The sequence below is a fragment of the Phaseolus vulgaris genome, chromosome 8 (assembly GCF_051622355.1).
Source record: "Phaseolus vulgaris cultivar YP4 chromosome 8, ASM5162235v1, whole genome shotgun sequence".
In the NCBI taxonomy this organism is placed as follows: domain Eukaryota; kingdom Viridiplantae; phylum Streptophyta; class Magnoliopsida; order Fabales; family Fabaceae; genus Phaseolus; species Phaseolus vulgaris.
Genome location: NC_143505.1, coordinates 11,061,479 through 11,205,657, shown reverse-complemented (window position 1 = coordinate 11,205,657; position 144,179 = coordinate 11,061,479). Strand labels below are relative to the sequence as shown.

General features: G+C 30.7%; 12 protein-coding genes, 1 long non-coding RNA gene and 1 other non-coding gene across 36 annotated transcripts; 4 read left to right on the top strand and 10 right to left on the bottom strand.

Moving 5' to 3' along the window:
• Nucleotides 1-1,163: 1,163 nt before the first annotated feature.
• LOC137826409 (putative aquaporin PIP1-4) lies at nt 1,164-3,229 on the bottom strand. Its single transcript, XM_068632368.2, has 4 exons — nt 2,556-3,229; nt 2,024-2,319; nt 1,769-1,909; nt 1,164-1,618 (listed from the first exon to the last, which is right to left on the bottom strand). Exons 1-4 carry the CDS (start codon nt 2,887-2,889, stop codon nt 1,526-1,528), a joined length of 864 nt encoding a protein of 287 aa, XP_068488469.1. The 5' UTR covers nt 2,890-3,229; the 3' UTR covers nt 1,164-1,525.
• A 10,680-nt stretch (nt 3,230-13,909) lies between these two features.
• Nucleotides 13,910-15,965, bottom strand: LOC150025415 (uncharacterized). Of its 2 annotated transcripts, XR_016515091.1 has the most exons (4): nt 15,342-15,965; nt 14,683-14,880; nt 14,406-14,575; nt 13,910-14,169 (listed from the first exon to the last, which is right to left on the bottom strand). It is a non-coding gene; the product is annotated as an uncharacterized LOC150025415 (long non-coding RNA). The 2 variants fall into 2 exon arrangements; XR_016515090.1 differs by having other exon boundaries at nt 13,910-14,575.
• A 24,050-nt stretch (nt 15,966-40,015) lies between these two features.
• LOC137823945 (auxin transporter-like protein 2) lies at nt 40,016-46,920 on the top strand. Of its 3 annotated transcripts, none has more exons than XM_068629311.2 (10): nt 40,016-40,710; nt 40,839-40,950; nt 41,218-41,426; nt 41,512-41,697; nt 41,957-42,069; nt 42,181-42,364; nt 42,571-42,668; nt 43,582-43,789; nt 45,296-45,553; nt 46,420-46,920. In XM_068629311.2, exons 3-10 carry the CDS (start codon nt 41,235-41,237, stop codon nt 46,654-46,656), a joined length of 1,476 nt encoding a protein of 491 aa, XP_068485412.2. In that variant the 5' UTR covers nt 40,016-40,710; nt 40,839-40,950; nt 41,218-41,234; the 3' UTR covers nt 46,657-46,920. The 3 variants fall into 3 exon arrangements, with proteins under 3 accessions (XP_068485412.2, XP_068485413.2, XP_068485414.2); XM_068629312.2 differs by having other exon boundaries at nt 40,071-40,710; nt 40,839-40,955; XM_068629313.2 differs by lacking the exons at nt 40,016-40,710; nt 40,839-40,950 and adding an exon at nt 41,050-41,129.
• An 8,368-nt stretch (nt 46,921-55,288) lies between these two features.
• LOC137826374 (uncharacterized) lies at nt 55,289-56,288 on the bottom strand. Its single transcript, XM_068632318.2, has 2 exons — nt 55,874-56,288; nt 55,289-55,562 (listed from the first exon to the last, which is right to left on the bottom strand). The coding sequence occupies exons 1-2, from the start codon at nt 56,154-56,156 to the stop codon at nt 55,420-55,422; spliced, it is 426 nt and encodes a 141-aa protein (XP_068488419.1). The 5' UTR covers nt 56,157-56,288; the 3' UTR covers nt 55,289-55,419.
• A 994-nt stretch (nt 56,289-57,282) lies between these two features.
• Nucleotides 57,283-59,735, top strand: LOC137826372 (UPF0481 protein At3g47200). Its single transcript, XM_068632316.2, has one exon. It carries the CDS (start codon nt 57,501-57,503, stop codon nt 58,866-58,868), a length of 1,368 nt encoding a protein of 455 aa, XP_068488417.2. The 5' UTR covers nt 57,283-57,500; the 3' UTR covers nt 58,869-59,735.
• Nucleotides 59,736-59,801: 66 nt separating this feature from the next.
• Nucleotides 59,802-61,418, bottom strand: LOC137826373 (uncharacterized). The gene is made up of 2 exons (XM_068632317.2): nt 60,834-61,418; nt 59,802-60,373 (listed from the first exon to the last, which is right to left on the bottom strand). The coding sequence occupies exons 1-2, from the start codon at nt 61,360-61,362 to the stop codon at nt 60,012-60,014; spliced, it is 891 nt and encodes a 296-aa protein (XP_068488418.1). The 5' UTR covers nt 61,363-61,418; the 3' UTR covers nt 59,802-60,011.
• A 2,971-nt stretch (nt 61,419-64,389) lies between these two features.
• Nucleotides 64,390-68,945, bottom strand: LOC137825725 (Tetratricopeptide repeat (TPR)-like superfamily protein). Of its 10 annotated transcripts, XR_016515200.1 has the most exons (6): nt 67,557-68,936; nt 66,698-67,401; nt 66,137-66,306; nt 65,557-65,611; nt 65,407-65,474; nt 64,390-64,727 (listed from the first exon to the last, which is right to left on the bottom strand). XR_016515200.1 is itself a non-coding variant. In XM_068631467.2 (2 exons), the coding sequence occupies exon 1, from the start codon at nt 68,884-68,886 to the stop codon at nt 66,733-66,735; it is 2,154 nt and encodes a 717-aa protein (XP_068487568.2). In that variant the 5' UTR covers nt 68,887-68,936; the 3' UTR covers nt 64,390-64,727; nt 66,698-66,732. The 10 variants fall into 10 exon arrangements, 2 of the variants coding, with proteins under 2 accessions (XP_068487568.2, XP_068487569.2); XR_011083334.2 differs by having other exon boundaries at nt 66,698-68,945; XR_016515197.1 differs by having other exon boundaries at nt 65,557-65,635; nt 66,698-68,936.
• Nucleotides 68,946-77,524: 8,579 nt separating this feature from the next.
• On the bottom strand, nt 77,525-79,834 carry LOC137826093 (uncharacterized). Its single transcript, XM_068631944.2, has one exon. It carries the CDS (start codon nt 79,691-79,693, stop codon nt 78,380-78,382), a length of 1,314 nt encoding a protein of 437 aa, XP_068488045.1. The 5' UTR covers nt 79,694-79,834; the 3' UTR covers nt 77,525-78,379.
• Nucleotides 79,835-83,016: 3,182 nt separating this feature from the next.
• LOC137826092 (receptor kinase-like protein Xa21) lies at nt 83,017-86,901 on the top strand. Its single transcript, XM_068631943.2, has 2 exons — nt 83,017-85,853; nt 85,936-86,901. Exons 1-2 carry the CDS (start codon nt 83,219-83,221, stop codon nt 86,349-86,351), a joined length of 3,051 nt encoding a protein of 1,016 aa, XP_068488044.2. The 5' UTR covers nt 83,017-83,218; the 3' UTR covers nt 86,352-86,901.
• On the bottom strand, nt 86,416-86,719 carry LOC150025414 (signal recognition particle RNA). The gene has a single exon (XR_016515261.1).
• A 4,821-nt stretch (nt 86,902-91,722) lies between the features above and the next one.
• On the top strand, nt 91,723-93,204 carry LOC137823573 (Carbohydrate-binding-like fold). Its single transcript, XM_068628761.2, has 4 exons — nt 91,723-92,023; nt 92,270-92,312; nt 92,416-92,576; nt 92,676-93,204. Exons 1-4 carry the CDS (start codon nt 91,832-91,834, stop codon nt 92,988-92,990), a joined length of 711 nt encoding a protein of 236 aa, XP_068484862.1. The 5' UTR covers nt 91,723-91,831; the 3' UTR covers nt 92,991-93,204.
• Nucleotides 93,205-96,720: 3,516 nt separating this feature from the next.
• CPL2 (carboxyl-terminal domain (ctd) phosphatase-like 2) lies at nt 96,721-103,989 on the bottom strand. 7 transcript variants are annotated; one of them, XR_016514634.1, is made up of 18 exons: nt 103,448-103,989; nt 102,886-103,356; nt 101,361-101,571; nt 100,982-101,139; nt 100,828-100,898; nt 100,645-100,750; nt 100,431-100,511; nt 100,106-100,247; nt 99,825-100,013; nt 99,637-99,697; nt 99,470-99,527; nt 99,140-99,270; nt 99,006-99,059; nt 98,642-98,738; nt 98,026-98,186; nt 97,784-97,879; nt 97,318-97,394; nt 96,721-97,057 (listed from the first exon to the last, which is right to left on the bottom strand). XR_016514634.1 is itself a non-coding variant. In XM_068628759.2 (16 exons), exons 1-16 carry the CDS (start codon nt 103,718-103,720, stop codon nt 97,021-97,023), a joined length of 2,517 nt encoding a protein of 838 aa, XP_068484860.1. In that variant the 5' UTR covers nt 103,721-103,989; the 3' UTR covers nt 96,721-97,020. The 7 variants fall into 7 exon arrangements, 2 of the variants coding, with proteins under 2 accessions (XP_068484860.1, XP_068484861.1); XR_011083147.2 differs by having other exon boundaries at nt 99,637-100,013; nt 100,094-100,247; XR_011083148.2 differs by having other exon boundaries at nt 99,637-100,013.
• A 13,273-nt stretch (nt 103,990-117,262) lies between these two features.
• LOC137823380 (Protein kinase superfamily protein) lies at nt 117,263-128,413 on the bottom strand. 5 transcript variants are annotated; one of them, XR_016514721.1, is made up of 6 exons: nt 127,732-128,413; nt 126,731-126,834; nt 126,408-126,618; nt 125,975-126,212; nt 124,597-125,120; nt 117,263-117,893 (listed from the first exon to the last, which is right to left on the bottom strand). XR_016514721.1 is itself a non-coding variant. In XM_068628485.2 (6 exons), the coding sequence occupies exons 1-6, from the start codon at nt 127,805-127,807 to the stop codon at nt 117,534-117,536; spliced, it is 1,140 nt and encodes a 379-aa protein (XP_068484586.2). In that variant the 5' UTR covers nt 127,808-128,265; the 3' UTR covers nt 117,263-117,533. The 5 variants fall into 5 exon arrangements, 1 of the variants encoding a protein (XP_068484586.2); XR_016514723.1 differs by having other exon boundaries at nt 123,533-125,120; nt 127,732-128,286; XR_016514722.1 differs by having other exon boundaries at nt 123,551-125,120; nt 127,732-128,286.
• Nucleotides 128,414-134,122: 5,709 nt separating this feature from the next.
• On the bottom strand, nt 134,123-138,346 carry LOC137823381 (uncharacterized). Its single transcript, XM_068628487.2, has 6 exons — nt 138,008-138,346; nt 137,698-137,844; nt 137,494-137,605; nt 136,547-136,661; nt 135,236-136,186; nt 134,123-134,651 (listed from the first exon to the last, which is right to left on the bottom strand). The coding sequence occupies exons 2-6, from the start codon at nt 137,822-137,824 to the stop codon at nt 134,427-134,429; spliced, it is 1,530 nt and encodes a 509-aa protein (XP_068484588.1). The 5' UTR covers nt 137,825-137,844; nt 138,008-138,346; the 3' UTR covers nt 134,123-134,426.
• Nucleotides 138,347-144,179: the final 5,833 nt, after the last annotated feature.

The following is a 144,179-nucleotide window of genomic DNA, read 5'->3' as shown; positions in this document are numbered from 1 at the left end:
AACTTGGTTTAGTTTTAAGGAACAAAGGAACTTATAATATACCACATATGGTCCAGAGTGCAAATTAGTCCCAATACATAATCACTACTAGAAAATTGTTGAATAGTGATCGAAATCAGGGTCCGAAAAATGTGATCTCTATTAGTGACTAAATTAATGACTAGAAGTTAATTTTATGATTTAGTGACCGAAATAGAAACTACATTTTTTTGTCACGAAAAATCGGTCATAGAAAATCAATCACAAAAACAGTCAAAAAAATCAATCACAAAAATCAATAACAAAATTACTAATTATACTAAGTTTTTATTCTCTCAACATTTTTTTTGTATATATCTCTTCCAGTTTTCACGTTCATATTAACATTGTTGAATAATGTTAATACTGATAATTATTACAATAATAATGATAATATTAATAATAATATTAAATATATTAATTATAATTGCAATAATAATTATAATTATAATAATATTAATATTGATAATAATAATATATATAAAAATAATAATACTAGTAATATTAATAATAATACTAATAACTATAATAAAATTAATAATAATAATGTCAATATTATTAATATTAATAATAATTATAATATTAATCTCAATAATAATAATATTAGTAATAATATTATTAATAATAAAAGTATTAATAATAATAATAATATAATTAATATTAATATTAATAATACTATTAATAATAATAATGTTAATATTAATAACATTAATAATTAAAATAATAATATTATTAATAAATATAATGATAATAATGTTAGCAATAATATTATTAATAAATATAATATTAATATTAATATTAATAGTATTAATAATAATTAAATAATTTTAATTTTAATTTTAATCATAAAATTATTATTAGTGATACTATTATTATTATTAATAATAAAAATAATCACTTGATCACTAAAATTATTCGGTTCCGTGTTTACATGTTTCGGTACTAATGGACCAAAAAATATTAAAAAACCAAAGAAAATTGGAAAAAAATAATAATAATAATATATATATATATATATATATATAAACAGTCAGAAATCGTGCTTCCAATCAAAACGTGACTTCAATTAATGAGAAATGGAAGTTATGTTTAAAGTACGCACTTATTCATTCTTATAAATTTTTTAAAAAAATTACCCACTTATGTAAAAATGAGAAAAAATTATTCCTGTAAATTTTTATTACGCAAAAAAAAAAGATACATAGTAATGATTGAATACTATAGACAAAACTTATATTACAGTGTACTTACACTCGACCAAATTTAACCCAACAGTCTTTGATATATATGTGTTTGGATGATAAATTATAGTAGCTAGTAAACAAATAAACCAGAACAACCATATTTTCTAAGAACATAAGTTCGATTTCATCTCCAAGAACATAAGTTTTGTGCTGTTAAAAGTAGAAAATTAAGAGTGCCAGAAATAGAAGCATCTTCTTTGTTGTAGGTACCCAGTTTTAGGCTACACCAGATACTACTTCTTAGGCTTTGCTTCAATTTTGCATCATTTTGATTTAAAAGGAATGGCCCTCAGCACTATCTGATGGTACAAAGCAGCAAGTGCTGCCCCAATAAAAGGCCCAACCCAGAAGATCCACTGCACCAAAATAAAATCAGTTGCATAAGTTCACTAAAATCGTTTCACTTATTTGCTGCCTCTGCAATCGATAAAATAATTAACTTGGATTTTAATGACAAACAAAACAAGAAAAATTCTAAACAAATTTAAGGATGAATTTTATCTCACATGGTTATCCCAAGCTTGGTCCTTGTTGTATATAAGAGCTGCACCTAAACTTCTAGCAGGGTTTATGCCAGTCCCTGTGATAGGAATTGTAGCCAAGTGCACCAGAAAGACCGCAAAACCAATAGGCAGAGGTGCCAAAATCTAGCACATTCATGTGTGTATGATTAGATTATCATTGAACACAATGTTTCAATACATTACAAATTTGATATAGATGAATAGAAAAGATGCATTGTTAGGAAAGTGTTTGCTCACAGGAACATGCGAGTCTCTAGCATTTCTTTTGGCATCTGTGGCAGAGAAAACAGTGTAAACAAGAATAAATGTGCCAACAATCTCTGCTCCAAGTCCATCACCTTTGGAGTATCCTTTACTCAGAGTGTTAGCACCACCACCAAGCCTCTCATATTGGTTTGATTGGAATCCCTTGACCACTGCAGCACCACAGATAGCTCCTAAGCACTGCATGATCATGTAGAACACTGTCCTAGTGAGAGATAACTTGCGTGCCAAGAACAACCCAAATGTCACAGCTGGGTTAATGTGACCCCCTTCATTCACAAAGATCACAAAAACAATTACTGAAAATCAAGATCATTACTTATATAATAGTATTTAATAGACATTTAACTATTCTACTATTTTGCATGATGCATCATTAACGTAAAGATCAATCAAACATCTATATTTTTTGGTTAATGTAAAGCGATCTTGTTTTTTATTATGAGAGTAGTTCTGTCAAAATTTACAAAAGGAAAAAAATGTGGCTATGTTGCATTTTCCTAACCTGAGATACCAGCAGTGCAGTAGACAAGGGCAAAGATCATTCCACCAAATGACCAAGCAATTCCCTGGACACCAACTGTGGAGCACTTGTTGGGAGATTTTGCCACACCCATCACAGTCAAAACAGTGACATAAAGAAACAAGAATGTGGCCACAAATTCTGCTATCCCTGCCCTATAGAAAGACCATGATGTTAACTCTCTAGGCTCAAACAATGGAGCTGGAGGAGCCTCTCTATAGTCTTTGCCATCTTCAGTCTGTGCACCTGTTCCTATTGGTTGCCTCTCTCCATACCTGTTGGTTCCCACCCTCACATCTTCATCTCTCCCCTCCATTTTCAATGCAACTTCAACTACACTTTGTGCTATGTTGTAAGCTTAGGCTTGTGTCTGGTGAGTTACCACTAACCACTGAAATCTTAATATATAGTCACAAGGGTTATATGAACCTCATAGGAATGGTGTTTGTGGGATGAGCCTAGGTTGCTTTCTAGTTTGGTGACTTGTTTTTTTCATTTCTTTCCTTGAGAGCATCACTTTGCTTCTTTACCATTCCTTTTACTCTTCACGTTCAAAGCAAGTTCTCAAAACTTGGCATAGAAATGAATCATTATAGCATGGTAAATGGAACCACTGGCACATTGAAATGTGCTTGTCAATAAAAGTATCTGCCACCATAATAGTTCCTCCACGCGTATGCTTTTATATAAGCTTGGTTTAAGAAACTAAATCTCCATACAACTCACCATTCGCTTATTAATTGGTTGCTTTTTTCGTAAGGACGGTAGAATTTCAAAACAATTTTTAACATTAAAAAAAAAGTCATATAGAAGTTAAAATTTTCTAATAATAATGATATTTTAAGATTTTTTAAAATAGGTTCGAATTTTGTAATTTGAATTTTAAGCAAATGTATAAATCATAATATTAAGAATTTACTAGATTTATAAGAATTTCAAATACATCACGCATTTAAAATAATCATAAATACCTTTTATTTTTTATCTTGTTAAGATTAAATGTATCTTTATTTATCACTTTAAAGAATCAAGGAATTTTGTGGTTATAGCAACTCATGCATTATCTATCTTGGACTCTAAAAGTACAAATCTCACTTACTTCTTCCACTTTATAAATTTTCTTTAATATATATTATCAATTTATATTATTTTCACATAAATAATTAATAAGAATTTTTTAGCATTTTAAGATATTTTCAACACTATTATTTTTTAAAATTCTCTTTTAATTTGTATTCCTTTTTCTTTGTTTTTTTTTATAATTTTTAATAATTGTATTTTCTACTCGTTAACCATTAACATATATAGACCATGTTATAATTAAGAGTAGATCCACAAGATGACATAGTTACCCCCAAAATTTTGAATTTTATTTAATTTTATTTAATTTTTTGGATATCCAATAACCAAGTTAAGTTTGAAACATTCATTGATAGTTTGAGGCTTTTTAAAGAGAAAGAATCAAAGAATTGACATGTCAAATTAACTCTAGCATGTCATCAAGTTAAAAAGGCTTATTACAAAATATTTTCATAACACTAAGAATTTGGCTTATAACTTCATGCCCGAAAGAGAAAAAAACAATAGAGTTTATGTCTCATCCAAACTCGAACACAAAAAAGGAAAGGCAACATCAAATGTTAATAAAAAAAACTCTCACATCACCAAGTTGAGATCATGACTACATATTAAAGATCAATTTGGTCAAACAAACATGGATAATGCACATACAAATTTAATATAATTTTAGCCCCTACATATAAAGGTAACAAAATTGGATGATATAAACTCAGTGAAATATAGAGTTTGGGAGACTTTAAATTTTAAATCTAAATTAAATGCCTCATTTTAACCTCTTAATTCATGATTATATGAACTTAATCTGCAAAACATTATCCAATATATTAAAGAAAAAATCACTAAAAAATATTGAAATTAAATTCAGACATTTTATTCAACCCAGTATAATTTGTCACCCAAATGAGGTCAGTCCATATCGAACTGTGTATTTTATTTTGACATTTTTATAACATGTGCGAAACTAACATCACCTCTTTTAAGAGAAAAGATCCTCTCCATTTCTTCTGTCACTACACTTTTAAGACAATAAATGTCACTCTCCCTAAAGTGTATATGGTTTTCATTTTTTTTAACTTTGTGAATGGAGGAAATTTGAAAAAAGACATAAAAATAGAGAACAATAGAGAACACTACAAGAAAATGATGACATAGAAACTAATTTTAGAAACAAAAAATAATTAGTTGTTATAGTGACTAAATTAGAAACTATTTTAAAGACTAAAAAAAAAATTGGTTTCTAAATTAGTTTATATTATTGTTAAATGATTTCTAAATTGATATCTAATTAGCAACCAAGGTTTTAATTACCACTTATTTAGATTCTAAATTTGGTAGCAAAAATCTTAGTTGTTAATTAGATACCAATTTAGAACCATTTCACAATAATAGAAACTAATTTAGAAACCAAAATTTTTTAGTCTCTAAAATGATTTCTACTTTAGTCACTATACCAACTAATTAATTTTTTGTCTCTAATATTGGTTTTTATTTCATGATTTTCTTGTAGTGGAGGATATTTCCCCTTATTTAAAAAACCCTTATAAAAAAATTAAAACATATGTTTATCTTATTTTATGAGAGCTTAAATAATATAACCTAAGTTCACTTTCATTTAGAAAACCATATAGTGTATTATCCACCCAATGCATTACTTATCAAATTGAAATGAGGTAAATCAAAGTTAGTGGACATCATCTCTGGGCCAGTTTTAACCACTAGCATGCTGGGCTTTGGTTAGTGAGACAAGGCTTTCTCTTCCTGCAGCCCATACATATATCCAGAACATATGATCTTGAAGTCACTTTTATTAAGGGTAAAATGATTATTTTAGAAATTATGAGGGTGCAGATAGAAATTATTGGGGTGCAGAAAGAAAAATGCTTTTGTTCCTTTTCACAAAAATATAACTCAAGCTCTTTTTGTCAACAACTAATGAAGAACTTCCTTACCCAACCTAACTTAGACAAACACTTTTTCCCCCTGAGGCTACTTCACCTATAACATTTTCTTATGTTGTTATGAAGATATATATATATATATATATATATATATATATATATATATAAGAATTATGAAAAGCATATTTTGTAGTTGCACTATCTTCAGTATTTTGCTTTCATTTGCATACTACAAAGGTAGATATTAGGTTACAATTTGATTTTGCTATTGCTGAAAAAAAAAACAATTTAATTTTGCTTTCATCTTTCTTCTTGATTTTGTCAGACAATTAGATCAGATTAATTTGTTATCTATATTTTAAAGTCACAAATTGTTAAGATATAGTAAGAGGGTTTTGAAGTAAAATAGTCTCTAAATTTAATACGTCTACTAGTAAAACAAAAACACTACTTTTTGAAAATATGTACGCTTTCCCTTTAAAGCAAAACACCTAGCACTATATAGTTACTTTTTTTTTTCTTTCTAAATTTTAAATCATATGGCTTCTTAATAAACTAGATGCTAGTGGGTTGCAATTACTATGTCAAGTCCTTTGCACTTGTGGAATGTTGGCACAATATTCCTTCTGAGATTATTTAAATATATGTGACAAAACAATACAAAAAATATATGAAAAAGACAGAAAGATCACACCAACGAAAGTTATTATTTGGTTAATTTCCCCTAGCCCTTATGTTTTTCATATAATATATGACCTTTTTTTCATTTGGGGATTATACAATTAAAGAACAGTGGAAAAAAAAAATATAGAAGATGGAAATCCTTGGAATCCAATAAAGTGCAGTGTTGACTTCAATATTTGGAATCTCTTTAATTTGATGTAAGGAAATTGGTTTTGGTGTTGCGGCTACTTGTCTGGTTATTGATGTCTGCCACTATATGTGCAATCCACTCGTGCAATGGAAAGAGGAGAGGAGGCAAACCATGGTGGGAAGACATTGAGAGCGAAATTGGAAGAAGAAGGGAACAATCTTCACTTCACCATTCACACAACTTCCAATCATCTTTCACAAAACCCTAAACTTTTCACAAAAGAGAAACATTATATGTATTTTGAATCTTTAAATCCGGGGATTCATTTCATTTTATTTGAAACTCATTAAAATTAATATTTGAGTAGACTTTGAAACTAGGCATGAGGTTTGAAAATCGTTAAAAATGAAACTAATTTGAATTTAGCTTGTTACTATTTAGCAAATGATTCAAATATCTCAATAATTCTATTTCTATTGAATCTTACACTATGTGTGTGGATATTTCCAAACATAAGAACTTTCAAAATAGGATTTGTCTCTAATAAAGCCTTTCTGAGGAAGACAAACTTTAGTTGATTTGATATGATTTATGCAAAATAGCCAAACAAAACCTGTGACTTTAAAAATTGAATCATATCCTATTTCTAACATTTTGAAACACAATTTTGATTATAAATCAAATCAAATATTTTATGAAGACATACAAAATCTAATTTTTTGACATTCCAGACACAAATATTTTCTTTTTCTTTTCTCTGTCACTGTTTTCTACTCATCATGATCTGTGCTTTATGCCAAGTGGGATGTTCATTATCTTTGGAAAATGAAGGTAGCTTTGTCACTATTTTAATTATTTCCCTTTTGCCTTCTTTTTTTCTCTTATCTTGCTCCTAGTTTAGGGTTTGTGTATGAGACAAAGAGTGTGCATGATTACCCATCAAAGGTTGACTGCAAGCAAATATGGAAAATTCACCAACCTTCCATTAGATGATGCTTTCATGCCAAACACTTTGATTGCAAACATGACATTGATGTATATGGGAATTAGGAAAATACAATGAGTTAATAGGTATTGCCACTAAGGTAGGTAGCATCTTTGGACACACCATCAGATAGTTCCCCAGTCATGCAAGCATAAAGCAGCAGCAGCAGCAACAACAAAAGCTTGAGATGATCAAATGAGTTTAAAGCCTGCTAGCAAACGAGGTGAAATAAAAAGAATATGAAATCATAGTTGAAGCGCATGGGAAAAGTAAAGCTAAGGTTCAAGTGTTAAAGAGGAAATGAAAAGTGCATTCCATCGTTTTCTAAAATGGATATTATTATTGCTTTCAATTCTATACACTAACATGCAAATAATTTTGTCTAACTTTAAGAAGCTTCAATGAATCGAAACTCAAATTCAGTTCAGTTATGCAATATTGGGGTGATACATCATTATGATGTAATCACTCATCATACATGTGTGTATGTACAATCGAATGTATACTATTTTGCCAGATACATAGAAGCTGGATTTTGAAATATCTCAACATATATATATATAGTCTCAATTTTCTGTCAAAATAACAAGTTCATCTCTTTCAATAAAGCAGTCAACATGGAATTATAGTAAATAGTGTCCAATTCTTCACTTCTAATCAACTTTTGAGATATTTATATATATTTGAAGTTTAAAAAGAAATAACTTTTACATAAATTAACTTGTATCAACTCTCTCATAGTATTCCATTAAACTTTCACTTTAACTTATGAATAAGTTAATTTAAACATATAGATAAACTAATTTCGTTTTCTACTTTCTTTTGGGAAAAAAATTGTCCAACGTGATTGATTAAGTTAGTGACTACGAGGTTCTTCTGATGGAAGATCCAATTCTTTAAAAAAACAAAACTTCTAAAAGGGTGAATGGCACGTGGGAGGGTGAAGCAGTGTGAGGTCTTGACAGCAAGATAGAGTGGATGAGGACAGTGAGGTGAGAGTGGAGCCAGGGAGATAAGGGAGAAGAAGAAGAAGAAGAAGAAGAAGAAGAAGAGTGTTTTTTTTTGTCTTAGGAATGGGTCAATTGAGCACAAGGGTCCACCTTCAATGTCAATTTTTGATGCATCAAAATGATTTTTCCTACGAACTCTCAAGTTCTATCTTCTATGAGCTTCTACTAGCACAACTTGGTCCCTCAGGCTTCTATTTATACATCTTTCACAAAAGTCAAATTCACAACTATATTAAGATGAACTTCTGCATGGCATGTATAAAACTCTGAGAATCAAACATTATTGTGTATATATATATGCAAGTAACTATATGAATAAACAATGACAAAAGTCTTATCCAATTAACTGAAATTACTATCTTATATATCTAATTAATTGAGATCGATTACATTAATCCTATCAAATTGTTAAACTTAATTAAAATACGAATATATATATATATGTGCGCGCTTTTTAATTTTTATATACCTCCTATAATCTTAGTATAATGTCCTTCTTCATTATGAGTGATGTATATATTAATAAATCAAAATATTAATATATAGTGCAAAGGAAGTATTTTAAAAAATTATAATTTTTTTTTATAAATATATATATAAAGAAAATATTAAAGAAACTTTAACCCTTATACAAATAATAAAATATATATATATATATATATATATATGAAAACCGAAAAAACAAGATATAGAGATTATAACCTCCCCCACTTCATTTTCATTCCTACAAAAAGATTTAAAAATAGTTTGGACTTACTACCAACTTTTTATTTTTGTAATAAGCTTGCATCATCTAGTTTCTATTGGAGCTAATCAACATTAAATAATGCCAAGTCCTTCATATTTTCTACTTTCTAATTTCCTCAACCTTCTATGATCCTAAATGATAATTTGCATCCAAAACTCAGAACGGTTTAAATTTTAAATTTGAACCGTGAGTATCTCGTATCAGTTAGTTAAATCATTGTTTATTGGACCCTGTATTTACTTAATTGTAACTTCTTATTCCTTCAAGCACTTGAGCCTCTAATTGTTGTCGTTGATACATTTTCCTTTTAGGCCTAGGTGTTTCGTTGAGATCCTTTATCCATCTGCATATCTGTTTGACATGAAATTTGTATGGGTTAACAGCAACAATTTGCCGCATAAAATTAGATTGATAAAAATATATCCATCATGTGTAACTTGGCATATCTTAAGTATTTGCAGATTCAGATAAAAACATGTGAATCAACAGCTATGTCCTTGTGAAGGATATTATTTTGGTCTTATGCCATTTCTGATTTCTACTTCACTTTTGAATACTTAAATGCAGAATTTTGGGTTTAGCCACTAGTTAGAGTAATAGAAGCTTGCTTTAATTTATTTATGTTTAATCCATGCTCAAACTTTTTGCTTGAACTTAAGCGAAAATTTCTTCTTTGTCTATGTACATGTTTCTTAAAATCACATCCACGTTGTTTTCCATATAATGTTATCATTCTTGTTCAAGCTTGACATGTTAAATTGATGAAAATGTTGTGTATCGTGTTACACTACAAGAAAATCATCAAATATCACTACAAGAAAATTATGAAATAGAAACCAAATTTTAGAGACCAAAATAATTAGTTGTAATAATAACTAAATTAGAGATCATTTTAGAAACTAAAAAAAAAAAATTGGTTTCTAAATTAGTTTTTATTATTGTTAAATAGTTTCTAAATTAGTATCTAATTAGCAACCAAGGTTTTAACTACCAATTATTTGGTCTCTAAAACATTGGTTGCTAATTAGATACTAATTTAGAAACTATTTAACAATAATATAAACTAATTTAGAAACAAAAAAATATTAGTTTTTAAAATGGTTTCTAATTTAGTTACTATTGCAACTAATTATTTTGATCTCTAAAAATTGGTTTCTATTACATGATTTTCTTGTAGTGTAGAAACCAATTTTTAGAAATCAAAATAATTAGTTGCAATAGTAACTAAATTAGAAACCATTTTAGAAACTAAAAAAAATGGTTTCTTTTTTTTATCAACAAATAGCAATAAAATTAAATGAGACCAATTCAGGGATGGTTCAACCCTTATAAGCAAAATGATGCTCACAAAGTACATTTTCATCTACATATCAACCAAAAAGACCTCATACTGTCTATCCCATCTCTACCAATAATAAAAAAAATCACAAGGATCAACCCTTTATAAAAAAACTAAATTGAATGCATACATACCAAGGGTTCAAGTCACCAATCAGATAATGAGAAATTAGCTGACGGTATCTTAGATGAGACCCAGGACCAAACCTTAATCTGTGTCAGAGAGAACACTTCAGTATGATCAACCACTCCACTTTTAAATAAATAGTTATTCCTATGCATCCATATCTCACTAACCAACGCAATCCACAAGTTGCATATAATAAGATTAAGTGAAATAGGTGCACCAGAATCTTGAAATGTTCAAAATGAGACCCATGATCCATAAAATCGACTGATCTTATTCCTAAATTAGTTTATATTATTGTTGAATAGTTTCTAAATTGGTATCTAATTAACTACCAAGGATTTAACTACCAATTATTTAGTTTCTAAATTTGGTAGCAAAAACCTTGGTTGTTAATTAAATACCAATTTAGAAATTATTTAACAATAATAAAAACTAATTTAGAAACCAAAAGTTTATTTAGTCCCTAAAATGGTCTCTAATTTAGTCACTATAGCAACTAATTATTTTTTGTCTATAAAATTAGTTTCTATTTCATGATTTTCTTGTAGTGTTATGTACAATATGTTTCAAGTTAATCCATCTCTTAATTAAGTCTCAGACTAGGACAAATATCCTACAGATCAAAACTAAATGCTGACATGTTTCCTCTAGTTCTTTTGCATAGGCTACATTGCCTACATGATATAATAATTTCTTTATGAAATATATTTTCCTTAATTGCGATGTTGTTGAGTCTTGTCCTCCAAATGAAGTATTTTACATTAGGGATTGCAAATGTTTTTGTATTCTGTAGAATTTTAGAGGTAGATTTTACTGTATACATATCATCCTCGTCTCCCTTCCGTCCTCTTATTTGCCCCCAATATTTTTTGTGTTTGTGTATGTATTTTCATAAAATATTCCACCAAAAGTACTTTCCGCATAAATAATTCTCTTCTCCACTCTATATTCTATTTCCATGCTTTGTGTTCACATTTCTAAATTTTTTGCACTCCTAGACATTCAATTATTGTGTATTCTTGGGTATTTTCTAGTTAAGGATATTCCTTCTAACCATCCATAAGTCTAGAAGTTAGTGTGTGTTCCTACTCCTATATGTCATTTATTATTATTATCAAATCATTGTCTTCTCTCTTCAACTCCACATATTTCCCTCAAATCCCTCCACCAAACCAATTTAAATTTTGAATTATTAAATTGATTTATTGCTCTCTAACCCCCATATTTTGAATCCAATATATACCTCCATAAGTCTTATGTATTTTCCATTACAAATCTACATTTCCATTTTGAGATTAAAGTCTGGTTAAAAGTCTATAAGTCCTTTATGTCTAGACTTCCAAGTTCTTTGGATTTATATATTTTTGTCCAACTAACCTAGTCTATTTTCTTTTCCTCTTTACCCTTTTCCCACATAAACCTTCTTCGAATTTTATTAATCTCTTTTATTATCTTTTGGGGGGATTTAAAGAATGATAGGAAACATAGTGGGAGGGATGTAAGTAATGATTTTATTAAGCAAACTCAATTTGCAAAAGTTAATTGTGCACCCTTTTAAAGTGCTAGTATCTTTTTAATTTTCTTAGGATTTTTTCTTATTGAGATACCTAAATAGGTGAAGGGTATTTCCATTATAGAGCGGTTAAGAATCCACCATACAATTCCACTTGTTTGTTATTTACCCCAATCTCACATAGTTTACTCATGGAAAAATTGACTTTGGGTATTGAAACCGGTTCCAAACATCTTAGAACTGATTTAATAGTAATTACATTGTGAACTTTGTCTTCATTTTAGAAGTAATTTCATTTATTCTTTGTTGATAAAAAAAAAACTTAGGAATAAGGTATCATCTGCATATTGAATCATGTTTATTTCTATGTTTTTCTCATATTTTTACCCTTCTAAACATTTTAAACTTTTTGCTCGTCTTATAATTCATGTCAATCCTTCTACTGCTATCATAAAAATAAAATAAGCAAAGGGATCTCCTTACCTAATTCCTTTTGAATGTTTGATTTCATCTATGCTACTTTCATTTACCAAGATTGATATCATTGTTGGGATTAAGCAATTCGTAATCCAGTTTATCCCGTTTTTGCAAAATCCTAACATTTTCAACATGTATAGTATAAAATTCCACTTAATTGTGTAATAAGCTTTTTTTAAATATATCTTTATAATCATACATCTTTTCTTCTTATTTTTAATGATGTGCACTACCTCGTTTGCAACTAACACACTATTAAGAAGACTTCTTCTCATTAAGAATATTAATTTTATCTCATAAATTATAATCAAATTGATATAAATAAAACACTAAAACAAGTCATTTAATTGTGAATATAAGCATTTATTTATGTATATATAATATTTAAAATGACAATAACAAAATATGAAAGAAAAAATATTAAAAAAATAAATAAGGCTAAAGTATTTTATCCAAAGAGAAGGAATACATTTATCATTATAATGAATATTATTTTAAAAAATAGAACATATATCTAAATAAGAAAAAAAAAACGGTATTATCTCAAAATTATATGAAATAAAATATTTGAAAACAAAAGACATAAAAGACACTTGAATGTTATTAATTCACAACTAAAACCTAAATAAAAGAATTATTCTAATAATAAAATTTATAAATTCATGAAGGATTTTGTTACAATGATAACAAAAAGGTTTGATTGTTTCACCTACACAACAAGAACATCATCAAATAAAAATCAATTTTAGATACCAAAATAATTAGTTGCAATAGTAACTAAATTAAAGACATTTTAAAAACTAAAAAGAAATGGTTTCTAAATTAGTTTTTATTATTGTTAAATAGTTTCTAAATTGGTATTTAATTAGCTACAAGGTTTTAACTACCAATTATTTAGATTCTAAATTTGGTAGCAAAAACATTGGTTGTTAATTAGATACCAATTTAAAAACCATATAACAATAATAAAAACTAATTTAAAAAAAATTAGTCTTAAAATGGTCTCTAATTTAATCACTATAGCAACTAATTATTTTTTGTTTTTAAAATTGGTTTCTATTTCATGATTTTCTTGTAGTGTTATATAACTTCATGTAAACTTCCTAAGTCCTTCACCATTGTCTCTAATTCTAAGCCTTCAAATTTAGCAATTTTGCATACCATTTGATCTATTTGAGAGTGTGTTAAAGATTTAAATGTTGAAGGAAAAAAATAATAATACCATTTTTATTTTTAATTAATATTTTCTAATGATAATTTTTAAGAAAAAAAATGATAAACTAACAAAAAATTAATACTATATATTATTTTCATTTATAATTATCACATATATAACTCTCTTAATTTAAAACTAAAAAAATCCATAGATGTCCCCTTCCATTTTCCATCAAAACCAACTCCTGAACATACCTTTAATAATTTAATTCAATCAATAGTTGGAACAGTCCTTTAATTGAATCTGTAGTTGGCAATGGATCCTATGTGAAGGTTGGGGATGGAGGCTTATCACAGCTAAGCTTAGAGGACCCAACTAGCTCGTTATGAGTACTGTTAGCAAGAACTTCTTCCTTTCCCATATTTCTGAACAGAACCTTTCTTCCTCCTGGAAAGTTCTATAATAATTTTAGTGTAAGTTTTCATACACCATAAACGTATACAATATTTAGGGTAATTTTCTTTTCTTCTTTTGCTTCTATGTTCAGTTTTGGTTGCTTTAAATGAATAGTTTGAGAAGGATTAAAACTTATTTGACCTAAATATTTATTTATTTTTACTGTTGGCTGATGTGTTGACGCATTATCTCCAAAATTGGCCTTATCATATCAAAGTGGCACCCACCTTGTATTATGCTCCCTCAAGTAAAAAGGGTTCTTGTAATCTTCTCCTTCATGCGTCAAAGACTATACTTTGGCAAAGGCCCCTCTGCTTTGATCATAGAAAATTCTGATTTGGCTTCTGTGCCCTCCCAATAATTACACTCTTCTTTAAGGTAATGGACCCTTAACAACCTATATAACCAGTACAATACTAAGAAAGGGAAAATTGAAGTGCTACACAACACACGACTCATGCGCACATAGCCCCAAAAGAATTCAAAAGTGATCTCATTATTTACCATGACTAATCAAAATGATGGTTTAGCAGGTTGAAGCATTGAATAGACTGATGGAAAATGAAATTTGGGCATGTAGTATCCATAAAATCTTTGGAATCCTTTGGTTCCCATCGTTGGTAATTATTCCACATGTACAGCAATATGCAATAAGTACTCTCTCTCCTCAGCAAACAGATAGGGGGGCAGACCCCATTGAAGCTGCAACAAAAGTAGGATAAGGATGAGAAGCACAATTTCTTAAAGATGCTGGAATATATTAAGTTCAGATCTTGTTAATGGAGTATCTTTTAACATGCTTGTGTAAGTGTTACGACAGCATTGTGTGTGATTAACCATCATGGAGACCAAAACTCTAGCATTTACATTTTCCATCGATATTCTCATCGTCCACATCAAGAAAACACAGTTCACTTTGCTTCAATTCGCACATATACTAACCCTTTCACTTCTAGGTCTTAAATTTAAATTGAGGTTGTTATTTTGTCACAATTTCTTGATGCTGCAACAGGCAAATATAACTGATGCAGTCACAGTTATGTTATGGCCAATTTTCTAGACCTTTTGTTTAAAGAACTATGTGCTAGTAAACTTCAATAATATAGGTTGAGAGTCAAATTTTGGTTAACACACAAAAGTTCATAATCTACCAAATTACCAACCTGACAACAGTAGTTGATAATCTCCAGCAACACATTCGGAAGAAAAGATACTTGTACCTGTGCTAGTATACCCACGGGGGCTCCATGCATATTAAGAATGTCTTGCATAGACATATCCACATGGCTTGCAACCTAGCCTATATGATTATCCTACACAAATATAAGCACACAGAAAGTATATATAACCAGTACAACATACATTATCAATGAAACTATTCTAGCTGAGTAGCTTCATGTGCAGGTATAGCAATTCCACTGTTTAGCCACTTTTCATCTCATCTCAGCTAATAACCATGAATTCTGAGACAAGTACCCTTCCAATTATAACGAATGATTTTTCCAACTCTCAACACACTCAGGAGGTCATGATTTTCAAATTTTATAATTGTTTCCACAAACAAATCAGATGATTAGCCTCCACCAAGCCCAAACGCAAACTATAACTCAATTCAAAAACAAATCAAGATTTAAGTCTAGCAAAAGTTGGTGGCATTTATTAGTTAACGATGAGATATAGTAATATATATGATTCTGCGGTGCAGCAGATTACATAGAATGGACCCACTTGCTTCTTTGAGCATGCACTTTGTGACCGTTTTCTGTTAACTGTACACGATTTTTTTATGTCAGATCAATTAGCAGGAGCTCAACAAACCCCTCGAACCCTTAGGGACATTAGTTCCAATTTATAGGTACTTTTAATATATTTTTTATGATAAAAAACTTCAAATTTAGCTTTGAAAAAAATCAGAATCACACAAACTAGAAACAGAACACGTTACTGTCACGATTAATTATACTGAGATCTGTTTAGAATAGACATGTTAAAGCAAGTTATTTTGTAAGGAATAACAACATATCCAAAAGTAATTACTCTCCATAGATTAAAAGATGATATTTATAATCTATTTTAATCTCGTTTATATACCTGATCAGTAAAAGTTATTATATCTAAAATATTTGTTTAGTGTTTGATGTCTATTTAAAAAAACTTTTGATGGATTAAAAAAGATCTATATATCTCTAATGGGTGTCCATTATTAAACTATGCAAGAGTTTTGAATGAACAGAAGATATTGAAAGTGGAGAAAATGTTAGTAGCAATAGTGAGAGATTTGTTTGAAATATAGTATATGGTAGTGAGAATTATATTCTAAGGAATATGCATAATTAATGATGGAATCATTGAACGTGGTCAAAGTGAGGTGGGAAGTGGGAACAGAAGTCGTGATCTGATATAACATATATGGTGTAAAAGGGGACAGGTGAAAGGGCATGCACGCATTAATTATTTTGCACGTTAGTGGAGAAAACAAGGGAATTGAAGGGAAAGGTAGTGGGTAGGGATGACCCACATGGGAAGGATGAATGAGCCTTTTTGAGAACCCTCTGAACCTCTTTTCTCTTTCTCTTTCTCTTTCTTTCACAGGGGCAGATCATCAAACACTTTGTTTAAACCAGTTTGGCGAACCATGTCAAGCTTATTGTTTGCCAAGATGTAGCAGCACCTTTCTCGGCGTGCAGTGAGGTGTCAGCGTCTGGGTTTTTGTTCTCCTTCTGTTACCATTTCAGTGCCCTATCAATCCACAACTCTCTCGCAAAAATATTTACTTGCCAAACTTTCTTTATATAATTATACTTTAGCTACTATATCAGTTGTACCACTTCCTCAGCTATGTCAAATTCAATTCATCATGCTATTTTCTCTATAATTTAAAGCTAAATTTAGTTTCATTGTTGAATAGGGCACAAACCTCCCTAGACATACTTCAAGTGTATCTTAGTAAAACTAAGAGTATTTCATAAGTAATTTTAAATAATTTATTTTACAAGTTTTTCACTTATAAAATATAAGTTAGCTAGTTTATAACATATATAGTTTGTTGTTTATTAAACTTTTTCCCATTATTAGCTTATATTGTGTAGCTGGTAGTTTATTTAATTTTCTTTTATTGTTATCTTTATAATTATTTTTTTTAGTTTTTTTACCAATTACTACCTATTTTAATATAGAAATAATAAACCATTATTTAATTTTTATGTAGTTTAAATTTTTTTAAAAAGTAAATAATGTTTTGCTACATATGTGAAAATTGTAACAAAATAAATTCAATGCAATAGTAGGCTAAATTGAGAAATAAAAGTAAATAAATAAAATTTGGTCTAAATAAAAAAAGTCTATCCAACTTTTAAATAATAAATAGAAGTAACAAAAATTTCATAAGAATTTAATTATTTAAAATAAACTAAATTTTATAATTATTTTTTTTTATCAGCAAACTACGTTACATATACACTACAAGAAAAACATAAAATATAAATCAATTTTAAAGACCAAAAATAATTAGTTGCTATAGTAATTAAATTAGAGACCATTTTATAAACTAAAAAAAATAGTTTCTAAATTAGTTTATATTATTGTTAAATGGTTTCTAAATTAGTTTCTAAATTTGGTAGCAAAAACATTGGTTGCTAATTAGATACCAATTTAGAAACCATTTAACAATAATAAAAACTAATTTAGAAACCAAAAAAAAAAATAGTCTCTAAAATGGTCTCTAATTTAGTCACTATAACAACTAATTAATTTTGTCCACTACAAATTAGTTTCTATTTCATGATATTTTTTGTAGTGATATAATTATATCTTTTTATATGTCATTTATATTTACCAACTAGTTTATCAAATAGTTTACAAAATATTTCTAATAAGATAATACTAGCTCCAACTTTTATAAGTTAAGAGCTTTTCAGCTAAAATTTATTTAATTAGTGAACTTTGATGTTTAGTTGTACCTTTGATGAAGGTATGAGAGAAAAATACAAAATAAGAGAATTTTTCAAATTTTTTATTACAAAAATATGATAGGAATAATTATAATTATAATAGAACATAAAAGATATATGTAAAGCACTCCTTTCTCGTGGTATGTTGCTAGGGCAACATTGTAAGCTAATAGTGGAAGGTCAATTTATTTTCTAATACACTTCCCTTACTTTTATAGTAGGGTGGAACCTTTACAAATACTAATTAAAAAGAATCGTAAAACTCAAGGCTACCTATCCTCTTTAGTTGAAGAATGACCGCATAATTAGAACATTAATCATATAAAGAGAAGTTCAAGATATTTTGACTAAATATATTTTTAGTTCTAAGATACATAATTCAAAACTTCAAACAACTTAAATTTAACACTCCTAATAATGTCATATGTTTCAAATAAATAAGAAGCTATTTCTTGTAAATAAATTAAAATTTGCATAAATCAACAATAAAAAATAAATAAATAAGAAGGATGATTTTCAACCCATGTACAAAATCGTACATAAAAGAACAATCCTTCCTCCCAGAAACTTGTCACTAACTTCCTACTATAACAAATACAGTTTGACCAACCTAAATAAATCATTTATTTTTAATCGAATACATATAAACTAGGGGATCCAGACACCACTCGGAAAAGGAAAAACAAACATAAAGCACTTTAGAGGTTACTCATAATCAGACCATTAGTTGAGCTATGGAAAAAATTTCAGAATGATCAATCACTCCACCTTTAAAGATGTACTTATTCCTATGTCTCCAAATCTCACTTAGCACCGCAATCCAAACACTTTCCAAAATTAAATTAACAGAAGTAGGTGCTTCATGTATATTAAACTGTAGGAAATGTGAGATAGAAGTGTGATGAACAGCCGAGCTCAGCCCTAACCACTCAAAGCAAAGGTTCCAAACTAACCAAACAATTATACACCCAAAGAACAAATAACTTTTCCTCATTCACTCCACACAGGCAACATAAAATACTTTCTAATTCAACATTATGTCTCGCTAAGTTGATCTTAGTGGCTAACTTATTTTTCAGCACCCTTCAAACAGTGAAATGGGCTAAGGGCAAAGCCTTTATCATCCAAAAAGAACAATACATCCGCTTAACTTCCCCTTCTTCCTCTCCCCCTTTAAGAAACTGTAGACAGAACTAATAGAATACTCAATAGACTCGATCATTCCAAACTCACCTATTATCATTTTTCAGGAAAATCGAGTATAAGAATGGGTAGAAGAAATTTTGAAATATGTTGAACCAAATGTTACCAAATATTACTAATATAGTAATGGAAATAATTGATGAGTTATAGAAACAAAGGAACAAATTCATCTTTAAGAATGAAATGGTGGATTATGTAGAGATTTTTACGGTGACACAACTAAAGGTCTAGTCATGAATTAATGTCAAGAAAAATTTAACATATTTTTCATACTCAGAATGATGTATAGATAGATTCGTTAACATGTTTGAGATATTATAAGAATTAATTATGTTTTCACAAAGTGCACTAATTATATTTAATTTAAACAATATATTAATTAAATATTTTTTTATCTTTAAAATTAATTTTTATTTAATGATGTTTTAGTGTAAAAGTTTTGCATTAAGCAATATTTAATATTTTTTCTAATAGTAATATTGTCAATTGTAATAAAATTTTATAATTAAAAAATGAGATTGTTGAAACTTATAAATTATGAGAGTTGAGTAAAAAATTGAGGATATTAAAGGGAGGGTTAGGAGAAAATTATACAAGACATAATTTTTAGGAAAAATAGGATGAAGATCAAAAAGGAAAGATAAAATAAAATAAAATAAAAATAAGAGGGATGAGTCATGAGTCGGTCATATAACATATAACAGTACTTTTTATTGAATGTTAAGGGTTGGGAGAGTGATTATAGAGAGATTTATCAAATAATTAATAAAAAAATGTGTAATTATTATAGATTCAATAGCTCTTATTGTAGTCTCCATTTTAGTTAATTAATATGATTTCTTTAGTTAGATTGATGTTAAGGTCCTTGATAGGTGGATGATGTGGCACAATAAATATTCAAAATGGCCAATGTAACAGAGTCCTTAAGTTGAGTTGGCAAAGAAGAAGCAAAGTAGTAACAACATAAATAACTCAACACAAAACAACCATCATCATCACCAAATCTCATGATTCTACCAAGAAGACTCAACAACTCAGCCATTGTCGTCGCTCACACTTAATCTCATGTTAAGTTGAACTTGGCTTCCACACTCACACTCAGTATCTCTACAAATTTTATTTTTTCGTTGCCCATAAAAAAAAACTAGAAACATCAACAACAACTTCTTTCACACACCACACTTAAATATTTACTTAATCTGTTCTCATGATGAGGATTTAATTGATAATTTAAAAGTATTACAATTACATTAAAAAAGCTATTTAACCTAGAATTTATAAAGAAATGCCTATAAATAGTAATAATTGTAAAATGGATAGGTTAGTTAATTTTCCCTACATATATTTCCATAAAATCTCATAAAAATAACTTTTTATCTTAAAACTTGAAAAAAAAAATATTTCTAAAAAAAGACCAATCTTTTGAACGTTACAACATAAAGCAAATTTTTGAAAAATTTGTACTTATTTTTTATGAGATTAAGTCAAATCACACTTACAATTCTTTTAAACAGACTCTTTTTTATTAAAATAATAACATGTACATTCCTTCTAGTTTTTAAATAGACATTTATCTTTTTTTATTTATAATAAACTATACTCACATTTCTTATATTTTTAACATGACACTTATTTTTTTATTTTATTTAAAAATGTCATATTGTTAAAATTTAAATAAAAATTATAAAATTTGACAATTAAATTTTTAAAATACAATTGAAAAACATAAAAATAAAATAAAATAAAATAAGAAAAGTAAGTATTATTTTTTTAAAATACGGGGGAAAATGTCATTTGTTAAAAAAACATGTGTATGCCAATTAAAAAATTATAGAAAATATTAGTGTCATTCTATTAAAATATTAAAAAATAACAGATTTATTTTGAGAGAGAGCGAGAAAAGAGAGAAGAGTAAAAAAAATAGAAATTAAAAAAATATTTTATTATTATTTATTTATTATGTATTATTTTAGTGACAGTGTATGTCACATCATAAAAAATAACATCAATGTTAGTGAAAATTGACATAAAAAACTAAATTGCATATTTTTAAAAAAAAAATTGAGATTAAATTGATTTTTTTTAAAATTACAGTAATAAATTAAATATTACTCTTAAATATAGAACGAAAAAAGTAATTATATTTTTTTTATTAAACACACCTCAATCTAATAAAATTGTTATAAGTGAGTAAGTTTATGCATTACAAATTAGTAGTAATTTATATGTTTAATATTTTAAGTTTAAATTTTTATTATGTTATTCATAAAATATCATATATATATAATAATTTTTCATATTTTATAATAATTCTTTTACAATTTTTTTAATTATTCACAAGGTAATAAACTAATAAAAGTACATGCATAACATTTAAATTCTTATCCTTTCTTTTGTTTTTCTCTAAATTTCCAACTCTCAAATAAACCCTGAATGTAGTCAAGCATTGACTTATTTTTAAGATCTAAATTAAAGTAAAATGTATTTTTTTTTTATAAAAAGTTTTGATGTTAGAAGTAAAATGTATCTTGTTTCCCAAAATTCAATTATTTTAATATCAAAACAAGTGAAGTTGATTAAGATATAAAATAGGAAAGTGTGAAAACATCAGATTATTAGGAAAGATAAGAGTTCCTTTATGAATATCATGCAGTTGCCAGAGCAACATTGTGCCGCATAGATCCTTTGAAATTTTGTGTTCACACAATCAACCTTTTTTCCTGAGAAATATATACTGATATCATGATTAGTTAAGGAGAAGCAAATATAAATAAGAAACAAATTATAGATAATATTTTTTTAATTAGAAACAAAATCAAAAATATATTTTAAAGGATAAGTATTCTTTTATTCTTATTCTAGTATAAGTCTCATTACAATTATATTAAAGTTTCAGATTAATTTGAAATTCATTAGACGAAATTTTATCTGTGCTTAACTTCCTCTTCCGATTTGATGTGCTCTTTGGGGATTGTGAACAAATCCTGAGATTCTGAAATCAGGTGTATTTTGGGAGTTAGTTTCATGCACATTAGATATTTGAAAAAAGAACATTCTGATCTAACCCTTTTCTAATCATTAGAAGAGTTAGTCTATGAGGTAAAATTCTTATGCAAACTACGATGAGACTACTATACAATGGATTCGTACTGGATCCCTGGTAGGTACAATTTCCAACAAATTTCTTCTATCTCTTTCTTTTTGTCACGATTCAAACATTGCATCAATTGAAATTACCATTGTGGTGGTGAAAATCATATACTGGTTTGACTTTTTTTTCCTGTCCCTCTAGATTTGTTCATGGGTCACTTCTTGGAAGAACCAAATCTCATTTGGGATGCAAGAATCCGCGTTAAAACGATTCGATCTGTTGTATTAGATTCTGACACAAATTTTTGAGCTTAATTTAGTGGGTTTGTTTGGATCAGTTGCGTCATGATCCAATTAACGTATCAGGCATCAAAATCTTGTGATGCATAGGGATATTAGAAAAAGAAGATCCTTCAGCATTAGTCAAAGATCACTGCAACATTTGTGTGTGTTAGATAGAGAAAAAGTTGCACTTGAGCAGGTGAACATTTGACCACTCAACAGTACCTAACGAAAAAGGAACACTGAAACCGTCAACGTGGCTGCTATTCACATGCACTTTAATATTTTCCTTGTTCATATAGTAAAATACTTTCTATCACTCAATTTTCCACATCTATTTATGTACATTTGAACACAACTTCTCTTCTATGCTTTAGAATGAATCTTATGGATAGATGGTTATAATTTTTCTATTAATTACAATCTTGTGTGACTTCAATTTTTTTTCATTAGACTATAAATACTTGATTAATATAGGGAAAGTTTTACCTTGTGTTACCCTCCAAACTTTTCCCATCAAGTTAGAAATTTTTAATTTAGTTTTATAGAGTTAAGAATATAGAAATATGTAAGTGTTATTTGGAATAAAATAATATACTATTTATGAATGTAAATTTAAATGTATAAATTTAGTTAAATATAAGAATATATGTTATATATGTTAAATATAAAAAAAGGTTATTAAGTTAGAAGTTAAATAAATATAAAATTTAGTTAAGTTTAAAAATTTATAACTCTTTAAACAATGTCATATATCTTATATATTTTTATTGATTTTTATTTTTATATATGATATAATATGTGGTATGAAAAAATTATAATTTTTTATTTGAAATTTTCATATATTGAAAATTATATTGTAAAAATTTTGGAATATTTATGTGATATGTTACGAAATCTTAGTTTCTCGGCAAATTCAATATAAAGATTATTTCTAATTTAAATTGTCTTTATATTTTATTTTATATATAGATTTTGAAAAAGAATACTAAAGTATTGTATCGGTTTAAATTGGACGAAATTTAAAGTTTTAATATTTGATTTTGATCAACTAACATTTTCAAAATATATTAAAATAAAAGAAGATTAACAAACTTAAATCATAAAAAAATTAGAGAATAGAAGTTTATCTTAATTTTGATTGAAATCAAAGATTTTTACCCTTTTGCAAATATATTTTCTAGGATCATATACAAATTCTCCATTTCAAACTTAAAATATTTAAAAAAAATTGTACAAACTACTTAGTTAACTATATATAAATTATTCAGATACATAACTATGGTTTGTTTATAAAAAATGTTTTTATTATTCGATATTAAAAAAGTGTCACATCAGTGGATGACACTTGATTCAAGTTGGGGTTAGTATATAATTTCGTGTATCATAAAATGCTAAAGAAATTTCACGCATGGTAGACTATGATTTCATGTTTGGCCCATCTTCTTCGCAATGATTAACTCGTACAATTCAATTTGATTCCTCCTAATTATAAAGGGGCCACTTTGCATGGGAATGCATGAATCTACCTTATTAATCCAGAATTTAGACCGAGAATTTAAGGAAAGAGACATATTATTGATGTAATGTTTTTATAATATTTTTCTTTTGTTATTCTTATTTATTCTTTATCATACTATCTATCTCTTCTTTCTTTTTCAGTAAAACAATACATAAGAAAATAGAGACATCATTAAACTCGTTTAAATGCTCAATTATACAATTAATGTAATATTGAAATCGTGTTAATTTGAATGAAATAAACCAGTACTTTTAAAATAAAGTATTATATTTGAATTTTATAGATAAGTAGCTTAAATGAAAAAGTTTTATTATTAATTACCATTGAGAATTTTTTTGACAAAACGATTTCATGATATGAAGATCAAAGTCTAACTTCCTTCTTTTTCTTCCAATATATTGTGTGTAATGGATAGTTTTAAAAAAAGAAACTAATTATAAAAAAAAATGAAAAACATTTATAGCTTTTTTCCTCTCTTTTTTTCATCTACCTAAGAATAAAAAAATTGAGGAATATATAGAAGTTTTCAGAAACATATTCCACCTTTTTACCTTTTGTAAGAGTTATCCATACTTTCACGTGGCAACTGATTCTAATAAATAAAACCTAAGAAAGAGGCTTATGGGGATCTGAAAACCCTCAGTCCCACATATAGTTCATCTTTCATTTCCCACTTTTCACTTTCATATATAATCGATCAGGACCAAGCTACATCTTCTTACAAGGGGCCATGGGGCCTCTCGTGTTTTTTTTTAAGTATACTTTTGTTTTTTTTCTTGTTAAATTATTTTTGATTTACTTGTTCATTATTCTTAACTACCAAAAACTATAACTGATATGATAAGTGTTGGAGATTTCACATCGATTAAAGAGGAAGACAATTTATTATATATAAGTGAGTGCAAACCTGACTTTATAAGCCGGTTTTATGAGATTGAGTTATGTTTAAAGTTCACTTCTTAATATGGTATTAGAGTATATTTTAACGAGTATTTGTTGGGTTTATCAGATTATTCGCTATCGGACCGTTATCGAATCATCCATCATATTTATTCCACGCACGAGTTGTCGCTATTTTCTAAAAATTTCTAAGAATGTGAGAGGTGTGTTGGAATGTTATTTTTTAAGAATTTCTGAAAGTTAGTCTTGAGTTGTGATATTGAACTCATCCATTTTTATTTTTAAGTAAAAGTTGATTAAAAAAAGTTATGATATTCTTTCCCAGATCATATAGGCGCAATTTTTGAATTGTAACTTTAATTTTCTCTAAACCACTGGTTATTGTTAAAAATTAAAAGCTTAGTACCAAAGTCAAAAGTTATAATTAATTTGTAAGTGTGCATCTTTAAAAATTCTGGCAGCCACTATCATTAACTAAAAGAGAGATATGCATCCGCTGTAGGTATCATGTCCTTCGATGTTACCATCAAACAAATCCTCAGGGTTAACCCTAATCAAATCAAGTCATATCTTTGATTTAAATTATTGATATTGTCACTACTCGTATATGGAGACTTATTAATTGTGAAAATTATAAATAAATAAAAAACTGTATTGACAATGTGTTAATTAAATTATTTGTAGTATTTGAGGGATAATCCACCCTGTATACGAAAAAAATAATTATAATTCTAAGATATCAAAATCAGAAAAATAACCTATTTCCAATAAAACTACTCTTACCCCCAATTAAGCAAGACTAGATACTGTGTGGCAAAAACTTACAAACACCAAACTTATCTAAAGACAACAACTTCGACTTATAGGATCAAGAAGAAAGTCATTTCTATGAAATAATGATTTCTTTTTATTTTCTTTTTGTTATGATTTTTCTATTATTATGAAACTCACAACAATTGGTGACATATGTGAGGAAAAAGAAAGAAAACCAAGATTGGTGACAGGACCATATTTACTTGTTAACTTTTATAACAATTATAACAGATTACATATTCAATTTTTTTCACTTCATTACTTAATATTACAATAGATTTTACACTTCATTAATTTATTAATTTACATTAATTTTTTGGTTTAATTTGTGATAAACTTTGAGTTGTTAATAATTTTGAATGATAAATGAACTTAAATTATGAATTATCTTAAATAAGTTTGAGTTAATATAATAATGACTTTGATTATGTTTATATATATATTTCGGTGTTGCAGAATTTCTTTATAATTTTTTGTTTATCAATTGTGGACTTGAAAATCTAATTTAATATGTAAGGATAAAACCATAAAAAAATATTTAAAAAATGATTGAAACAGTTGAAGTAATAACATGTCTTAGGAGGTGTCCATTACTTTTGTTGCTTTATTTGTCTAACATATAACAACAATTCTAACAGTAGATCTCATATGAAAGATATATGTATGATGGCAAGTTTTAATCATCATTGAAAAAATACTTTGTTTTTAACAGTAGTTAAATAATTGTTGTTAAAGAGAGGTTTTCTTTCTTTCTTTAAAGTTCCGGTTTCTAAAGAAATAACGAAGTTGCATATAAATTTCTTATGAAGGTAAGGAATAAAAAGGAGAAAAATAGTTTGGATTAGTTGGAAGAACATATGTAAATCGAAAAAAGGAAGGTGACTAGGGATTAAAAATGTTGATCTCTTTAATAAGGGTCTTTTGGCAAAATGGAAATGGACGATGGAGTCTTCGGAGGAAGGTCTTTGGAAGGATGTAGTAGAATCAAAGTATGTGTCATGGAGGACGTTGAATATAAACAGTTCTTATCTACTCAAGGTGGTGGTCTGATTTAAGAAAAGTTTACACCTCTGAGCAAGGTGACTTGTGGTTTGACTCAAATGTGGAATGATAAGTGGGGTCTTGGTCAAAGTTTAAATTGTGGGAAGACGAGTGGATAAATAATATTAAGTTAAAAGAAAGATATCCTGGAATCTCTTTGGTCAAAGACAAAACAATAGAGAATTTTAGAAGATGGTCATCAGAGGGTTGGGAATGGGTGTTCATTTGGAGAAGGGTTTGATTTGAATTAGAAAGGCCAATGCTAGCATATTTCATGGAATGTTTATCACTTCAAACATTGTACTGTAACAGTGAGGATAAATGGTTATGGAGAGACCCTCTCGCAAATTGTTTCTCAGTAAAATCAGCATATAAAATTTTAGCTAATAACAATTTTGGACAACAACCTGAAGCTATAGATTCACTATGGAGTTTGAAGGTGATGCTTTCGGCCTAGCTCTTTGAATGGAGGGGTATGTTGAATAGGATAGCAACCAAACAAAATTTGCTTAAAAGAGGTGTTCAGCTGGATGTGCTCTTTGCGGAAGGGAAGAGGAAACAATATCCCACATCCTTATATCTTGTAACATATCAAACGCTATTTGGAGTATGCGTTACAGATGACTTGGGGTAAGTTTTTGAATAATAATGACATGATTAATCATTTTGACAATTTTTCTTGCTTGTGTTTTAATAAAGAATGTAACAGGTTACGAAAATGTGTGTGGGTTTCCATCATTTAGTGTATATGGAAACATATGAATGATTTAGTGTTTAATCAAGATAAGATTAACGCAAAGGAGATTCTAACTATGGCGCAAGTACAATCTTGGGCTTGGTTGAAACATAAGGTAAATAAGGCTAACTTCTCCTATTCGAATTGGATTCAGTCTCCCATCACTTGTATCAATAAGACAACCAAATAACTTTATTGTTTGTAATCAGTTTGTCTAACAGTAAGGCCAAGGTTGTTTTTCTATTTCGGTGGTTTGTTTGGTTTTAACAGGTTTAGGGAAAGTGTTCTAAAGCTATAGAATGGGAGCAAAGAGCAACTCAGAATTGCTATGACGGCATATTTGGTGCAGAAAGAAGAAAGGCCAAGTAGACATGAAAGAGTTAAATTAGGAATGCAAGACATCCGATTGGGGAGAAGATGTGTGCTGCGTTTACTGCTAGGACTAATGTTCCGTGGATGCTTCAGAATCGATGGAATACTTGTCTTAATTTTTGTGGGACCATCAGGTTTAGGGTAACTCATATTTTTCGTGAAAGGAATGTGTGTGCTGATAAGTTGGCTAATTTAGGATTTATTCATAGAGAATCATTTCATTGGTATAATAGACTTCCAGCTAGTCTGTTCTTAGAATTCTTTATGAATAGGTATAATCTACCTATGTATCGTTTTTGTTAACATATGGGTTTTGGTCTAGTCCTCCCATATTTTTGTATTTTCTTTCTTTTTTCTTTTTTTTAATAATATTTTTTTTCATGTGATGGCAGATGATTGTTGTTACTTGAGGTGTCAGCTTAGCTGAGATGTCAAGTTGCATAGTGATGCCTAATACAAAAACTTTATATTAAAAAAAAAAAACTATGTTGACATGATAATGTATGGTAACATACAAGTTGGAAGGCTATTATGTAGGAAAGAAAAAACAGTGGAGGCAGCATATACCAGTGAGTTGTGACATTTTTTTCTAAAGTTGCAAAAGTTTACATATGATTGTAGAATATGTTTTTTTTCTTCAAATTTTTCTTTTTAAAGAGAATTCAAATTCCGTTTTTAGATTTATGGTGTTATAATGATGTAATGCAACGCGTTGCATAATGTTTATATGATTTATGCAATTGATTTATGCAATTGTAATTTTGTTTCTAGTCAAGTAATGTAGGCATGGTCTAATTTGGTCTAAGAGTAAGAAATCAAAAAAATTGTAAAAGATTGAAACACTCCTAAATTATCTCTTTTTATTTATTTTATTCATTACTAAAGTTTTATGATTAAGTTCACCAACTTCATTAAAAACTGGGACTACATTTTTTCAAAAATTAAATTGACAACAAAAAGTAAGTGAAAATTCAATTAAACAAAACTAATTAACATTAATTTTTCTTTGGATTTTTTAATATACTTTTTCTTTAATAGAATGGCTTGGTTCAGATTTTGGATTGAAAATCAATAATTGAATCTGGCGGAATAAAATTCTTTATTGTATTTAAATATATTGATGTATATTTAAAGTTAATTAACAACTATTATCATATATATGATTATGTTTCTTAAAAGTTGTTTTTATAGTTTTATTATATTTTACTTACAATATATTTATACTTATTAAAACAAGATAACAAATGTATTTATACTTATTAAAACAAGATTTATAATTTTAGAGAAAGTCGAAATTATGAATATAATAATTATGATAGAAAAATATTTTACAATATGTCTCTATTTAATGTTTTCTTTTTTAAAGTTTTTTACAAATTATTTTTTTCAAAAATTCTTCACAAGTTTTAATAAATACTTTACAACATTTAAAACAAAATATTAATGTTTCAACCTCAAGTCCGTTGAGATAACAATGTTAGACTTTGGAGTTCAGAGTTTTCTCACAATTTCATATTTAAAAATGCACCTCGGTAAATTAATGGAGAAAAGTATATATAAATTATCATTGGTCTCAACTGCTAAACGAATGTGATACTATTAAACGTACCTTCAATCGAGAATTAAGGAAACGAGAATTTATCATATGTTTAAATTAAACTATAAAATATTAATTTAATTTGTTTCAGATTTTATATTAAATTTAAAATTTTGATTTATATATATTTATATATTTAGTTAAGGTAATTATTTAATAAAAATAGAAGGAGAAATACTCAAACTAAAATATGTAATCATTATTATATATATAATTGAATGCCTAAAGCAACTAGATTCAACACAATAAAAAAAATAGAAAACTATTTGAAAATTCTTCGTTCATTAAAATAAATTATTAAATAAAAATTAATTTTAAAAATAAAAATAACTAATTACTATATTAACCAAATTATATATTATTTTATAAACTTCAAAAATTATTAATATCTAAAATAATTTATAAATTAATATCTAATTAACTATAAGGTTTTAAATATCAACTACAACTTTGATATCAATATAGAAAATAATTATTAATAATAAAAACTATTTTAAATATTAATAATTTTAATTTTTAAAATAGTATTTAATTTAATTCAATTAATATAATAAATAATTATTTTTTATTTTTAAAATTAATTTATATTTAATGGTGAAGTGACGGAAGTAAGTTTAAAGAGAAATTTTATTAATTTGTGTATGCAAAATGACTTTATTTAAGGGTGTAAGTTTCACCGAAGTAGTGTATTAAAGAAAAACATACTTTCTTCTTGTATTGAGCTTTGGCTAGATCCACAACAATATGGTAAATTTTTTAAATTTTTGAATTAAAATAAAACTTTATAAAAAAAATAGTATAAATTCTTTTGAGAAGAAAAAAAGTATGAAAAATGGCAAAAGTTGTAAGAAATGAAATAGAAGAAAATGTTTCCAGCTGATCCCCGTGAGTGTTAAAAAGTGAAGACACAGTTATGAAATGAGATTTAAAGAGAGAAATGGAAAATGGAAAATGGAGAAAGGACCCATTTGAAGGTCATAAGTGAAACATACTCCCAGTTTTGATCCTCCTGGAAAACGACTTTAGTCGTGTCAAAACCATTGTCTAATCATTGCTTCCCCCACTAATTAACCTCCAATGCTTAAAATGTGGATTAGTCAAAAACATCTATTAATATATTTTATGACACTAAATTAAAAATGTCATAAATTTAGAGATCATGGTTCATGTAAAAAAGTAAATACATGTTACAAAATATAACAATTGCATATCTTTATCTTTTAATGTTATACACAACAAAACCATTAAATATAAACTAATTTTAGAAATCAAAATAATTAGTTACTATATTGATTAGATTAGAGATCATTTTATAAAAACAAAATTATTGGTATCTAATATAATTTTTATTATTAATAAAAATAATTTCTAAATTGGTATCTAACTATTAACTACCAATGTTCAAAATTAGTCTCTATTAGTCTTTTAGAGACTAATCTAAAATCTAAAATATTAGTAGCTAAAACTTTGATAGCTAATTTAGATACCAATTTAAAAATCATTTTATAATATTTTATTAATAATAGAAACCACATTAAATATCAATAATTTTTTAGTCTCTAAATTAGTATCTAATTTAGCTAATATAGTAACTAATTATTTTTTGTCTCTAAATTTGGTTACTATTTAATGATTTTTTTTAGTGATAAAACTACTTTAATAAATTTATAATATATATATATTAAAAAATTATAAAATAAAAACTAATTTTAAAAATTAAAAATACCTATTTATTATATATATTATATACTATTTTATAAATTAAAATTATTAATATGTAAAATAGTTTTTATTATTAATAAAATAAATAAATTAATATCTAATTTTAATTTTCAAGTTTTTAACTCCTAACTATTTTGTTATAGTGACTAATTTAGAATTTAAAGTATTTAATAACTAAATTTTCTATTAAAAATTAAATATTAATTCAAAAATTAATTTATAATTTTTTATTAATAATAAAAATTAGTTTAAATATTAATAATTTATAAAATAGTATCTAATTAGTTATTATAATATATTTTTTTAATGATATATAGTAATATTAAATTATATGTATAAGTAATTTTTGTTAAAGAGGTTTGATTTACTTGGAGTTGGCTATTGCCTAAAATAGCTTGAAAGCATAAGTTGGAAGAATATATATATAAAATAGGGTAGACAATAGAAGATGGTGGAATTTGAAGAGTGTGGCAGTGGCATGACCCAGCAGACAAATCCCAGCTTGAAGGGGACAGAGAAGAGTTGGTGCCATGGTGTCCATTAATTTACGTGCAACACACATTTCCCTTACATATTCTTCTTCTTCTGCCTTCTCCCCTGGCTCCACCCTCACTACCACCACTTTTCCCTTTTCCATTCACCTACTTCTTCTATATATCTTTTCTAATTCCTAATAACCATCAACATTCATAATTATCTTTTCACTTCTCACCAATTACCAACATAAAAATTATAATTAATCATACCCATAGCATTTCCACATACAGAAACCTAAATAGTTAGGTTAATGTTGATTTTAAATTATTTAAGAGGTGGTGGCACCATTTGTATTTATTGGTTAATAAATTATCTTGGGATCCTGAATTTTTCTTGTTGGTCTCTTGGTAAACCTAAATTCTGGTGTTGATACTATGTCTTAAGATTTACAAGGTGTATTATCAAAATCTAATATAGTAATTTAACCACAATCTCCAATTTTACTAGTTTATTTTTTTTTAATCACAAAACAAATTAATAAATATGAATCATTTTAAGAGTGATTCAACTGTTATACAATTGCACGTTAACCTCCCCTTCCAAAAAACACCTACCAAACAGACAAAATTACAAATACTAAATTAAACAAAATCTCTTAAAGAACATCAACAAACCAATCTCATGCAAGTCAAATAGTTCAAACACCAATTAGGATAAGAGAAAGACCTAAAACGAGATTTAGAGTAAATCCAAGACCAAACCTTGTCTTGAACCATTCCAAACACTTCTGACACATCAACTTTTCCCCTATTAAAAATGACGTTGTTCCTGTGTTTCCAAATTTCACTCACAACTCCAACCCAGATTGCTCCCCAAAAATCATTAACCAAACCTAAAGCATTACAGTGAATCACAGACATCACGCCAAGCCACTCAAAACAGAGACAACAAACAAGCCAAACAAATATGCAATCAAAAAACAAATGGCGATGAGATTCCTCCTCCTTCCCGCACAAACAACACAAAAGATTGTCGATCACAATACCTCGCCTTTCCAAGTTGACCGTAGTAGCAATCTTATTCTCCAACACCCTCCAAGCAGTGAAAAGAGCAAAAGACAAAGCTTTACTTATCCACAACTTACTGTACACAAAAGACAACTCCTCCTCACGATCCTGCCTTAACAAAACATAGGCGAAATTAACCGAATATGTTTGAAGCTCTCCAACCTCCCAAACCCAATTGTACTTCCCATCCAAATTCAACCTCGCCCCTTGCAAAATCTGAAGAAGATGACGCTCCAAAGACTTCTCCCACTCGAAGAACAACCTTCGCTAGTCTAAATGACAAATCCAAACCCCGCATTGTGTCACCTTTACATCTTTGGCGTCATTCATATCAATTACAAGTTTACTTTGTTTTTAAACACTATAACTATAAGTATTCATTTGAAAACAACTTTAGCAATTGACTTTCGAAATGTTACTCCATGCATTTAATGTAATTTAGATATCCATACACAAAACCTTTTTTTCCTTCAAAAGTAGGAGGGTATCATTATTGATGATAAGTTTTTTCTTTGATGTTTTCCATTTTTATGGATAGTATAACAACAAAACTTCTCTTGGTCACATTTCTTTTTAGAAGTTAAACGCAAAAAAAAAAAATCTATAAATAAGATAGACCATTGGATTAGAATTTTGGAGTTTCAAAGAATTGTCAAATGATGTCTATGTGTAGTGTTGGACTTGCTTCTTCAGATATTGGCTTGATAATGTAACACGTAACCATGATCATAATAATTTTTCCCATTCATATATATTTTACATCAAAACAAATTTGTTTAAGTACATATATCATCACTACAAAGAAAATCATAAAATAAAAACTAATTTTAGAGACAAAAAATAATTAGTTGTTATAGTGACTAAATTAGATACCATTTTAGAGACTAAATAAATTTTTTATTTTTAAATTAGTTTTTTTTTTATTGTTAAATGATTTCTAAATTGGTATTAGAGACCAAAGTTTTTGCTACCAAATTTAGAATCTAAATAATTGGTAGTTAAAACATTGGTTGTTAATTAGATACCAATTTAGAAACCATTTAACAATAATAGAAACTAATTTAGAAACCAATTTTTTTTTAGTTTCTAAAATGGTATCTAATTTAGTTATTATTGCAACTAAATTATTTTAGTATCTAAAAATTGGTTTCTATTTAATGATTTTATTGTGTAGTGACTCTTTATAATTTACTTACTTCAATTTTGGCCCTTTATATTTTGAAAACTTTAACTTATGATTCTTATAGTGCTTTTATGAAAAAACGGTTCATGTCAATCGATAAACAATTATTTTGACAAATGTCTCCTATTAATAGACGAATCTTATCAAACATACATGTCTTTTATATTAAAGGAGTTTCTCATATTAGATGAGACATGTAAAATATATATATATATATATATATATATATATATATATATTTTAAGTGAGAACTTGTGAAATATAGCAACTTTATGTAAAACATTCCATTAATTAAAAGATTAAAAACTAATTTTAGATGGCATTTTCAGTACAATCAAATTATTAAATAAAAATTAATTAAAAAAAATAGTTATTATATTAATTAAATTATATATTATTTTATAAACTAAAAAATTATTGGTATCTAAATTAGTTTCTATTATTGTTAAATGGTTTCTAAATTGGTATCTAATTAACAACCAATGTTTTAACTACTAATTATTTAGATTCTAAATTTGGTAGCAAAAACTTTGGTCTCTAATACCAATTTAGAAATCATTTAACAATAAAAAAAAAACTAATTTAAAAATAAAAAATTTAGTATCTATTATTAATAAAAAATTATAAATTAGTTTCTAAATTGATATCTAATAGATAACTAATATTTAAATCACTGTCAAGGTTTTAACTACCAATCTTAGAATCTAAAGTAATTGTTAGCTAAAATATTGGTAGCAAATTATTAGATATCAATTTATAATCTTTTATTAATGATAAAAATTATTTTATATATTAATAATTGTTTAGTCAATAAAATAATATATAATTTAATTAATATAGTAATTAATTATTTTTTCTTTAAAATTAACTTCTATATAGTAACTATTTTATAATCTCTATCATTAATGTATATGATTAGAGAAATACTATTTATAATTTCTATTTCTTACACCAACTTAAAAAAAGTTCACTTGACAAATTCGTGATATATATATATATATATATATATATATATATATATATATATTTCTTAAAAGTCAATAAAATTTATTTCTTTATTGTGTGCATGAAAGCTTTAAATTGCAAAGCGTAAAATTGCTTTCTGAAGCATAGATGGACATTATAGAATTCAAACCTCCACGCACAAAACCTCTTTGTCTATTTGTAATTATCAATGTGCTCTTGTTTTGAACCTTTTCAAAATATAGTTTAGATGTGTAAACACAAGAATAAAAAGTTCTTACGATCACACCTCATTTTAGAGGTTGGACATAAAGATTGAGAAACATGTCCTATAAATAAATTAACTTTGACCCTTGAAAGGTATAAACATGGGTAGTAGCCTAACATTTGGATGTAACACTTTCAAATAAATCTCAAATTTTATGCAGGCTTAGACCTTGCTTCTTCATACACTTGCTTCACAATGACACAAAAGACAAATCCATGCTATTTTTTTTTACTTTTATTTTCTAATCATATGTTTGTTTAGATAAAAAATTGAATAAAACATTTTTTATTTATTTATTTTAAGCACTACTTTTGGTATCTCTACTTATTAAGAAGTGGACTTTAGGCCTAACTCAACCCCATAAAACCAGCTCATAGGGTTAGGGTTGAGGTTTGCACACACTTATATACAATGAAAGCCTCTAATCTCTAATTGATGTGGGATCTCCAACACTACTTTTTCTTTAACTTAGATTTGATCCCTATACAATAATAAAAATTGATTTTTTTCATGATTTTAAAAAGCCTTGTGTTCTTTGATTAAACTACAGGTAACATGTCAAAACAAGTGTGTACAAGATATAATCATTTTATCAATAAAATAGGTCATAACCTAAATAGGATTAGCTTGTAGGGATGATTTTTATCTAAAAATAAGAAGAATAAACAATAAAGTAATTGTTTTGATTGGATATAATTACTACCATCAATTATAGTAAATCGTATTTGGTGCAAATCTTCTTTCTTTTTTCCTTTTCAGAACACCATAATTGTTTGTTTTAAAAAAAACTTAAGAACCAATAATAAAATTATCCTCCCCTACATTCCATACACTACAAGAAAATCATGAAATAGAGACCAATTTTTAGATACCAAAATAATTAGTTGCAATAGTAAGAAACTAAAAAAAAATTGGTTTCTAAATTAGTTTATATTATTGTTAAGTAGTTTCTAAATTGGTATCTAATTAGCAACCAAGGTTTTTAGAAACCAAATTTAGAAACTAAATAATTGGTAGTTAAAACTTGGTTGCTAATTAGATACCAATTTAGAAACTATTTAACAATAATATAAACTAATTTAGAAACCAATTTTCTTTTTAGTTTATAAAATGATATCTAATTTAGTTACTATTGCAACTAATTATTTTGATTTCTAAAAATTGGTTTCTATTTGATGATTTTTTTGTAGTGATAAGATTTATCCAGTGATTTGATTGCTAATAATATTTATTAATATTCGTCTTCAAAATATTTTTTAGTTTAATACAAAGTTTATTTTTCACTCTAATACTAAAAAACAATTATTTTTTAGAATAAATATTATATTATAATAGAATAATATTTTTTTAGGTATCAAGCGGAAGAAAGTAATGTTAAGATATCATTACTTTTTTTGTTATAACAAGATATTCATGTAGTGGAAGACTATATCAATTTCTCTACATGAGAAAAATGTTATTTTCTGATTTTTGACACTACATATTAAAAGATATTAGTTTACAATTATAATGTAATTTTAAAATTATTCTATTTCTTCATGTGAAATTCGCATTTAAAACAAATAAATTATAATCTAGTGTAAAATTATGAAGTAGTTAAATATTTTTGGAGGCTTGTGCACAAAATGTTTTACTTCTGAGAAGCTATTTATTGATACATTCCATATGTATCGTACTGAAACAATTATGCATCTGATGCTTTATGCCCATTCTCTACATGAATTTGAATCACATCTCATGATTCATTTAAAGACTGGTACTTGCCTTTATTACATAATATTTCCAAAAACACTCTAAGAAAACACCCATACATTCCTATATATTATTATTCTAATGGATAAAACTTAGGAATGTATTATTAAAAATTAATATCTTTTTCAAATTTTAAGATACAAAAATATTTTCTTTATCAATTATATTTTTGGTTTCTATATTTTAAATCTATAATTTTGGTTCTTAATTTTTTTTCTGCCATTTTAGTTCTTTGATTACAAACTTATCTGTTATTTTAATCTTATTGTTTTGCACAATTTAATCTCTTAATTTTTAATTATCTACAACCATTCAACTTTTAGCATTAAAAATATATTAAATTACTATTAAATCACATTGGCTATAACAAGTCTCTCCAACTATCTTTTTCAATTATGTAAAAAGTCGAGAGTTTTGTAAGAATCTGTTATTTTGTTAAGTTTAGAATAATAAGTTTGAGATAAGTGAAAACTTTATATTTTATTATTTTTAATTTACACATAATGTTATATATACTATAAAAAAATATTTTATTTTTTTAATTATCTTTCTAAATTTAGGAAACATCTGACTCTGTTTTAGATTTATGAAGTGATTATTTTTTCTTTATTTATTTTGAGTAAGTTTTTCTTTCTTGTTATATCTTAATTATTATTCTGATTTCTTATGCATGTGAATGATTAATTATTTTGAATGTAAGATCTTAGTTAAAAAAATGAATTTATACTAATTTAGGTATGCAATGATGATTTTATATTAAGTTTCCTATGAGCAAGTTAAGAATTTTTTAACACTTTTTTTATATGTGTTTTTACTGAAGATCACAATATTATTAGATAAGAAAAACTATTATAGTTGTGCTGATGTAGATTGTGATATAATTATTTTTTTATGTGGATTATTCTTGAAATGTTTGATTATTTATGATGTTGAATGCTTTAGTTTGAGTAGAAATGACACGCACAAAATATGTTTATTTTGAATTGAAAATTTATTCAAAAATGGTTATTATGAAAAGTGTTAAATGGTAAGATTGTAGTAAAGACTCATTACTCAACTATATTAATAACTTTGATAACTCAATACAATAGATAATTGCTCGAAAGATTAGATTAATTATCTTTTCTCTTAGAGAATATCTTTTAATTAAAAAATCTACTTTCTCATTGACCCCTATTATTTATTTAATATTTAAAGTTTGATTGATTCTTGTGTTCAAAATAATGTAATTGTTTAATAAATGTTTACAAGCATGACATTATTTAAAATTGATATATATGTCATAAAAAATATGGTGTTGTTCTCATTTAATTTACTTATGTGAGACATGTAGTGTGTATTAAATAGGAAACCATTAAGAAAATGAGATATCTCTATTTTATTAATTTTCAAGTTATCTAGATAAGGATACTAGGGTCAAAGTCCGTGGAAGTTCTTGCATCCATGTATGTAATAATTAGTTACCCTAATTTCTTGAGTACTATCTTTAAAAATGAGTGAATTTGATCTCTAGTTAGTGTTAGTTTTTTTATAAACACGTTCAAGATGTATCTTCTTGAATATGTCTTATCAAATTTTAGTCATAATTCATTCAATTATGATCATATGTAAAATTGTAGATTGACAAAATATTGTGTAAAATAAGATATATATAATTTTATAATTTTTTTTTTGATGTTTTGCTTTAAATATATATGGTTAAAACTTGAAGTTAGATATATAAATTTTGGATGGTAGAACTATAAAATATTTTCTTCCAATTTCATCTTGTCATAGACAAATTAAAAAATATACAAATAATTAAATTGAAAATTGATCAAAGTAATTAATAATTAAAAAACAGTTAATAAAAGTAATAGAAATGGAGGAACCAAAAGTTTAAATAATTAAAAATTAATGAATAAAATAAGAGAAAAAGTTTTGATGCATCAAAATTGTGAATATTGTAAATTATTGTTTTGAAAGGGAATTACTCTTGAATAACCCTAATCGACATTCAAACATTCCCTTAAATAACTTTTAACAAAGAAAATTGGGTTTTCAAATTGGGTTTTAGAAGAGGAAATTAGAAAAGTAGAATAGTAGAGTCTTTTATATGATTGCTCATAAAGTGTTTTGTATGTCCCTGTTTAATAGGTTTTTTAGGCCCTATGTATCATGAAAGTGCCCTTAGGCGTAGGAAGCCTTTTCTTCTCCGTACACATTGTGGGTAGCTACATCCATTATTGTGGGAGGCTATCCCTTCATTCTTTTTAAAAAAAATTATTAATGAAAATTACCTATTTTTGTAAAAATAAAAAATAGTGTTCTACTCGTACTAATCATTATTTACATCAAAATAAATTTGTATATGTTTTTCTTATACAATATTATAATGTGTATTTTACAAAACAAAATTTAATATGAAAGTAAATCATATATTAAAAGAGATTAATAATTCAAAACCTTCAAATAAAGAAACATATTTTTTTTTTAAACTAGACAAACAGAAACAAGTTAACAGTGAATTGAATTTCAATTAGAAAGCGAAATTAATTTAGTTCTAATGTAAATATCATGGTGATATTAACTATTTTTAAGTAGTAAATTTTTTAATTATATATATATATATATATTTTAAATTATCATGCATTATTAATGCTGGTCCATCCAGTTTGTCTATGATGTTACAGACTTTATTTTAGAAGAATTAAATCGAATAAAGGTTGAAATTGTGAATTTTCATCTTTTCTAATAAAACAAAAAAACTTGCAAATAAATATGATCCATGCTATCACAATTTTGATAATGTTATAGTTATAAGGTTTCAAAAGTTTTAATTTGTAACAGAGAAAAAGTAAAATGAGAAAAGGGAAATAAAGTAAAGAAAGTTAAACCCGAAGATGTTGAATGTGAATTTGGAGAACCAAATCCTAGGTTCAGTTCTTTATACTAAAGTATAATCTTAAACCGTTAAGGTTGAAGCACCTTTTCGGCCTATAAAAACACACCTTCTTTCACTCACTTCACTCCTTACAAAACAAAAACACAAAGTCTCTTCACTTTCATCTTCAAATTCTGCAGAAACCCAATAATCAAATCAAAGTTGGGTTTCATCTTTCTCTCTTTCTCTCTCTACCTCTCAATCACTCTGATAGAACATAAGCTGCAAGCTAGGCTTGGTTGCAACTTTCTTCAATTCAATCTCTTTCTCTGCTTTTCTTCACTTTTGTCCACATTTTAGCATTGAAAAATGGTCCACGTTCATTTATATATGCAATATCTGGTTCAGCAGTAACCAAAAGGGTCTTTATTTTTATTTATATATAGTATCACCATTCACCAGTCTCTGAAGTCTGAACAAGAGAAAAACAAAGGCCAACTTGGAAAACCAAAACCAAAACCAAAACCTCAATGTTGAGTGAGTGAGTGATTTCTTTTTTTCCTTTTCCTTCTGTTCTTTCCTGCTTTTGCGGCTTCTCGCCGCCTTTGCCGTTCGGTTCTGCCTTTTTCTGCGCCAATTGGTGGCGCGCATTAAAGCGGTGCTGCTTTTATAATAACAATTTTGCTCAGTTTTCAATCTCTCTGCTCAGTACCCACCACAACAGCAGCAATGTTCGTAACTTAACTTCATATGCTATATTTCACTACATTTAAAGCTTCCTGTTTCAATTTCATGAATAGAGAATTCTTTAGCATTAACATATTTAACACATCTCTCTGCTACTGACTGTACTTAACAGCTCTCAGTGAAGGCATTCAGTAACACAAAGGTCGTTTTGGTTTTAGAAGATAGTTAGAGGGGCACAGGGGTTGCTTAAATTTTCAGCCTTTTGGAGAAAGAGACATTACAAGGTAAGGTTAGTGGAAAGTGAGATAGGTATCTGCATTGTATTTTCTACTGTGATTCTAAATACTATATAGACACTTTTTCTTTGTAATTTTCCTAGTCTCTCTTTTTGTGTGGTGGGATTCATGTTGTTGTTTTTTTGTGAAAAGGCTGCAAGAATTTTCAGTTATCTGGATCTGGGATGGTGCTCTTTTTTCTTTGGCTTTCGTTTTCTGGGGTAGTGGTTGATCTTTGTTTTTTTGTCTTATTAAGCGTACTTTCGTGTGTTTCAGATCCTTCATCAGAAGAAATGGAAACAATGTTGCCTCAGAAGCAAGCAGAGGAAGCAATAGTGGCAAGCCTTAACGAGACAGAGAGTGAAGTGGGGGGAGTGAGGGAGGAAGAGAAAGAGTTGCAAGACCACTCCATGTTCAGTCTCAAGAGCATACTCTGGCATGGAGGCTCTGTTTGGGACGCATGGTTCAGCTGTGCTTCAAATCAAGTAAAATTACAGTCTTCCCATCACTAAAAAACAAAGCTTTCATAACAGTAATCACTTACTGTTTTCATCTTCTATGTCTAATTAGGTGGCTCAAGTGCTGTTGACACTTCCCTGTTCTTTCTCTCAACTTGGAATGGTATCAGGGATCTTGCTTCAGATTTTCTATGGAATCATGGGAAGTTGGACAGCGTATATAATAAGTGTCCTCTACATGGAGTACCGTGCCAGAAAGGAAAAAGAAAATGTCAGTTTCAAGAACCATGTCATTCAGGTATTGTAATTCTCCTCACAGCTTCTTCCTAATCTCTCCGTCAAAAGAGTTCAGGTTTTACATATCAATCACAATTTTTTAACATGTGGATATAGACAAAAGTAGCCAATAATAGTCACAATTGTGGCTTCAAACACTTGAACAATTTCTTAGAAACTTAGGATAAGGCCATTTAGTAAAAGTATTATATAAAATATATATGACTATAAATCATTGACCAAGTAGTCTAAATTGAAACTCCCTGCACTGGATTTTTCAGTGGTTTGAAGTGCTTGATGGGTTGCTGGGTCCGTATTGGAAAGCGGTGGGGTTAGCCTTCAACTGTACTTTCCTTCTCTTTGGATCTGTGATTCAGCTTATAGCATGTGCAAGGTAAGATTCTTTCTTAATTTCTGCAAAAAAAATTGGGGCAATCTGGTATGGCTTTGTTCTGATTGCAAAAACATCTTTTACACCTTTTATGGTTCCTGTTTGCTAAAACAGTAACATTTACTACATAAATGACCACTTGGATAAACGGACTTGGACTTACATCTTTGGAGCTTGCTGTGCCACCTCTGTGTTCATACCCTCCTTCCACAATTACCGTATTTGGTCTTTTCTTGGACTTGGAATGACCACTTACACTGCTTGGTACATGGCTATAGCAGCTCTCATTCATGGCCAGGTAAATCAGTAATTCCGAGCCATAATTTTATAAGTTTATGTAAAGTATCATTTAATAAATGTTAGTGTCACATCAATGCACAAGATTATCTAGTCTTTTTGAACATACTTGATATCATGTGTATAAAAATCATTCTGATTTTACTAGTGTTTGAAACATCATTATATGCTAAGATAAGAATTTGATGCGTGGAAATATCATGGCAGGCAGAAAATGTGACTCACACTGGTCCAAAAAAGCTAGTGCTGTACTTTACCGGAGCCACCAACATACTGTACACGTTTGGTGGACATGCAGTTACTGTGTAAGTTACCCTTTGGAAAAAATATGGTCTAAGTAACACCTTGAGAGAGAAATACAAACACAACTGTAATAGATGGTGTGATCTAACAGATAGAGATGTAGAAAATAATAGATGTTTTATAATTATATAATATGTTTAAGTGTCTGAATATAAATACTCTAACCCTTTTAATCATTTATGCGAAATCACCCTTCTTTGTGAGAAATATTTGTACATTCCTCTCTCTATATCTTGGAAGAAATATTATTAGATAGGAAGATATACTTGGATTATGATATTAGATAAGATTATAAAATTGTTTTAAAAATGTGTGTTGTCAGCTTCATGTGTCATAAGGTTCCAAGAATCTCTATATGGGTTCCAAGCTTCATGTCATCATTGTCTTTCAATAATAACATCTGTTTCGTTATTTTTCTTTTATATATCAGTTAATCACAGCTGCTGAACGGATTATAAAAGGCAATGATGTCCTATTTAACTAATGAGACAGAGTGTAAGAACATTATCATACTAAGATATAATTAAATAATGTCTCCACTAAATCCTACAGTTGAATGGTTTTTGCTTTGCTGCTTTTTGTCCTTTTTCAAAACCAATTATCTAAAGCCTTTCAAACTTTGCAGAACATAAAGTTACGGCCCCGCATAAAATTAAGTTAAAAAACTGATATATTATTATTTTTGGTATAAGTTTTGTGAACAAGTATAATTTCTCAAAAAATGTGTTGAATGAGTGGCTCCCACTGTCCTTTGCTCTGCACAACACAGTCTAGTAAAAACAAAGTGGCCATGGAGCCAAGAGAGTCACAACTATTTTTATTTATTCACCCGTTTTTAGAAATTCCAATGTCCCTATTATTATGATTATTCTTTGATCCTTGAGTGAAAGTGATGAAGGGTGACAAATGTTGCAGAGAGATTATGCATGCCATGTGGAAGCCACAGAAGTTCAAGTACATATACTTGCTGGCCACTTTGTACGTTTTCACACTAACGATTCCTTCTGCTGCTGCTGTTTACTGGGCTTTTGGTGATGAACTTCTCAATCATTCCAATGCCTTCTCTCTCCTCCCCAAAAATGGATTTCGTGATTCTGCTGTAATCCTCATGCTCATTCACCAGGTAAACAAATTCTTGTGTTTTGCTACAAAACGTGACCATTTCAATTCAAGAGTCTAAGTCATTATAAATAACAGTATTTTGTTGTTTTTATTTAAACAGGTAAATTAATGCACTAGTAAATAGTTAATAAATAAGTCCTCTGATACCTTTTTACTTTTTATCAGTGGTTACTTATTAAAGAAATTAAATTAAATGCTAATTTGGATTATATTAATTAGTAGATACTTATACATCATGGCTAGAGTTTTAGGCTTAAGACTAGGACTTATAAAAATCCTATTTGGATCATGCTGATCTGGTATAAGAGAAAATTCTGGATGTTAAATAAGATCCTGATTAATAACAATAAAAACTATTTTTCATCTTCTAAAGACTATACATTGAAGTGTAACAAAATACTATACAATAGTGAGTGTTAGAATACTCATTGAATTAGAACAAAACTTATAATGTGACGTAAAGAAGCTTACATTGGAGATTGTGTTAAGCAATAACTACTTCTGTTTCAGTTCTTTTTATTAAAAAGTATGAATTGATGCAATGACGCATTAAATAAGTTCTCTGATACTGTTTTACTTTTTATTAGTGGTGACGTATTAGAGAACTAATATTAAATTCTTATTTGGATTGTAATAATTAATAGGTACTTAGATCTTGTAAATTCTAGTGCAGTAAATAGAAAATAAAAAACTCGTCATGTAAATCCCTGTTGCAGCAAGTATTCACCAGATAAAGTTCTACAGTTCACGCATATTTTTTGTATTTTGGTACAAAATGTAACCATTTCAAGAGTGTAAGTCATAGCTATGGTAGTTTTGCTGTTTTTATTTAAAGGGTAAAATAATGCTCAAGTAAATGATTCTATAAACAGGTATAGTGTTTGATTTTTTGTTAGTAGTTAAGTACATTAGAATCTAGCATTCAATGCTTATATGGGTTGTAAGAACTAATAGAAAACAATAAAGTTGTCACCGTTAAACCTTGTTGCAATAAATGTTCATTTAAAAGGGGGTAAAAAAGTTTATCTAGTTACGTTAGCATGTCAGAACAAAGAACTGGATCATAGACTTTTCGGGGTAGGTGAGCAATTCCATAACCCAAAACAAAAAAACGAATAACGATAACAACAGTATGTTTTCAAAAACGATTATGGATATAACTTTTGCACCAAAGTCAGGTATTTTATTTTGCAGTGTTTCAATGGAAAGATTATTTCCTTCTAACATTCAAAATCCATCTAATGTCATGTTTTGCATGTCGGTGAAATTCTTTTATACAATTTACATAAATTCAAATACCACTTTGTATTAACTATGCTGTCCAAAACCAGTAGTCAAAAGTGGCAAAAGACAATTGCTGCAAGCCAGCAAGTTGAACACAGCAAATAAATGCCTTTGTTCCTTCCTATTACGATGGTTTTGTTAAATAATTGAAGAAAAGAAAGAAACATTTGAGCATGGATGAAAGGAGAGTTCTAACTCCAAATATTTAATGGGATGCATGCAGTTCATCACTTTCGGTTTCGCTTGTACTCCACTGTACTTTGTCTGGGAGAAGGTAATTGGGATGCATGACACAAAAAGCATTTGTCTAAGGGCACTTGCAAGGTTGCCAGTGGTGATACCAATATGGTTTTTTGCCATAATCTTCCCTTTCTTTGGACCCATCAACTCTGCAGTTGGAGCTCTGCTGGTTAGTTTCACTGTCTACATCATCCCCGCCTCAGCACATATGCTCACTTACAGAAAAGCCTCTGCAAGACAGGTAAACCATTCAGTGTTTCATACACTTATATTCAAAATTCATAAGATAACATTCAGTTTTGTTAATCTTGTTTCTGAGTTTTCATGTTTTGATTTAGATATGTTACAGTGACACTTAGCTCAGCTGTTTCTTCATGAAGTCAATGCCAGCTTGTTTTTAAACACTTTTACTACAAGACATTTTTACTCAAACATGGAAACATCTAATAAGATTTTACCATTTTTATCATGTTATGCCTGAAGTTGAATATGATTGAATGAGATGTGGCATTATTGTGAATATGAGGATGTGACAGAGGGTATGTGTGTCATTATGCGTTTGTTGGACATAGGCATTTGGATGGGGACTTCTTCCCGTATCCCACTATTAAATGTGCACGCACAGTGTGTGTTTGTGTGTGTGTGAGAGAGAGAGAGAGAAAGAGAAACACAAGGAAAGGGTGAGAGCAGAAAATGTACAGAAGCATTTAAGGCTTGGATTTGAATGCATTAGAAGATTGAAGGACTGGTGGGAGGTCATTTTCTTTCAGTTATTTGCTACAGTCAACAATATCGTACTATGCCTCTCTTGAGCTGGCCAATTTCACTCATCTCTCTCCCCCCAATAATTCAAATTAGGCCAACATTAGTGCAAATTTGGCCAACCTTAGTGCAAAAGGGTTGGAATAAAAGGTTTCAGATATGATGATGATCAGGGTCATAAGTACACAGTACTTAAGATAAGATATAAGAAAGAGCTACACATTTTGATTTTAATTCCATTTGACATCATTATTGGTCTTGTTTTGGAAATTTTTGAAATAATGCAATTGGAGAGTATAAGTAGGGGCCTCAATTATGTGACTCAATTTGCTTTTTGTTTTGTAGAATGCTGCCGAGAAGCCTCCTTTCTTTATGCCAAGCTGGACTGCAATGTATCTGTTCAATGCATTCATTGTGGTGTGGGTTTTGGTGGTTGGGTTTGGGTTTGGAGGATGGGCCAGCATGTCCAACTTCATCAGGCAAATTGACACTTTTGGACTCTTTGCCAAGTGCTACCAATGCAAGTCCCCAACTCCACCAGCCATTGCAGCAGCACCACCCCCTCACCACCATCAACACTGAGTTCAACTCACTCACTACCTCAACAACAAAATAGAGTTCAGCTGAAATCAATATGTTGTATCATACATGGGGGGAATCTTAGTAACACTCCCCTTTAATTTGATGTGTGTGCTGGTTGTGTTTTGCTGCAATTTTTTTTCTCTCTTGTTACACTATAGGTTTTCCTTTTCCCTTTGAGATTAGTTGATTACAATTTAAAAATAGTGTGGCCAATGGATATGATGATTCCTTTGCTATAAATGCATGGGCTAATTAATTTACCTATGTTTTGGTATCTTCTCATTTTTGTTATTTGGAGATAGCTTGAGACTTTGATTCCAATTTCTCTTTGTGTTCATTCATGGACTCTATCTCATTATTATTACTTTGCATGTGTGTGTGGAACTTGGAACTTTGTTTAATCTTTTAGATTCTCAGTGTATGTTCTTGATGGATAGTGAATAGAGCGTGGACCCTTTGCATATTCACATGGGATGCATGTGCGATCTTATGCTTCTCTGTCTCTCATGTGCCACCGAAGTTGGAGTGTTGAAAATTATTTATTATCAGAACTTTGTGTTCATAATTCATGATGCATCAACCTCTGTTATTGCATTTCTCTGTATTTTGGTTCCCTTTTTGTCTTGTAAGTTGAGTGGACGCATCAGAAAATTGGTTCCAAAAGACCAAATAATTTCAATCAATGATATGAAAATCAACAGTAATCAGATTTTAAAATGAATAATTTCTGTTTTGTTAAAGAAATATAAACAATAAATTTGAATATAATAATAATGATACATTGTTAAGGAGTTAGATGTTTAATTCAATAGGTTTCATAAAAGTGCTGGTTTTCAATATGGGTAGATAAAAAGGCTGACAAACCAATTAAGATGGGTGAAGCTTGTGCTAATTTTGTACCAGTTTGAGACATGCTTTTTCATGCAACCTATAAATAAAATGGAGCAAATTTTCAACACTCTATGGAGATTTTTCCTGAAACTATTTTTGCTTATTTTATTTTAAATAAATAAGGAAAAGTTAGCTCTGCAAACCTAAGCTTGATTATTAGACAAGTAAATTACATTTACTTCTCTTAAATTTCATTAAGTATATGACATTTGTTTTTTTATTTTTATTGAATTTTATTCCCTTTACAAATATATATATATATAATATATATAAATCTTTTACCCTATTTTAATTTATTTTTTTTTGGAAAATCAAGTCTAAAACAACACTTTCATACCTGAGATTTAAACAACACAGTTCTATTTTCTAAGTTAAAGATTGATAAAAACGCATTACACTTTTCACTATATTTATATTTTCTATAAAAACATAATATATATTTTTCTATCAAAGAACAATTTTGTAATCAAATTGCCATTGTTAATATATTTATGATTTTTTTTTAGTTAAATACATGTCACAACTATTTAAATAATAACTTTAATAGTTAATTTAGTTTATAACTCAGATAAAAAGAAAGGTAAATTGAGAGGAGATATTTTAGGGTCAATAGATTTTTTTACTATTTAAGACATATAGAAACAAACACAATCTTCTCCACACATTTTTGTTATTTGTTCAAATTCGTGTGAATCTCGATACTTTGAGAGTAGGACTGATTAATATGAGTTTTCTTTTTGCACCACATAATTTCCTTTCTGCGCTTCATAAATATGAAAATTTCCACTTTGCTCTTCTATTTTTTTTTTTCAATTCTAAAATGTGAAATATGGATACTTTCTGGATTATAGAATCTATAATATAAAAATTTGGATTTTATGCATTTTGGATTGTGCAATTCGAAATACAAAATTATATTTTTGGATTGTACAATTAAAAATATAATTTTATATTATAGACTGTACCATTTAAAAGACTTTTCTAATTATGGATTGCACAATCCATAATATGTTTTAAAAAAATACATTATGGATTGTATAATAAAAAAACTAATTCCATATTTATAAAAAAAAATCTGAACTATACCGTATATCATGATGTTTTTCAAATTTTACAATCCAGAAAGTAATTCTGATATCTTCCAATTGTATAATCTAAAATGCATCATGCTAGACAATACAACTTGGAAGATGTTTTTAAATCCATAATAGAATTTTACATTCTAGATTGCACAATCCAAAAGAAAAAAAATTATATTCCAGATTGTGCAATCCAAAATACAAATTTTATACTTCAGATTACACAATCTAGAATACAAATTTGTACTTAGGACAGAGTAGTGTTGTAAGAGTATCTGGGAAGGCTTTTAAGGTTATTGCCACAAATGAATTTGTGTGCTTTAATGATTTAGCCAATAAATTGTTGCAGGTGAGGGATGCGATTTCGTGGCTGGTGGGGTGTGTTTGGTGTTGGTGTTGCGTATGTTATGTTCAAGAATGTGTATATTGCTAGTAAGGTTGTTTAGAATGAGAAATGGAGAAAAATTCAAAAGTTATTTTTTATTGTGGAGTTGCGGTTGCAACGAAACCAATGGAAGATTGAGATGGTTCCATTGACCATTGACATTTACTAAAAGAACATGTTCGCTGAGAAGATGCAAAATAGGAAAAGGGAGTGTTGTGGGTTTATTTATTTATTTTGTTAAGTGTAAAATGGAAATTTTACTATTCCTATGTAAATGAATGAAGAAATTATGAGAGTGCAAGAAGAAAAGTATTTAATTATGAATACCCTTGGTGTTTCTAAAAATTATTGATGTGATAAAATTGGTTATGAATGCTTTTTGGGGTTTTTGGGGATAGAAGAAGACTAAGGCAATTGTCCTCATTGAGAAATGTTTGAAATCTCGTATCGACTATGATAGAATTGTAGGTCTAAAACAAGAGGGGGTAAATTGTTTTTAAATGTTTTTCGCAAACTTTGAAGGTACGGAGAAAGCCAATGAAGAATCAAAGCCAAAGGAATGAAAATGCTCAAGTTAAAAATTTGTTTTAGTTGATTTCAAAAAATTCAACCGGTTGTTTTTGTGATTCAACCGGTTCTTTTTATCAGTAGTTTAAAAAAAACTTAAAAAAAATATAATTGAGATTAGGGAAAGAGAGAATCACACAAACAAAATTATATTGGTTCACTCTTACACCAAAGCTACATCCAGTCCCTAGAAACCAATGGGTATTCCACCATGTAATCAACCACAGATTACAATCACACACACACACACACCAAAGAAGTGATCTTGAACCCCTCAAGAACACAGTTCCTTTGGCACTACAACATACCACGCATATTAGAACACCCTCTGACTCTGTGAAACACAATTCTTTACATAAATACAGATCAAGAGAGAATAAGGAAAGATCACACCTGATACAGACTGAATCACAAAAGATTACACAACAGTATTATTCCACTATTAGCAAGTTCAAACAAAGCTTGATGTAAATCTTGGAGAAAACTATTTACAAAAGATTAATCTCTGATCATTACTATCAGAAGCGTTAAACAACCTATATAAAGTCCAAAAGTTAGTTAAAAGCATTTAATGAAGGAGCCAAAACAGTTTTGAATTAATTAAAACATATTTACCAAACTTAATAAATTTTGTTAAGAGATTTAAAAAAACAATCAGTTGAATTGTTGAAACAACCGATTGAATTGGTTTGACAGCAAGTCAACCAATTTCAAGCTTTGTCAAAACCTGTTTCAAAAACCACTAAGTGTCAAACAACCCATTGAAACGATAAAATAACTGGTTGTTTTTCCACTTTTTTGCAAAACACACTTTTTCAAAAGAAATTGATTTAAACCAACTTTGAATCCTAATTAAGAGTGGATTTACAAATTCAAACTACTCAGAACTCACACACACAAGCTACATCCAGCATTCAAGCAATCCATAGAGATTTGGAGACATCAAAGCTCTTGTTCAATAAACTAGAGACAAGGATCTTTCATAGTATATAAGTAGATGCAAAACTCACCCTATGAGCTGATTTTAGAAGGTTGAGTTGGTATTAAAGTTCACTTCTTAATATGGTATCAAAGTCATATAGAGTCTATCATAACGAAAGTTTGTTGGGTTGCTCAGGTCACCACTCATAAATATATAGTCTTACGCACAAGTTTACAGGTTTCGGTGTGAGATGTGTGTTGAAGATCCCATATCAATTAGAGATAGTAACCTTTAATAGTATATAAGTGAATGTAAACCTCACCTTATAAACCGATTTGATAAGATTAAGTGAAATTTAAAATCCATTTCTTATTAAATTAAAAAATAATATCTAATCAACTTTATATACCAAAATGTCATGTTAGTAGCTAATTATATATATATATATATATATATAACATTTGTAAATTTTTTATCCATGTATTAGCAAGAAAAGATTTAATTGTACAAAGTTAAAAATATCATATAATTGATAAAAAAATTATCACGCAAAAGTTAAAGAGTGAAATGTTTCAATTAGTGGAAGTGAAAATTCTCAACAACTAAAATTTGAGAAAATAAGGAAAACGCATGATATTTTTAGAAACCACTATAAACAAATAACAAAAGTAATACTCTGACACTCTTTTAAAAAAATACACCCATTTTACAATTCACTTTAATAATATAACAACATATTATAATTTTAAATTAAATTAAATATTAAAATATTATTATTTTGAGTTGTTAAATGAATATATTTTTTTATTTGGTGGTTGTGAAAATATCACCATACCCAAGAAATAATTTATTTAATGAAGTGATATATTGTTTTTGAATTTATGCTAATAAAGAGCTTTAGGGTTAATTATTAATTAAAAAAAATAAATGTACTGGTATGGATCGAACGGTCAATATCAGACTCGGCTTTTACAGTCGAGTCGATCGAATGATACACGTCTGTGTAGGACAACCGACATCATCGGTTCATTAACGCTCAATCAAGGTCAACAAGGCTAAATCATCATTATGAATTAGGTAATACACCTCTAAGTACGACCCAACTTACTAATTCGGTCCAATAAGGTAAACTCATTAAAATAATATAAATAACACATATTTCAAGAACAATGTACGTCATTAATTACTGTACTCTGACAACCGAGTGTCGAACACCCTTTGCTGACTTGAGCGTCGGAGTATCTTCTGCAGGTACCCCTTTGGCATTCCTCAGAAGATAGTGATCAAGCAACCAAGACCCGAAGGAGTAGGCTGAAGTGTAGATCAACCGACCAATAGAAGGAAAGAAGACGAAATCGGTCAATAGTTCTCTAGGTCTCATATTCCTAGTAAGAACATTAAGTATATTGAAATAAAATATACACAGATGAAAAGTTAATCTATATTGAGTATATATAACGCAAAAATTAATGGTTCACTGAAAGGTTGTCAGCAATAAAATTTAGATTCATATGATATTCTTGCATTAATGTTTATGTTTTTCTATTCTATGACTTGGTTAACATTAAGTTTGTGATATAAAGATTATGATTCATTTAAATAAATATATTTTGAACCCATTTCAATTATTAGAAAATATTATGCATTGTAAAACATAGAAGAAGCTGTTTATCTTAAAACAAAACTACCACCATTCATGTATGATAATATCTATATGGTTTTGATAAATTTTAAGGTTAAGATTAAAGGATCGATTCAATTGTTTTAATAGGATTATCTTTAAAAGTATATGAATCAAAATTAAGTTGGAGAATGTTGATTTCTTTTTTTTATGTTTTTTACATAAGAAAAAAGATGTTAATTATATATTAAGAATTATTTTTTTATTTGATTACACTATCATAATTATGTGCTTAATAACATAATAATAAACATCAACTGTTACAAAGAGACAAAAAAATAAGTAATTAATAATAATTATAACTGAAGATTAAGTGTGGGAAAAAATCCAAATTACAAAATTCAATCTATAATTATCCATATCCATATTAGTTTTAATTCATTTAAATGAATTTATTTCAAATCCAAATTCATATTTTTGGATTTTAAATCCAATCCATTTAACTAGATATGAATTAGATATAGATTTATACATTTTTGGATTATCCAAATTGCATTTTGGGATGGATTTTGACTTGGTCCGATCCAAGTTAAGTCAAGATAATCCAGCTGATGTCGAGCCGAGCGGGCCCGGGCCGATGTCTAACCGAGCAGTCCCGAACCCCTATCGAGTCGAGCGGGTCCGAGCCGATTTTGAGCCGAGCACGCCCGGACCGTTGTCGAGCCGAGCATTCCCAAGTCGATGTCGAGCCGAGCTGGCTCGGGCCGATGTCAAGTTGAGCTGGCCCAGGTCGATATCAAGTCAAGCAAGCCCGAGCTGACGTCGAGTCGTCGGGCTTGCGCCGATGTCAAGTCGAACGGGCCTGGGTTGATGTAAATGTCGAGTCTCCCGGGCCCGGGCCAATATCGAGTGGAGCAGGCCCAGGTCGATGTCGAGTCAATTGGGCCCGAGCCAATGTCGAGTCTCTCGTGCCCGGGCCGATGTCAAGCTGAACAGGCCTAGGCCAATGTCGAGCTGAGCAAGCCCGGGATGATGTCGAGTCTCCCAGGCCTGGGTCAATGTCGAGTCTCCTGGGCCCAGCCTGATGTCAGCCAAACGGCCTGGGTCGATGTCGAGTGGAGGGGCCCAAGTCGATGTCAAGTCGATTTGCCCCTGGCTGATGTCGAGCCGAACGGGCCCGAACCGATGTTGAGTGTCCCGAGCCCGGGCCGATGTGTAGTTGATTGAGCTCGAGCCAATTTTGAGTCGAGCCGGCCCGAGCCAATGTTGAGTCTCACGGGCCCGGGCCGATGTCGAGTCGATTGGGCCCTAGCCAATGTCGAGTCGAGCCGGCCCAGACCGATGTCAAGTCGAGCGGGCTTGAGCCGATGTCGAATCGTCCGGGCCCAGTCCATTGTCGAGTCATCCGGGCTCAAACCGATGTCAAGTCGTCCGGGCCCGGACCGATGTCAAGTCATCCGGGTTCAGGCCGATGTCGAGTCGTCCGGGCTCGAGCCGATGTCAAGTGGAGCGGGCCTGGGTCGATGTCGAGTTGATGGGCCCTGGCAAATGTCAAGTCGAGCGGGCCCAGGCCGATGTCAAGCCGAGCGGGCCCGGGCTGATGTCGAGTTGAACGGGCTTTGGCCGATGTCGAATCATCCAGGCATGGGCTATTTTCTAGTCGTCTGGGCCGATGTTGATTCGTTTGGGCCCGGGCCCAAGCTGATGTCGAGTCGATTGGGCCTAGGCCGATGTCGAGCCGAGCCGGCCCGAGCCAATGTCGAGTCTCCCTAGCCCGAGCCGATGTCAAGTTGAATGGGCCCGGGCCGATGTCAAGCCGAGCAGGCCTGAGCCGATGTCGAGTCCTCCGAGCCCAGGCCATTGTCGAGTCGTCCGGGCCTGGACCGATGTTGAGTCATCCGGGTTCGAGCTGATGTCGAGTCCTCCGGGCTCGAGTCGATGTCGAGTGGAGCGAGCCCGTGTCGTTGTCAAGCCTATTGGGCCCTGGCTAATATCGAGCCGAGCGTGCCCGGGCCGATGTCAAGTCGAGCGGATCCGGACCGATCTCGAGTCGAACGGGCTCTGGCTGATGTCGAATCATTTAGGCCCGGGCCATTATCGAGTCGTCCGGCCCCGAGTTGATGTCGAGTAGTCTGGACCCGAGTCGATGTCGAACCGAGTTGGTCCGCGTTCAAGTTGAGTCGGCTTAGGCCCGGTTCTAGCCAAGTTAGTCTGTGTCCATACCAAAATGAATTTAATTTAATTGATAAAGTGAATTTAATCTAATTAACAAAATGGATTGAATTTAGATTTAATCCACTTTAAATGAATTTAAAAAAGATCCATTTAAATTTGATCTAGTTAAAATGAATATGGATTAATCCAATCCATTTATTCGGATTTGAATTTAGATTGGATTTTGAAAAATGAAATGAATAACTATCGAATAGTAGCTTTTTTATTGCAAAGAAAAGGTATTTGATATTTTGATTGTTTGAAATCACGTGGAATAGAGTTTGATAGAATTACTTTAAAAAAGGTATGCTTTTTTCTAAATAGTTTGTTCCTGCAGTATTATAACTTAGAAGTTAAGTTATGATTTAGCAGAAAAAGTTGAACTATGAAATAAAATTTTATGTATCTTATTCTTAACCAATGGAGTTATAGCCATTGCTGATGTACAAATTTTGGATGCAGTTAATTTTTTACCTTTGCACGTGGTCATCTCCCTGTTCATTTTTTAATCTCCTTGTACATCATTTCTAACAGAAACGTAAATGAACTTGAACTGTGACAAAACTATGAAAGAATCATTAACTACAAAAATTGTCCACATTTTTTATATGCTAACCCTTATGATGTCATGGACTTGAGATAAAGAACATTAATCCTAGAAGAGATACAGGTACTTAATTCTTGACTTGAAAACTTGTTCCGATCCAACTAGAAGTCTCACAAAGTTGAGGATATATTGTAAAACATTCTTCTTTCTTAACCCAATAAAATGTTATTTGATGGGTAACTATGCTACCAGACTTCATCTCAACAATTTCAGCAATGGTAAATGAAAATTTGGCAGTGCATTTCAATTGACTATTATAAGTTCCAGATCCAGAAATGATATGAGAACTGAACATTGCTTACTCCATACATCCAGAGTAAAGCAAGTAGAAAAAAATAAACTGAAAAATGTAAGAGTGGTATTGGAGAGTATTGCATCGTGCAAATGCAATTTGGAGCAATGACATACTTATTGCATCAACGCAGTCAAATGAACAGTGTCTAAGTTGAAGTACTTGGCTAAGCTTCAAAGGTAATATTAGAGCCTAGAGCGTAGCATAATTTGACCCTCAGCTACTATTCTCGTTTCTGTCAACACTGGTGCTACTCCTCCACCTATGTTCCCTGCAGGTTCAACTTCCGTATTGGTGTTTAAAGCACTTGTGACTTTCAATGTGTATACTGCACCAAAAAGAAAATTGTACTTCCAGTCACAAACTTACTATGGATTGAGAAATGGGAATTTCATATTTGAATTCAAGGAAACTAATGAATCAAGTTAAGTGTCACAAACCAAGTACCTATTTGAGCTCGAAGAATGGACAATGCACAAGCCTACTTACCTTATAAATGGTTTCTTATTACTTCCATGAGATGATATTCATAACTAGTCTAGTCATGTGATCAAATTCATTGATACTCTCCAAGATCATAGATTGAGTTTTTTACTACGTAATTCTCCAAAAGATTAATTCATCTAGACGCAAACTGACCTGGTGGAGTGGAAATGGAAGTGGATGCACTATAAGATTTGCTCACAAAGAGTTGAAATTTGATACCATCTGTTGTGTTCTCCTCAAACGCAGAAACCAATATATTGGGAAGGGCTAAGGCAGGGGCTTGTTGGTCTATTGGTGATAAAGGGGCTTCAGAATTGTGTTTAAGCTTCTTGGGATCATGGTCATCTGCAACAGAAGATGGGCGACCAAGTGATTTATCCACGAACGCACCAAAAACATTGTTTCTTTTCCTTGAGTTCTGTCCATGATCTTCCATGCTTCAAGATGAAGACACAAATTTTCTGTTGTGTATGGATTTAGAAGCCTTTTGACCAAAAATAGTTGTAATAAGATACCAAAAATAATGGTTCCTACATGTAGAACTTCTTATGCCACTTTTCTTATATCATATCAAGCATTTTACATAAGCATAAACCACCATTCGAAATGTTGTAACTTTACAGATTTGTGTAAAAGTAAATTATAGTAGTCATCAACCATCAATCAAGGGACTTTATCAGTCCAAGTGCAGAAGTTGTCAATGTTCGACAACTTTATTCACTTTTTCTCGAGCCACACTTTTATTTTTGTTATAGCGCTGCTTTTTCTTTCACATTACAGTAACAAACATGTTGTTTATTGAGATTTTGTTTGTATATGTCTTCTAGACACGGTGATTCAAGAACATGGATTATTCACTGAGAAATAATATATCTTATAATAGTGCAGGAATTTTCTACTTGGTTGGTATTATGTTATAATTCAGTGGACCTAATGTACGTACTGGTCATGATCATTATGTCACACAGAGGAAATGATATAGAAATTCAGCAATCACTATCAATAATACTTGTGGGAAACTTCCCTCAACACGTTTTCATTCTGACATCTAATACAGATAGAATTTTATTCCCTAAATTATTGACAGATGCTAAAGACAATCAGCCATAAATAGCAAATGAAATTTACCTTTTTTTTTCAGAAAAACATGTCAAAAGAAAAGTCATGCAGGGCTTGTACCAACTATTCCCATGTCCACTATAAGAATAATTGGTCAAAATACAATTGCAGTTGCAACAACCATTCCCTTGTTATCCTAGATGACAAGTTCAAAGCTTGAATTATTATTTTAATTATATAAAATGTTACGAGAGTCGTAGTTAAATACATTTATTTTTAAAAGAAATCCATTCATTTTAAATAAATTTACATGTCTATAGTGCAACCTGAAAAATCATGTCAGTACATTTTACTTTTCAAATCTAAAGCCTCTTTATGACTTTAGGCTACAAGATCAATAAAAAATATATTCTCTGACAATTCCTAGATCTTTTGGAGTTTGAATAATGACGTTATGTTTCAGTCTTTTTACATTAAAGGGTGATCCAACTTTAGACATTAGGCAGTGCCTAATCAAGCTCAAACGGAATCTAACAGTTTCTTTTCTTTTTTTCCCATTTTCTTATGCAAACCAAGTCAATTAGAGTTATACCATATGAAATTTAGTTTTAGGTGTAGTGTGGAACTGGTATCAGCATACCCTATCTATTCTTCACTAGTTTGAGTTTTTTCTAAGTGCCATTTTTCTTTCGATATTCACACCTTCCATTTCTCACCAATCATGGACCAAACTCAAAAGGAGTCTGGTTGGATGCATTCTATCAAGGTAACATTGGGGTCTCTAGACCACAGAGAGGTTAAGTCCTTCATCAGCAGCATTCCTAGTGTTTCGAGCAAGCTTAGAAAATCCAACGAGGAGGCGTACTCACCAAAGTTTGTCAGCATTGGACCCTTACATAGGGGAACAAGTAGCCACCTTCTGGCCATGGAAGAGCACAAATGGCGTTACATGCTGGCTCTCCTTCACAGAACTCAAAACCCAGTTTCAACCTTGGATGAATGCGGCACAGTCATTCTTGGTTTGGACGATGCAGTTCGTGCAAGCTATGGAGGTAATATCAAATATGAACCCCATGAGCTAGCCAAAATAATTTTACTTGATGGCTCATTCTTGTTAGAACTTCTCCTTAGATGTGCACCACCAAACATGGTACCTCAAATTCCAAAAGAAGATAACCATAATGATTCTTCTTTAGATCCAATACTAGGACACAAAGAAGTGTTCATATCTATTCTCACTGATTTCACTCTTCTAGAGAACCAAATGCCCTTTTTTGTTCTCAAGACATTGGCAAGGGTACTTTTTCCCGAGGTCTTCACAAGTGAAGCTGATCATCTTGTTGCTGATCTCACACTGTCTCTCTTCAGCTACCCTTTGATCCGCTGTCCTAGTGTGGCACATTTTCTTCATCTCATGCACTTGTCCTCCATTGTCGATGAGGGGCAAAAGGTGAAAAAAGCTCAGCAAGAGCTAAAGCGTTGCGCCACAAGGCTTAGAGCTTCTGGTGTATCAATTAGGAAAGTAGATAGGCGCAGCAAACTGGTTCACTGGTTTGGCTTTGACATAAGATTTTCCAAAGGGGTGCTTGAAATCCCTCCACTTCACGTAGTCGAAACAACTGAGGTATATTTGAGGAATTTCATTGCATGGGAGCAAAGCAGAATTGGTATCAACAGGCAATTCACTTCTTATGCATTGTTTCTTAGAGGGTTGCTCTGTTCCTTGCAAGATATTGAGCTGCTTGTGGACAGTGGTGTTTTGGTCAAAGATACTAAGATCAGCAACAGAGACTTGCTCACTTTGTTTGCCACAATCACGAAGGGGGTGGACCAAATGGACTCTAGTTACAGTAAGCTTTGTGAGGACTTGAATGCTTACTCAGCAGTGAATCCATTGAGAAAGTTCCCTATACTGATATGGCATTGTTGCAACCGTTGTGTGGAATGCATCAGATACTCTTGCAAACACAGCTATAAAATCTTGATTAGGGATCATATCCCAAATGTGTGGAAACTGATAGGAATTGTGGTAGCTGCAGTGCTGCTTGCTCTTACCATTATGCAAACCTACTATTCATCCCGTGGCTAAGTAAATTTTGTTAAGTATGAGTACAACCATGATTCATATGATTGACATACATTTTTCATTATGATGCAAACATGTCAAACTTTCAACAAAAAAATATACTCGTATATTGAATTTTGTGTTAATTCAGGCCGATTGATTTTTTTGCATGCATAACTTTTAAATATGGGCCACAATAAATTGGCATATGTGATGTTTATTTATACAGTTTATGGCTGTTACATGAAAAAAGTGAGGGCGTTCTTTGTTATACCTCTCATTAGAGAGAAAACCTTTAACATATATTTACAATTATATCGGTAGGGGTTGTGAAATTTATTTCATGTAAAAATAGGATTAAATGACTACAGCAGATAATTGATGTAAATAAGAAAATTATTCTAATTATCTTATAATCTTATAAAAACGGATAGGTTTGGTTGATCGAACCATTTTTATAAGGTGATCATGATTCGGTTTAATTTTTTCCACATTCCTAGACTTATTCGTAGTGCACAATCTCCAATCCCTATGGGTACTCTACTGTGATCATGAACCACATTAATCTTCAATCCCTTGAGTAACTCCTGTTATCCCCACCCTGGTAAAGACTAGACAAGAAAATGGGCAGCAAAAAACAATTGAAGTAGGTACACAATTCCAGCTGGGAAATTGTTTTAATACATACTAAATATACAATTACTGTTCTTGATTTCTTGCAAACAGTGTCAGTGCAGTAGCATAGCAGTTGGATAGCACATGCATAAAGATAAGCTAAAGATAGTGTCATCAAAAGTTTCAACGACAATTCTTTGTTGGCCACATTAGCTAGTGCAGTAATGTAGTAGACTGAGCAAATCTTTCGTATCAGCTTTCACACTCACTGTTGCTTTTATTGTGACCTGGTATTGAGTTGAGGTTCAATTATTGGAGCAAATTCAAGTACCTATAGACCCTTTTCTTCAGTATATTTTAAATCCTTTAAATTTTGCTCAAATTGATTACATATTATTGTAATACTATTTTTTCTACAATTTTTAAACATGACTGAAGTGAGAAAGTCTTCAATATCCAGTAGACATATAGCAGAAAACGTTTGAAAGATCTGAACTTGTAATCTTCCCAACAACCCCACATAGAACCTTAACAGCCTCCAAATGCCAAAAGTTACAATGCATCTTGGAGCAAGTTCTGGCACTCAGCAATGAGTTCATGTCCCTTCTTGCGAAGGATCTCTGCTTGAATCAACAACATAGCTCCTTTGTGACCCTTTTGCCCCGCCATCACGATCTCACTGCTTGAGAAGCTCATGAGCTTCAAAAGATGTGCTGCATCAGCCATCTCAAGTCCAACATCTACTGTAGGCTCTTTGTTTGACAAATCTTTCAAACGTTTCACAGTGGACTCGCGTTGACACGCAATTGCTTTGTATATGCCCCCGGTTCTAGGCCTCCTTGATAGTTCCTCAGCTGCCATAGACACCACTGATTCTAGCTCACTCTGATTCTGATCTTCTTTCCAATTACAATCTACACAGCAAATGCAAACACAAATTAATGGTGGAGTGGTGGCATACAATATCTATTAAGACAAAACTTAGTTAAATTTCCTAATGTATTTGGGGTATTCCCCTGTCTACAAAAAGGTTTCTTTCAACTTAGAACTTCATACAAATTACCGAAACTCACCACCACTAAATCGACTTTAGAGGTATTTTCTGGTATTGTTTTTCAATTAAAATTAGTATTTGTAGCTCTATAACTCCAACAATTTAGGTGAACACTTACAACCCAGATGAAACTCTAATTTTGATTTAAAAACAGCATCAGAAGTATCTAAAATATTTTATGCAAAGAGAAAAATGAGGTGTTAATGATGGTATAATATCTACTGAAGTTTTATATAGAGAAAAAAGGAGGTATAAATGGTTTTATATGATAGCTATTAATGTTTCATATATAGAGAAAAAAAGTGGGAGTTAGAACTCACTGTCTGAGACTGTTCTGCAAAGTTTGTCATCATTCTCCACGTACTCAATGAGTGATGACTTGCTACCAATGGATTGGGGTGATGGTCCACTACTAGCTGAACGCTTGATGGAAGTTGATGGAGAGGAAAAGTCCAATATTTCCTTTGTATCAATGCTTTGTTTGGAAAGATAAGAAGAAGGGGTCAAATTGGTGGTGGTGGTTTCCAACAAAGGAGCTTGAGAATTTGGTTTGAGTCTCTTGTGGCCATGGTCAAGGTGACCAACAAATTTAGCTTCTTGTGATTCAGGGTGGTGTTCCAATGGCGGAGAAAAAGGAAGAAATTTGGCGAAAGCATTGCTGTCACTGCTTCTTTTTCTTTCGTTGTGATGGGCAGCACTGGTGGAATCCTCCATGACTTCTCCCAAACTTGCAGCCAAGACAAGAAATGGATTTTGAAAATTCTTTTCTTGTTTTTGAGGCAACAGAGTCCAATAACAAGAGTAGATAATTAATTTATAGATGTAAAAATGAAGTGGAGAATAAGGCATGTGTGAACCCACTGCAGCAATGTTTTCTCCTCAACTGTGTTCTATTCCACTGTACTAAGCTTTACAACTAAAACAACTTCAAATGTTTATTATTACTATTTATTTATTTATTTATTATTTCTTATCTTTTTTTTCAAGGGTTAAATCACTTGTTTGTTGACTTTAATTTTGGAAGAATAAACTTGTTAAGTGTTTACTTGTATTTTTATCTTTTAATTACAAAATTGTCACGATTCCAATCTTATTTTGCAGGTGAAATGGGCCCGAATATTTTTGTTGGGTGAGAAAGACACTAACTTTATGAGGGTGTTTCATCCTGCACCCCCAACAAATGTCTTCCCGCACCCCATCATTTTCGGTAAAGACTCTTTTATTCCTTTTAAAAATACTTCTAGAATACTCTTTTTAAAATATTTTTGGAACATACTTTCTACAATATATTTTTTTAATTCTGGATTTATCATTCTGGAAATCAAAAAAATGTGTTTTGGGAAGAATATTTTGGAATAGTTTTTTGTTTTCCAAGATTTCCTATTTTGGAAACACGCTTTGCTTATGGAACTCCAGAAACATCTTTTTACTTACAGAATCCCAACTTCGGAATTACCCAAAACTATCAAGGGTACTTTCGATATTTTAAAGAATGTAGAAATGCATATCAAACATCCACTTTATTATTTTAACACATTTTCAAATATGACAAATTTTTCCCGCACCTCCATTCGTTCTCCCTATCCTACCCTTCTCAACATGTGTGGTGGTTTATTCTATATTTTTCAAGTGGTCTTTGGTGCTTGTGGTAATTGGTTGAAGTTGCTTGTGGTGGCGGATGCTTGAGATAAGTTTTGTAGTGTTTTTAGAGTTTATTTTTTATTCTCTTATTTATTTATTTTTCAATATTTTTGTGTATATCGGATTCTACAATCCATAACACCCCTTAGTGTAATATGTATTATTGATTGTACAATTCGGAGGGTAAACCTAGATTCGGAAGTGTCTTATAATTGTTCAATCCATAACACATTTTGAACTTACAATCTGGATTGTACAATCCGAAAGACAATTCCAAATCCAAGTTTATGTTTCAAATTGTACAATTCATAATACATATTATATAGTAAGAGGGTGTTAAAGATTGTATAATTTGAAATATATTTCTAAATTCAGAAATACCTTTCAAATTGCATAATACGAAATGTATTTTTTTATAAAAAATATTCTGAATTATAGAATCCAAAAAATATTTTCACATTAACTTCCTTCCTCATTCTACAATTCGGAAGGTGTAAATAAAAAAAATACATTTCAATATTATAATGTATTTTTTAAAGGACAAAATGGTCTTTTTATATTGATCTATGGAGGTGAAGTAGAAGTTATGAGATGCAGGAAAAAAAACCTCAAATATTTGTAAAATACATGGAGTAAAGAAAAGTCTTTTACAATTCTTTGAAAATAATGTAACAGTTTTATAATTAAATATAAAACAAATTAGGAATAAAAATGGAAGTTAAAAACATATAAGACGTTGATTAGCAAAAAAATAGTTTTAAATTTTTATAATTTCTGAATTTAAGTATGAAAACAGTAAAAACAACTTCTTACATAAGGGCATTATTGAAATAAAAATTGAAAAAAAAATGGAAATGTAAATAACAAAACCAAGAGTGCAAAAGTATTGTTAGTTTTAATTATACTGATAAATTAGTATTAAATAATAATTGAAAGTTTATTTAATTATCATTAATTGATAATTAAGGATTTTAATATTATATGTAAGTTGTGGAATATAAGAAGATAAGTTTTGTATAAGTAATTTATTTAAAGTAACTCATGTAGAAGTCCCTCTTAGATGGTTCATTATTTCTCTCATGCTGAGTATCCTTAAAAAAATACTCAAGAATTATTTTTATACTTGCAAATATCTTTTATTTTTCATTCTGTAAAATTTTAAATAAATTAAATTTTTTTCTAAAAAATCATATTCTTTTTATTCTTACAAAATTGAAATGCCCTTTTAGATCATTGCTAATAAAGGTGATAGATGAAAAAAAAATGGTGTAAAGATAGTTTTAACATGCAAATTTACAATTAAAAGTTCTTTTTGATATTAATGTATGATTAAGAACAGTATGATTCAACTCTAGAAATACCCAAATCCATATACATCATGTTTTTATTTTTGTGTTTGTTATGTCTTCTGTTTTAAATTGAGGAAATATTTGCTCTCACTAAAAATGCATTTTTACAGCATCATTAAATCATGTATTGTCATTTATAAAAATTTGAAGACCTTTAGCACTATTTGGAATTTGATTATATTATTTGTACTTCTACCTTTTCTATCTCTCTTCACGTGCACTCCATCATATCTGAAAGCTACTTCTTATAAAGATGCAAGTGTGGTATACTTCATATTTCATTTTTTTTTCAATATTTGAATTAGATTATCCTCTTCACGATTTTTTTTATCAAAATAGAATAATTTCACATTTTTTTTATTAAAATAGAATAATTTCATAAATTAATTATCAAAATAAATAAAATTTAAAAGAAAAATTAAAATAGTTAAGTCATACATAATCGTGTTGAAAATACAATTTGAGTGTAATTAGATTTCAATTGAAATTTCAGTATTAATTGAAATCTAATTACACTAAAATTGGTTTAAACTAGCACAATTTTATTTATTTTAATATTTGTTTAAAATTTTATTTATTTTAATAATTAATCTATAAAATTACCCTAGTTAGGTAAAAAAAATCCCTTTTGACACTATTTACTATTTTCATATTTTGAGCTGGAATCTGAATGGAACCGAATAAACCTGAATTAGTATAATGAGTGGGAGCTTGGTGACTTTCCAACTTATTTAAATAATATCAAAAGTTTTATCATATTTTAATGTGAAAAAACAACTTATTTGGTTGTCTAACACAACTTTCTTGAGGTAGTGTCTTAAAATATTCTCTCTTGGAAGAATAAAAAAAGTGTTAAAAGGCATTGTTTTTAACAATACAAAGGGGGTTGAAGGAAAATGAATAAATATATACTGAGTCAATTTTTATGTAACTTATTTCATTTACATACACCTTAACTTTTTACAAATACATTTAATTCATCATACAACTTCCGCTATTTGCTCGAGACACTATCAGCTATATAATCTAACAGCAATTTTCCACAATCTGCTATTGACAACATTAGTTGTTACTATTTGTGTTTTTACAGTGCATCTTTTATACTTTAAAATATGTTTTCACTTTGTCTCTAAAAGGTAAAGATGCTTGAATTTAATATAGTATCACCACACTTATCTGCTGGCTGTCACAATTACAGTGTTGCTATTATCACCATCTCCAACTCTGAAACAATCATAATAATAAAATAGTTAGTTACATCCCGTCAACCTTAAAATTACACCCACAATATCATAAATAAACACAATCCTAAACAACAACACTGTATTGAATCCAGAATGACAATTTATTTCCCAATTCAATTTGTAATAAAAATGCAAGTTTTGTTAATATGAACTAATTTCAATTCTGATATAACTATAATTGATATTATAACCCCAGAACCTCAATCCAATCAAGTTTTGAATGGATCCTAAGAACTAAAAATACATTATTAATTTTTCTCGTACTCATTCTCATATTTTCTGCAAGAAATATATAAAACAAAAAACAGAAGAACAGTAGTTCTCAGCCTCTCTACATGTCAGCTGAAGCTTATGGGAGAATGGACAAGATTTTGGTCCATTCCCTTTGCATTGTTCATAGCTTAACAAAACTGCCAACATATGGTAAAGTAGGCCTACGAATTATCATGCTTAAGCTTTACGGGTGTGCTAAGGCATAAAATCGTTCTTGAGCCTCCACCCAAAACAACTAAAGCTTTTAAGAGTGTTTGTCTTAAGAGTAATTTCCAGTTGAGACTATAGAATTTAACAGAGCTCAACATGTTTGAAGTTAAATTTAAACCAACAATGGCAAGACTGAAAAAACAGAGGTTACACAAACATCTGCTAAATGTACGAACCTCCAGTTCAATATTGAGAGTTGATCTCACCCCAATCAAGATTTCAGGATCATCTACCAGTCAAGTTCCTGACATTATTAAGGAACTTACACAAAGCTGGAAGCATCTAAATTGTTACAAGAGACTATTTAATTTAGAAAATTTGGGTACCTGAATTCAAACATAGGAAATTAGTAAGGGGCTGGGTGCAGCAAGCCTTGTGTTTCTGGCAGACACAACAAAACACAAGCTGAGACTAAGACAATTAGTTAGTTCTAAATCAACAAATGTTAATGATCGTTCTGGCACAAGTTGGTTAATATCCCATGAAAATATCTCAGAAAAGTAGCCTTAAGCTAGATGAACTGTGACAAATACTGGAAAAGTAAATTCCATGGAGAAACCAAGTTGTGGGCAATAGGAGTACTGTTAGGGATTAATTATAGTTGGTTTAAAATGGGTTAACTAATTAGTCCTATTTCAGTTTTCTGTTTAAAATGGGTTTAGTGCAGCTTTAGGTGGGCAGACTGACCTATTTTAATTTTGGGTGTGCACTAAACTTCTAACCAATTAACACAATCTAGTATATACCCTTGTATAAAAATGACAGAACAAAAGAGCCTTTAAAGGGGGTAGCCATTCTGACATTTCTGATTACTTCAAAAGGCAGACATTTTATACTGAAATAATAACAAAGTGGTGATATTGAAAGCTTGAAAAAACAAGTACAACAGCTGTGATAGAAGTAAACCTTGTAAGAACATTTTACAAATCTCATTCATGGACTCGTTATGTAACATCATCAAATGGGGCATTGTATACCATGATGCAGAAATTTACACCTGCATTTTTTACCACAAAATGGCAACTGGTTGAAATGCATATGAACTCAAAATTCCATAATTGTCAGGCTGCCAATCCCTGTGTCCAATAAAAATATTTAATTGATTTATGTAAGTCATCATTTGGTAAATACAATGATGTATGCTAGTTTATGAATAAGTCACATGTGGATCTCATTAAGTCAAAAAAAATTCTCCAAATCACATCTTTGAATAATACTTGTATACAGACATGAGGTAAGAGATTCTCAAGATTAACAGAAATATGAACCCTTCTCAAAGATCCAAGCAGGCACAAAACGGACAACTGATCAAAATACGAGACAAAACGAATGCCTCGCAGCATACCCTAACATACTCTGAAATGAAACCAAATGATCTTGATAGTTTTACAATTTAACCTGAGATATAAAAGTAGATAAAAAAAATGCAAAGTAACTAATTTAATGAAAGACAACTAAAGAACTTACTTGAGTGCCACCATATAAACACTTGAAAACACGTACTATTGTGCAACAAATAATTTTAGTTCTGGATGAGCATCATTCAGCTTCATGAAGAACTCCTGGCATTTAATGGATGTTCCTTTTGATGTATGTTCACTATGTTGTGAAAAATTTGGAAGAATCTTCTCTACATCAAGATCTCTTGACATCTGACATAGGCATGCTAAGATGGTAGATGTTAATTTTGAGTCCAGAACAACATCCTTATCAGCCATTTGATGAAGCAAGGAAATGATTTTTTCTGTCTCTCCCTTTAAACCATAGCCCTTTAGTAAAGAATCAAATACAGCAACATCTGGTACATGACCAGAGGAGACCATTTTCTCATAGAGGGACATGGCTTCATCCAACAGCCCAAGTTTTGAGAACCTATTTATTAATACAGACAAGGTTACAGCATCAGGGATCAAATCCATGTTAAGCATATCCGATAGCAATTCCTTGGCATGTTTAATATCTCCTGCTTTGAGGGTTCCATCAATTATTATATTAAAGGAGACAACATCGACGTCATGATTCACATTTCTCATTTCTTGAAATAAACTCCTAGCCTGTTCTAGACTATCTTCCCTGCACAAAGATGCCATTAGTGCATTGAAATCAACCACTGTAGGTCTAATTCCAGAAGCTTTCATTTTAATAAAAAGTCCTTTTGCAATACTCAGCATCTGCATTTTGCACAGACCATTAATGAAAACTCTGTAAGTCATTGAATTGGGAGAAAATCCAGAGTCTACTGCATATTTCCAGAGTTCCAACGCCTTAATAAGTTTCCCGACACTGAGATAACCCTCAATCAAAACATTATAAGTTACTATGTTACCTGGGAACCCCATTTCAACCATAGTAGAATGGACCCTCAGAGCATCTCGAAGACGTCCTTCCTTGCAAAGTCCCTGAATTAAATAATTAAAAGTGAAGACATCCGGTTTTATATGGAACTTGTCGCTCACCAACAGCTTCCAAAGATCCATCGCATCATCAACTTTGCCAGCTACACACAGCCCTTTCATCAACGTATTATAAGTAACCACATCAGGCTTCTTCCCCTTCTTCGTCATCATTTCCAGAATCCTAAGTGCATCCTCCACCCGATCCTCCTTACAAAGTCCATTCACAACAACATTGTATGTCAAAGTACTTGGCTCCTCCCCCTTCTGCTCCATCAAATCCAACACCTTAATTGCATCCTCCGCTCTCCCATTCTTGCAAAGCCCATCTGCCAAAACCGAGTAGGTAACAACATCCGGCCGAATTCCTCGCGCCGTCATGTCCTTCAGCATATCAGACGCCTCTCGCCACCGACCAATCTTGCTAAGACCATGCATCAAACAACTATATGTAACCACATTGGGACTGACCTTCTTCCTCAACATATCATCAAACAGTTCCCTCCCCCTCTCAACATCACCCTTGCCACAAAAGAAACTAATTAGAGAACTATACAGAAAGACATCAGCTTTCAAACCCTCCCTCTCCATCTCCTCCAACAAAACCAACCCCTCACAAACTTCTCCATTCTTACAAAGACAATCAATTAAAACACTATATGTCACCAAATTGGGTTTGTTCTCCCCAACCTTCATTGCCTCAAACAAAGCCCTAGCTTCCACCAATCTTTTAGCTTTACACAATCCACTTATAAGGGTATTGTAAGTGACAATATCAGGAACCACATAGTCGCTATTTTTCTTCATTTGAGAAAACAAACCCATTGCCTTGTCGCATTGACCACTCCGGGAAAACCCCTTCAACACGAGATTCATGCTATAGACTTGAACCGGAAAACCGCGTTTTATCATTAGGCCAAGGACTCCAAAAGCGAAACTTGGGTAATGGGTGCTGACGAAGCTTTCGGTTAATGCACAGAGAGAAGTGAACCAGGGCGAAACGCGCGCGGAAACCATCTTGCGGTAAACCGACACGACGACGTCGTAGTGTCGTGCCTTGCGTAGGTTGTCGATAAGGGAGTTGCATTCTGGTTCGGAGGGTGGTGAATTGGGGTCGTGGATGGTGCGGTGAAAAAGGGAAACGGCGTCGGATAGGGAGTGAGGAGTGTGGGAGATTGAAGCAGAAGCTGAAACGTTGAATGGATTAACGGTGGTAGAAGACGGTGGGGGAAGGGGAGGGTTAAGGAGGCGTTTGGGGATCATTTTTAAGTTTAAGGGGTTTGTAATTTGGTCTGGGTTTGGGAAAGTAGTAAAACGAATTTGCATGTGAGTAAGTCATTTTAATCCCTTTTCTTAAAGCAACACGATTAACTAATTAAAATTATGGTTAAAATGGAGTAAAAAATATTATTAAACTTATTTGGATGATAATTTTTTTTTAAAGTAATCATTATACACCGGATGCTTGTATTTTTTATTTTTTTATAAATGTATATATGTATTTTTTATTATTATTATTTTTCAATTTTTTATTTCAATCATTATTGTATATTTGCATTAATTTATTAATGTGTGTTTTTATTCATTATTATTATTATTATTATTATATATCTATATTTTTAATCATAATTTTTATTTTTATCGTTATCATATATATATATATATATATATATATATTAAAATGAATTATCATATTCCAACAATTTAATTCATATAAATTCATGTGTTTTTGTATTTTTTAAATATCAATATATCTATATTTTTTACTTTTATCATTATTATATTGTATTTATTAAAATAAACTATAAATTTAAATTGTAATATTTTAATTCATCATAAACTTATGTGTATTTTTTAAATATTAACATGTATATTCAATTTTTTTTGTTTTTTATCATTGTTGTATATTTGTATTGTTTATTTTTTATCATTATTATATATGTATTTTATTTATTAAAAAAAACTATAATACATAATATATAATTTATTTTTATCTTTTTTTAATTCTATTTCGAATTTGTTTTCTTTAAATGTATTTTTTAATGAAATGAATGGTAATTAAAAAAAAAAAAAACAGATGCATATCTAAGATTCTAAAGTGGTATTTTTCAAAATTAAAGCAATATAAATCGATCACAAAGGTTCCATATCCACCTATCCAATTATCACTCATCAAGCTTCACAACAAAACATTCAGCTTTTAACCAAAATAAATTAATAAAATAAAATATTGATAAAGATAAAAAAAAATTATGTACATAAAAAAACAATTATAACCAAGAATTCCTATATATAAGTATAGATTATTTATAGCTTTTAACCAAAATAAATTAATAAAATAAAATATTGATAAAGATAAAAAAAAAAATTATGTACATAAAAAACAATTATAACCAAGAATCCCTGTATATAAGTATAGATTATATATAGGTATAGGTAATGAATTATAATTACATATAAGTTTTTAGTTTATCAATACATATATTATTTAGTTTAGTTAATTTTGTAAATTCTTGTAAAAATATGACACATGTATAAGTATTTAAAAAGTAAGAAGTTTAACAAATATATTCATTTATCAGTACGTGTTTTTGTTGTTATTGGAAATTGAAGGTTTCTACGCAGAGTATTTTAATGAGTAGAATTCCCAAATTTTCACTAAAAGAATAATAAAATAAAAAAGTATAATGTAAATTATATGAGCCCATATGAGTGGGTGCTCTTAGATCTTATTATGTAAGACCGTTTATATTTTTAAAGGTCAATACAGAGACTCTTAAACAAAATAAAAGTTGTATGTTATCATATATTGTAATGAAAATAGTTTGGAGGTGGGAGATAACTAAGTTTGATAATTTTATCTATTTTTGTTACCTTAAGTATCTTTTTGTTAACTAAGTAGTAATAATTGATTTAAGTTATAAGATAGAATTTAAGTATCTTCGGTAAATATACAAGATTCCAAGGTGGGAATCTAAGGATAATGTAAATTGATGATGAACTATTTGTTTAAATTAATAATTTAATAAACACATAGCTTCTTAATAACTATTTTATTAATATAGTTACTATGATGCTAATTCTAATTCATCAAGGTGCTTTTGGTATCATTTTTGGCTTAATTATAAATAAAAGTGAATATTTACTCAAAACCAAGTTTGTAATCCAAGTTAAATATGAATTAAACAAGTGAACAATAATGATAATTTTTCAACTGTTATTTAAGGAGGATTTAGGAATTTTAAATAACTTAATTAGTTTTTGTATTGTTTTGCTTGGTGCAATGCTCAAGCTTAGTAAAACATAGCATAACTATATTTTTCCTACATGTTAACATGTAGGAGCACTTTAAACAATAATTATTTTTATTGTTGAGTTAGTGTTGAGTTTTGTAATGTAATATGTCACTATGAGTAAAATATCATGTAATTTTGTGAGTAAGTCTCGTCAACTCGTGAATAACTATTTTAAATGAGAAATGTAGATTTTGAAAATTTATTGGAAAAAAAAATCAGTATCACAAAATGATTGAGTTTTGTATTAAAAAAAACTCAAATTTATAATTCAAGCTCACGCAAGGTATGCTGAAATTATGTTATGTTGGGATGTAGTATAATGCAATGTTTACTTATACATAAGTATAATTTAATGTGTAACATAGTTCAATGCTTTCACTTTTTAATATTGCTTAGTGTTAATGTGATACATAATATAGTTGAATGTTTATGCTTTTTAATATATCTCTATATACAATAACATAAAGTTATCGCATATTGTGTAACATACTTGGTTTCTCATGCTTTTGAATATTGCTCGAGATTGGGTGCAGGAGTAGAGGCACATGGCTCGACAGGAGGTGCAGTATCAGAAAAAAAAATCAAAAGCAGAATTATATGCATTAGAAATAGGGAGAGATAAAGTGTTAGGGTCCTTAGGCAAGCCACTGTCCAATTTATATGGAAAGTGGTTTTCATGAAAGATTACATGTCTTGATATCTCTATGCTATGAAACTTTAAATTTAAGATAATATAACCTTTTGTATTTTGCGGGAAGCCAAGAAAAATACCTTTAATAGATCTATCATCTAATTTTTTCCTATGTGCAGTAATGGTACTAGCATAACAGAGACAACCAAACACTTTTAGAAAGGAAATGTCATATGGTTTTCCAAACAACTTTTCATGAGGAGTGATATTATCAAGTAATGGAGTAGGAATAGCATTTATTAAGAAAACAACATGATTTACAGCAAATTCCCAAAAAATAGGAGGAAGATTTGCTTGAAAAAGTAAAGCCCGGGTTACATTTAGTATGTGTTGACGTTTACGTTCTACAATGCCATTTTGTTGTGGTGTTTCAACACAAGATTTTTGATGTATAATTCCCTTTGAAGCATAAAAATTTGACATAGCAAACTCAACACCATTGTCAGTACGAATCGTTTTGATATTAGTTTTGAAATGATTTTGAACGAAAACAGTGAAGTTAATGATGTGCTGACGCACTTCAGATTTGTTATGCAGCAGAATAACCCAAGTATAACGCGAGTAATCATCAACAATAGTCAAGAAATAACGAAAACCTTGCATAGAAATTATGCAACATGGTCCCCAAATATCAAAGTGTACAAGATCAAAAAAATAGCAGAGGTAACAGTATTACTTAAAGTGAAAGGAAGTTTTCTCTGTTTTGCACGACTACAAGTGTCACATACATGATGAGTATCAACAGTAATAAAAGAGTATTGTTTGCTTAAGACATGTAATCTTTCATGTGAAAGGTGTCCTAGTCTATAATGCCATAGTGTTTTTTCTGTGATATTACAATTAATAAAAGGAGCAAAACAATGCGGTTTAGATTGACTAGAAGCAAGCAAGGTAGTGACAAGGTACAAGCCAGCGGTGGCTTTAACTGTATCAATCCTCTCTTGAGTGAGATTGTCTTGTATAATGCAGTGGGTTGAAGTGAAAGTTAAAGTGCATTTAAGTTGGTGTGTGAGTTTAGAAACAGATATTAAGTTTAATTGAAAATGAGGCACGTATAACACATCAGACAAATAAAACTGATCAGAAAAACGTACTAAACCAGAATATGTGGCATAAACAGTTTGGCCATTTGGAAGACTAATTAAGATAGGTTTAATTTTAGTATAAGTAGTAAAAACGTTCAAATTGTGACAAACATGATCAGTGGCACCAGAATCAATAATCCAAGATTCTTTTATAGAAGATAGTGAAGAGAGAAACTTACCTGTTGAAGAATGCTCAGTATTGGGGATTTCATCCGTAGAGATGTTGCCGACTTGATTAATTTGAGTGTGAGAGGCAGGATCCTCAAGGTTTTGCTGACGCAAAATGTTGGTAAGGAATTGGCACTGTTGTGATGTAAGTTGAATCCCCATTACATCCTGTTCTTTAGGAAAAAGCTCAGAAAAAGTGTCAGTAGTAATCATATTATTGGCTTGGGATGTCCAATTGGTGAATTTGTAGCCAGGAGGGAACCCATGCTTTTTATAACAGGTGTCAACAGTGTGGCCAAGACGATTACAAAAAGTGCAGACTTTTCTAGTAAAAGAAAACTTTGAGGTTTTAATATTACCAGAAGGAAAACCCACTTTGTGAAAACAAACAGCCTCAGTATGACCATATTTACCACAAAAATTGCATGTAATAGTGTGACTACTATTAAGACTATGAAGACTAGGGTTTTCATTAAACATTGCCTAAAAGATTTTTAAAACCAATCAAGATTTTGAAAGAGAACAGAAAAAAAAAAAAACCAAGAACAACAAAGAGGGAAATAAAAATCAGAGAGAAGCGCAGCAGAACTCTTCATTCGAAGAGCTCTGATACCATATTACAGTAAATGAAGATGAATATTCCTTGTCTGATGTGATGCTTTAATGTAGCGTAAGTAATCGCACGTAATCGTAATGAAGAAAGAGAGGTTTTGATGAACCCTAATTGTAGAGAAAAATAAATATAAAAGAAACTTTTATTCACTTGTATATTAGAGAGAGTAAAATACATGGTGTATATATAAGAAAAAAGATTAAGACCTAGGTGAAACAGAAAAAGGAAAGTTGGGTCAAACAAACAAAGCCCAATAATTTAAAATAGAAAATTAAATATATTAACAGTTTATGGTTTATAATATGGTGTGATGCCTCACGTATGTAGTTGCTTATGATTTTCTTTATGGTGTAATGCTTAACATAACAAGTTTCTTATGTTTTTTTAATATGAAAGGATGCTTAACATAACTGGTTACTTGCTTGTGCTTTTAATATGCTCTGGTGCCTGACATAGTTAGATGTTTATATTGTTTCATATGAAGTGATGTCTTGCATAGTTGATTGTTTATTATGTTTAATATGGCGTGACACCTAGCATAACTTGTTGCTGCTTTTTAATATGATATGATGTCTTGCATAGTTAATTTTTTTTTGTTATATTTTTTAATGTAGATAATTCTACAACTTCTTGCATAGTTGATTTTTATGCTTTTTAGTGTAGCTCAATGTTTCGACGCAAAGTCTTACATAACACTTCTTTTACAATTTTTCTTAATGTTGCAACAAACTGCCTTGCATACCTTTTTACTTATGCTTTTTTATTATAACTCAATGTTATGATGTGATGCCTATATTAGTGAAGCTTGTTGCTTACACTTGATAAAAAGCAAAGTTACCTTTGAATTTATATAGTATAATGGGTTGTCAATAAATAATTGACTAAGGCATATAACATCAAGCTAATGATGTTGAAGGCATGAAAGTCGTGACAAAATTTTTTTAGGAATGAAGATGAGCCAAAAATCCTCAAGTTGTGAATCTAAGTCAAAGATGTTGAAGGCATGAAGCTAAGTTAAAGAGATTCAAGATGTGAAGTCAATATAAACATACTAAATGAGTTGAGGAAAACTAGAGATGTTAAAGATTTGAGATTGAGCTAGACATAAAGATGAACTATAGATGGTCAATCATCAACACATTAAGGTCAAACATTTAACAATAAGTAGGTTACCAAGTTGTTAGACACAAGTCAAAACGAATAAAGGGGTGTACCAGTTCTTTTCTTTTTTTTTTAAATAAAGAAAATACAAACACAAGACAAAATAAAATTTGTAATGTACCAAAATGAATTAGTTCAACTAGTTTTATATTCAAGTTTTAAATGAGCTTGTTAATGTGAAATTAGTAAATTGCATTTTATTATGTATAAGTTTTTATTTATTTCACCGTTTATAAACATTTTATGTGATTGTTATAGTGACGTCAATATATGAAGCAACATAGATATTTCACCTACTAAAGTTTAATAAGAAGAAGATTCATGACTTGTGTAGTCAATTTTTTTTATCCACCCCACCTTTGTCCTGAAATAACTTGGATGTGGTTGTAGCCACATGAGTCTAAGAGGCACACATATATAGAACATACATAAAACTTTTTTCATATAGGTGTGACTAAGTCTATAGGGGTAAGGGAGACACACTAGAAAAGAAAATTGCATCACATATTTGTTCACAGAAGAGTGGTTTCACACATGGGAGTTAGAGGTCTTATAGTAGAGAAATTTGTATCGTAGGTTCACTCGTAGAGGTGCGGTTGCACCCAAATGGGCGTGAGAGACGTGCCATGAGGGGAAATTGCATTAGAGGTGTGGTAACACCTACATGGGTATAAGAGGTGCATTAGTAGGAAAATTTATATCAAAAGTTCACCCATAAAAGTGTGTTTGCACCCACATGAGTATAAGAGGTGTGTTAGTAGAGAAATTTGCATTAAAGGTCCCTCCACAAAGATGTTGTTACACTTAGATGGGTGTGAGAGATGCATTAGTATAGAGTTGCATCAGAGGTTCATCAACAAATATATGGTTGCACTTATAAGGGTTTGGGAGACATGCTAGTAGAGAAAATTGCATTATAGGTTCGTTTGTAAAGGTGTGATTGTGCCTGACATAGACATGCAACGTGCACTAGTAGAGAAAATTGCATAAGAAGTTCATTTACAAATGTGTGATTTCATGCACATGGATGTGGTGTGTGTTTTAGGAGAAAATCTTGTACCAGAGGTTCTCCTATAGAGATATGGTTGTGCCCTACAAGCGTGTGAGAGATGCACTACTACAAAAAAATGAATAAGATGTTTTTCCATACAAGTGTGAGAGACACATTAGTAAAGAAAACAACATTAGTGGTTCAACTACAAATGTGTGACTTCACACAAGATTATGGATAATTGTTGTTTGATAAATAATTTAAAAGAGAGTGAATTTTTTTTTTATATGATGGGGAAAAGTTTTACTAAGACCACACAATGAACTTCAAATTATTTTTGTTGAAAATTGAATATTTGTGAGTCAAGTTCTTTAAAGGGGTGAAATGTTTAGTCTCTTAAGTCGAGTTGTAAGCCATAATAAGAAGTAAAAATAACACCAATAAAAAATTGACAAGAATTGGATGGAGGTTCACCTGGAAATAACACTTGCTCAAGTCAATAGATAAATAATAAATTTAGAATATAATGTAAATTATAAGAGTAAGTATAAGTTTAAGTGTCTCAACCAATGTCAATATAGGATCACTTGAGTCTTATAGTGTAAGATAATTTATATTCTTAGAGATAATCTGCAAAATAAAATAAATAAAAAATAGTCATCATAAATAACATTATTCTAACTAAATAATTTGAAAATTATTAAAAATAATTAAATTTATTAGATGTTATCTCTTATTTGTTATTTAACTGATTTTGTTTGCAATAATTTATTTAAACTATAAAATAGAAATTAAACTAGAATATGAGTAACTACACTTCTTAACAAAAGTAAAACTATTTAATTTTAAAATAAGTATATAAGAAAAACACATAATATCGTTATTTTACTATAAAAAAAAACACAGACTAACTTACCATAAAATAAAATCTAAATTCAATAAAAAAATCATGTAAAGATCAAAATGAAAAAGAGATAAAAAAAAAATCAACATTCAATTTTTTTACATAAACTCTGAAGTGAAATGTATTTAAAGTGTCCAAATACACATTAAGTGTATTAGGCTGTGGTAGGATCAAAACCTAATAATATATTTATTATCTATTTAGTTTTTCTATAATTTAATTTATATAATATATTAGTTTATTTTTTAACTTCTGTCTAAGTTCATTTTCATTTATAGAAAAATCATTTAATGTTTTATTAAAGTTACTCACAGAGAAAAGTTTGCATGTAATTAATGCTGCTGCAGATGATGCAATCCTAATAATAGTAGCAGGGGATTCATTTACAAAGTTGTCGAAGTTGGAGCTAACTTTATCTTGTGAACTAATGAATCTCTAATAAAGCTGAAGTTATCCTTAAAATTTTCAGGTGTCTTTAGTTTGATTTGTTGGCTTGTTTTTGTTTTTCGTTGGTTTGTTTTTAGTTGTCTCAATAGTAAGTTTTTGGTAAGGAAGGTGATGTTAATTTTGTTCTATTTTATATAAGGGTTGAATTATCTTGAAAATGGTTTATGTTTATTTATTTTTTATAATGAAAAAAAATAAATTCTGAATTGGAAAACAAATTAATATTTTTTTTTGTATTTTTAAGGTTTGGGAAGATTTGTAGCATGTACATGTCCAGCACATTGGTAGCAACTAGCTATTTTTTTTAATGTTATTTGTCCTCTTGAATAAACCTATTTATGGTTGAGTATCATGTGGATGAACTTGGATTGTTTCTTGAGTGAGGCTAAATTATCTTACATAATGTTTGTTAGCATTTGGGAGGATTTGCTCTCCCTCCCTTCAAACACACATCATGTACCTCAGCAGTGTCCAATAAAAGTTTGTGTTTTGTTATATGTCCTGTCCTTTTGTGCACAAAATGTCAAGTTTAGCCGGCTTCACAATTCATTTCAAATGATTTGTTCATTCTATAAAATCAAAATAACTGTATCTTGGCAATATATATACATCACATACACTAGTGGTATTCTTATAGACAACATGTTATCTGAAATTACAGAGGAGATAGATGAAGATACCCATTGGTTTATCAACACAGAAAAACAGAAGGAAAAGATCAGGAATATTATACAGTACCAAAAATCTGTGTATGGGTCATCAACATCTTCTTCTTTGTCACCTTCAGCTGAATCCTCATCATCCTTCACCTCACCCCATAAATCACGCAGTTTGTTGGGGTTGATGAAAGGAGGAAGCACATCCATGAGGAGATTGTTTGACATGGAGCACACAAGTTTGGCAACCCATTTTGACTTCTACAGTGGCTCACCAATAACCAAGACAATATCTTTGTGGGATACTGATTCTGAGCGTGATTTCCAGGATCATTGGGCCTTGATCAAGGAGGTTGGATCCACTCGTTTTGTTGGAACTGATAGAGAAAGTGAGTTAGCCTCAAAGGGTAGTAACGTGGATGGAGATTTTGGCTCCCACAGTATGAATTTCAATAGTGGCAAGCGAAAATTGACTAGGAAAAAGTCTTTTAGGAGGTTGCCAAGATTTGGTTTGTGGAGATGTGGAAGATTTAGATTCCCTTGGAGATTTAGACGGCTTAAAGTTAGAATTTGGGGTAGACTATTCAGGTAGAGCCATCAAATTGCCATTGATTTTTTGGCACATAGAAAATTTGGAATGATCAAGTGGGTTAACTATTGTCTTGAAAAAGTGTTCCTTCAAAACTTGCAAAGCTATGGGATTTACATCAAGTGCTACTATTCAATGAGAAGAGTAATATAACATTACAGATACTTGCAAATGATACAACGATCAGATATCAGTCTAGCTATGACACTTCCTTCTTCAATCTTCAAATTCCTACTTTCTTTGTTCCATAGATGAACCCCATAGTTCTCCTTACTAAGCTGAAGCAGTTTGGCTTCAACCCATTCTGATTCACCTCTAGTTTTGGGCTTCCTAAAGAAACCACCAATCTTTTTCCAATCTGCTGGATAAAAGGCCAAAGGAGGCAAGATTGTAAAGTTGGAGCCTTGCCTTTCTCCCAGTCTCTCAACCACTCTGGAAACCAGGTAGGGACCATTGTACCCCCATTTGTTCCCATTAAAAGTTAACACAAATTCATTAATGAATCTAAGAAGAAGTGGATGATTCATGTCAAATATCAGGACTGCATTGTTTAGTCTAGTCCAGTGCTTATTCCCAGAGTCCATGCTTTGTGCTCCAATAGAATTCCTCAACCCAGATAATGGTTTCAAGACTACAAAATCCGTGTCTAGGTACACACCACCATATTTGTACAGAACTGCAAGTCTCACCAAGTTAGATAGGTTCTGAAACAGAGAAATCACACCAGGGTCCTTCTCCCCTTTCATCAACTCGTTCAGCCATGCTTCAGCTGGAGTCCCCTTGAAGAGAAATGGCAAGTCTGGGGTCATTGCCTGAACTCTGAACCTCCCATCAAGAAGTGGCTTCAGGATCCTATAACCAAGAGTGGAGTCCAAAGTCCTTGATAGAATCACCAAACAAGCCTTGGGATGCACCTTGAAAAGACTCTCCATAGACAACAATTCTCTTGCTTCAAATGAGCCTGCAGGGTACTCCCAAGTCATGAAAAATTGAGACTCACATTCATGGCTGAAAAATCCAAGAACCCGAGCATGGAATTGCCTACTCAATCCATCCGACTTCAGAATCTTGAATTCGCGAAGCTTCCCTTTAAACCAAGCAATTCTTTCTTCTTTAGTGGAATTAAATGGAGCAACAAGCACTCCTTGACTTCCTTTACTACCAACTCCTTCATTCTCTTGCATGGAACGTAAAGGGGTGTGTGTGAGAACAAGAGTTGACCTTATCCCCTCTCCATTTCTGTGAGCTCGAGCTTGCAACACTTCTAGTGCTCCTTTGCTTGCAGAAGGGTGTAGGGAATCCTGGTAAAGAAGATCATCGCAAAGGATAAGAAAAATTATGGCTGAGAAAGTGATGAGACAGAATATAGCTATCTTGGAAGGTTTGAGAAGTCGGTGATCAAACATTTTGTTAGAAGTTAAAACTCTTTTTATGATGAGAATTGCAATGGGAAGGAACTCATGTGCCATACTCTCACGCTGGACATAGAAGACTAAGAATTTGACTTCAACACATGAAAGTGAAGATGAAACGTGAATATTGTTTCATTGTGATCCTCTTTTGGTCATTGTTTGAAGCATTCAAAGCGTTTATGTCAAATTTTCACAACTCCAAAGCTGCCATCACATAAATTTTGAGAATTCTCATTGACCAAATTCTCCGGAGTAATTTTTAAAAGAAAAAAAAATTCTTCATAAATTCAGACTTTATAAAAAAAAATTTAAAAAGTTTGAAAGTTTTTGAAGAAATTATAAGTTTTTCCAATTAAGTGATACATAAACTCATTTTAATTGTAGAATTTTTTTTCATTTCCGTTTAGTTTTTTGCTACTCAAAGTTCTTATAAATAAATTGATCAAAACATATTTATAAATGGACAAATCTTTTCACAAGCATTTATTTTGAAAAAAAAACTTGCCTTCTTTATAAGTTAAAATTAACTTAAATATAAACTAATTTAAATTTGTTGAATAATATATTTTTATTTATATAATATTTGGAAACTTAATCAAACTTCAATATTAAGGTAGTGTTCTAATCTCATCAAATTCAACGGATTTAATTATAATTAATGAAAAATTTAATTACTCATATTAATGCTATGTATTACAAAATAATAATATATATTTTAAATTAACATATAATAGAAAAGATATATATATATATATAAATACTATAATAATAAAAAATATTATTATAATTTTTTTTAAAAGTTAGTTGCATTATAAAACTATTGATTTTACTAACATGAAGTTAAATTTTAAATGATTCATAATATTTTATTTTTAATTAAGAATTAAGAATAGAAATTTTAGAATGAATTTATAAGGAAATTACGATTTTTTTTTCTTTAAATTCACTTACTTTAAAACATATTTATCACACTAATGTTGCAAAATGATTCAAAATGGTTAACTACCGTGCATTTTTTAAATAAATTATATAAATTAATGGGCTCTTGTGCATCCTATTTTTTAATTTTTAATTTTACTATTATTATTATTATATATTATTATTATTGTTATTATTATTATTATATATATATATATATCCAAATAACTAAAATAAATTAATAAAATAAAATATTAAACAAGAATAAAATAGAAAAACAATTTAGAGCAGTTAAATAAGAAATTCCTTTATATATAGATATAATCTCTAAATAGTAAGTGGTTAATTGTATTTTAATTATAATAATATGTAAAAAATAAAATTTAAAATTATATAATGTTTTTAGTTAAATGTATAGTTTTAAATTTCTTATTTAGTTATTATTATAATTTAAAATATTTAAATAATCATTTTATGCGTCTAAAATTATAACAATAAAATATTTAATATGTATACATATATAATGTAAATAAATTTATAAAGTAAAAACTGTAGAAATATCAAACGAATCTCCATTACAGTTTTTAAAAAATCGAATAATATGGGTAAAATCATTCATAAATAGAAAATGTACATTTAATTTAATCTTTCTTATAAATATCCTTTTTAAACATCAAATTAAAAAAAATGTTTTAACAAAATATTTGATGAAATTTGTGACTAAATTATGAATAAGTTAATCATATATTTATTAAACTAGTTGAATTAAATTTTGTTGTGAAGAAAAATAAAAAATCTATCTATGATAGCAGAAGACAACTTCATTAAATAAATTAATTTTAAAAATTAAAAATAATTAATTACAACTAAATTAAATATTATTTTAGATAAAAAAATTATTAATTTTAAATTAATTATTATTAATAATAAATAGTTTCTAAATTAGGTGAGCATAACAAGAGATCATGGTTCATCAAACAGACCATGTTGCATCAAAGTTCTACAACAATACTAACTACATTAAAAAAATATAGATAAATTCTTCTAAATTTTAAAGAACAAATCAATAATAATATAATGTTAAAATTGAATTACACTAACATATGAAATTCAATTTAACTCATATTAAGATTAAATAATTTTATTTTATAATTAAAATTATTAAAGTACGAGAACTATCATCACTTATATATTATAAATTCACATTTAAAATAATTAATTATAAATAGAGAAAATTCAAATACATATAGAAACAGTATTTACAGTAATAGATTGGAATACTTAAGTTTTACTAACTACTAATTTGTATTTATTACATTTCAAGACAAAATATCATGTTATAAAAAAAAATTGTTGCAAATAATTCCATAATTAATATATAATATTTTCTTGAAGAATATTAAATTTGAGATGGGATTGAGATAACACATAACACCATATGAACTTATTCTCAAAATATACTAAGTTTAATTTTCAAATTCAAAACATTAATATTAATTCTAAGTTGAGACTGATAAAATAATAGAAGTGATTTTAGAATAATTTTGTGGTCATGGAATCAGAATTTTCCTTTTCCTACTAACACTCATTAATTAAAGGTTGAAAAAACGTTATACATTCTCACACACGGCTTTAATTGAATATGCCAAATAAATATAGGGCTTTTCGGTCCCAACATAACTTTATTTTTATTTTATTTGGATTAACTCAAATCATGTTAAACTGATTTTTGATATATCCAATTGAAGTTTTAAATTAATTAAATAAATTAGAGTCACTTAATAGAACCTTAAAAATAAGTTCAGGAATCTAATAATTGATTATTTTAAATCTATAATAAATGACATTGATTCCAATATTTGTGCCTATTTGTGTAATTTTCTCATATATTTTTAAATAGTCAATTTTTTAGGTGTTTGTTAAAACTTTTTTGACATAATTAGAACTTGAAAATGCTCACGAATAGCCAATGGTGTAGTGCCAAAATCTCTTTCACATGAAAAACTGTTACACCTCATAAGCTCGACATAAATGCTCACTTAAATAAATATTTCATTATGTTATATAATTAATAAACCATATCTGTTATGCAATAGTTTTGGATCTTGATTAATAATACCAAGTAGCAATCATGTAGGTAGCTCTTTCCATTCACTTATGTCTGATACAAACTGTATATTTTTGTTTGATCAGCAAACTGTATATAAATTATAGTTTCACAAATTGAATAAAAATCCTCTCAAAGACTCCCAACAATTATATGATCGTAATTTGATGAAATATAATTTTCATTTGTTTGAGATTTTTCATACTATATTATGCAAATACTTCATTTAATATATTTGAGCATGATAGTATTTACATCAGATTATGTCTTTGCCTCTATATGATATATTATAAATTGAAGTCGCACAAAAATAAATACACAAGTTGTTTTCTTACCTAACACAGCTACGAATCACAAATTAGTGTATGGAGATTTTATTCAACAGAAAATAAATGTGAAAGTGCCTAAGAACACATTCGTCTTAAATACAAATGGACCATCTCTTACCTATTATTGATGCAAATTGGCAATCTCAGCTACTTTTTTTAATAGCATTATCACCTTAAAACATAACCTTCATCATTTCAGAGTTGGCATCAAAATTCTGCACTTAAAATATGAATCATCCTTGTGCAAACTCTAGGAGCCTGTTGTCACAAATCCTGAATAGATGTCTTCTAGTATGCATGATCTTAATCAAGGAATCAGCAATTGCAGCAACTCCTGCAGGAAATGAAACTGATTTGCAAGCCTTACTTGACTTCAAGAGTAGGATAGTAGAAGATCCATTCAAAATTATGAGCTCTTGGAATGACTCCATCCATCACTGCAGTTGGATAGGAATCACATGCAACATCTCCAATGGAAGGATCATGGACCTTAGCCTTGAGCAACTGAGACTAGGAGGCACTCTTACACCATTCATAGGAAACCTCACATTCCTCAACAGACTCAACTTGTTAAACAATAGCTTCCATGGTGAATTTCCTCATGAGGTGGGTCGTTTACTCTACCTACAACATCTAAACTTCAGCTATAATAACTTTGGTGGGAGTATTCCAAGTAATCTCAGTCACTGCATAAAACTGAAAGTACTAGCTGCAGGAGCTAACAATCTTACAGGAACAATCCCAACTTGGATTGGAAACCTTTCTTCTTTGTCTCGAATTAGCTTTGGGTTAAACAACTTCATTGGAAGCATACCACACGAGATAGGCCTTTTATCAAGCTTGACTTATCTGGTGCTATATGGGAATTACTTGTCTGGCTCGGTTCCTTCTTCAATCTATAACAAATCTTCATTATACTATTTCAGTTTTACTCAAAACCATCTTCATGGGAACTTACCAGCTGATGTTGGAATTACTCTTCCTAACATTCAAGTATTTGCCGGTGCGGTCAACAATCTCACAGGATCTGTCCCTGCATCATTTTTGAATGCATCAAAACTAGAGATTCTTGATTTCTCCTTGAATGGTCTCACTGGAGCACTGCCAAAGAACTTAGGGGTCTTAAACAGGTTAACTAGACTTAGCTTTGAACACAACAGACTGGGAACTGGGAAAACAGATGATGTTGCCTTTCTTGATTCTTTGGTCAACTGCACAGTTCTACAAGTTTTACGTCTAGGAGTAAATAATTTTGGTGGAGTATTGCCTAAAGCAATTGCTAATTTCTCAAGCCAAATGCACACATTTGCCCTTAATTCCAATGGAATACATGGAAATATACCTGCTGGAATTGGCAATCTTGCTAACCTGGCCCTAATAGCTTTGGAAGGAAACCGTCTAACTGGTAGTCTTCCTGATGCGTTGGGTAGGCTGAAAAATCTAAGAGAATTGTATCTGAATGTCAACAAATTTTCAGGTAGAATCCCATCCTCCTTGGGAAATTTGTCTGTATTAATAAAACTCTTTCTGGAGGAGAACAACTTTGAGGGAAGCATCCCTTCTAGTCTTGGAAACTGCCAAAATTTATTGGTACTCAGCCTTTATAGCAACAAGCTCAGTGGTACCATACCAGTTGAAGTTATTGGCCTTTCTTCACTAGCAATATATTTAGATGTATCTCATAATGCTTTGTCAGGGACTCTTCCAGCTGAAGTGAGTAAGCTACATAACCTTGGAGAGTTGGTGCTGTCTGAGAACAACTTTTCTGGAGTCATTCCATCTTCTCTTGGCAGTTGCATTAGCTTGGAAAAGCTGCATTTGGAGGGAAATTCTTTTGATGGAAACATCCCTCAAACTTTAAAGAATTTGAGAGGTTTACTTGACATAGATCTTTCACGAAATAACTTGTCTGGTAAGATTCCTGAGTTTCTTGGAGAGTTCACTGAGCTCAAACATCTAAATCTTTCATACAATAATTTTGAAGGTGAAATACCAAAGAAAGGAATATTCAAAAATGCTACTTCCCTTTCATTATATGGAAACAACAAGCTATGTGGGGGTGTCCCAGAACTAAATTTCCCTGCATGCACTGTCAGGAAAGCTTCTCTGGCAAGAAGACTTCTTGTTCTTAAGGTGGCTATCCCTATAGCTTGTGCGGTTGTATTACTATTAATTATATCATGTTTTCTTAAACTTCTCCCCACAGTTAAAAGATCAAAAAAGAAAACTCCTACATCAACTACTGAAAGGGATTTGGAATTGAAAATTTCTTACTCAGAAATTACCAAGTGCACTGATGGATTTTCACAGGATAACCTGATTGGTTCGGGAAGTTTTGGTTCTGTATACAAAGGAACTCTATCAGGTGATGAATCTAGTGTTGCAGTTAAAGTATTAAAACTTCAACAGAGAGGAGCATCTAAGAGCTTCATTGATGAATGCCAAGTTCTGAGAAGCATAAGGCATCGCAACCTTCTGAAGATCATAACTGCCATCTCAGGAGTTGATCATCAAGGAAATGACTTCAAAGCTCTAGTGTTTGAGTACATGCCTAAAGGAAGTCTAGAAGATTGGTTGCATCCTATAAGCAATTTGCACTTTCAGAATAAGACATTGACATTCACTGAAAGACTCAACATAGCTATTGATGTTGCTTGTGCACTGGAATATCTCCACCATTTCTGTGAAACTCCAATTGTTCATTGTGACATAAAGCCAAGCAATGTGCTTCTTGACAATGATATGGTTGCCCATGTTGGTGACTTTGGATTAGCTACATTTCTGTTTGAAGAATCAAGCAAGTTATCCACACAACCAGTTATGTCAGCTAGCCTAAGGGGTTCTATTGGCTACATCCCTCCAGGTGTGTTATTCAAAATTCAAAGTGCTAAACTGTAAATTATATTATATTTATTATAAATGACCAACTAATAATTGACATGCAGAGTATGGTATGGGTGGGAAGCCTTCTACACTTGGAGATATATACAGCTATGGGATACTGTTACTGGAGATTTTCACAGGAAAAAGACCTACAGATGAAGCATTTGAAGGTGGCACGGGAATTCAGCAGTTTGTAGCAATGGCTCTACCTAACAATGTCATGGATATAGCTGATCCTTCATTAGTCTCTGAGCAAGACTTTGATGGGGGAAGTGAAGAATTTGAGTGTGAAACGAAAGCTATAAGGAGGAACAATGAGATTGAAGCCACAGCTAAAGGTTTGATTGAGGATTGCTTTGTGTCTCTGATGCAAATTGGAATGTCTTGCTCTGCAAATCCACCTAGTGAACGAATGCCAATCACTGTGGTCATCAACAAACTACACACTATCAAGAACATTTATACAGATAAAGCATAGTGCTATATGAACAACATTTAAGAGAAGGAAAAATGTAAGAATGATATGTAAAACTGCAATAAAAAAAAGTGATGGTCTAAAGTGGAGGGCTCATTAGGCGTACAGGGCAGAAACTGCAGCGGCCGGTTATCCCTCCACTGTCGGGAGAGGGAGGTTTTCGCTGCTCTGTAAATCCAGCCTCACGCTGTGCCCTCCACTTTAGGACCCAAGAAACCCAAGCCTTCGCTCGGATCCCATGGTTCAACTCTCAACTTGGAGTGGGCAGGCCTGCATTTTGCAATCAAAGCCCAACCCAATGAAGCCACAGTTCTATCCCACCACAGTATTGCCCCCCACTTGAGTCACAAGCTAGCGTTACCCAACTCGGCGGACTTACGTTCTTGTCAGAGGATTATAAAGACTTGGTTTGTTTATGTTTTGGTCAATGTGGGACTTGCAAATATAGAGAGGCAGAACATTTTCTTAGATTGCATCCTTTTATCTGGCAAGGTACAATAATATAATGTTTTGATATAGAAGATAGATTATGACAGTTATTCTTTTGATTGCATTTGCTGTATGTTTGTTAATATTTGTTTCTTTAAATAAAATTATACAAATAAGTGAAAATATAAAAATTTAATTAATTTAACTGATTTTCTTAAAACCATTAATCATACTCATTATATTCTCATTAGTTATCCTTAATGTGTTTTTTAATCAATAAAAATATTTCATAAAAAACACAACTTTTTTCTTCATTAAAAAATAACTATAAAATACATTCACTCAAAGTTTTAATATTGATAAATAAAAATATTTCATAAAAATTATAATACTTTCTAAATTCATATTAACTACATAGATTATTTTAGGAAACCTTTAACATGGTATAGTTCAGCTTGAAATCTAAATAAGTAAAGTTATAACTATTATTTTTAATGCATATGATTTGTTTTTTTTATAAACTTTGGTAAACATTGTTAGATAAGTACCTTCCCCTACTCAGCTTGAGGTTAGGGATTGTGTGTCATCCAAGTTTCTAGTAATCAATCATTAGACATAATTCGAGTTCTAATTGTCACTTTGTGAACATTATATCTAATAGATGGATGAATTAAGAGAATCAACTCTTGGACGACCAAGTTTTGAGTTAAGCGAATCAACCCTAGATCATGTGGTTGGTAAGAATTGGTCTATAGGAGAACTCCTTCAATCTTGGGTATATTCGTACTACCGAGAATCTAACAAGATTCACAACTTATATTTGAAATTTAATCGTTTCTACAGTTAGATGGAAATTTTGGGCAATTCCAAATTTTGTTCAAGGCACAAATCATCTATAAATGTAACAACATAAGAAGAAGAAGGGAAGATTTTTTTCGGGACTAAAAATATACCACATTGAACACTCTCATTAATATAAGAAGAAATTGTTTCTCAAACAATTATTTACCCAAAACCAATTCTAACTTGTTAGAATTAGAGGCCTTAAACAATAGGAGGGGTGAATTGTTTTTGAAAGATTTTCACAAAGGTAAAGTGAAAACTATGAAGAGTTAATCAATGAGAAATCAGATCAGCCAAAAAGAAAATTGTTTTTAAACTTGATTCCAGAAAATCAACCCGTTGCTTTTGCGAAACAATCAGTTGTTTTTATCAGTAGTTTATAAAATCAAAGTTAAAGCAGTTTAAAGAATGTAAGAATAGAGAGATTCACACAAGATGTTTATATTGATTCACTCTTAACCAAGAGCTATATCCAGTCCTCAACTAACCATTGAGAATTCACTATGTAATCAAACCTAAATTACACAACACACACCAAAGTGATGATCTTGAACCCTTCAAGAACACACACCACCTTTCGCAAAAACACACAATTTTCATAACAACCCTTTGAAACCACACAACACCAAATCGCACAGAAATACAATGATTGAGGAAGAAGGAAAAGAATACACTTAGATACAAAAAGATCAAAGTTCAGAATACAAGACCCTGAAGTCAAAACACCTTGTTCAACATAATCATTCTTACATAATTGAGATTTTAGTTCTTTACTTATGCTGGTGTATATCAGTATATATCTTATCAATATATTAGTATGACATAATAAACTAAACATCTAATGAAAGTAATTTTTAGCCTATTTAATGAGATACAAAATAAAAAATTCCTATTAATAAGACCACAAATAGTGATCAAGCTTTGAAAGGAGATGATAAAAACTTTGAAACAGGAGAAACGCATTAAGGAGTTCTTTCAATGAATATGACATAAAAAAAAATAAAAAATAACAGAGATAAATAACTAGACAATTATTGAAGAAGATTTGATGAAGCCTACCATATTTTTTTAACAAAATCTAGAAATTCTTTTGTTTAAATATGTTGCAAATATTCTACACAATTCCATAATTATTTATTTTCTTATAGAATGAAGTGGAAAGAGACATAAACAAATTTAACTACAAGCTAGTACATAATTAAATACTTCATTAATGAAATCATAGGTGTCATTATTGACTATCAAGGAGTTTGTCACTCTTGATTAGTTTATTTTGCTAGTTTTGTCCATCATATGAAACTTTTTGAACTTACCATCTAATCTTATAAATAGAGTTTCTTATGTACAAAAAGCACTTTAACATTGAATGAAATTGAGTTTTCCTGAAAATTTGGATGTCTTGAGATTTGACACTCTTTGTTGGAGTTCTTATCTTGAAGAGCCTTAAGTAGTGAATCGGAATCAACATTGTACTTATCCATGATTCAAGCAAAGGTTCTTTATTATGCATCTTTCTTCCTATTGTAAATGTTCATTATATAAGTTCAAATACATTATAAGATATATCCTGATATAAACTTTCAAAATCTGTGATAAAATTTTAATTTTAAAAGCGTCACAATGTAAAAAAAGTGTTCGGTGATCTAGCTTTAAAAAATGATTAAGTTTCTTATTGTATAAACCATCGAATTTTAGAGAAGAAATCAAATTTTAACAAACTTACTTTTAAAAACTTTTTACAATAAATTAAAATAAATATAGTAAATCTCGTCTCCAACTTCATTAACCGAAAGTGCTGAATTGTTCATGCTTTAGCTCTTTAACCTTTTCTCTAGCTTTTAAGGAGAAAATGTTCTTCAACTGTCATTTCCACAAAATTCTCATTATCTTGTCACCCGAAATACTGTCACTTTTTTTGTCACATATGTTAATTTATACATACATAATTATAACAAATATTTATATAATTATTTGAAATTTGTAAATAAACTAGATTTAACTTATTCAAAAAATTATTTTATTTTTTAAAATATTCTTAGAAAGAAGCTACTTAAAACATATCATTAAAGAATATTTTTTCATTAATTTCCTTTATGTTATGATAATACAATAATAATGTTTTGATATACAACATATATCATGTCTTCTTAAAGGCAGTTATTCTTTTGATTGCACTTTCACTATGTTTTCTAATATTAGTTTTTTTTAAATAAAATTATACAAGTGAATGAAAAATATAAAAATTTAACTGATTTTCTTAAAAACATTAATGATATAGAATCCAGATATAGAATCCAACCGAACACAAACAAATATAGGGAAAGAGTGTTGATAAGGTAAAATGTCTAAGAATTGACACACTCAGACGAACCAAATCATGAGTTAGTTGAGATTCTCACGTCGAACAAAAACCAAAAGGATCACGTTAATTTTCACTCGTGTGTATATTTATATAATTATTTGAAATTTGTAAGTAAACTAAATTTAACTTGTGCAGAAAATTATTTTATTTTTTAAAATATTATTAAAAAGAAGCTACTTAAAACATGTCATTAAAGAATGTTTTTTCATTAATTCCCTCTATGTTATGGTAATACAATAATAATGTTTTGATATAGAAGATATATCATGTCTTCTTAAAGGCAATTATTCTTTTGATTGCACTTTCTCTATGTTTTCTAATATTAGTTTCTTTAAATAAAATTATACAAATCAATGGAAAATAAAAAAATTTAAGTGATTTTCTTAAAAACATTAATGGTATTGAAGCATCCAACAAGACATAAGCGTAGAAAGGGAAAGAGGGTTGCAAAGGCAAAATGTCCGAGAATGAGTTAGTTGAGATTCTCGCATCGAACAAGAAGCAAAAGGACCACGTCAATTTTCACTCGTGTGTATATTTATATAATTATTTAAAATTTGTACATAACTAAAATTTACTCTTGCAGAAAATTATTTTATTTTTTAAAATATTCTTAGAAAGAAACTACTTAAAACATATCATTAAAGAATGTTTTTTCATTAATCCCTCTATGTTATGGTAATACAATAATAATATTTTGACATAGAATGAAGTTATTCTTTTTATTCCACTTTCTCTATGTTTTCTAATATTAATATTAGTTTGTTTATATAAAATTATACAAATCAATCAATGAAAAATATAAAAATTTAACTGATTTTTTAAAAAACATTAATAATATAGAAGCATCCAACAAGACATATACACTGAAACAGAAAGAGTGTTGCTAAGGCAAAATGTCCGAGAATTTAGTGTAGCCACTCACTTAGACAAACCAAAGCATGAGTTAGTTGAGATTCTCACATCGAAAAAAAAGCAAAAGGACCACATTAATTTTCACTCGTGTGTATATTTATATAATTATTTGAAATTTGTATATAAACTAAATTTAACTTGTGCAGAAAATTATTTTATTTTTTAAAATTTTCTTAAAAAGAAGCTACTTGAAACATATCATTAAAGAATATTTTCTCATTAATTCCCTCCAATAATAATGTTTTGATATAGAAGATATATCATGTCTTCTTAAAGGCATTTATTCTTTTGATTGCACTTGTCTATGTTTTCTAATATTAGTTTCTTTAACTGATTTTCTTAAAAACATTAATGATATAGAAGCATCCAATACAACACATGTCACGCAAAGAAAGAGAAAGAGTGTTGCTATGGCAAAATGTTTGAGAATTGAGTGTTGTCACTCCCTTAAACAAAATAAACCAAGTTAAGATTCTCACATCAAACAAAAAAAACAAAAGGACCATCAATTTTCACTCGTATGTATATTTATATAATTATTTGAAATTTGTAAATAAACTAAATTTAACTTGTGTAGAAAATTATTTTATTTTTTTAAAATATTCTTAGAAAGAAGTTACTTAAAACATATCATTAAAAAATGTTTTTCATTAATTCCCTCTTTAAAAGTTCGAGAATTGAGTATAGCCACTCACTTAACAAATTAAGCATGAGTTAGTTGAGATTTTCAAACAAAATGAAAAAGACCAGGTCTCGTGTGTTTATTTTTAGCATGCATGCTTTAAAGTGCCACAAACTCCTCTAACTCCTGTACTATAAAATGAACCCCACTTTCACTCTCATAACACAACAATTTCACAACAACATCTATTTACTACAAAGGAATACACCTTGTTTCTTTGCGTGTGACTTCACTCCACCAACATCAACTGCCATGGCTCTCAACATCTCTTGCTCCAAGGCCATTCTAGGAACTCATGTTCCTATGTCTGTTCCTAAGTCTGCTCACAACACACCCAATTTTTTCTTCACTGCCATCGACAGAAAGGGTTGCAACTTTGCCTTCCCAAAACTTGTTCAAAACCAGGGTCTTTTCCCACTTCACTCTGTGCCATCCGAAACTATGGTCCTTTCCTTTTTCACATCTTTTTGCTTTCTTCCTTTGTTTTAATTGTCTAATGATGGATATTGGTTTTGACCTTGCATGTGTTTCTAAAAATTCTCCATTAGATTAAACTTACAACTTCTTTCTCATATTTGGAGAAACTTGTTATGAAATCAAACTTTCTGAATTAGTCTCTGTCAAGAGACAAACAAAAACTAGTCTGATTGCTAAATAACATTTAATCCTGGTTTGCATGACATGATGCAGGTGGATTTGGACAATTTGGTGCTTCAAACTGAAGAAAAACCAAGTGAGTTTTCTAAGTCTTGGCAAACATCCTATAAGATCTTTCTACCAAATATATATATTCTGTCTAAGTAGCTATCTAAAAAATGTCCATTTGTGTGGTGCAGAGGAACCAAAGATCATTAATGTCAAATTTCAGTTGCATCAGAAATGTCGTTTTGAGGAACAATTTATGGTAGTTGGTAATGATCCAATGTTTGGCTCATGGAACCCTGCAAAAGCCATACCAATGAGCTGGTCAGAAGGGCATGTGTGGACAGCAGAGATGGTGAGTCTTATTGTTACTATTATTAAAATCTTTTCAAATTATGGAAATTTTTGTGTGACTAAAAGGTTTGGGTATTATTGCCACATTTGATGCAATTAGGCTGTACCTGCTGGAAAATTCCAGTACAAAATCATCTTGAAAACAAGAAATGGTGACATTATGTGGCAGCCAGGGCCAGACAGATTTGTTCAGACTTGGGAAGCTATGAACAGAATCACTATTTCTGAGGATTGGGAAAATGCTAGACTTCAGAAAGTAACAGATGATAATGAAGTTGTTTCCACCAAGACATCAGAGGAAGATAAAGCTGATCAGGCAGATAAGGATTCCCAGAAAAAGTCTGAAATTTCCAATGTGGCTGAGAATTTGGATACTGCAAAAGAGAACCAGAAATCCGATGCTTCAAGGTCATGAAGAACAACACTCTTTAGAGGCCATTGCTGAATTTTGTTTCCTTCAACACACAAAGTATTATGATCTGCGGCTACAATCAAAGCTCCAATTAGTCTTGAGCTAGTTATTTCCATTCTTCTCATATTATTACTATTTTTTGTTAGTCAAAATAAGTGTCTCACTTCAATTCTATGTTCACATGTCTTCATCAATCAAATTTATTTATTTACTTTCATCCTTTTCTCCTTTTTCTTTTCTTCTTTCTTTTTCTTACATATTCTTCTTCTCTGCTTCTCTTTAGCTCTCTCGCTCCTCCAAACTTCTTTCTACTTTTGTTTCTCATTTTCTTAACACACCCTTCATAAAAAAAATAGAGTATAGAACAGTTATATTTTATCATAATTGAATTTTAAGGTCATTTTTATAAAATATCTCTACTCTTAAATTTGTTTAACTATAATGGTAAGTTTTTTTAGTTTTGTTTACCCTATCATATGAAAAATAGTATTTTTCTTAACTCTTGTGCTTTGATTTTTGTTTTTTATTCTAGTGATGATTTTTCCTAAGTTCCTAAAAGTATTGGTGCATTCTATACTCCCTTTTAGGGTTAAACAATTTCTAAATAAAGAAAATTATTTTCATTTATTAGCGCAATTGAATATGTGTATGGAGTATTATTGTTCTTGAAATGGTGCATCATTATGTGAGGGTTTTACACTTGAACTTTGGTTTTATCAAATTGAATGGTAGTAGTTATGCTTTAAGCATGTTTATTTTGTGTGCATTTTTAATTTGATGGAATGACTGGAATTTGTAGTTTATGAATTGAAATTGATTTTAAAATATTATATATAGTTTTTAATTTTGTACGATTCATCTGTCTATAAACAAAAGTTAATTAATTCTAGACTTATTCACTCACTAAATTTTGATGCGCTTAATAGATTTAAATACACTTGATTGGGATTGTGATAATTCTTTTTTATTTCATTTTATTGATGTATTTTTTTATTTTATTTTATGATATATTAAAATTGGATTAATTAGGTCACACACCTAAAGATAATATGTTATTCTAGTTTGTGATTTATAACTATATTATCATAATCAAATATTATTATAATCAGACACTAAAGATAATATGTTACTTTTAATGTATAACTTATAAATATACAATCTTATATTAAACATATTATAAATGAAGTGTAAGCTACCACTTGCATTTAATCCAAACTAAATAACCTAACATTCCAATAATCTAAAGACTTAAACCCATCGACCTAAAGGTGATCCAATAAGGACGTTATGAATTTGTTACTAAAATTTTCTGAGTCAATTGAATATGTAAAAATTTAAATTTCTAGTATTACATTTAACTATTATTATTACATTTTGGTACTTTGTAATGTCTTTTTTAACTAAATTTCTCTATAAATACGACACTTGAACTCACTTAATTTACTAATTTAAAGTCACTTCATTATTTAAACCAGAACAGTAACATTGAATATATTAACCTACAATTGAAAAAAAAAATATCATGATTTTCTTAATTATATATTAAGACATAAGATAGTAAGAAGTTAAAAAAAAGTTCTTCCACACTCAAATACACAAATATTGATGCAATATATTTATTCCAACCTATTAAATTATAAATCAACGTCCTTAAAATATCATACATTAATCTCTAATGATACATGTTTGATATGAATCTTTTAACCAATATCTATTTGATTGGTTAATTTAATTAGATTATGATTTAATTATTTATATTTATATAATAATCTTAATTCTTATAACTTCAACATTATACAAAGCTTTAGACAATTAAAGGTAAAACTACTTTCATATTATTTAACATTTATAAAAAAAAGTTTAGTTGAACAAGTTATTTTCCTATGTTTTTTATTCTCTTGTGAACTAGCTTGACAATCCTAAACTAACTTCAAGTTAATCCCTCGAAAAACATTAAAACCTCATAATTCCTTAAATAATTTGTAACAAAATATCCGCTAAAAAAAGTCATAAAGCTTGCAACTAATTTAGTCTATCGTGTGGGATGGATAAGATAACCCCATTTATATCATTTCATTTATATAATTTATAGAAATTGATAGAATAAGTATACTAAGTATACAAAGTAACAAATAGATGTATTAGTCATGCTAGTTCCTTATTTAGGAATTGAAAGAAAAAGGGCCATTTTAACTCAGTGGTAGAGTAACGCCATGATCAGGCGTAAGTCATCGGTTCAAATCTTGATAGCAAATATCCATATAAACTATTATTATAACATTTAAATATTAGAAAAAACTATTTAGACATATATAGATAAAACTTTTTCTCCCCTTTTCAAACCCTGTAAATCTTTACATTTTTACATAATACTAAGTCCTTAATTTTCACAAATTTTCCAACCAAATTTTTGGATTACTTTATATGTTGATTATTTTATGCATTGGTCAATATCGGACGAGTCAGTCTCAATCTTGGTAACCGACCGACTGAGTCAACACCTTAAGATACATAATAAATGACAACAATAATAATTACAAGAACACTTAATGAGTCGCAAAAACATCTATGACAAATTAGCTAAATACTAATTAACCAAGAGATTATACAAATATTCTTTAGATATTTCAACATACCTATATACCAATATATCCTCTAAGGATCACGATGCACATCAGTGAATAACTGATATCCAGCACATCACAACAAGGACTCATAACCAACACTATAAATAAACTTTCTCCAAATGTGTAAAGTACGTTTTTAATCAGTTTACAAACATATATTCTTTACACATAATACTTATCTTGAGGTCGATTCTAACCGAACACAAACATTTGAAGGAAGAGATTCTAAGAAAGGAATAAAGAGATCACTAACACACTACTAACACACTAGCAATTGTACGATAAAAGGTCATCTTTGCTACACTTTATATTTTTAATAAATCATATATATCCACAATTTCTTAATTAAGAAATAAGAAACAAAAATTTAAAATACTGAAGGACGAATTTAGTCTATTATGCATATAAAACTTAAATGGGCTAAAATTTACTTTAATTGGATGTTTAGTTTATTACAAGATACTAATAGCTTAAACTTGATTGAATTTTCTTTAAATACCAACTTGTAAGTTAATCATCCCATCATTAACCTAATTATTGACTAATACAAAAAAAAACTCGATCACCTCCTACTGTAAATTTCCCCTATCGCACGTTTATTATCACATTCTATCTTCTCTTTCTTACCTAAATTTACTCATTGAATAATTGTTTTTTTAACGTTTTACACAGTACACAACATACCGACACATCAAAGTTCACTCGAGAAATTTAAAAATTTCTTCTCTTTATCCTAGTTTTTACCACATCCAATAAAAATCCTTCAAAATAAATAACTTCTCAATCTTCTAACTAAAAAATTAATTTTATATCCTAAATTCTTAAAAACTTAACCAAATTTTCAGAGAAACATTATATTTTGAATATTTTAAATGGAAAATTTTGTAAATTGGTCATCTTAATCTATAAAAAGACCCAATGTAGGTCGTCACAAGAAGACCTATGTTTAACTGAGAAAAACACCCCTTAAAAAGAGACTCAAACTCTTAACCGATTACTAGTCACGTAATGAACCCAAAAGATCAAAAGATTATACGAATATCTCAGGATACTAATTGCAGTGATTACTAAAAATATTAATCAGTCAAATCAGAAGACACCAATGCTTAAGAAAGGATAAATTATTTTCTTGTAATTAATATTCCAACTATACTGAAAAGGGTGCTACACAAACATTCTGTAAATGAGGAAAATAGTAGGGCAAAAAAAAAATGCCCTTCCCGATGACAGAATTTTGCCAAGGAAATTTACCTTGGCATATCTACAACCGCTATCCACAGATATTACAGGAGCAAATTACATCAAAAACCCTTTTGCGTGCAAAATGATAATGTGCCGTCCGGAAAATTCAAAAGCCCCTTTTCCAGTTGCTTCACCGACGGTAAATACTTCATCTTCCAACTTTTTCATTCCTTCAATCGTTTATTGGAAACAGAAGCCATTCTGAAAGTAAACAAAAAAAACTAAGCATGGACACCCCTTATGATATAAAATACTCACTCCTAAAACCAAACTTCTGGAGTAACAAATCATTAAATTTAGATATAGATCCAAAAAGTTTATTGAAGGGCGTGATAAAGACACCATTATATATTCTGGAGGAAAAAAATAAACAAAAAATCGAGGAAAAACATGAGATACAAGAGTTCAAAACGAAAAATTCATGCTTTCACACTTTCAGATAAAATCTTATTTTAAATTACCTCGGGGAGCTGATACGCTTTTCCATTTGTTGATTAATGGCATTAGGTGTACTTGATCTAGTCTCAGCATCCGAAGCCTGAAAATCATAGTGAATTGATACAAATAATTAAATCCACGTGAGAAGTTAGGAAATTCAGAGATGACCTAGCATATCAACTTTTTCCCCTTAGTGGTATAAAGCCAACACACAATAAAAATTCCAGAAAACAACCTAGTGCAAGTACTATCAAGCGGCACCAATTATTTTAGTCTGTACAAATTCCACATGTCAAACCTTAGACCAACTGTTATGAAAAATAATTAAAAGAATAACATAAACTTCTGGAAAAAAATAATTGATTACTTGTTTTCCAACTGAACTGGAAGGCAACAATGAGAGACATGCAATAGCAACAATATGGTTCAAATGAGAAGGGTGTACTTGGATAATGGGTAGATACCAGGGACTAACCACCAAGCCATTACCTTTTAAGCCGGAACTTAAGAAGCCTGTCTAAGACAGCAGTACCAGACGTGAAGCCAGTTCACTCCCCATTCAGTGATTTAGCCTTCACATTGATGCTACACAATTCCATAAACGATGTGATTTCTCTAAACAACCACTTTCATCTGGAATTTCTAGTCCACATACCCCCCTTATCCAAGCATCACCTATTTCCTTAAATAAACAAGTCAAGTCAACTACCAAAAACATTACGAAAACCCACCTCAGAAGCATTTTCTCTAGGCACTCCATCTTCTCTTCGCAGTTCATTGGATTCAGGATTGACCACATCCCACAAGAAACCATTGTCACGTCCAAGAGAAAGCTTGTCAAATTCTCTATCAACGACTCTACACTGAGGCTCCACATGCGCCACATACTTCTCTGTAATTCCATACACCAAAAAAGCATTCAGAACTTACTATAATTCCAATAAAGGGTAAAAAGTTAGTTAGAGTTGTAACAATGACTTAGCATGGACAAACGTAGTTGATAAACCAGAATGCATCCACCAGTGTCATGCAGAGAAGCAATTCCTCAAGTCCAGACAAGAAAATAAAGTAAAGAATATTTACTTCTTGAACCAAGTATGCTGATATTTTCTACCCTTACATTTAACATACGCTGGAACATTGGGTACCATAAGATATTCTTGAACTGACTCCTAATTGTTCAACTTGCCTCAAAAATCAATGCGTATAATTTCACAAACCATTAAAAATAAAGAATCTCAGAACTATTCTACATGCATGCATAGTGATGGAATGCAAGGGGAGATTCAAATACTTGTTGTCAGGCAACAAGTAAAAGCTATCACTATATTATATTGACAGTGTTACCTGCTAAGCTGCGAAGGGCATTCTCAGCAGCTTGTTGTTGAGCATCCTTCCTTGTCCTACCCATACCAACACCTATTTTCTCACCAGTAAATAGTACCTAAACCCAGTCACAAGACAAATTTACAACACAGGCTATGAATCAATTAAAAGAGATAAGAACATAACTACTTCAGATCCATGGGTAACAAATAACCATATAACAAATCTAGTTTAATAACACAGATCAACTACTGCATATAATAGTATAACACAACTCATACTAAATAAGAAAAGAGTACTGCAAATAAGAATAATTGTTCACATGACATGCATACACAAGCATATAATAACAAAAAAAAAAGAATAGAAAGGAAATTTCACTGACCTCAACTGAAAACTGCAAGTCTTTGCTGGTGCTTAGAATAGACTTAAACTCAACCTTTAAAGGAAAAACATATTAATGCAGTTCAAGAAAAACAAACAAAAATATTATCAGTTAGGTGCAGAAGCCATGCACACCTTTGAGTTACACCGCCTCCCAATTTCCTGCAGCACTTGAATGGACAGAGGTGGTAATAAGTTCAATTTTCCAGCTTCATTTTGAAGATCTTTACTATTAGAAGATGCATGATTCTGAGATATCCCATCCTCTGCAGAATGTTGGGTCAATAACACAACACAGAAAAAAGCAATAATTATAGGCAAATAAAATAATGCAAATGTGAAGTCCAGAAACTAGCTTGTCCATAATATATGGTATATTTTCACACACAATTCAGCATACATAACAAGAGTATCAAATACAACTTAAAGACTTGAATCAGAATATATTACAAAAATACACTTTACCTGATAGCAGAGACTTAGATGGAGCATTCTGCCTCGGCAAATCAGAAACAGAAGTTGCCTGCGTATAAGCAATATTTCAAATCAGGAAAATTTACAGTATTCCAAAGAACACTTAAAACATAGTACAAAATAAAAATTGGGAGGCAACAGAATGTTTGTTGACAAACCTCTTCAGTCTTAAGTTGTGATGCTTGTTGGTGTACGACATTGGAAGGTGAACCTATGACACTATGAGAAAACGGTTTCAGTTGAGCCTGATGCTTATCGGACTTTACTAGACTAGATTCTTTACCAGATGCTATAGACCAATTATTTGTTTGAGTTCTGCTGGTTATATCATCTTCTACCAACCCACCTCCAAATGACTGTGGCATTAAAGATGCTGATGCTTGATTGGGTGGCCTAGATATCAGAGGAGGTTCAGCTGAAATTTGACCTCTTATATCTGGTCCATGTCTCATGCCTAGAACACCTTTTCGCATGTCATAATCTCGATCAACAGAGCTGGCTTCATGTTTGACCGGGGGTCCAAGCAAACCAGGTTCTGAAACAAGGTTGGTAAAGATTACATCAAAAGAAGGCATATAGTTTCGAATGTACAATGTAGAAATCCTAACAGCATACGATGTTCCATACTCAGTGACGGAATCAGTATTCTTGAAGATCCAGGGCCAGTGACACTTGAAATAATACCAGCAGTAGGCTGAGAGGCCTCATGTCTAAACTCAACACTGTTTGCCATGGGTTGGGTGACCATGTCAACAGGAAATTTATCACCCTGATAAGAATAATACAATAAATAAAGGGATAATTATTGTAGTATCTACAAATGTTCCGTGCACTTAAATACCAACATTCATCACACGGACAAGAAATCCCCTACCAATATTTACTGGAAAGGTTGAGAAAACATTGCTATAACGAGATCAGAAATATTAGATTGAAAACCAAGGAAACTTACAGGTTGACTTAACCTCCGTTCAACTTCTGCACCATTGATTCCTTCACTGAGTGGGGCATTAGTATTACCATTTGGCACATCCTGTCATCCAGTGAACATGGTGATATTAGAGCAACAAACAAATCAGAATCTTCAACAGCAATATAAAGGCACATCATCCTAGATGGCAAGTTATCATCAATAACTAGAAAAAGCATATCTTCCAGTGTAATACCTCCGACATCAAGTAGTTGCTCACATCTGGAGGGTGAGGTAAAATTCCAATATCATCTTCAAAGAAGATTTCAGCAATTCTTTGTAATAAACTCTCATCAAACTCTCTGAGAACATGGCAAAGTAATTCTTAGTCATAGTGGGAAGTATATTTGAGCTAGTGAAACTAAATATCACAACTTACTTGAAAAAACAACCTCTGACATTGCATGCAACATTTCTCGCTACACATAGGACTGGGACAGCATTGGCCGTCTAATAAAAAAAATACTAAAGTTAAAGTCTCTACCATGGATACTTAGAAGAAAAAATATTTTTTTGCAATAATAAACCTGTACCTCTGCTTGAGGAGCATAATAAGGAGTAAATGCAGGAACAACATGAACCCTAGGCTGGTCCTTGTCTTCCCAAACCTTTGACCGGTCATCAATCACCATTGCCATTTTGGGATGGCACATGCCATCTTGGAAAACATTTGGCAGAGATTTGCGGGAGCCTGAAAATGAATTGCAGCCAAGAAGAAATTATCCACAACATGACACAATAAAGCACAAACGAAGTTGTGCAATTTGTATTTGTTCCATAACCAAAAATACAAAATAGAACAATTTATTTGAAGAGGTTGTTTCATTTCAAAAATTGTGCGAAAAATGTATCATGTTAAAGAAAGATTATTTACAGAAGGTTCAAATAGTTAGGTACAAAAGAGAATCATACCCGATTTGACACAAATAACACGTTCAAGGATTTGCTTTGGACCTATAAGATGTGCCTCGGGATCGAGAAGCCTCCACATTTCCAAAGCATAATCCCTTTCAGCCATAGTACAAACATATACTTCAAACCGCTTGCGTCCTTTTGCAGTTAAATAGCATCTTAGATCCTCCCATGCTGGTCGTAATCTCACTAATACACTAGTATCACGTATCTGTAAAAAAAACAAGCAGACTCAAATTCCCTACATGCCAAAAGGCTTCCAAACACAACTACACCAATTAGGTGCAACTACTAACTACATTGCACGCTTACAGATTCATAGGAAAAGAAGTCAAGTTTATACTTCGTTTATTATCTAGAGAGATGGGATGAAGATGAATTAGAATGCTTAACTACAACAAAACTAAACAAAGTCAATCCACTAAGAAACTAAAACCCTGCCCAAGTGCATTGATAGCATATACATTCATAACAAGGATAAGCATATGCAGGAATCAGTAGCCACCAAGCAATTTAATCAATAATAGAAATGTAAAATTAAGACTCAAATGCCTTAGAGCCTTTGCCACTCAGCTTATTTAGCTCATTACTTAATTTTTGTAACTCAACAGATAATTTGAAGGTACATTTACACAGGCAAACAAATAAGCAAAAGCTGAAACTGTAAATAAGAAGGAATCAACACAAAGTATTAAACCACAATAACTCTTAAATGGCCAATCATCTAAAATACGAGATGAAAGAAAGCATAAAATATCAAATACCAATAATGATGTAATTATTTGTCTCTCCCCTATAAAGGTAATAAAACATTCCTAATTCCGCCAAAAAACTACCGAGCAAAACTATACTCTTCAAACCCAAATCTCTGAAAGCGTTCATTTATGAGTAAAGCAGTAATGAAGTAGATAAATATATAAACCAGTTGAAAACCTATGCTTATCCGAGTCAAAGCTGTTTGTCTTCCCAATGTTTACCCCATTCAATTTTGCTGTGTGACCCAGAATCAAACATAAGGACAGGTTTGCAAAAAATTATTCAAGAAGATTTACAACTCTCCCCAACTCCCATTTCATTCTTCATCAATTTCCAAACCATTTAAACGGTTTAAATTGCAGTTGCGTTGTGCTCTACTACAGCCCAATGCAATCCACAAGCAAAGCACAATGCAGTTGTAGTGTTGCAAACGTCAGAACCGAGAACACCCACGTTACACAATCCGTTTCACCATTTCAATCCCATCAAACAGTTTTAAAAAATTAACCACATCAGCACACTACACATCCCATAATCAGACACCTCAAACTTCAACTATTAATTTTCATCGATTCGAAAAACCCCAAATTTAAACCCTAAAACCGCCATCGAGCAATCTCAAACCACCACTTAACTCCATAAGAAATAACCCCAAAACCCAAACTAACCAACAACTAAAACCAAACACAAACACATACAAAGTTCTCATTGAGCGACTATAGTCTTAAGTTAATAGTAACAGTCAATAAATAACCATAAAGGCACAAACCTCAGGATTGATGCGAGTGAGTACAATATTCTTATCTTGCAGCCTAACAACCGGACGAATCAGTTTCTCGTGGCTACCGGAATGCGGCAGCACCTCCTCCATCTGAACCTTATACACCTTCCCGTTATCCATCACGCAATCGCTCTCCGCAAACTGCTTCAGCAGCAACCGGTCCTCCAGGTAGCGCTTAAGCTCCGCCGACATCCCTTGCACCCGCAACGGGTCGATCTCGCGTGAAAGCCAAACCCTCAAGGCCTCAATCCTATCCTCAAACGACTTCATCGTGTTCGCAACGATGAGAGTCTCGTCCAAATCGAACACAATCGCCAGACACCGCAGGTTCAGCATCCCCAAACACGCGTGGTAGAGTCCTACAGGAACCGCGAAGCACCAGAAGCACGGGAACTTCTTCCTTTTGCTCGGCATCGAAACGAGGTGAATCTCCTCGTCATTTACCAGCACCACCGCCGTCTAAAACGCACAGTTTTGTCAGAAACACTAAAATTGCAGAAAATAAAAGCTTCATTTACTCATTTCGCGCATTTAATTTCTTGATTTTAACCTTCATTTCGTAGAAGCAACTGGCGTGGATGGAGGTTAGTTCCTTTTGCTCTGCGACGACTGAGGAATCGAGCTTGCAGCGGACGTTGAATGCGGCAATGGTTTGGAGGATCGACAGCGGAGGGCAGCGCTCGCTCTTGGCACTGAAGTGGTGGATGCGAATCTCGTTGTTGGGGAAGCGGAAGTTGTGAAACGGCGTCGTCGGAGAAACATCAAGTTCGCCAACGTGCTTGTCGCCATCGTAGACCTCATGTTTGAACCCTAAACGATTCATCACTCGCGCGCAGAACGCTTCCGAGTATCGGAAACTGAAACGACGACAGTGGAGACAAAACGCAAAGCAGGTAGGAGAATGCTCAGGAGACGAGAGTTTCGCGCAGATTCGCGAATGCCATTTTCTTCTTCCGGTGTTTGGTTCTTCTAATCATCGGAGATACTCTTGCAGAGTCACAAACACTCCCTCTCTCTATTACAGTCTCTGAGACTCAGACCATTCTCTCACACACACTCTCTCTCTTCTTTCTCTCTCTAGCCTGCGTTTTCAAACTATCACAGCGCTTCCATATATATAGCCAGAAAGAGGGGTTCGGTTGAACAGGAAACGTGGATGTTGTGTGAGATTACGGATATACCCCGATTAGCTTCCCGGGAGATGTTAAAATTACACGGGTGGGGACAAATTACGAGACCCTCTGGGACACGTTGCACTACCATCCACCGTTAATCGTACAAAGAAGAGGGTTACGTATCGTACTATTTATAACCTCACTTTACACTAAACATCTCTTTCAATTCTCTCTCCTATACGCTACTTGAAAACATAAATTTTAGTGTAAAAAGACATTTTGCTTATAAAAGTTTACGACATTTTCATCTTATAAATGGTTTCCTTTAACTTTCTAATTCTTTTTATTTAAATATGTAAATTGAACAATTTATTTTTATTTTTAAATATACTTTAATATTATCACTTAAATAACACTTTAAATATAATCAATGCATTATATTAACGAATTGCCCTGAAAGACTTATAATTTTATTATTTTTAAACATTAATACATTTTTATGAACTAATTTATTTTTCTGATTACTTTGCCTTATTTCATTTTAAATGGGTGAAATGGTAAATATTTCTTTAAAAATCAAATATAACAAAATTATTCAATTATGTCTTAATTAAGAAAGTTAGTTAATATTTCCTGTGTCTTAACTTATAAAATTTATGGTCTTGAATGATATATTAGTTATTTTTTAAAATATCTTTAATTAATTTACATATTTTTATTAAAAAATAACCAATATTTAAAATAAATGGATAAATTTTCTCTTTCAATCTTATTTGAGAATCTACTACTTCTTTATATTAAAATAATATAAATTATTTAATAATTTATTATTTTCAACTAATTTTATTAAAGTGGTTGAATTAGTTAAAAATGGAGACAGGTATCATTTAATTTTACTAATAATACTTAAAAAAATAAAATTCTAAAGATTGAAACTTGGTATCATGAATAAGAAATTTTCCTTGAAAATGGAATATTGTAAAGGGTATGTTTATCATTAATTATAAGATAAAAATAATTAAATTTTAATTATATTTAACTCCAATTTTTTCTTATGATTAAATTTAAATTATTAGAAAAATACGATAAAATTTAAAATAAAGTACACTTAGTACTAGGAAAATGTTAATTTTTTATAAATTTGAAATTTCAAAACTTTGTTTCTTTCGTTCGATTTACTTTTATAATTTAACATTCTTGAAAATTAATATTTTTCTAAAAAAAAAATAGCTATGTTTCACGCATAATTGTTTTCATCATAGAAGGTTAAAAAAAATACTCCAGTCAAATATTATATTACTTTTATTAAATCATTTTATCTGATAAATAGATTAACCATAAAATAAAAAGGCTAGTAATGAAATAGGATATTTTCAATTTTGTATATATTTTGAAGGGACAAAATAGATTCCGGAAAAAAAAAATAGTAAGTAAAACATTGTAAAGGTAAACAAATTGCAATTGTAGCATATATAAACTAATGAGCATAACTAAATCAAATTCTATAAAAAAAAAAAACTAATTAAGTATAATTTGGTTAAACTAAATTTAAAATAGTTCCAACAAGTTGACCTGAAATTTTTAAAATTTTAAAAAGTTTAAAAAAGTGTTTAGTTTAGTTTTTTAAGAAATATAGATCATTTGTTATAATTTAGTTTAGCTTAATTGTTTTTTAATTTAGTTTTTGTGTACTTTTATGCATGTTTAAACTTATACAATGCAATTAAATTTGTATACTTCTACTACAGGACTTCGTGCAAAACAAAAAATAATATATTACAATAAACAAAGAGACTTAAAGAATTAAAACATTAATTATGTCAATACAAGCAAGTATCCATAGAAACATATTAAACTGAAATCAATACGCACCTCAATGTATAATCACAGAAATTGTCCCAAAAATAAATTTCAGTGCAATAAAATATGATAGCAATATTAATTTAATCATTATCTGTGTAATGAACTTTTAATGTGATAGCAATAATTAATTGTGACAAATATGATCAAAACTATAATTAATGCTTGGTTAAATGTAATTTAGTCATTTGTAGGTGTAATGAAATTTTAATTCCCATCAAAGTGCTTTTTTATTGATGTTTTTTCCTTACCTCTATCCATTTCACAACTTACTAGCAAATTAATCAACAGAGCCTTTTACAAATATAAATCAGATAAAAGAAAAGGGTAGTTATTTTGTATGTATATGTTAACAAATATAAATACACATTCTAATTCCATAGAACAATAATATAATTGTTTTTCAAGCTACACAAACTACAACATTTTCTTAAAAAATTAATCTTATTATTTTACATCTAACATAAATTACTAATTTGATGTATCATCTCCTCTTTGTTAAAAAGTAGTTTTTTTAAACATAGTGATTTCTAAATTTTCATATCTTTCATACTCTTATAAATTAAAGAATTTTACAGTCTGGCTTCCTGAGCAAAATTTGTATTGATGCTAGTGGCCTTGAGGTTGATCGCGAAAAGTTTTTTTTGACATTAACTCATATGTAGCATATCTCTCAAACTTCATACATCTTATAACAAGTGTTTAGCATAGTGTTTTGCCCATAAGAAATATTGGGTTAAGTTTTTACTATATATATATAACATTTCTCCTTTGAGATAATCCCTTGTAGGTAATTTATTTTTATCCCACAAACTTTTAAAACTATGATGTACTTCATGGTTTATATTATGTTAAGTTGATATGAGAGTATGCTCATCTTTAGATTCAAACATTCATATCCAATTGTCTTTCTCGTCTTTGTATAATTTTATTTATTTTAATTGAATTAACATGTTTTACATCATCTCTTTCCAAACAAATAGGTTCATATGTTATTCAAACTTTTATTTTTTATGATTTTCTTTTGATTCTCTTATGTCACTCATTTTTTCCTATTTTTGTGTTTGAAATTATATATAACATCTTGAACTTTTGTACTAGCCTATTTTCTTTCAGCCTTACTTTCGATCAAAACATTCTATTTGCTCTGTCGCTCTACCTCTTACTAATCTCTCTCTCAAATTACTTTCATCCTACATTTTTTTTCTTGGATACTTCCACCAAAATGAAGATTTGGAGTTCCTTTTAGAACTAGAGAGATTCCTCATGTCACCATACTTAGAAATAAGTATCTTACACCATAGAAATTTAGTCACATTTCATATCAACCATCTTTGTTTTTCAAGTACAACTTCATTGAACATTTTGATGTTTTTAACCCCTAATTCCCCCACATACCTTTGGTGTAAAAAAGCTCTAAAACTATTTTTAAAAGGTAAGCTTGACATAAATTCATAACACCTCAAAATATTGTAATGATGATATCTCAACCTTGTTCTTTTCTATTTTATATGTTATAAATAACTTCTTATCAATAACACCCTTCAAGAGTACACTAAATCTCTCTCTTACCTCTATATATGACCTTGTTTGCCACTACTACACTCTGCATCAAATTCATCCCATCAAAAGACACTTTGTGACTCATCTAACATGTCTTTAGCCTTCCAATTAAATATTTTGTCACTATCTTGTATACTCATCTCACTAATGACATAGGTTTGTACTTACCTAATCCTTGTTGATTTTCTTTTTTTGGAATAAGAGAAATAAATGAATGTTTGTCTCCTCAAGGATATGGGTTTGTACTTACCTAATCCTTATTTCTTTTCCTTTAATCTTTTTCCAAATTTTTCTTTAGTGTATGACCACTTCTACCTTGTACATGCAACTTTATCCAACAACATTGTACACACTTTTCAAACCTCTTATCTTCCAACTAGCAGTCGAGGACTTACACATCTGATTTAAAAATACTTAGGCAAAATCTAATACTCTCAATATTTACCAACATTCTATCTATTCTAGTTCTTACCTTCCCATTTTACCTATATTAGGTAAATGTTCTTTCCATTATTGGTAGTGTCGTTCATTTTCATAATTATGACAAACTCATTAAACCCCCTTCTCTCCCTCCTATCATAATTCGTTCTACTTTTTACTCTTCTCTCACTAGATCTTCTTACACAATTGAAGTCACCCACAAGGAACCATATTTTTGAACTACTAACTATATTCCTCTTTTTTAATTATTTCCACATTACTTTCTTATGTTCATACTTACAAAAGGAGTATACATTTAGAATTGCTATCCTTACCCTTTTTAATTCCCTCACCCTCTAGCATGTGAACCCATTTCCCAAGAAGGCATCTTATACTCCAAACGATTGTTTATCCCATATGCATAACATTCCTCCTGTTGTATTTTTTCCAGGAGTTGCTCTCCACAAAACCTTTTTTTCACCTTATAGACTCTAGCATAGACAAAATCTACATATGCACATATTATTATGATATTAATTCTATTATTCTTCTCATTTTAATTGTCCTCCCAACATTTTAATATTATATGATATTTATTGAAACCCTGGACAATATAACCCTAGTGAAATCTCTTCCAAAAGAGTTTTGATGATAATAGACACTTGTGTGAACTAATAATATACATGATATATTGTCATGAGCCTGATAATGTGTGTTTTGTGCTAGCTTTAGATCATCAAGTGGAGACTTGCAACATCAGATGGTCTAGCAGTAGTTATATCCATGTTTAATCATATTTTGAAATCAAAGCGCGTAATAAAAATTTGTAATAACAAATGTTTTTAAAATATCGATAAAATATCTTTAGAAATAATAAACACTCATACACATCATAATAAGATATCCTGAAAAAGAATCTTTCTTTATATAGAAAAAAAATATAACCTTACAAAGTTCATATTTCAACAATGCAAAGGAATTGAAAGAAATGTGATACACTTTAATTTGCATACAAATCTTATAGTTGTTATATTTATTATGTGTTTTTAAATTGTTTTAAAAGAAGCTCCTTCAAATCAAAACTTTGCATATCAAGCTTTCAGTCAATGATGAAATTCAAGAGATCCAATGTAAGATCAACATAAGACTTATAAGAAGTCATCAAGATGAAGAAGAAAAACACAACAAGAAAATACACATACAAGTGTTATACAACCTTCAATGATCATTAGATTCTAAGTGTTCTTTGTGGGTGAGTGAAATCTAGGTAATTTCTCACTTTGTGAAGTTGCCCAATGAGCTTAAATTGACCTCTCTTTGAGAATTCTTTTTTTTTTATCTGCGAGGTCTTAGTTTCATGGAGAGATTAAGACATTTTAATAGGAGTGATTTGCGTACTCATATAATTAATAGTAATTTGTGTGTTCGTGTAAATAAAAGTAACTTAGTTACTCATGCAATAATTTATTTAATCAATGGAATCTCTTAAGCAATTATCTTAAGGGAAAATTGGACATAGTCCATAAATTTAGGTGAACCAATATAAATTTGTGTTGTTCTATTTTTAAGTTGTTTATTCGAGAAGTGGTCTAGTTTACTTTTTCGCGATTAGAGTTTAAGAGTTTTATTCAATCCTCCATCTTCTCTTTGTAAAGTCTTTTGTCTAAATAAGTCTCCCTTAAGTTTATTTTACAAGAAACCTTTTTTAAGATTTGAAAGTTTATTTTGAAAAACGAAACATTTTCTTCATATCTCTAAAAATTATGCCACATATTTCTTTCTTCTATTATAAAAAATAATATGGATTCTTCTTCTCCAACAAGAAATTTCATCATATAACATATATATTTTCAATCATATACATTTTTTAAGTTGTTTTGTTAGTCCAATTTTTATAACTTAATAACTAATCAAAGTTTAACATGTGAAAAAAAACTATATTTTAAATTTAAATTAAATCATCGAATCCTCATGTTGCACCTTTTTACAAAAATAAATTAAATTAAATCATTTAATGTATATTATATTTGTTACTGATTTATTATTTATCATGTGCGGTATTATAGATGAATTTTACAAATACTTAATTCTCTGTTTGTTTCTGTTCATTTACTATAGTCGAAAAAAGATTTGCGGGAACATTTGTGTTTGTTTCTATAAATTGGTAGAGATTTGCAAGCGGAGAAATGCGTTGATGGCTTGAAATGTGTTCTTTGCATATAAGCAAAGAAACTTCATAAAACAGAGGAGAAGTAACATCTATTTTTCCTACGTTTATTTTTTTAATTTTTAAAACATAACCAAATTTAAAAAACAAAAGGATAAATAAATTTACATAATTTTTAATTCTAAAAAATAATTTTATAAATATAAAAATATAAATATTTTATTATATGTATTTATAATAAAAATAAATATTTTTTTTACATCAAATATGTTAATTAACTAAAATCTACACAAAAAATATCTTATATTTTATTATTTAAATATTTTTAAAGATAAAAATAAATTTGTAAACTTACATTTTACATATTTTTAAAAAATTAAAAATTCTCCTACAATCATTATAACACTCACTAACTTGAATAAATTTTCTTCTTAAATTCACTCTAACATACATTAATCTAAACAACCCCACTTTCTTTACACTTTCATTTTAAATAACTTCAAATCCACTCCCTCAAATCTTCTCCTCAATCCAAATATAACTAAATTAATGAAAACTTGAAGAATCAATTAAGTCAAAATGAAATCAAATATTATTAATTAAAAAAATTATGTTACTTTCTGATTTGCTATATAAATTAAAGTTGAATGCACTTTTTATTTGATTCAAACTTTTCTATTAGAATGTTAGTTAGATTTAAACAATTTTGGTATACTTGATTTTTTTTCAATAATTATATTTTAATTAAAAACAACAACATTTTTGCAATTTAGGAGCATCTCGTTTAGTCCGTTATGTGATATATTAAAAAATAAATACATCTAAGACGCAGATTATTCAAAACGTATTATTTTTAATACCAATTGTGAAAAAAAACATGTGTTAAATAGGTTGACCTACTTATATATCTAACTTTAGGTATAACTCATTTCAAATTTTGGTATGTATATATATCACTTCCTTACTTTGATCCTTATTCATGTAAAATATTTTTAATTTGATTCTAATACATGTTGTAAATTTTGAATTTGGTCCCTTTTATATATATATACATAAATTAACCTATAATGATAAAATAAAAATGATAAGAATTAAAGGTATATTAGATATTGGGATGAAATTAAGAATATATTAAACCAATTAAAACTCTAATAAACTCTACATACTTATTTTCTTTGTACTATCGTTTGTTGCATTTAAAACCTAGGCCAACCTACATACTCTCTAAAACTTTGGACAAAAATAAAATGCAACTTCATGAATATGAAATTGACATCAAATATAAGACAAATCAACATGTATCACAAGTAGTATTCAAATTTTTGTTAATCAAACAAAATTTTGCTACTTCTCATTGCACTCTATCAACTGCAACAAACAATTTTTTGTCCTATACAGTTAGAATAACTGGGGAATAAATGATAATATTAGTAAAAATGAAATTGTTGAAATTAAGTAAAAAACGTTAAATGTGAGATGAATTTATATTATTAATAATTATTTTATTTATTATTTCAATATTTATTATTATTATAATAAAAAACATAAATATTTTATTAATATTTACAGTATAACTTATTGTATAAATATTGATAAAATATTTACGTTACAATCCATTATGTGATTGTATCTTTCTCATCATTTTTGTATAAAAAAAATCTCTTTCTTGATATTTATATTTTCTGCACCTTTCATAAAACAAAACGCACAGATCAGTTCTATCTTTTTGGGAGAGAATAAAAATTACAAATATGAGAACGTTGGTGTGTGAGTGGACAAATAACACAGTATATTCACACATTTGTTTAGAAAGGTCACTCAGAACATGTTTGAACTAAGTTTTTATGAAATTTTGCGAGAAAAATAAAATAAAGTTCTTCTTAAATAAAATTTAATTTGTATATAATTCATTTACAAAAATTCTATCATATAATTTCTCTAAATTTTTATTTTTAACTTCTACATAACTAAATTTTAGCTTAAGTAAAAAAATTCATATTTCTTTCTCTTATTTCTTATCATCATCCAAACAATATTTAAATCCTAATATACTCATATGAGAGTGACAAGAAAAATGTAGACTGTATGAAAAACCCTTTTGAGGGCTTTTAAGATTAGTTTTTTTGTTTTTTCATTATCTCCTAATATTCATTGATATATTCTTTTATCATATCATAATTTATTTTCAAAATTACCTTGGAATTATATTATATAAATAATTATTAGCGTTGGACATTTTATCACACGTCAATCTTATCAATATATTGTAATATATCATAAATTGAAACTTGTTTCTATTTTGGTTTCTTTGCCTATTTTTTTCTAGGCTTGTCTTTTTAGTTTTTTTCTTTGTTTGGTAATATATTAGACCTTTTATTATATTTTAGAAGCGTGAACAATATAGATCTTATTTTTCATATCTATTTTTTTCTTATTTTTTCACTAGTTTTTTCGTTCATCCTTGTTCAAGCGTTTTTGATTTTTCTGTCTTCAAAGGTGCTATCTTCATCTTCTTTCATTTGACTCACAACAAATTTTCTTACTTTGTTGTGGTCACTTTCGTATTATGGTATCATAGCTTTGTCTTTCTCCATTTTTTAGTCTAATTTCTTTTAATTATTGTTTACATTTTTTTTTGTAGATATGGTGGAAGAACATTTGGCACAAAGTTTTTCTACCTCCATCCTAATGAGAATCTTGTTGCTCCTCTCGTTTGACATGTTCTCAACGAGACAAACTATCACTCGTGAAAACAATTTCGTCATCACGATACTTAGTGCTAAAAACAAGGTTGAATTCGTTCTTGGTACCACTTCTAGACTAAAAGGCCTGATCATTCTTTCTCTGCATGGAGTCATTGCAACAATGTGGTTGTTTCGTGGTTGGTCCACTTCGTCTCTCTCCCTATAAGGCAAAGCATAATATGGATGAATATAACTCTTGACATATGGAATGATCGAAAAACAAGAAACTCCCAAGGAGACCTCTCTCGGATTTTAGATTTACAAATGGAAGCGTCTTCTCTGAGTCAAAGTGCCATTTCTATTACAATTTTTTTACCAAGTTAAGAATAATTTGGAATGAGCTTGAGAATTTAGACTTGATATGATCTGCTCTTATTAAATTAAGTGCACTTGTTTTGTCTCGTCTATAATCTCTCAAAGAAAACAAGAAGACCAAGCCATACAATTTCTTCGTGGCTTGAATGATCAATATAATAACATCAAATCACATGTGCTTCTTTTGGAACTATTCCCCAATAACCAAAATATTTTCTTTTGTGGCTAAGAAAAACGTCAAATGAATAGTAATCTCTTAGTTTCAAATATTAATATTGTTAATCCTAGTGTTAACAATAATATTGTGTCTTGTCACATGTTCCTTTTCTGGAAAAAATGGTCATAGTGAAGTCACTTTTTGTCGAAAAATGGTTTTCCAGATAGTAATTTTTTTTTTCAAGAATAGTGGTAATAGAAAAGTTTGTACTCAATGTGGTAGAAACATCTGGTAAGTGTCATATTTCATATTAAAATATAGATACTTATGGATATTAATTGATAAAATTGTTAGAATATATGACCTTAATCAAGAGGGGGGGGGTGAATTGTTTATGAAAGATTTTCGTAAACTTTGAAGATATAATGAAGTTCAAAGCAGAATCATAGATATAGAAATTCATAAAACAATCAATTAAAGCTATTTAAGTTGATTAACAGAAAATCAACCGGTTGTTTTTGCGATTCAACCAATGTTTATATCAGCAGAATTAAAAACAACTTAAAAGCAGAATTAAATGAGTACAGGGTAAGAGAAAAACACACAAGCAATTTATACTGGTTCACTCTTATCCCAAGAGCTACATCCAGTCCTGAGAAACCATTGGGTATCTATTATGCAATCAAAATCCAGATTACAAACACACCACCAAAGAAGTGACCTTGAACACCTCAAGTCACACACTTCCTTTGGCACACAAACACCACAGAAATCAGAACACCCTTTGATTCTGCACTTACACACCAATGTTCAGAAATACAATAGATTCAGAAAGGATTACACCTGATGAAGATCAAATCAAAATATTACAACAATCCTATTCCATTTCTTTGAGAAAACCCAAAAGCTTTAATGCAAATCTTGAAAACTCAAATCTGTTTTCACACTTTCACAAATGTCTCAAAACTGTTATCCAACTTTAAGAGAGTATAACAACCTCTTTAAATACTCCAAAAGCTGTTAAAAACATTTAAAGTAGGAGCCTATTCAGTTAGAAAACATTTAAAGCTGATTTGCAAACATAAAAAAAAATTTGTTATGAATTTTCAACAAACAATCGGTTGAATTCACGAAACAACCGATTGAATTGGTTTGACAACAAAGTCAACCAAGTCAAACAACTTCAAACCCTTGTCAAAAACATCTAAGTGTTAAACAACAGATTGAAACGACAAAACAACAAGTTGTTTTTCCACTTCTTCATAAAACAATCTTTTTCAAAAAGGTTTTGATTCCAAACTATTTTAGATTCAAACAAAGAGTGGATTACACATCATTCTACCCAAAACCCACCCACACAAACAACAACTCCAACCCTTCATCAAACACCATGGATTTGGAGACATCAAAGCTTCAAGATCATCCTTGATCAACAAAAATAACTATAATATAAGCCCTAATATATGAATTTAAATTTTTTTACATATTTTGTGTAAGAACTATTTATTCCCAAATTTGTGTGTTAATTTCAGGATTCTAGGGAAAAAATGGAGATGAAAGAGAAAAAGGAGAATATACAAAGATAAAAAAAAGAGAAAGTTAGAATGCTCAAACACTCGCCTCGCGAGCTCAGCAACCCAAGCGAGATCACTTCAGAGACGTTGGACTTGTTTTCGTCCAACTCGCCCAGACAAACCCAATCACGCCCATACGAGAAGTCACTTAGCCCAATCCCAACTAGGTTAAATATGAGGCGTGTGACACAACCCTAGACATCAATTGTGACAATAGAAGGTGTTAGAAAACCCTAGAGGAGGTAACCGTCAAGGAGAAACATCATGGATCTTCTTTCTTGTTTTCCATGCTTGTAATGACCAACATGAGTGACTAATTCTACTGTTTGCGATTGAGAGTAATTTGTTCAAAACTTTTATGTATTATTGAGGTGGTATTTAAATATAATATTTTGTTCTTGATTGTTTGATTGATATTGTCATTTTATTCATAAAGCTTGTTTACCATGATTTTGATCCTTAGATTTGACTGAAAAGTACTTCCAAGTTTCTGACCTAAAGGATAATGCTTAACATATTTGAATGTTAGGAATAAATTTGAAATGTTAATTGCTATCAACATTTAATCATAACGATAAAGAGTTTTTATAAATATGTGAGGAATTGATATTTAGAAGACTCTCTTAATAATTTTATATGCGAGAAATCGATATAAATGAATTTTATATGAGCATTAACATCAATTAAAGGATAACATATTGTTATGTTTTTCAAACTACAAAAGAGTAAGAAGGATGAACCCCAATCCAGATTTTCCAATGTGAACCAACAAACTCTTTACTTTGCTTTCTTTATAATTCTTGCAATCACACATAATAAACTTCCAACAAACTTTATTATTTTGTTTTCTATTTAGTGAATCTTATACTTGATAAGTCAATTATTCCTTGTGGGTTCGATATTCGTCCTTAGAGACAAATTATTACTTATGACGTGGTACACTTGCCGTAAAAAAAGTCATCAACGCCTATACCATATTCTTGTTATTAGAAACATGGACACCCTCTAAGTCACATGCTTTGTGGTACTAAACCCTCTCAGATTAACAATAACACTTTTATTGATGGAAACTTCCCTGAGAAAAATAAAAAAGGTCATGAAATTGGAGATATTCGCATAATGCCACAACAATAACATATTCTCGTTGATATCTTCAAATAGAATGCAAGCAACATAGTCTCAGAAGTCTATAACAAGATTCTCTATTTACCTGGGAGATTCTCTCATATCTTGAAAATAAAAAAATAGTAGACTATCTCCAAAAGCTCTTTAGAGGTTGAATACCATGCTTTTGCAACCATCACTTATGAGATTCAATGGATAACTTATCTTCTTCAAGATCTTTATGTGCCCTATACTCAACCTGCTGTTCTATATTGTGACAACAATTCTGCCATCCATATTGCTTCTAATTAGATCTTTCATGAAATAACAAAGCATATCAAAATTGACTGCCATATTATATAGGAAAACTCTACATTGGTCTCCTCAAATTGCTTCAAATTTCATCTTTCATGTAAGTTGTTGACATCTTTACCAAAACTTTTAGCTCAGACTCAATAGATATCTATTTCCAACTTGAGGGGATTGATAAACTATATGTGTTTCAGTTTTTTTTAAGCTACTTTTATTTTGGGCTTCTTAGTATTAACCCATTTCTTTTAGTCTTGTTTTTTTTTTCTCTTTTTTTTCTCTGTTTTTGTTTAGTATATATCAGACATTCTATTGTATTCCTAGAAGCGTGAATAATACATATGTTGTTCTTTCTCTCCTTGTTTTCTCTCTTCTCTTCCTTTTCTGATTTTATCCTTTTCGTAGGTGCTATCTTCATCTTCTTTATTTGAGTCACAATGAATTTTCTTGGTTTGCTGTGGCCACCTTCGTATTAATATGTCTTAAATAATATAATATTAGTGTTTATTATTATTTTTATCTCCCTTACTTAAAATTTATAATTTAAACAAAAAGTCCAATAAAGGTGAAAATTGATGGAATCAAAATAAATCTTGTGAACTCTTCTTTAAGTAAAGTAAAGCTTATCACGCAAAAGACAAGTTAGGCTGGGTCAATTTGTTAATTAAGTCAAGACTTTTTTAAAAAAAAACCTGTTTAATTGAAAACATCTAAGCTGCTGATCTTTTATTTTAAAAAGTTTAATAAATTAGCTAATTAAATAAATACAAACAATATAAATGTTGTGAAATTAAAGGAGAAATTCATTAGTACAAGAAACATCCACCACATACATTAATTCAATTGTTACTCTCTCAATACAGTAAATAATTGCTCACAATGTAATCAACATTTTTAAGTCTTTAACAACATAACATCTTGTTTCACAAAAACGTCTAATACCAAATTTTCCCATAACATGTAACACGTGTTTCACACTTATACTCCCTAGAAACACTGTACAGTGGTATAGTGCATCTAATAAACAATAAACAATGTAAAAAGAAAAAAATTTAAACACTGCATAAAAAAGATAAGAAACAAGACTATTATCATACTATTAAGAACAGAAAGAAATAAATAGCAAAGTGGAAATATGCATAAAGCACACACACACATATACATGTTGATGAAAGAAGGCCTTTCCTTCCATGATCTTATATTTCCCTTTGGAAACACATTGATCTTATTCCTAAAAACTACAATGATAAATATTATCACATTCCACTATTATGTTACGTAACACCAGGTGCACATGCAACCATTTCATCATCTTGGGAGCATATCTGTCATAATATCTGTACCACTAAAGTGGGTTGAAGCTGCTTCATGTGGATTTTCAGTTTTTCTGTACTTGATTGCCTGAGATGATGTCTCATTCAAAGAACCACCCCTTTTTCCAGTGCTGTGCCATCTGTATATTCCAGGCTCAGTCAATGCCTTCTCATTAAGATGAACTTCCTTGGAAAGCATTTTCAATACTTGTTTCATGCTTGGTCTATGCTGAGCAGCTGATTGGGTGCAAAATAGAGCCACCACAAGGAACTGATACACCTCACTCTCATCATACTCACTTAGTTCTGAATCAACAAGGTCTAGAAGCCTATTTTCTTCCTTCAGCTTCCAAGCCTGCATGCATGAATGGTGATGAATTAGGAGAAATGAATATATTTCTGCTATTTTTTTATGATCAACAATAATAAAAAAGGTAACATCAATAGACTAAGAAAGACACTGGAGGAAGTTGTTAAGAGAGATCTCATGATAACTAATTTATCTGAAAATCTGATCTTTAAGAGTGCTGAATGGTGTTGCACCATCCATATAACCAACCTCATTAAGTGGGAACTTTTGTTGTTGTTTCATTGTGTTGTGCATTTTGATTTTTTTGGCTAGGCAATGTTTAATATCACACAATGTAATATTTTCTTATCTTTTATTAATTAGATTCTCACATATACCAGCAAAATAATTTAATCAACTCTGTTCAATTGATTATAGGGAGGATTGAGCATCTATACATGCATTAAATCACATTTTGGAAGAGGCTCTATTATACATGAGAAGCCACAAATTTCAACTTCACAATGATAGTCCTATTAGGCTAGGAAAACAAGATGTGATAGTAATGTTGAATAAACTTTAAATGTTAGTTTGTGGGTTTTAAAATTAGAAGTTACTAGAATATTATAGAATGAGGGTTTGGATAGGTGAAAGGTCAAAAGTTGTAAGTGGGTTTTTAATTATGTTGTTAGTGGAATTTTAAGGTCATAATGTAGATCTTTCTAGAAGAGCTTCCTAAAGCCTATAAAAAGGATGCTCTCTCATTTGTAAGATGCACCACAGAAAGAAATACAATAGAGAGAATTACAAGAAGAGTGTTTCTTTTAGAGAGAATTTAAGTGTGAGTGAGTGATTGCTTGTTTTACAATTTTGGTATCAAGAGCCAATGGCGAATGTGACGGGTCAAATACCGCTACCACGGTTAACGAAGGCGACCAAATATGACAATTGGAGCATTCAAATGAAAGCTCTTCTCGGTTCTCAGGATTCATGGAAGGTGGTCGAAGAAGGTTTTGAAGAACCAACAAATACCACGGGTTATACGGCGGCTCAAACCAAGGCGTTGAAAGAGACGCGATCGAAAGATAAGGCAGCTTTGTACATGTTGTATAGAGCTGTTGATGAGGCAATTTTTGAGAAGATTGCTGGTGCGTCCACTTCAAAGGAAGCATGGGACATATTGGAGAAGGTGTTCAAAGGAGCTGACCGAGTTAAGCAAGTGCGTCTACAAACTCTGCGTGGCGAGTTGGAGAACATGAAGATGATGGAGTCAGAAAGTGTATCTAACTACATCACGCGTGTACAGGCTGTGGTGAATCAACTCAACCGAAACGGTGAAACTCTGACCGATGCACGAGTTGTGGAGAAAATTTTGAGAACATTAACAGACAATTTTGAGAGTATTGTGTGCGCGATAGAAGAGTCAAAGGACCTTGCGACGCTCACAGTCGACGAGCTCGCCGGTTCTCTCGAGGCACACGAGCAACGAAAGAAGAAGAAGAAGAAGGAAACACTCGAGCAAACACTTCAAACCAAGGCGTCAATCAAAGACGAAAAGGTACTCTATCATCAAAATTCTCAATATAGAGGGCGTGGTCGTGGAAGTCGTGGAAACGGTCGTGGTGGAAAAGGCAGCAACCATGAAGGGTACTATAAGGAGAAGGAACAGTCGAGCCAACCAAATTGGCGTGGAAGAGGACGTGGTAGAGGAAGAGGCGGCCGATCGAATTATTCCAACATCGAGTGCTACAAATGTCACAAATATGGTCACTATGCGAAGGATTGTAACTCTGACAAATGTTACAATTGTGGTAAAGTGGGGCATTTTGCAAAAGATTGTCGTGCTGATATAAAGATAGAAGAAACAACCAACCTAGCCTTGGAAGTCGAAACAAATGAAGGTGTTCTCTTGATGGCTCAAGATGAAGTCAACATTAACAATGACACTTTGTGGTACCTCGACTCAGAAGCAAGCAACCATATGTGCGGTCACGAGTACCTATTCAAAGATATGCAAAAGATTGAAGATGGTCATGTTTCATTTGGAGATGCATCAAAGGTGGAGGTCAAAGGCCGAGGTACAGTTTGCTACTTACAAAATGATGGCTTAATTGGGTCACTCCAAGATGTTTATTACGTACCAGACCTCAAGATCAATATTTTGAGTATGGGACAACTCACGGAGAAAGGTTACTCGATATTTTTGAAAGATCGGCTACTACACTTGAAGGACAAGAAAGGGCGTTTGGTTGCTCGAATCGAGATGGCAAGAAATCGGATGTACAAGCTGAATTTGAGAAGCATACGAGAAAAATGTTTGCAAGTCAACATAGAAGATAAGGCATCATTGTGGCATCTCCGTTTTGGTCACCTACATCATGGTGGCCTAAAAGAGTTAGCGAAGAAGAATATGGTGCACGGGCTACCCAACATGGACTACGAGGGAAAATTTTGTGAAGAATGTGTGCTCAGCAAGCATGTGAGAACCTCGTTTCCAAAGAAGGCTCAATATTGGGCTAAGCAGCCTCTCGAATTGATTCATACCGACATATGTGGACCAATTACTCCAGAGTCCTTCAGCGGTAAAAGGTATTTCATTACCTTCATTGATGATTTCTCACGGAAAACTTGGGTTTACTTTCTGAAAGAAAAATCCGAGGCATTTGAGATGTTCAAAAAGTTCAAGGTGATGGTGGAGAGGACAACTGATAAACAGATCAAAGTTGTACGATCTGATAGAGGTGGCGAGTATACTTCAACGGCTTTCATGGAGTATTGCGAGGAGCAAGGCATAAGGCGATTTCTAACTGCACCATACACTCCTCAACAAAATGGTGTGGCCGAGAGGAAGAATCGGACCATTCTCGACATGGTTTGATCAATGCTTAAGAGCAAAAAGATGCCAAAGGAATTTTGGGCGGAAGCTGTGCAATGCGCCATCTATGTGCAAAATCGATGTCCACATGTGAAGTTAGATGATCAAACACCACAAGAGGCATGGAGCGAACAAAAGCCAACAGTTTCTCATCTCAAAGTGTTTGGTAGTGTGGCTTATGCACACGTACCAGATCAACGAAGAATGAAGCTCGAAGACAAAAGCAAAAGGTATGTTTTTATTGGGTATGATGAGAAGACAAAAGGGTACAAGCTACTTGATCCAATAAGCAAGAAGGTGACGGTGAGTCGTGATGTGCAAATAAATGAAGCAAGCGAGTGGGATTGGAACAATTCTTCAGAGGTTATGATTGAAGTTGGAGAATCATCACCAACAAGTATAAATTCCGAAACAACCGATGATGAAGATGAACCACGACAACCTAAAATTCGAAGTTTGCATGATTTGTATGATTCGACAAATGAGGTACACCTAGTATGTCTTTTGGCAGATGCTGAAAATATCAGCTTTGAAGAGGCGGTGCGAGACAAGAAGTGGCAAACTGCCATGGATGAGGAGATTAAAACGATTGACCGCAACAACACATGGGAGCTAACAGAATTGCCAGAGGGAAGTCAGTCCATTGGTGTGAAGTGGATATTCAAGAAAAAGATGAATGCTCAAGGCGAGATAGAGAGGTACAAGGCGCGACTCGTTGCGAAGGGATACAAACAAAAGGAGGGAATTGACTACGATGAGGTGTTTGCTCCCGTTGTAAGAATGGAGACAATTCGATTGCTCATTTCCCAAGCGGCTCAATTTAAATGGCCGATATTTCAAATGGATGTCAAGTCGGCATTCTTGAATGGTGTGCTTGAAGAAGAAGTCTACATCGAACAACCACCTGGGTACATGAAAATCGGAGAGGAGAAGAAGGTGCTAAAATTGAAGAAGGCACTTTACGGGTTGAAGCAAGCACCGCGGGCATGCAATACTCGTATCGATACATACTTCAAGGAGAACGGGTTCAAGCAATGTCCTTACGAGCATGCTCTTTACGCAAAGAACAATGGAGGTAACATGATATTTGTTGCTCTTTATGTTGATGATCTCATTTTTATGGGTAACAATAATGAGATGATAGAAGAGTTTAAGGGCACAATGAGACGGGAATTTGAGATGACAGATTTGGGATTGATGAAGTTTTTCCTTGGCTTGGAGGTTAGACAAAAAGAGACGGGTATTTTTGTATCACAGGAGACATATGCAAAAGAGATTTTGAAGAAGTACAAGATGGAAAATTGCAACCCAGTATCAATACCAATGGAACCAGGTGCAAAACTCTCAAAGTTCGATGGAGGAGAACGTGTCGATGCAAGTAGATACCGGAGTTTGGTAGGAAGCCTTCGTTATCTCACATGCACGAGGCCGGATCTTTCATTAAGTGTCGGCATAATAAGTCGATTCATGGAGGAACCAGTTTACTCACATTGGAAGGCGTTGAAGCGAGTCCTACGGTACATCCAAGGTACTGTATCACTTGGATTGTTCTACTCAAAAGCAGAAGATTACAAGTTGGTGGGTTACTCTGACAGTGATTGGTGTGGAGACATAGATGATCGAAAAAGTACATCGGGATATGTATTCTTTATGGGCAACACAGCATTTTCTTGGCTTTCAAAGAAGCAACCGATCATGACGCTATCAACGTGTGAAGCTGAATATGTGGCAGCATCTTGGTGTGTATGTCATGCGATATGGCTGAGAAACTTGTTGAGTAAGATGGAGCTAAAGCAACTAGATGCAACTGTGATTCAAGTTGACAACAAATCAGCAATTGAGTTGGCAAAGAACCCAGTGAACCATGAAAGAAGCAAACACATTGACGTTCGTTTTCACTTTATTCATGATCATGTGAAGAAAGGAAGTGTGGAATTGGTGCATGTGGCAAGTCAAGATCAAGTTGCTGATATCTTCACAAAACCGCTACCGAAAGTCTTTTTCGACAAATACAAGAAGATGATTGGCATGATGGATAGTAGAAACATTTAAGTTTATGGGGGAGTTTTGTTGAATAAACTTTAAATGTTAGTTTGTGGGTTTTAAAATTAGAAGTTACTAGAATATTATAGAATGAGGGTTTGGATAGGTGAAAGGTCAAAAGTTGTAAGTGGGTTTTTAATTATGTTGTTAGTGGGATTTTAAGGTCATAATGTAGATCTTTCTAGAAGAGCTTCCTAAAGCCTATAAAAAGGATGCTCTCTCATTTGTAAGATGTACCACAGAAAGAAATACAATAGAGAAAATTACAAGAAGAGTGTTTCTTTTAGAGAGAATTTAAGTGTGAGTGAGTGATTGCTTGTTTTACAAGTAAAGCTACTACATCCAACTTCTGATGATTTAGTGTTAGTTCAAGAATCCTCACTTTACCTACCCATGCTAAGCAATGATAAAATAAAATGCCCTTAATGACTACGATAATAACTATACTTGATCTGTGCCAAAAACTTCTTAATACAGGATTTGGAGAATTAATATCAAATTTAGCAACATGATCCAGAATGCATTATGTCAACTTATGAAATGATTTGAAGGTTCCTTAAGAAGTTCAACTTATAAAGAGTGGAAGATTCTCATGTATAAATTAAATGATTTTGGAAAGCAAGCCATCAATGAGCTGCTGAGGAACCCTAAAATAAACACTCAGAATTACTGAACAAGTTTATGCTTGAAATGAATCTGATATAAGATAGCTAACAAGATGATAGTCATGGGAAATCTATCAGAAAAAAATCCTGACAAAAAATATCTATCTATAATGTTCCAGAACCTTCTAGAAGTTTGTTACCCCAAAATCTGTGCTTCAAGGTTTCATATAAGGGTTGGATGGCTGGTCTATTGGAAATGATTCAGGACATCCTCCATCTTTCTAGAGGACAAAATCTTCAATTGAAAAAATGTTCTGTTACCAGGGAGACAGCCTCAAAGCCACTGATCTCAAATATTTTTAAATATCCAATAAGAGAAAAAATAGAGAAGAACAAATAGCACCCAGAACTATGTGCTGCTCTGCCCATTCAAAATCCTCTAGTATGCTTCTTGTGAGAAAACACCTTAGAGTGTAAGGCCTTTATTTCACTCGTGTTGTAAAGCCTAGGGGCATAGTTATCAAAATGCTACAGCACATATTAAGATGGCAACTGTAATATGCATACAAATGCTCATTTTTTTAAAAAAAAAGTACCCAATTAGTGACATATTTGTAATAAACAAATAAAATGTCATAGGTTTTACAAAAAAAATACAAGTAAATAACAATAAAAAAGTCAATGAAATAAACAAAAATCAAAAGACTAATCATATTTCAAATACATAACATAATACAAGCATTCAGTAAAAAGTGAGGTTGGGTGAAGCAATGAGGAAAGAATAAAGGAAGTAGAGAGTTTAGAGTTCACACTAGACAAATGAAATGGGAAATGGGTGTTACTAGAAATAACGTTGGAGATGGGTGGGTGTTAGTCAAACAGTATGGATATCAAACAAGGAAAACTGCATACAACTAAGAGTTTTGTAAATTAATGGGTAGGGAAGTTTCAACCTTGTCCCTAAAAATCCCCTAAAACAATGTTGTTGTGAGGGAAAAAATAGGTTTTCCATAAAGCCTCCTTCTAGCTCCAGTTCACAAACTGTGTAGGCTGCTCCACACTGCTATGCTCGTTACTGATAACTATGCTGTTAGGCTGAAATTTCTAACTTCTGTTCTAAATTGTAGGTTAGTAAGTAACCATTGTGCTGAGTGTGTGAACTGGTATACTGTAACTAGGCAGAATAGGCCAAAACTCAAACAATACTTGCTGCTGAGTAGTGAGTAGTGAGTAGTGAGAATCTCACCTCTTGTTGGGGACTGGATGTAAGTTCCAACCTGGCCAAACCAGTATAAAACCAGCTGCACAAGCTCCTTCTCTTTCTATCTTCTTTATTTTAATTGATATTGCTAAGCCTCTGATTTTCTGGGTTTATCAATTACCTGTCTGCTAAAAGTTTTATCAGCATTCTTTGTCAAGTTTCAGTTTTAAGTTTGTTATACAAGATAACGTTTTGTAGGGCTTAATTAAACCCCCTTCTCAAGCATCTACTAGTATTTATGACTTTATTTATCTTTATGTGCTCCTATATATCTTGAAATTGAAGAAGATAAGAGAAGATCCTGGCATGCATTGTATCAAATCAATATTAATCATACTCGAGAATAAACAAAATATACCCATTCCACCAAAACCAAACAGTCCTCTTCAAATGCAGCTTTGCTACTACTTTTCCCACTTATTATTTCAAGCATGAGAATCCCAAAACTATAAACGTCTGCCTTCTTTGTAAGTTGCCCCAGAAGTGCATATTCCGGTGCAAGATATCCCCTGCAACAGAAAAAGGTAAACTGGGTTTAATATTATGGCCAAGTCTCTTATAAAGAATTATCACAATGTAACTATAAAATGAGTGAGATAAGGATAAAATATCTTACGTTTCCATATTACAAAGATGCTAATTTAGCCCAACAAACATAAGAAATTACAGACAGTTACTTTTGGTTTTTCTTTTGCACAGAACAGCTTACTTTTTAGTTTAAGCCTCCCTTCACTGTCCATTCTATTTGCTATCCTACTTTGTGTCAAACATAACATCTCAGCACATATTACTATTGTTCAATAAATTATAGAAATCACATGAGTTTTTCTGTAAAACTTGATAGAACACCAACTGATTGATAAACTAGTCGAATGTAAATCTGAGCACAAAAATCACACTCAGTATAGAAACACAATTGCTGTCCCAGACAAAAGTCTACTACAGAGAATATTCTATGATCACAAAATGAAAATAGTATATTACACTTATTTTTACACTACACCCTACTACCCACATGTTCAATAGTGAAACTGCTCCTAACTTTCTACCCAAAACGTCCAACAAGATAGATATTATTAAACATTATGATAATACACAATCCCTAATAACTCTTCTACTATCAACTATCAGTTCCCATAGTTAATCTCGGTTCAATAGTATTAATATTGTCTACAAATATTCATGAGAAACTATAGAAGTTAAGAATACTGATAATTTTTTCCTTCAAAAATATGTGTCTTGAGATTAACAGTGGTGTTCAGTGAGTACAGAAAGGCTGAAACTTATACAAGCAATTATCAATAGGAAAAATTCTGGCACCAGTTAGATAAATGGAAATATTAATAGATATACTTGTGCTTACACAGTTCCTGCAACTCGAGTACTAACATGGGTGACATTGTCAGGAAAAAGTTTTGCAAGACCAAAATCCCCAATTTTCGGATTAAAGTTCCCATCCAACAATATGTTACTGGCCTTGATGTCCCTGTGAACAATGTTTGGTTGAGTCTCTTCGTGAAGAAAACAAAGACCAGAAGCTGTGCCACGACAAATAGCAGCCCTCTTTGGCCAATCCAGAGAAACATATTTACTTTTTGAACCTGTAAAAATGTTCTCCTTGCGTTAGCATAAATCAATTCATAAATAACCCCTCGATTAGTTTATTTAAGCAGTATTAACAACTATCAAACCCCTAATTATCCATAACCAAACCAAAACAGGGAAGTCACTAAAAATTTTCAAACTAATCAAACTTGTATAAGAATCATATCCAAATATATAGTACTAGTATTTACCAAGCAAAGAGCTTGCAAGGCTATTGTTCTCCATAAACTCATAAACAAGTACTCGATGGCTATCCTCAATACAGCAGCCAATCAGTTCCACAAGATTTGGATGTCGTATATTTGATATTATATCAATTTCTGTCATAAATTCATAAGTTCCTTGTTTAGACTCAACAGAAAGAGACTTGATAGCAACCTGAGTACCATCCCTTAAAACTCCCTGCAAATATTAATGACAACCAGCAGACAAGCATTAGAACAAACAACCAGCAGACAAGCATTAGAACAAACAAAAAAGAAGGAAAATAAAAACTGATAGTCATGACTCTCACCTTGTGGACAACTCCATAACCTCCTCCACCAATTTTGCTTGATGGATGAAAATCTTTTGTTGCTGATCTCAATGAATTAAAGCTAAACTTTTTAGTTGCAACCACTGTTGGATCACAAACATAAACTTAAATAAATCACAGGATTCAAATTTTTCAAAAAGACAGTACAAAGAAATCAAGAATGCAGATTTGGGAAAATATGTCCAAGTCAATTAAGTTAGGACTTGGGGATACTAAAGTGGTTTAAGAGAGATAAATGATAATTCTTCTGGTGTTTGACCTTCAATTAATAATTTTCAGAAATAGATAGATCCTGGTGTGTTATAAACATAGAATCTATCTACAAATTGTGACCATGTTTGCCATTTTGACTCTGCATGGGAGTGAGAACTAAAAAGAAAATAACTATCAATAATTATACCACAAAATGACATCCTAAAACTTAGTTTTTTTTTTAATTTAACACTATTAACAAGCGAAATAATAATAATAATAATAATAATAATAATAATAATAATAATAATAATAATAATTCAAAACATCATTAACCAGGATCAAGCCTTTTCTTTCTTGGGGGAATTAAATAAAATTATCCAATCAGTACATCAAAATCAATTTTGAAAGCATAAGGTAATTAATAGCAACATCCATCCAATCTTCCACTAGCCATAATTCACTCAAGAACCTGCAACAATTTTATATGATGTTGTCTCCAGGTTCTCAATTGTGGAATATGACAGACAAAAAAGAAAAATCATTCCACAAAAATGCAGTTTCTGTATTAAGAAATCATCCCTTCATTCCTACCAATAAATGGGCAATTGCAACCTTCGTAAGAACACATATGTAGCCCTTTCAGCAGGAAACATATAGAAAGGTGCAAGAGAGAGAAGGATGAACCAGCAGGTATGAATAATGACAATTACAAAGACAACAACCTATTCAATTTGCACAAACAATTGACCCATGCTGCAATTCAAAGCTATACTAGTTTTTAGTACCTTGTTCATGTGGCTGGTTTGCAGGATCATCCCTCCTTCCAAAACAATTCAAAGCATCAAACCAATTACAAAACATGACTATGCCCCGGCTCCAGTCTCCTAAGCTCCCATTAAACCTTCCAACAACATTTGTCCTTCAAATTTATCTCACACATCAACCACCACCAAGGATGAAAACAAGACACTCAAGCCAACTACCTTGGAAAACATAGAAGCAAGTTGGAAACTTGAATACACTGCAGGGGGGGAAGCCTTCACAGCATGGTTTGACTCACTGTTAGACCCAGAATTTTTCAACTGATGGAGGCGTAAAGAGGTTGAAAATGTAAGGTTTTTAGTCTCACACAGAGAAAGGTGACCAAAGCGTTGATAGTTTATTAGAGGTAGGAGTATTGCAGGGTTGGAAGGAACGTGTGAATCCATAAATGCTTAGTAAATAGAAAATGAATGAAGGGTCAAGGAAGCTATCAACGGAGAGAAGGGACAACAAAGATCTAAAGAAGTAGGGGTTAAACTGTGAAAGAGACATGTTACTGTCCTTTTTTTTTTCTTGCTTTCCTATTATTTTTATTTTGTTCCTAAACAATAATGGATTTAATACACGACCGGGGAGAGTGATGTTGTGAATAGACCAAGATTAGATGTTGTGAATAGACCAAGATTATGAGTAACACTCTTTTGTATCCAGATTAGTATTGGATAGATCTGCTATAATCAAATGTGTTTGTTTCCAGTAATTTAAGTAGATTGGCAAACACGGAAAGTCAAAAACTGGTTCATCACTATTGCATGAAGAAAAGCTAAGAAAGTCACATAGGTGGATGAGTTACTTTAGGTATCCTTCATTTTTGTGGACCAAACTAATAAAAACATGTGGTGATAATTCATTATGGAAATCCATTAAAAAAAACACACACAATGATTATATATATATATTTTCTAAATAATTAATTATATAATATATAAACTATTATATGTTATCTTTCAACCTCAAGTTTCATTGAACACTTTCGAGTTCTAAACTTAATTACAATTTTGTCTTTAAAGTATCTTTCACCTTAACTCTTAAGCAATGTGAAATTAAACTATTGAACGTATCATCACAAAATGTTTGATCTCAAGTCTATTGAGATATCATCACTATCAATCACTACATAAGAGGTATTGTCTGTTTTAAAGTTCGGAACTCCGTCACAGTTTTACCCTTAATAGACGTTTCGAAAAATTAAGGAAAGTATTACATAAGTTAACATAAAATATTATATAATATAATATAAAAATAAAATAATATTAAATAAATATTAAATATTAAATAAATTTACATAATAAAAGTATTTAATAATATTATTAATAAAAAAATATTATTAATAATAAAAATATAATTATAATATAATAAAAGTAGATATAATTTTTTATAAGAAAAAGTAAATGTATATAATAATATTTAAAATTTAACTTTAATTTCCTAATCCTAACTCTAATCCTAACCCTAATCTTAACCTATAACTCTAAATCTATCTTTAACCTAACTCTAATCCTAATTCTAACTCTAATCTTAACTTTAATTATGATCTTAATTTTAATTCTAATCATAATCCTAACTCTAATCCTTATTCTTCCTTTAACCCCAACCGTAACCCTGACTCATGCCATAATCATAACTCTAACTACTATCTTATTCCTAACCGCAACCCCAACCTTAGTCCTAAATTTAAATTTGAAATTAAACAAATTATTTTATTCATAATTATTATTATCTTTATAATCATACAATTTTTTCATTAAAACAATACAATTTCAATCACACTCGTTACATCATTCACAAATTTTTATAAACTTTTTATTCACTTTCTTTTCTATTCATCTTAATTCAAGTAACTTAACTTTTTTCACATTTTTCCTTTAAATAATCTCAAATTTATTTTCTAATTCAAATAAAGGATAAGTCAGAATTCAGGAAAAAAAAAGAAAAAAAAGAAAATGAGATAGAGAGAAAACATAGAACTCTGTTTCTATACTTCTTTCAGATCAGACCAGGGGTGTTTGGTTCTCCATTGCACTCATCTTAAAGAGGAAATTATGAAAGTAATTCTTTTACAATAAATCAAACAAATGTTAAATTCTATTCCAACTGAAAATCAAAGTTACGTTTAAAACTTTTGTGAATAATGGCATGCGTGGATTAATTTTTCTTAAAAGGATTTATCTTTTAAATTTCTAGTAAAATAAAATAATTATTACTTTAAAACTAAAAAGGGTGAAAATTCCCAAAAGAAATACAACTTTTTAAATGGAAATGCCAAAATGAAACCTAAGGTGGTCCTTTATTCTCAGTAACATTATAATTAGCAAGAAGAACATCGTAGCATTATTCCACTATGAGAAACACACCATGCTAATTAGTTTAGTTAAAAACCACAAGAGTATCAAAACACATAGGAAAAAACAAAAAAGAAGAAAATTGATCTCATATTATTGACATGACAAATTATACTATAAAATTGATATACAATAGAGTTTTTATGACTAAATAGAAATGCACAGAAAAAAAAAAAATAACAAAACTTAATACCTCTATTAGGGAGAAAAATACTTTTAATTCCGATGTCAGGTGATGATGTATTTTTTTGACATGAAACAGATTGAGTGTATCTTTGTCAACTTATTTTTGAATGTAATACAAGTCAATCTCAAAATATTTGTTTTTTTTTTCATGATAAGTAGAGTTAGTAGCCATATGAATAACAATTTTGTTATCACAATAAACAACAACATAAGATGTTGTAATATTGAATTCACCTAACAAATTTCTTAACCAAACTATTTCACCAGAAATATAAGTCAACGACCTATATTTTGCCTTAGTTAAAGATTTGCTAACAATGTGTCTTTTTCCCTTTGACACAATATACTTGTTTGAGATTTTGAGAATTCCAAACCAAAAAAAGAATTTTAATCTCCTAGATCCTTCAATTTCAAGTTATCTTGCAACATGATTTTGGTATTGATAATTTCACGGGGTTAGGACTAATGATGATGATGTCATCAACATAGACAAAAACAACTACAAAGGTGCAGTTAATTCCTTTGGTGAATAAAGTATATTCACTTTTTGACTGTTTGAAGCCATAAGAAATAAGAGTAGTACTGAATTTCTTTGAACAAGCTTCTAGAGGCTTGCTTTAGGCCATAAACTGACTTGTTTAATTTGTAGACAAAATGTGTCGTTGATGTTGTTGTAAAGTGATTATTGTATCCTTGAAGAATATGCATAAAAATATCTTCTTCAAAGATCACCATTGAGGAAGACATTGTTGATATCCAGTTGAGCCAAACATGAATGATGTGATACAATCAGGGAGAGAAGAAATCCCAAGTTAGTTATCTTTGCAATAGGGGGAAGTGTTTCCTAAAAATCAAACCCATATTATTGTTTGAAGCCACGTGCCACCGGCCTTGATTTATGTTTGACAACAATGCCATAAGTCTGAGCTTGAAAATCCACTTGCAGCTAATAGGCTTTTTACTAGTAGGTAGATAGATGGATGATAGACCAAGTGTTATTCATCTCCATGGCAGCAAGTTCATCTTCTATGTCACGTTTTCAATTAGGGAATTTAATGACTTCTTTATATGTTTGTTGTTCATAATGGATAGATATTTGACATATATAATGAGTGTATGACGTGGAAAGCTTGGAGTAATTAACATAGTCTTATATTGGGTAAAGAGTGTTGGGACAAGTAGTGATAATCAGTGAGATATTATGGAGAATTGGTGATAGTACTGGACCTGTGAATATGTATGGGTTAAGTTGTTGTGACTCAGTTATAAGAGGCAATTGGTGATTTAAAGTAGTTGTTGGAGTAGGATTATTAAAGACAACAACAAGAGGAGTGAGGACACTGTGACAAGATTGTCGAAAACATCATAAATATTAATTGGTGAGCTATTAGTGTTGAAAGGAAAAATGCTTTCATAAAACTTAAAATCCTTAAATATGAAATTTTGATGAATGACAAGATCAAACAACTTGTATCTTTTGTACCCAATAGGATATCCAATGAAAATGGCGGTAGTGGCTCTTGGACTAAATTTGGGCCGGCTAGGTAGAAGAGTACAAGGATAACATAAAGTTCAAAACAATCCTGAAATCAAAGTAGTTAAGAATTTTTTTATATAGGATTTCATATGGAGATTTATTATTTAAAATAGGACTAGGAGTTTTGTTCATAAGAAAAACAATAGTTTCAATGCATTATCCCTTTTATCTCTTCTACTTTGCTTTTATTATTGTCTGAACTAATCTAAGAGGGAGATTCAATATAAAAATGAGTTCAAAAATTCCTTTAAACAAGTGATTTTGTTAAATGAATGGCTACATCTGACATATTTCATTAGATGTAATTTTTATTAAGAAAGTCATCGTGACATATCTTCTATTTTATAACATTATTGTCTGAATTATCCTCATCAGATGATATCTATGACAAAATTTAAAAATATATTAAAATACAATTAAACCATTTTCTTGTGTTTTTCCTATTTTCTACAATCTTCTTAAGATATATTAAATATATAGATAGTCTTTTATTTTGATATAGAACTCTTATTATTGTACAACACTTATATATGTTTGTAATATACTATAAATAGTTATAAAGATATAAAATGTTGATAAATATGGACTCACACATGCACCTACACACACATGTATATACAAGGTTATGTTATGATTAATGTTCTTCATAAGAAAATCCTATTACAGGAAAAAGATGTACTGCCAATTTCTAATTAAATAACAATTACTTATGTAATAGTCTGGGTGTTACATTACATATCTTCATTGTACTCAATTTCATAGTCTTCTTTTTTTCTGATCATCTTTCTTAGAGTTGTGTGCTTATTTTGATGCTTATTGGGTTGATGACCTTATTCATCATAAGTCTACTAAAGTTTTTTCATTTTTCTATGAGACTTTCTTATCTCTTGTATGAGTAAGAAACAATATATTGTTTCTCGTTCTCTACTGAAGTTTAATATCGTGTCATGAATCTAGCTACCATTAATGTAGTTTGGTTGCATTGGCTTCTTTTTGACATGGATGTTTCTCTTTTTGGATTAACCCCTATATGATTGTGTCAACAAGAGTGTTACTCAAATAACTCAAAACTCTTTCATAAGCACACAAAACATATTGAATTAATTGTCATTTCAATCCTATTATCTCCAATATGGAACATGTCTTTCATTTCTTCAAATATACATACTGTTTATTTATTTACAAAACCTCATTCTTTAAGCGTTGTTATTTTTTAACTAACAAACTCTCAATGTTTATTGCTAATGCATCATGAGTTTGGGAAATGTTAAACAATATTATATATATATATAGTCATACATTTCATCTTAGGACTTCGTATTAAGATTAATATCTAAAATTCTTTTCTTCTTTCTTTTCATTTGTCTTTGTTCTTTCTTTAGTTACTATCACAATGTTTTTTTGAAAGAACATTTAAGAGAATATACAATAACAAAAAATAGTGAGTAGGTACAAACACAAACAATATAATATCTATCTCCACCCCCTTTTACAAATGGATAAAAAATAATTTATACTATCATAAAAAATAATTTATACTATCATCCTTAATATATAAAAATATTCACAAGACAAGAATTTATTTATTATCTTTACTACAAATTTATTTGATCAATAGTTTGGGATCACTTTGAAAACTTAGAATTGTCAAATTGCATTAACCCGATAAAATTGGTTGGCTTAAAATTTCCAGAACATGATTTCTGGAACAAAATTTCCATGATAAGATTTTCAGAATAAGATATCTAAAATAGACTTTCCCAATCATCTTAAATGTATTTCGTAACAAGTTTTTCAAAATAAGTTTTCCTGGATCAAGCTTTTCATAACAAACTTTCTAGAACATATGAAATATATTTTGGAACATTATATCTAGAACAAGCTTTCCATAACATATGTACCTTCTAAAACAAATTCTCCACCAAACTCAACGTTTTACATTCTCTCTTTTCTTTTTCTTCCTCTCAAAGAGTATAAGGAGAATATTTTAGTCTTTTGTTTTTAGTATGGATGTTCATGTATCGTTGAGATGGAGGAAGAATAAACCAATTGGTTTGGTAGTTCGAAGAATCAGACTAGAATTTGGTTTAATTCAAGTGACTAAAATTCAATAATAATGGTAACAAAATAAAAATCCACTAAAAGATGCCAAATAAAAAAAACATAAAAGGTAAAACTATATTACAAGAATTTAAACTATATTTGAACCTAAAAATCTAAAGGAATATCTCGTTTTCTACTTTCTTTCTTTTTTTCCTTCTTAAACCAAACAGAGCAAGTGTACTAGAGTTGGTGAGTAAAAATTGAACGAGATTGTCAATCGGTAGTTCAAGGTTCGGTACAAACAATCCTCGTGACACGAACATGCTTAAGTGCTTTCCTACGATAAAGCTCATAAAATCTCTCCATGCACACTTGTACTGTTTTAGAACTCTAGTAGGCAAAGAGACAATGTCTACTATACTACAAACTTTCTTCACTAGCACATCTATTTGGAAACATGGTATCACATGAATATCTGTGTTGTTTGTCGTTCCACATACAAATAAAGTGGCTAGAACAGTAATGATCATGCCTAACCATCATGGACTCATCATTCACTTCCAAAATCATTTTCTTCAATCTCACTTCCATAAGACATGGAGTTGTTATTTACACTTGGTTCAGAGCTGGTAGTGCTGCTTGTGGCAAGTGGGGAATCAGAAACACTCATTGTCCTGCTCTTTGAGGAACTACCTGATCTCACACTATACATAGAGGAAGCTGGAATGCTTGTTACAAGAGGGCGCAGATTGCCCTGGATGCTTCTTCTTATGTCCTGTGGAAGAGAAACCAAGCACACACTTGTAACTTGCCTAATTTGAAACACAAGTGAATTATTCCAAGTTTATGTAACATCAGTGTATACATTATTTATTGCACAGTTCGAATTCAGATACACTTTAAGTGCTGTTTAAAACTGTTATCTAATTCAGATACTCAGCAATCTTTGTCTTTGTCAACATTTTATTGCAAGTTGTATTGTACTTGCAATATATCTCAAATGTATTTATATATTCACTCTGTTACTTAATATCGTGCATGAATAAATTTTCCTTAAAAAATCCAAACTTTTCATCGGTCTTAGAAGGACGAGTATATAATTATACAATCAAAGTGTAAGTTTATTGATTATCATTTCCTATTTTATACTAAACATGGGTATATGGACATGCCAAATGCTATTGACATGTAAAGAACAGAAATAAGTATTGAAGTTACCGGCTTTTACTTCAAGGCATATATACATCAAGGTTAAGCATCAGTAAGCATTAATATCTTTCTCATGATATTGTATTCATCAATTAAAACTTCATAAGCTAATTAACTTCAGATCAAACATTGAATAAATGGAAGGCATACCATATGTCTCATTGCCATATCCAAAGACTTCTTTGAAAGAGTAGTTCCAAATCCAGAGGTACCAGAAGAAGATTTTCCGTAAGCATTGTCACGAGAAGAATGATGGTCATCATGTTTTGGGGGAGCCAGCTTCCTCATGTTCACTACTCTCTCAACCATCTTTGTCCCAATCACAACTGGGCTTTCATCATTAGCATCAGTGAAACGAGCTCTGCTCAAAACTTGCATAGAGGTGTGATTATTGTGGACCAACCCTGTTGATGTTCTTCCTTTGGAAGGGGTACTTGCCTGCCTCCTAGATTTTCCATTGCTACTGGGCTCAACAGAAGATGATCTAGAATTTGGCGCTGCAGGCCTAGTCCTAGTGGCTGAAGCTGGTCTATCTATCAATGATGTCTTCAAATTTGGAGGAGCATCATGTGAGAAACCAGGCATTTGTGAGGGTTCCCAGGGTCTAGATCTCACCGATGGAGAGCTGCCACGTGATTGCACCACATTCTTAGCAACTGCAGGGCCAGGGCGTGCCTTTGATGCTGATGAAGGCCTAGTAGGAGCAGATACTCCAAATGCCTTTGATGGAGTTGATGATCTAAGAGTTGGTGTTGCTGATCTTTGAGATGTCTTAGGGGGTGCCAAGGAAGGCCTTGTATTAGTAGGTGTTGAGGACCTGGAAGTGGATCTTGAAGGAGTGGAAGATCTCACTGGTGGAACTGATGACTTTGCAGATGTTAAGGTAGCCCTGGAGATAGGTGTAGAGGGCCTAGAGGATTTGGCTGTTGAAGGTAATGTTGGCCTTCCAGAGGGGGTTGAAGATCTTGAAGTGGCTGAGGTTGGAGCTCCAGATGATGAAGGTCTCCTACCAGATGTGAAAGAACCTATTCCTGGCATTGATGCGTGATGCTTAGAAACTATATTGCTTCTTGAAGCAGGTTCTGCTTGGATATTAGACACCTGCGATACAGGATACAACATAAGAAGAAAGTGGCAAGTATTTTATCAATTAAATTTAAACCTACCACAAAAGAAGAATATATTACTAGCAACTGAAAGCAAGATGCTAGCAACATAGTCTCTAAAACAGTATTTTGAACAATGCTTTATTATTAGTTCAAATTTATAAGAAATCACAAAAAATGATGAGTCTTACTTCTTATTTAATGAATTTTACATATGATTTTGTAACTTTAAATAAATTTTAACTAATAACAGAAAGAATTGTGAAACAAAGTCTATGCTATGTGTATGTGTATGTGCATCCAACCAATTGATAAGGTTTAACAACATCTAAAAATCATATACAATGGTGCTTACCCTGGGTTTCAAAGCTGTTGGACGAGCATTACGAGTCTCCTGTTCACTCTTCACTGATATTTGTGACTCTTTCTCTAAAGTAGGAAAAAGAGGTGCATCTGGTGGCGCAAGAAGCCTGATAACAGAAAAGTTCTAGTCAATACAATGTAATTCTGATGGACCAAAATGGTAATGTAATAAGATGCAGAAACTAGGAATGAGGTAAAATACAAACAGTATGACTGTTGCTAATATATGTGTTATGCAACTTGGTTCTTTTCGGTATGTAGGTAATTGCTATAGAATAGCAAACCAGAAAAGTCCAATAAACGAAAGGATGAATACACTCTGCAAAAAATATTGACTTCATTTCTGATTCCTCCACTAAAGGTTTGCATTTGAAATCATAAAAGATTTAGATTAAGGTGCTCATGGATTTTCTTTCTGTGAACGTGGCATCAGTGTCACGAGAGTAGACGTGCAAAGTATAATTTGATGCTAATGATTTTTTTCTTAGGAGAAACATTCAGCACATATTCAAGCATGTACTAAAATTGGAAATTACAAAACTCCATTAATTGCAAGGAGAGTGTGATCAACAGATAAAATATCTAAGAAACAAGTTAATTAAAAATTATTTATCCTGGATCGTTGATTAGAGGTGTAACCAGAACTTGTCATTGACAAAATTGAAGAGGATAAAAAACTTTTCAGCTTCGAATGGGGACAGCCGAAAAACTCAACCATGCACTTTAATCATTCTAAAAAATTCGCGAATCATGGAGTTTCACTTTTACTATTATGACTGCTTACATCTAGACTTGAAGAATTTCTCTGCATCCGATTATACACAAAATCAAATGCTCAAGAAAACCTTAGTTCAATTAATGAGAATATTCAAGATCTATAAACTCACAAGTCCAAATCAAGCACCCCACCAGCAATCAAAAGTTGAAGTCGAAAATTACCATTCATAGTCAGACTTGTCATTCTCTGAATTCAAGAACTCTTCAACCCCATTCTTCCTTGGTGGCACCGAAGACACGATCTTAGAATTCATGGAGCCCCCATGATTGGATTCTGCAGTCAAATAACATGACACAGAAAGGCATCGTCAATGGATTATAGAACATAACAAGTGCGACAAAAAACGTGATACGAGAAAAACATACCCAGGTTGGACAAATCAAGTTCTTCAGAGTTTTGAAGGAGAAGAAGGCTGTTTTTCTCATTCTCTTTCTCTCTCCTCCTCATCTCGAGGAACAAAGAGAGCTCTTCATCTCTCTCCTTCATCACCATCACCTCAGCTTCTCTTCTCTCTAGATGCAAAAAAAAATCACACTTAGATCATCCCTTCAAGCCAAAAACCAAGTGCAAATCACCAAAGCCTCAGACTTTTAATGATTGAAAGCCTAAAAATTGAGATGATGAAATATGATCCAAAAGGGTGTGGTAAAAAGGCACTCAACAATTATTAATTACCGTTACGCAAGGAAATAAAAAATGGGTCAGCACAGAAAATTTCTCCAATAAGCTGAAGCTAAGAACTGAGCTAGTGTTGTTGAATGAAGAGTTGAGTCACGTGGAGAAGGAGGATTGAGTGGTGTTTGTTTGCGTTGGAAGAAGAAGAACCTATTTTTATTCAAAACGTTTGATTTGGTGATTGATGAAGTGCCTTGACAAGGTTGGACGTTGCAGTTGCAGTTGCAGTTGCTGTGCAACTTTGTCTGGTTGGCATTCAGATGTTTGAAAACGGAAGACAAGTAATACTAAAAACAAAAGATTTGAATTCAATTTCTGTAAGGTTTATTTATTTGTTTCGCTGACACAATTAATGCCTTTTATTAAAACATTTTGCTTTAATTCTATTTTTGCTTTATTACTAAAGTTTGTCCACTGGTTTTGAGGCTAATGACAATGCTGCCACTCCAGAAAATTTGTTTGAAATGGTAGAAAATTAAACGCAAAATGCTTCATCTCCAATTCATAAATTAAAAATTTATTTTTTATTTTTATGTTTTTGGGTCTTAATATAATGCCTAACATGTTTTAATGAAGTGTTTTATGAGACTCAAATTTTAAATTTATGATATTAATTATGATAGTTGTATTGGGATAATTTGGTAGAAAATTAAATTCAATGAGCAATTACAGACACCCCGTGTCTTCAAAGAAGAAAAATGTTATCTAAAGATTATTATTATTTAATTAATGGAAGAAATGTTACCAAACAAAAACAATGCTCTTTACATCTTATAAGAAAGATTATAATTATACACGTTTTTAAGAATCTTTTCTTTTCGTATCTATTTCTTTAAGAAGATAAATATAATTAATATATTCATTTATATTTAAAATATTTTTTGAATTTTTAATACGAGTTTTACCATCATTTTTAATAATAATAAGTGCGGGAAATATTCTTAAAAGGGTGATAATTAATACGCTCTTAAACATATAAAATACAAAACAAAATTTCTTTCAAAAATAGACAAAAAACAAAGAATAATATGAATGTTGACTTAGATTAAACTGTCTGAACGCAAATTAATATAAAAAAAACATACATTTTCTTAGAACTTTCAAAAAATTTCTCCAATAATAATATGTAAATAAAAAATTTTACTCCGACAAAAGTTTATAACTAATTCTATTAATGAATAAAAATAAAGTAAGAAAACAAAAAGAGAAAAAGTTCGACTAAACTGTTGATGCAATGAAAAATAGAAAAAAATAAGTTATGGAAAAAAAAATGATAAACACTAATGTAACAATAACATTATTCACACTGCAAATAACAAGAGATGCCAAAAAAAGAGTAAAATTATAAAACTAAGACACAGAAAATGGGCTAAAAAAGATGTTACAATTGAGTAAGTAATAATTATGAAAAAAGTATCTCTATTATTAAGAATTTAGATGAAGTAATTTTTTGTATAATTAAGGTACCAAACTTGTTAATGAAAGGTAGGGTGAGATTGATTTGTTTAGGTATCTTATACCCTTTTCTTAGTGGTTGTGCCAAACTACTTGATTAATGACCAGTTTTTTGTTTTTATTATTGGATAGCAATGACTCTTTTAATTTGAAACACATAGACTGCAAGATAGAATGAGTTCTCAGAAAGAAGAAAGAGTGATGCATGCAGCTATGAACCAAAAAGTGAAAAATAAAAAGAAGAGAACAAAAACATAAATTCTGTCATGTTTGTAATAGCATCAAAAAGTGTGAATGTCAATTACATGTGTCCTTGTTGCCATTTCTTCACTAAGCATCAGGCAATTAGTTGGTATTTTGGCTATAAATGTGCTAAGTGCCCACAACACATTCTTCCATTTCAAACCATGAAATGAAAATGCATATGAATTCAATGACTCCATTCTTTTTTTGGGTGCTCATCTTTTCCCCCACAAACAATAACAAAGTTGAATGGGAGAGGTCTCCAACTCCTACTATATAATGTAATGTAGACCTAATGATTATGTACTACATAAGTAAACTTGATAATGATTTATAAAATTGGATTATTATAAAATAGAGGTAAATTTAAATTAATTTTTAATATATATATATATATATATAAGGGTACAATATAATAGGGTGATAAAAGAAGACTTGGTTTATTGTATTATATACAAGGTAAACAAAATGGACAAAGACATTCTCCAATGTACATGACCACATGTAGCACCAATGCTATGACCCAAGAAATATAAAAAATGGAGTGCATGAATAATTTAATGTTGGTGTGATGTAGAATGATTCAAAATTGAAATAGGTTAATTGTGTGGGATTCAAAGTTGGGGGGTAAGAAGGTAAGATGGGGGAGTGGGGCATTTGAAAAATGGTGATGGGTCAAAGATGAAACGTGGGCTGTTGGATTCCTCGAGATGTAGAAAAGAGGGATCAGAGGGTGGTGATGGGAGAGAGAGAAGATGGGTCCTCGTAAATCGTGCGGTTCAAATTTGGATTGGAGGAAGACGCTCCTCTCTGATTCTGAGGGTCCCATTTGCAAGACATAGATGATTGTTTATTAAGTTTGCAAATAGCATTTATGAATGCCTCTCAACTGCTCAACCATCATCACTGAATCACTGCCCCCACTCACTGCAAGGTTTCATCACCATCATAACTCTTTTTTTTTTTCACTTCAAAATGTTTTTGCAATTATGTTATTTCACATTAAGGATGTAATGAGCTGAATTAACCTATTAATTAATTAGCAACTGCTAACTTAATCTTTGGTTGTTAAGTCAATGAATGAACTTCTAACTTATTATTAAATATTTTTGTGTTGTTCAAATGAACTTATAACTTAGTGAGATCAATTATTACTTAGCTTTATAATCTTAAAATTATTTTCTTCAAATAAAAATATTTTAAAAAAAGTTCATTTTTTATTTTTATAAAACATTTCTGTGAATCAGAATTTCAATTTCTTTAGATGTGCCGGTAATTAATTTTATGTGAAAAAAAAAATCTTAAAGTTGTTTAGAAGTTTTTTTTTTCCATGTAAGTAATTTAAAAATAGCTTATTAAGCACATTTTATATTCAAATTTATTCTTAAAATGTATATGTGAGATAGATTTTTAAAAGAGTAGATTACGTTTCTTTTTAAAAAAAACTGTAAATACTAGGAGGTGGTTCGTTTTTATATAAAAAATTGTGCACCCTCTTTTTTATATATATATTTTTATAATAAAATTTAGATATATTTTTTTTCTATATTTAGAGATAATATTCAATTTCCTATAGTAGTTATTACAAAAAAAAATTATTTGGTCCTAACAATTTTTAAAATTTATTTAACTTAGTTCTTTCGGTTGACTTTGGACTTACAACAATAAAGATTTATGATGTGGTACAAACAATTACAAACGTAGGTCTTGATCTATTGTACACATGAAGAAAGTGCGATAATCCCGTTTTGCAAATCTCTTCCTTCGCCAAAGTATCTCACTCTCAATGCCATCCACCACCAAGCCGCTCTACACCTTTTTTCCCCTTAACCCTTCTTCACAATCATTTTACTTCACAAGAAATCAAGAAATTGATTGCAAGATCTAACAGAAAGTTTCTATAATGAAATCAAAACATTACCTTTTAAAGATAAATTTGGAGAGCAAGTAATGGGATCTGGTAATGGTAGCAACAAAAACAACAGAGTACATAAACGAAAGAGGAAACACTAGAGAGGAAATTTAGGGTTTTCACCTAAAGGGTTCAGGGAGACTGACCACCTCATGGAGTTAGAAGAAGTAATATTAGGTTCAATGCAAAAAAAAAATGTAAAAGCTAGTGTTAGTATTGGTGAATTCTTTCGTGTTTGTATTGTCATCCTAATCGGCTCCGGTATCCAATGGAGAACGTGGATTGACGATTTTCGAAGAGACGAAATAGTGTTTTTGGGGTATTATTATTGATGCACACCCAATTATATGATGCACTTGGCGTGGGAAATGGTGAGAGTTTGGAGGTTGGAGATGTGAGAGAGGAGAACGTAGGGAGTGAAAGCTTTGATGGTGAGGTTGGAGAGAGTGAGGTGGGTGAGGTTCTTAAGGTGGGAGAGGGAGATGACGAAGATGTTGCAAAGGCTCTTGACGGTGGTGAGGACGCATAGCGTGGAGGCGAGTTGGGGAGGGAAGCAAGTGAGGGAGATGGTGGGAGTGAAGGGACAATTGAGGAGGAGTAAGGTTGCTTATACAACAAATCATAATTTATGTTTACACTTATCTATGTCACATCAAAAACACTTAACGTTGTTAATCTAAAATTAATAAAAGAAACCAACTTAAATATATTTTAAAAACGTTGAAACCAAATTAAATTTTTTAATAATCATGTAGCAAATTGAATATTGAACATAAATGTAGGAAAAAAAAGATAATTATACCCAAAATTTATGTTAGACATTTATCATATAAAATTAAAAAAAAAACACAAAAACATTAAAACTAGATCAAACTTATGTCGATTTTTTTATTTTATTTTTAACTTTTTGTTAAAGCTTTGCTAAAATAATTATTATCAAAAAAATTTCTTCCTTGAATATGTTTTCAAGCCTTTGTTTACTATTAACAACAAATTTAATTTAGTTAAATCGTGAATTTTAAAGCATTTACTTTGCTTGGAACTCCTCACAAAAGAAAAGAAAAGCAACATTGATGTAGCAAGCACGTGATAAGTGGGTAAAGGATAACTTGGTAAGTTAAAAATATTTAAGTATATAGTTTAATTAAAAATATTTTAAAGAATATTCTTATTGAGGCTAAGTTAATTGCACTAAACTATATATTTTAACATGAAGTGAGTATGATATAGCACACAAGTGTTTTAGGAGAAAAAAATATAATTTACTTTAACATTGATAATTAAATTGTTTGTTTTTAACATAAGAGGATAATTATTGTAATACTAATTAATGTCTCTCAATAGGAACAATGTAATTTACTCTTCTTAGAAACTTTTATTCTTTTAATAAGCTTTATACTCAATTGAAAAAATTGAAAAAATTGGTAAAATTAAACGATTGAAAAATTGATATTTCCGTAGACCAATTTGTTTCATAAAATCATTTAGAAATTAAAATAATATAAATAATATATTTCAAAGTAGTTGGATAAATTAAAAGTTCTACATAACTTTTTATGTTGACTATATTTTAATATAAAATGAAAGAGATGAATAAAGGAGGAATGAAAAGATTTAAAACTACTCCTTTTATCCTTTTTTTATTAAAATTTCTCTACTTTAGTTATAAAAAATTACTCTTAATTTACCAATAAGTAAAAACTTTCAGTTTGTAAATGACTACTTATACTATGAATATAAAATTAATATGGTCATCAACTAGTTAGGTTTATTCATCCAACAAGAAATTTTAGTAACAAATAATTACAATAAAAATTCTAATTACACTAATAGAAATAATTACAAAAAGAATTCAATAAAAATCTAATCTAATTACTTCTCATTTCTCTAATAAGGATGATCTTCTCTCTTTTATTAAGAGTGATGATAGTCCTTCGGTTATTAAAGATTTAACTCGTCTAGTGGGAAATTCGTCTAAAGTTTCAATGAAGAATGTGATAAGTGTCTAATTTCAGTAATATTTCATATTAAAATATAGGCACTTATGAGGATTTATTACTAATTTACATATAAAATAATCCCTAATTTATGAATTTATACTTTTTTACATCTTTTATGAGCTTTATTTGAATAAGATCATTTTATTCCTAAATTTGGTGTTAATTGCATATTTGTAGGGAGGATTGAAGATTTGGAGTAAAGGAGAATAATTTGAGTTAAAAAGAGAAAGCTGGAAGGTCCCAAAATGGAAAAAGATGTAGAGAAAGATTGAGCTTTTTTTTTTTTATGTTTTATCACTCAGCCCATTAATGCGACACAAGAAGTAACCTAACCCTAAAAAATTAGGTTAAATAGGGGGCTAGAGGCTCAACCCTAGTGAGTCAAATTGAGAGGAAAACACCATAGAGTGAATTGTAACCCAATTGGGAGAATGAAAGGTGCTAGAAGTATGCGTGGCTAATTTTACCCTTTGGGATTGAAGTGATATCTTATATTAAAATATTCAGTTCTTGATTGATTATTGGTATTGCTATTTTACTTAAAATTTTATGTGACAAATTG

Excerpts from the sequence above, each read along its gene's own strand:
- LOC137825725 (XM_068631467.2), bottom strand. The coding sequence starts at position 68,886 with ATGATCCCCAAACGCCTCCTTAACCCTCCCCTTCCCCCACCGTCTTCT.
- LOC137826373 (XM_068632317.2), bottom strand. The coding sequence starts at position 61,362 with ATGCCTTATTCTCCACTTCATTTTTACATCTATAAATTAATTATCTAC. Across the intron at positions 60,374-60,833 it reads TTGCAGAACAGTCTCAGACA|ATTGTAATTGGAAAGAAGAT; the intron begins GTGAGTTCTAAC and ends TTTGCTGTGTAG.
- LOC137823945 (XM_068629311.2), top strand. The coding sequence starts at position 41,235 with ATGGAAACAATGTTGCCTCAGAAGCAAGCAGAGGAAGCAATAGTGGCA. Across the intron at positions 41,698-41,956 it reads TCAAGAACCATGTCATTCAG|TGGTTTGAAGTGCTTGATGG; the intron begins GTATTGTAATTC and ends TGGATTTTTCAG. Across the intron at positions 42,669-43,581 it reads GGTGGACATGCAGTTACTGT|AGAGATTATGCATGCCATGT; the intron begins GTAAGTTACCCT and ends CAAATGTTGCAG.
- LOC137826409 (XM_068632368.2), bottom strand. The coding sequence starts at position 2,889 with ATGGAGGGGAGAGATGAAGATGTGAGGGTGGGAACCAACAGGTATGGA. Across the intron at positions 2,320-2,555 it reads CTGCACTGCTGGTATCTCAG|GGGGTCACATTAACCCAGCT; the intron begins GTTAGGAAAATG and ends TTGTGAATGAAG. Across the intron at positions 1,910-2,023 it reads CTAGAGACTCGCATGTTCCT|ATTTTGGCACCTCTGCCTAT; the intron begins GTGAGCAAACAC and ends TGAATGTGCTAG.
- LOC137823573 (XM_068628761.2), top strand. The coding sequence starts at position 91,832 with ATGGCTCTCAACATCTCTTGCTCCAAGGCCATTCTAGGAACTCATGTT. Across the intron at positions 92,313-92,415 it reads TCAAACTGAAGAAAAACCAA|AGGAACCAAAGATCATTAAT; the intron begins GTGAGTTTTCTA and ends TGTGTGGTGCAG. Across the intron at positions 92,577-92,675 it reads ATGTGTGGACAGCAGAGATG|GCTGTACCTGCTGGAAAATT; the intron begins GTGAGTCTTATT and ends TGATGCAATTAG.
- LOC137823381 (XM_068628487.2), bottom strand. The coding sequence starts at position 137,824 with ATGGTGATGAAGGAGAGAGATGAAGAGCTCTCTTTGTTCCTCGAGATG. Across the intron at positions 136,187-136,546 it reads CAACAGCTTTGAAACCCAGG|GTGTCTAATATCCAAGCAGA; the intron begins GTAAGCACCATT and ends CCTGTATCGCAG. Across the intron at positions 134,652-135,235 it reads ATATGGCAATGAGACATATG|GACATAAGAAGAAGCATCCA; the intron begins GTATGCCTTCCA and ends TCTCTTCCACAG.
- LOC137826093 (XM_068631944.2), bottom strand. The coding sequence starts at position 79,693 with ATGGCACATGAGTTCCTTCCCATTGCAATTCTCATCATAAAAAGAGTT.
- LOC137826092 (XM_068631943.2), top strand. The coding sequence starts at position 83,219 with ATGAATCATCCTTGTGCAAACTCTAGGAGCCTGTTGTCACAAATCCTG. Across the intron at positions 85,854-85,935 it reads TATTGGCTACATCCCTCCAG|AGTATGGTATGGGTGGGAAG; the intron begins GTGTGTTATTCA and ends ATTGACATGCAG.
- LOC137826374 (XM_068632318.2), bottom strand. The coding sequence starts at position 56,156 with ATGGAAGATCATGGACAGAACTCAAGGAAAAGAAACAATGTTTTTGGT. Across the intron at positions 55,563-55,873 it reads TTCCATTTCCACTCCACCAG|TATACACATTGAAAGTCACA; the intron begins GTCAGTTTGCGT and ends TTTTTGGTGCAG.
- LOC137823380 (XM_068628485.2), bottom strand. The coding sequence starts at position 127,807 with ATGTTTTGTAATTGGTTTGATGCTTTGAATTGTTTTGGAAGGAGGGAT. Across the intron at positions 126,835-127,731 it reads AAACCAGCCACATGAACAAG|TGGTTGCAACTAAAAAGTTT; the intron begins GTACTAAAAACT and ends GTGATCCAACAG. Across the intron at positions 125,121-125,974 it reads ACTCGAGTTGCAGGAACTGT|GGGATATCTTGCACCGGAAT; the intron begins GTAAGCACAAGT and ends TTTCTGTTGCAG.
- LOC137826372 (XM_068632316.2), top strand. The coding sequence starts at position 57,501 with ATGGACCAAACTCAAAAGGAGTCTGGTTGGATGCATTCTATCAAGGTA.
- CPL2 (XM_068628759.2), bottom strand. The coding sequence starts at position 103,720 with ATGAATCGTTTAGGGTTCAAACATGAGGTCTACGATGGCGACAAGCAC. Across the intron at positions 101,572-102,885 it reads TCACTCGCATCAATCCTGAG|ATACGTGATACTAGTGTATT; the intron begins GTTTGTGCCTTT and ends TTTTTTTTACAG. Across the intron at positions 100,248-100,430 it reads AACGGAGGTTAAGTCAACCT|GGTGATAAATTTCCTGTTGA; the intron begins GTAAGTTTCCTT and ends TATTCTTATCAG.